General features: G+C 37.2%; 1 protein-coding gene across 8 annotated transcripts; it reads right to left on the bottom strand.

The window, feature by feature from the left end:
• Positions 1–62677: 62677 nt before the first annotated feature.
• Positions 62678–121316, bottom strand: GRB14 (growth factor receptor bound protein 14). 8 transcript variants are annotated; one of them, XM_039555238.1, is made up of 14 exons: positions 121186–121316; positions 119421–119553; positions 87321–87477; positions 82744–82865; positions 80536–80610; positions 75108–75245; positions 73953–74063; positions 73668–73763; positions 73019–73099; positions 70576–70692; positions 70403–70460; positions 70220–70307; positions 67338–67431; positions 62678–63376 (listed from the first exon to the last, which is right to left on the bottom strand). In XM_039555238.1, the coding sequence occupies exons 1-14, from the start codon at positions 121314–121316 to the stop codon at positions 63230–63232; spliced, it is 1548 nt and encodes a 515-aa protein (XP_039411172.1). In that variant the 3' UTR covers positions 62678–63229. The 8 variants fall into 8 exon arrangements, 5 of the variants coding, with proteins under 5 accessions (XP_039411172.1, XP_019145966.1, XP_019145962.1 ...); XM_019290421.3 differs by lacking the exons at positions 119421–119553; positions 121186–121316 and adding an exon at positions 105674–105799; XM_019290417.3 differs by lacking the exons at positions 119421–119553; positions 121186–121316 and adding an exon at positions 105585–105670.
• Between the last annotated feature and the right edge of the window lie 580 nt (positions 121317–121896).

The following is a 121896-nucleotide window of genomic DNA, read 5'->3' on the forward strand; positions in this document are numbered from 1 at the left end:
AGACCTTTTTTAAAAAACCCTTAGATGCTGGAGAAAATACAAAAATATTGTGATTTCAGGGCAGACAAATTTAATACCACTTCCTGTCCATTATGCCAAAACACAGCATTGAGTACAGAAGTCATTTCACTTCTAATAGTTTCAATAAAAGCCTTAACCTTTGTTGCTACACTTGGGGTCTTTCCTGCTCCTGAATATACTACTGGCAGCAGTGCCAGATTCACTGAATGTCACCCCAAGACAGCAGCATTCCAAAAGGTGGGTCCTTCTATATCAAAAGGGCTCTGTTTTTCCATAGTACATTTGGGATTCGTTCTACTTCTCTTCTTATTTCTGAAGCTTTAGAATTCAGTCAAGTCTATACTTTTAGTTTTACATTGCTAAAGAGGGAAAACATGCAAGTTACCCTGCAGAAAAAGAATCAGAAAAAAGGTGTAAGTTTAGAGCACAGAATCTAAAAATTAATAAGAGAAGGGAGTAAATATGGATTGTAAGCTTTCAGAAAGCTTGATTTTCACACCATGCTCTAATTGAAAACACTCTTTGACACATCAGTGCTTATTAATGAAATGAAGTACTACAAGTTCCTGAATAGTCAAGGTCAGGGATGCATAAAAAAGAAAACAAAACCCAAGAACACCCACACCCAGCCATGACCAAATAGTGAATAAAAACAGGGCTGGTGATGATTTTGTATAGAAAAACTAACATGAACCAGGTATATAAAAAAATATGTTTTAGCACAGAATTTCAAGAACATAGCTAATGTTGCAAAGAACTACTTGCAAATAGTAAATGAACTGTAAAAAACTCACGTCACCTAGTTGTAAACGTAATAGGCATTTTATCTCAATATTTCATGAATTTCAATAATTGGTTTAAGTCTATTTCTTATATGACTACCAAAATACCTAAAGTGACTGGTCTGCAGGAAATTCCTAAAAGTAAATAAATAAATACATTAATTAATAAGAGTCACAATTTCTGCTAGGTCCATGGGCATTCTGCCTGCTCTTGGTAGAATTACCTTTTCGTTAGTGGTTCGGGAGACTGTTAGAAGCAGAGACATGTGTCTTCTGATTTTGGAGTAAAGGAACGTTTACTTTACATTGCACCAGCAAAAAAGCCAAGTTTCACAAGCTGTGACCAGCTAAATTAACTATGGATATTCCTTATGACAAAGCAAATCAGTCTCCTGAGTGAAATGACTGGATGTGCTATAAGCAGTATCTTGCATAGATTCACAGGACACAAGAAGCTTTCTGAGAACTTTCTGGGCCCCCTTTCCTCTTAAAATCAGTTAATAATCTATTATTTGCCAGCAGGAAACTCAAAAAAATGTTAAAATGCCCTAAGACTGCAAACCTGCCTCTGGCAAACAGCAAAATAAATACAACTGGCCAATTTTCAGTCAGATTTCTTTGGCAATTTTTCAAAGACGGGAAGAAGCGTGACAGAAGTACTGTGCCAGGCCTCACGTGTCTCTGAATATTCTGTAAACAAAAGCACTTCAGTGCATCCCCAATCAAAGTCATACCAGCTGTTGCTCTTCCTGCACTTATTCTCTGCAATGGAAAGGAAGACAAAAATTTTACTGCCTGGACAAGAAAGGAAAAAAAAGAAAACAACACAGGCAAAACAACACACATCAGGAAAAGAAAGGGATATTAACAGCTATTTCAAGAAGAAAAATTTTCTTTCCAGCAGGCATTTTGATACCCTCATAAAAAAGGGCCACGATGATGATGATGCCATAAAAAATAAAACTTTATCAAGCTAGGACTTTCATTTCCTTTTGACTCGTGCAATTTTACCAGATTTGTGTAAAGTTCACAGCACTTCAAGAAACAACAGAAAGACACATTAACTCTGCAGTAGTTCACAGAAACTTTCTATGAGATAGAAAATGTATTCATGTTGAAAATATGGAGTCACTAAGCCCTCAGACTGCATTCCAAAAGTCTACTAGAAACATTTCAATCAAGAAGTGAGTATGTGACAGCCAGGCCATTTGGGCTAAAAAGCATTGGGCCGAATTATGGTGGGTGAATCTAGTGCCCTCAAAATGACCTCATATTATGGCCATGGTATTAAGTCATGGAGAAACCTGTAAGTAAGATGAATAATTTTTCTTCTCTTAAAAATAAAATTTAAAGAAAAAGAAAGGGAAAAGTTCCCAGTAAGAATGCTAAATTACCCCCTCTCCCAATGGAATGCTTCACTTTCATTTCCAAGTAGCAGTAAGCCTATTGACCCCCACGGTGTTATCCTTTTCACTGCTCTTACAGTACTTTCTTTAATCTCTTGGATCAAAGATTGGTCAATAAAAATCATCTCTGCTTTTGTGGGGAGCAAACAAACTGCACCGATATCTATGATAATTTTAAATCTTCACTAAAATCCCTGAGAAACTAAAAAAAAAACAAAATAAAAAAAACTAAACAAAACACCACACCACATATATGTTGATGTTAACTTTGCAACTGGAAATGCTTGTGTTCTTTTTCTTTTATATTAAATATTTTGAATAAGATGTTATTTTTTAATACTTTTTCATACATGTTTCATTAAGGAGTTTTAGGCCTTGAAAAACTAAAGCTAAATTATATTTACACACCATTATACACTATTTCCAATCAACTAGTTTAAGTCCTAATTGTAGAAAAGCCCCTGGGCCCTCCACAAAGATTAAAAGATTGCACAGTGTTTTCACAACAGAAATACTTGGTGAGACAGTTTTCAACAAACAGCTTCCAGAATATATGGCATCCAAAGGCTTTTTTTTACACCTTAGGTATCAAATCTAACGAGAATCTGAGCCAGGGGGAAAAAAAATAAAAGGAAAAACAAAATTAAAGAAAATGCCCCAGCAGAATTTTTTGCTGTGGAAAAAAAAAGCAAAACCTAAACATCCAGAGGTATTATCTCCATGCTACTTTACCTTATAACTTAACTTATTTTTTAATTATTTTTTGCCTTTAACCTGTGCCTCCTGTGTACAGCATCCATATTCTGACCTTGTTATTCAGAGTACGTCTAATATCCATCAGCTTCCCTGTCATCTAAACTGAAAGGAAGTGATTTCTGTTTAGCCGAAACTCCTTAAAGTCGCTCATAACCACTGATCGTTTCATCTTCGTCCACTCTGGACTCCCTGATGAATGTCAAGCATTTCCCTCTTCCTGAGTCTCAAAAAAACCACAGACAGCGGATGGTCCTTTTGATCTGGCTGTGACACAGGTACAACTTTGAATGTTTTCACCGGGTCCCCCAAGATAGTGCTTGAAAGTCTTGACATTACTTACAGCATGCCTTGTAGACAATCTCTTGCTATCACAATTTTATTGTCACCTCCAAAATGCCCTCCTCCTTCCCTTAGGAGTTGTTCAAACCCACATTGCTAGCAAGAAGTCTCTCCATTTCACCCACTGTATTTGCCTGGCCCTCAGGACAGGTTGTCTGCAAAGTTGCTGAGAGATTCTTGGTCAAGCATTCCTCATAGACTCACCAGTAATTCTAGTTAAAAATAATATGTATTTGCCCAGAACATTTTAGTCATAATAACAGAGAGTATCCATCATTCTGGGCTACATCTTTTCAAAGCAGAGATCCCAGACTTGGACCTTGAGTTCAGGCAGGCTTGAACCAAGTCTTAACTGTGCTATAAATAACGTCCTTGTTTAGTAACAATTTCCTACTTTATTTTGGAGCTCAATGCCATTTTTTAGGTCATACTGAAAATGGATCAGAAGACTCAAAGGTGAAGGGGAATGCTTTCTTATTTTTTTCTATATGGCACCTTGCATGCACTCTGAAGTGATGTAAAATAACACATCAGGCTAAATACCACCCATAATTACTGAACTATAATTATTTTCTCGCACATTTATTGCGAGGTCAGGAGTTATTCTGCTAGAGCTTTTGAAAAAAAATAGACCCTTGCTTCCAAATCCAGATCACTCAGCTCCAGATGCCAAGGCCAAGAGAACAGTTTGTGTCCCCACACCCTAACACCGCGCTAAAGATTACGGAGATGCACTCGGCATATCAGGTTTGGCCCCTCAAGTCCCAGGGAGAGTCGAAGATATTTGGAAGACAGATAAAGCTTAGGTGAATCTAGAGTAGCCTAAAACATAAAGGGCAACCTTGCACTTGCTGCATGAACAAATTCCACATGATTTTACTTAAAACTTTGAGCATACAAGCAACAGACAGTCCAAACCCGGAACAGTTGTGTCTGTCCCCACTGCCCCTGCCACCACCCCCCATCAGGGAAAACATTTTTTCATTTCAAATATAGATGAAAAAAGTAGCTTTTAAAAAACTTAGGAATTAACAGGTTGTTACTGAAGGAACAACTTTTTTTTTCCCTATGATGTAGAAAGGGAGCCTGCTGGATGTTTCCACAGTAGTGTCAGTGATATTAGTGCACAGAGGCTAACAAAAGGCAGCCATGCTGTCTGCTGCGGCACTAAAGATGGAGAAAAATACAGTAAGGTGAAGGGAAAAAAAAGGCAGAACAAGCTAATTTCAAGACCAATTTTAACAGCAGATTTAGAAATACGAAAGTAGAAGTTGATACTTTTATGACAGGCTAAGCTGACATTGATTCAGTTACATTGTTATAGTAACCTCAGAAAGAAATGTCTTTGTTTAAAGGGACTTCATCATGATTCAAAAAATATAACACATATACATAATTTATATATAGTTTTTCCTAAATCTTAGTGCATCTGACATGTCTATCACATGCAGCATCTATTGATACATTCTTACCATTACACCATTTTTAAGATTTCCCATACATGAGAATAGTAATTAATTTAAAATATCATGGGTTTATTTTGGTTTTTTTAAATAAAACACTCTCATACTAAAAATAGATACTTCATATAGAAAATAGGTTGCTGTTCTCTAAAATTGAGTCTAATGTTAGCTGAATATTAATAAAATCCATAAACCATTAGCTGCTTTGTTCTGAATTACATAGACCTTTTATGTTTATTCCTCAGTGAAAATGCATTAAAAAAAATGAAATCCTCTCTAATTGTACTCTCTGAAGATAGCTGGTAAAATAATTTCTAGCAGCAATAAATCAATTGTAGTATTAAAATGACCTGCCAGGTGCATCTTCTGGGTATCAGACTAATTAAGGGAATGTATTAATTGCAACTATTCATCAACACCACCAATGTTAGATAACTCTTACAATGAATCTTTTTACCGTACTATCCAGCAATGAAACTGCAGTTTGACAAAATATAGGGGATTGAACAACAACAACAAAAAAAGCTTAAAAAAACCCCCTGTGCACAGCTTTGTTTATTACTTTGTTCCCTATTCTTAGCTGGTAAATCAAACGAACACAAGCAATCGTAACTATATGTACGTATATACTTTGTACTTAGACATATCTCTATCTCAGGAGAGAGTTTTACAACGTTTCAGATACTAAAGTGGGTTTTTCCCCCTTCCTCCAAATCTAATTCAGATATAAATTCATATGCATTTTCTGCAGCTATGAGCCAAATGTGATCCAAATTTGGATCATCAGGCCTTCACAGGAAACAACCATTTACTTCTGAAAGTAAGCTTAATAGTATCTTCATTATTTTTCCATCAGGACGTATTTATGACTTTATACCTTCTTATAAATGCAAATAAAAAACTTCCAATCTACAGGTTTATATGGTTTGCTGATTCCCCCCAGTCTTATTTCCTGGGCTAAAAATAAAAACTGTTGTTCACAAGTTCTGAGGTTTTTTATCATCATCTTTTACAAACAAAAATTCTGGATTGCACAATAACTTCATACATTTCAGGTAAAACACTGAAAGTTGCAGGATGAAGTAAAATACTCCTACAATACCAATTTCTTTGCCATGCTTTTTGTTATAGAAGAAGATTAAGAAAGGGCTACAATTATAGGCAGAGCAGGAAAAAACCTACATGTATGAATTCAATTAGCAAAATACACAGAGAATAGTAAACACACAGACCAAATCCAAAAGACACGAGGAAAAATTTTGTCCCACAATACCAAAGTTCACATTCTTCTCCCCAGTGTGCTGCAAATGCTCCTGTCTAAGAGACTGGTTCTTGTTCACACAGTCTATTTAGACCTTGTAGATATTTCTAGGTGACCCTGCTGTCTAAGCACCAAAAATAATTAGATATTACTATGGCTTTTCCATTGCCAACCCTCACGACTACCACGATCATTCTGTCTCAGGTAAACCAGAGATTGTAAGTAGCACCTGTAGATTCATAGAAAGACATTCTTGTACCTAGATAAAATTTACCTTCTCTCCTGGTTCTATATCCATAGATGGGCAATGAGATAAGGAAATTGGTCATATTTATAAACCAGTGCATGCACACTTATATTAGAACAATTATGCCTTGGTTTTATTCAAAAGAACAGGGGCTGGGGGAAACCACAACTCTGGGGCTCCTGTTTGGGCTTTTGTAAAATTACTCTAAGTCATACTTCTGCAGAAAACACAGAGAATTACCCACATTGCCTCTAAGGCCATGGCACCAGATACTGGCGAAAGCAGCAAGTGAGACTCAGACATCAGCATGACAGTGCAGATGCACTGGTAGCAGCTCCCCAGCTGACTTTAACACAAGTTCCAGTAGCAGGCACTGGGGCTCATGGCAGGCAGCCTGTTCAGCACCTGCAGCCACGCACACCATGGTCAGGATGCTCCTCTTAACATGCATCTCTGCAAACACACTGCAGTCCTGACCTCCAACACTGCTTATTGTGGGTTTGAATGATTCTTGAACAGCTACTGCCAAGAATTGTCAAAATGAATGAAATTGAAAGGAAATAGGCCCACAGCGAAAAACACTCGATTCATTTTTATGTATGACTCACAATAAGAATATACACCTTCCTACTTTTAAAGACTATCAAATATAGAAATTTTAAAATTATATAGATGCTTCACAATCAGCAATGAATTTTAAAACCAGTCACCTGTCTCCAGCGTGTGTCAATATGTCTGAAGAAATGCTCTCGATAGCCTTTGGTATTCAAAGAGTTAGAAATAGAAGTTCACAAGTAAGATATTGTTCCTGTCTCTCCCTTCACTACCCAGACTGCTTTCTGATCTTCCTTTTGTCCTCAATCCTTTCCTTATCCCTTTCACCTCTCTTTCTCACTCTCACTCCGTCCCCTTGATCCATCAGACACAGCCAAGCTATCTGACACCAATGCCTTAAAGTAATTTTGGACAGAGGCAAAATGCCCTAGAATCCTTAGTAATCCTCCTCAGATCCATGTACTGAGCCCTGGGTTGGCTCTTTTATAGCCACAAACAGTCTTTCAGCTAGGTAGCCTGGAAACTGAAAGCTGTTTCAGTAACAGAGGAAGGACAACAAGTCCTGAAAGAAAATCAGCCTTCTCAGGAAGAAGGGGAGAAAAAAAAAATCCACATTTTTTTTAGTACTAACATTAATATAAGGTAGGATGAATTAATTGATAAATAAAGAAAGGAATTCTCTAACTGTAGTAGGTAAATGGGGGACAGTCAGTTATGAAGGCAGGATCTGTCCTCTCATTCCAATTGTGTACACTCCACATCCTGCTGCAAGACAATGGTTTATAATAACCAGTGGTTATGTGAATTATTGAAACAGCTACAGTGTTCTGTAGGCCTGTAGAAAAATGTCTTTCACCCTTTACCTTATCATTCCCTACTGAGTCAAAGTATAGTTTTTGACATACCAGAGAGTGGGATTTTTCTTTGTCCTTTTCCAGTAGAACTAAATCGAAAGCCATATGGAATTCAGAGAAGTAAATAAAAAATAAAACACAAAAATCAATAAACTACTGCCAAAACCCTGTGGATCATACTAAAGTCAGTGTTAAGTTACCTTTCATGACTAAGCAAGGATACAGAAAAACTGAAAAGACTGCTTGTACCACAAGAGCTGCTTTCCCCCAGGCTTAGCGTGTACCAGCACTCACACTCCCCTGGTACAAAAGGTAGATTGCAGTGACAGACTGCGGGTCCTAAAGCTATCTCACCTTTGAGAGGAAAAAAAAAATTTGACAAAATTATTCTTCTCAGTGCGGGAACATAACAGATCCTACTCTTCGCAGCCTAATAGAAGTTCCTGTCATCTCACGACTTTCTAATCTTTTCCTAGAATAAGAGAATGTTGGAATATGAAGATACACTGCATGAGCCAACCTTTCCCAGCAAAAAAACCAGTTGAATACAGCTAGGGAAAATAACACATGATCAAAAGCAATTAAGGATTATCACTAAGTTGTGAGTATTTTTACTGAAAGAATGTGGAGATTTTTGGAAAGGAAGATGAAGGAGGAAATAAAGGAAAAAAGGAGGAAACTCAGGATCCAAAAGCTTCTTCTTTCTTCCAAAGCCCATCAGACTTGGCAAGTAGCAGGATATGGAGCCAGATACCATGCACTCACTATCTCAGGGTAAGGGCTTAATTCTTCCTCGACTCTGCCTTGTTGTTCCTGCGGTAAATCCCCAGGGACAATGGATGTCACAAGACTTGCATTAGACTTACTCTAGCATAATGAGGAGCAGAACCCAGCATTGAATTGTAGCAAACACAGTCAAGGCGAACTAACACACTTCTCTGCCAATGATATTAGATTAGATTTTTGCAAGTTAAAAAACAAAAGCTCAGCCACTCTCTGCTATTAAAGTTACCAGCCATTTCTAAATCTATTAATTGGTATTTCCCCACAGCAAAACAAAGGAAAAAAGATGTGGTATGAGACTTCTTTTTAAGAAAAGAAAAAAAGACAAGTCACTGAAGGAAATGTAACATACCTGTTACTAAGAGCTACAAATACAGAGTTGGCCAGCCATTCTCCTTCCCCAAAAGAAGCAATTTACAACAGTGAGAGAACGTAAGTCAGGGGATCAAACACAAGAGAAGTTTAAAAGCAGGTTTTCGCTGCAGTACTGATGCACCCTAATGGGGGCAAGAACAACTTAATGCCACACAAATCCATTTTTCTGGTAGGGCCATAAGGCTCTGAGACAGCCTGACAGCTGATTCCACCTCTCTGGGACATCAGTAGGCAATGCTCTTTAGAAAAGCACAGCCCAGACTTAAGAAGCTTTACTCACTCTTACTTCCTCATGATGAATTACAGTATGTGCCACATCAAGAGGTAAAGACTTTCAGCATTGCCATGTCCAGTGCTCCTAGCATTAAGCTCTTAAAACAGACCAGACTTTTTTTAAAAAAACTCCTGATTATAAACTCCATTTTTGCTTAAAAATTAAAAAAAAAAAAAAAAAGAAGGAAAAATAAAAATACTGGGCAATATAAGCTCAGCTCACACTACCACAAAAGCCATGAGATTGGACAAGTTCATGATTTTGGAAATAACTGATTTTTGACATCTTTAGTCTGGCAATAACAGCTATTTGAGAACCTAACATGAGGGAGACAATTTTCTATTCATGTCTGTATGCCCCCTCCTAATTAATGGAAAAAATCATGAAGAAGAGCATGTGAGTTTCAGTTCAGCTTTGTTTTGCCAAAATAGGAATTTTCAAGAAGAAACATGACCTTCACTTCTGTGAATGACTGACTACAAAACACATTTGCTTAGTCTGCTTTAGCATCAGTCATTAGCTTCTTTCTCCAGTTCTGCAGTATCAAGGTAAAATTTTACTCACAACCACTCCAGACATCTGCCAATATAAATGGCACATAAGTACTTGATTTCCAAGGGTCAATGCTTTGTGATAGGCCAAAAATTAGGTATTCCCATTTTAGCTCTTGACCACAGTCTGTTCAGTGAAGATACACATATGAAGATATATCTATAATCTTTTACATGCACCAATATATGCTATACTCTGTTTTCTTAAGAAGGCATTTGGCCTTATACACTTTGTCTACAGCAGCAGCAGCAGATCCTCTAAAAAGCAATATCAAAATCCATATCCATAATTTCAAATTTTTCTGATTGTATTGGTACACCAGCTTCCAGCCATTACCTTCTACCTTAGCTAGAAAAGAAAAAAGCATCCCAAAAAAAAAAACCTATCTGAAAATAAAAATCTATCAATTCTTATAATGCTTCCTCCTAACCATGTTTGTTCCAAAAGCTTGTTGTTCTCTTTACTCTATTATTCTTCCATACAGTTATACTTTCAAAGCTTTCCTCCAAGGTTTATATTCAGTTTTGACTTTTACTCATGGCAGTGCTTTATCCTTAATATAGTTGTAAAATATACCACATTTTGCCCTATTTTCACATTTTTATTTTGTGGTTGCTCTTTTTCTTTGAAAAATGTCATCCTTCATAGCAATTTTTAAACAAATGCATGAAGTCTTACAAACTTTTGATTCATTAACAAATGTGATTTTCAGATCTCCCAAATACAAATACAAGACAACTGTTACTCTGGGAAAAAAAATCTGTTCTTAATAATGAACCATTATTTAATGTTATCACATAGATGAATTTTTCTTTAAAAACCATTTTATTTAAGCATATTTAAGATGGCTGGACCCATTTAGAAAAACAGCTATCTGTCCTCCACTGCACATGGAGCTATGAAAAACTATTTTTCAGGACTTCAGCAGCCTTGCCCAGTGCATGAGTCAAGCTGATTTTTGCTGAATCAGGGTCTTAGTTCTAAATTATACCAATTTTTCTTTTTGCACTTCAGATTTCCTCTTTAAAAAAATAAGAGGGGGTGGTTGAGTGGTAAGGCAATTTATTTAACTGTTCAGAAACACTGGAATATTAGAACATCTCTCATTGAATTCAAAAAAAAAAAAAAAGGAAAGAAAGAGATCTACCTTTATCAGAACTTTTCAGAAGAGCTGCTCTTGTTAAGAGTCATTAGGCTTATAAATAAAATGGAAATGTGTAATTTACATGATGAAGAATAATAAGCCAACTAATAGATTAGCAGCATGCTTACTTCCATATGCTAGAAAATATTTACAGCATCATTCCGTATTGTTAATTTTCACTGCTATGATAATAGAAAATTATCTGCAAAAGGTCTCGGTACAAATCCATTCATGTTGTTTGTCACTTTGGAGAAAAGTACCTCAGAATAATCATGTCAGACATCTAAGAGTTTCTATAATGGCAAATGGAATTCTGAAATATTCTGGGCCACAGGTGCTAAGAGATTATGGCAATTTTGAACATTCTGTATTTTCTTATTAAATCCTAAAAGACTTTTGGTGTTTATATTTCCCAATTCCTACAAAAATACCTTTTTATTATGAAAAAATTAATATTTTGCTAAAGAAAATGTGTACAATGATAATAGTATTAATCCATTTTAAAAACTCAGTTTAACCCAGTATATTTTACTACTAAACCAATATATTGCCACTGAAGTAAACTGTCATTCTCTCAGTACTTTTTAGTTGACATGATACTGTCATTAAGAATCTAGCTTCCATGCTAATGTATCACTAGAGACACAGGTATCTCTTCAGTTGTATGTACCCATATATCCATACATTTCATTCAAACTACAATTAAACATGACTAGGTTTGCATATTTCATCTATTGCAGTGCCTCAATAATTATGATGGAGCTATAAAGGAAATTATACACTCTGCAGATGATTAAATCAGCCTAAACATTCTACTCTCATGATTCATTGTGGCATGAATGAAGATACCATATTCTTAGCCTTATATCTGTCCTGCTAATTTTCCTTAGCTTCATTTTTTTTTTTGCCTGGTACTTTTGACCCTTCTTTTGCTCCCCCCCTACCCTACCCCCTATCATCTGTCTCTCTCCTTTTATCTTCTAATTAGGCCACTTCTGGATTTTTCTCTTTTTTCCTGTCCTTCTTGCTCCAGGTATACTTCTGTCCCTTCTCTCACCTCTTTTCCACATTATCTCTTTCTAAGTACAATACCAATGCCACATTTTTTTCCCTTTCTGATTTGTGAAACTCATTCTTTCCTCCATCCCTGCCCAGGCTCCCTACCCCCTATGGGGAAAAGCCTATGCTTTTCCTTTCTCCTCTATTATGAGTTATGGTCTCTCTTGTATTTCAAGCTCTAAAGTTCACTGAGCTTTTGGGAAGAGAAAACTACAGCTGTGGTGAAACAACATAAGTTAGTCCAGAACTACTGCTGTCAATTCAATTCAGTTAGAACTTTTATTCTGAAGTAATAGTATAATTTCCCCAGTTACTGGAAAATTAGAAATCAAACTAAATAAAAATACTATAACAAAAAACACCAAAAAAATCCCCCAAACCAAAAAAAACAAACCAAACCAAAACCACAAAAGGACAATCTCCCTGGGAAATGCACTTAGAGAAATCCTTTTGCCACAAATTTCACCAAGTGCTTGTGTTAGGTGGCTGCTTTTTAGAGGATTATAGCACAGTACAGCTCAACAGAAATTGCTAGACTTAAGTGATCTATATTGAAGCATCTCTGCTAACAAAACTGCACTAACATAATCCAAGTGAAGAGCTAGTTCTTCAAGTACAGAGTTACATGGTATAACCCTCTTGTGTAACATACACCCTCTACATCTATTCAGTTCAGCTTTCCTGATACCTAATGTTTCAAATCTAGGAGAATTTTATTATATTATTTTGTTTGCCGTACTCCATGAAGTGTAAGAAGACTAAATAAAGTGATGATCAATTGGCAGTCCTTTGCCAAGACCTTAGATAAAAGCACAGCAAGGAAGAAATGCCATAATTGTATATTATCTCATAATTGGTCTGTCTTGAAGTATGCTGCATTAAGGTTCTTGTAACATTTTCAGCACCGATATTCTTTTGTGAGCCAAAATTATGCACCTGTACAATGTACCTTACTAAAAACCTTCTTTTTCTTGCAACTAAATGCAGGTGCTTCTATAAATCTTTCCTGATTTGGGTTCTACATTTTAATTTTCTTGTAGCCTTCTCATTTATATTTTATAAAGCCATTCCTATTTCTATTCCCACATTAAGCATATTATCTTCCCTCTATACATCTTTTTTGCAGAACATCCATTGCTACAAAACCCTCTATTTCCTTATATCTTGCTACAAAAAAAAAAAAAAGGACAAGAAGATTTCTCTGGAAAATTAAGTTATCATAAATCACTATTAGATTAATGAATTCTTTTAAATGTTGCCTTTAGGCAAAACAAAAAGAAAGCTATGGGAAGAAGTTTAGAAATAGGCTTTTGCGAAATAATCTGTAAAGTCAAACAGAGTTTTGTTGGATTAATCACTCCACAATTTGGTATATTTTTCTTCTTTGGTTGATGAAAAATATATTGCTGTGCAATATTAGGTAGGCATTCATATATTCAAACATAAGTGGTGAGTTCTCAAAACTGTTAAACACCTTAAGAAGTCACAACTATCACATGGAATCCTTTAAAAAGAGGCTACTCAATCCCAAGGCGTAAAAGGCTAATTTGAGCATTTAACTTTAGGCATCCAGTGTTAGAAGTTTTGAAGCGTAGAAATTATGGTAAACTTCACAGAGAAGACATACATGTGTATAAATACATTAATGACTACACAAAAACCATTGCAGTCATTATCAGTTTGCCACTCTTCATATTCAGTGGAAATGTAGCTGAAAGCAATTCAGAAGAGTTAAACTGCAAAATATGAGAAAGAATGAAGACCCTAGTCTTTGCTAACAAAAGGCCTAAGTCAGCATAGCATGAATCAAGAAACAGTGTCTAACACAAAAATTCTGGAGGCTTGTTATTAAAGACTGAGAATTAAATACATAGAATGTTTGACTGCTTCTGAATGGTATGAATTGGACTAATTTTTGTAATCACCTTAAATTAGAAGCAGAATTTGAAATCTTGCATCACAGTGGTCAGGTTGATGCAATTCTACTGCCCAGTTTAGAGAAACTCCTTAGGAAGCACAAACTCTACAAAAAAATCATTTTCCATTCACTGCCACTGTATTTTTTAGAGTCACTTTAAGATAAATAGTGCTGTGATAAGAGGAAAAAAAGCATTAGCACTAGCATTTCAGTAAAACTATTTTATTCTGAGAAGTTCTGCAGAAATCACACTATGCCAGTGATATTTAATTGTAACATAAAAATTAAACACCATTTACTTGGTATAAAATTGGGATAGTATGTAAATTAAGTAAGTTTCAATTCATGTCTTCTTACTCACATCTGTTGGCAGTTTAAATAGTTTTAGTGTCATTAATTGTTATAAAAGTGCAAGATTTGCTGTATGCTTGCCACTTAGGACCAAAGGCACAAAAGTCTAATTGAACTAAGTAATTAGTAATTTGTCATTTCCTATTGTCAGCAATTACTTTCCATTACAAATCCTCACTGAAAATTCTAATTTGAAGTGAGGTTTGCATTTTATTGCTGTCCATCCAAATTAGTTTAAAATTGACAGCTACATTTTCATTTAAAAATTTAAAGATATTAAATATGCTTGAAGACACTGAGACATATTGTACCCCATGTGTAGTTGTGATAACATATCTGGAGTCAGAATGAGAAGCAAAATCCAAAACATTTCTTTCTTTTCTTCAATTACAAAGTATGTACCAGCATTACATAGTAGGCCACATCAAACTCTTGCTCATGTGAATAGTGCCCTTAATTGGCAATTTAAATGGGTAACACAAACAGAGTATGACACACAAAATTCCATAAGGATTCATTGGATTTCTTACTCACTTTTACACAAGGAACCAGAAACATGTATTGAAAATGCACATAAGAGCAATGGAAGTGAGTATTTTCATGCTTTGTCCTAGAGGCTTTTCCCTGAGGTTTTACTGCAAAAGAATTTTTCGTTTGTTATTTTGCAGACTTGTTAAAGCAATCAGCAGTGTTCAGTTGTGAATGCTCATCATGTAGCACGAGGCAGTGCTTGGGAGGGCAGGACTGCTGCAGGTTCCTTGGAAATGCACAGGGCTGATTAACCATGAGGAGGTAGAGATTTATAATTAAGACGCGTCAAATGGGTATGCTCATAACTTGGAGCTGCCTAGCCAGTAGCAACTTGGTGCCCGGTGAAATGCTTCTGCTGCCCGGTAAAACCCAGTCCTGAAACTAGGGGATGACTTGCTGTGCCAAGAGGCAAACTGGTTCAACTTTCTTGGCAGAAAGTCAAAAGTAATAATAGCATAAATTCATCACTGTCCTGGAGATCTTTTGTAAGCAAGTTACAAACCTGAACACAAAGAGCACAGAGGTTTATTTTTTTAATGTGAAAAATGCTCAGACCCTGAAATAAGATCAGGCTTAGCTCCAGCTGACAAACATTTCAACATAAAGCTAACAGTTTAGCAGAGGTTCATACTAAACATGCTCAGAAGATACCAGCTGGACATCAGTTGTTATCCACTTGTAAGTAAGCCTCTCTAAGTCACATACAGAACATAAGATTCTACAATAAGTTTTCACCATAAAATGGGGGAGGGAATTTGATGTTTAAGAAGTGGTATTAATTTACAGATTTTAAAAACTATTAGAACCAGAAGACAACAGAATTGCACAATTTTTTGGATAAAAATAGAACAGTTATTAAAGGTACTATCAAGCCCATCTGCGCTTCAACTGCAGTACTATGATATACTGCCATCTTTCTTTACTTAGTTTATGTGTTTATAAACAAACTTAGTTATACTTTTACCTTTAAATCTTGCAATGGTGATGAATTTCCCTAAAATAGTTGTTCTACATTCAAATTTCCTGAAAGCATACATCTTTTACTGAAACTGTCTCCAATAAGTGGTTAATACACATCGCAGATAACTAGCACTCTAGATTAAGTGCACACTAATTACTGTTAGTCTGGACCATAATTCCTATGCTTACACGAAGTTTATCAGAATTGACGCTGTGATAGACAAAAGTGAAGATTTCTAATGATTTGTCACTAATAAATAACAGGCATTGTCCACAATACATCCATAGCTAGAGTAGACTGTACCAGGGAATCTCAAACAGACAGTATCCAAGGCCTCTTTTCTTAAAATGATTGAATAGATTTTTTACCTCTTCAGGGAAGAAAAATGTTTAAAAAAAAAGCAAAACACAAACCCCCACCCCCCAAAAAAACCAAAACACACACACACGCAAAGAAAAAATCCCAAACAAACAAAAAAAGCCCCCCACAAAAACAAAAAAAAGCACACCAGAAGGGGAAAATGTCATCTGGTCCCTCAACACAAGTCCTCTGGACTGGCAGAAACCTTAGTCCAACACCCTCCCTACTCCACTGCAATCAGATTTACTTTATACTGTATTGGTAGGACGTGATAATAATTAGATGTTTGATATATATTAAAAAAACTCCTGATCTCCAAATGCATAGACTGTTTCCTAATTATGTGATTCCTAATTCCATGGGGTGTTCAAAGCTAGGGTTTAGAGATATTTTCAGAATAATAAAGATAGTGGGTATATTGCAAACCATTATTCTGCCATTTCTGCAGCTGTGTTTAATTGCCAATAAGGCACTGGACAAAACAGAGAATTAAATTAAAAGTTCAATAAACACAGATCAATGTTCTTGTAAATACCAAGTCTATAAAATGATCTCTTTAAATGTAGTTATACTACAGGTACCATGCAGATAATCTGCATTAGAATTTTATGTGCTGCTTAAAGTCTAGTTAAAATTTTTCCCAGTAAAAACATTTTTTCATCTAGGAATGCTGTCAAAAAAGGAAAAATTATTATAAACCTGTCTTTATTCTTAGATTGTTGCTGTGCTCTGATTTCACATTAGCTTACAATCAGCTGAATAAAGAAGTCATCTTCTGTCTAACATGTAAATAAATCATCAGCTTCAGTTACTTTACCACTAGCTGTTTGTCATTCAGAAAAATAATGGTTAATCAATGACTAATCAATGAAGATGTGTAACGTATTAGTTTGCAGTCCTTCATCATCCTATTTTCCTCAATTGCCTGGGGGTTTGTGTTCAGTACTTACAGAATCGATTACAATTGTGAGTGATCATTCAGCTCATGTTGAGAGCTGTCAGCTGGGCTTTCTGCTAGGAGTTTTCACCCTCCTGTTTAATACGAGATGCTAATATTTAGCTGCATCTGACAAGCCAGATACTGTAGTAGAAAATTTTATAAGAAGTGCTTAAGTAACTAATTGCAACACTACATGTCACTTGATGAAACTAAACTTTTCCTGACTTCACAATAATCATAAGCATTACTGACTTGCTGTGGAAAATTAAAGGAAAATAGCTGTCTGCTTGAGTCTGATCATGCCTGCAGGGAAGGCCTAAGAAAAGCAACTGACAATGATGCCTTTGTGCATAACTGCAGGGGAAACACCGATAATTCTTCAATTTTCATATAAACTGACATTCTTCACCATATGACATTCATGTGTGCACTCAATTTCCTAGCAGAGACAGTAGAAAAGTTGGACCCTCAGACTTCTGATACACAACAACATAAATGAATAACAAAGGTTTCTATAACGAAAGTCATGTTTCATCGCTTGACAAGACTATTTGCTTTGAAGCAGATTTAAGCTTGTCACCAACATAAGGAGAAAAGATTGGGTGTTGTTCCCACACACACACCAAATATATTACTGCCAATGTATAGGTTTATTCACTTTAATTATTGTTTTCATACTTGTCTTAGAAAATGCATGTCAGAGGTAGTCAGAGAGTGTGATGGTGGAAACTAATAATTGTTAATGTATTGCATTAAATATTTAGAACTGAGCGGTATCGATTAAAACGGCAATGCGTAGGTACGCAGTTCTAGCAGTTTTAGCTCCAACAGCTCCCTCTTGTGATTGAAGTGTCAAAGCTCCCTTGCTTAAAGTGAGCAACATTTGGGTGTCAGGCTAAGTTTACCGGCACTCTTTCTATACAAAGTGCTAAGAAAAAGAGAGAAAGAGATGTTGCCTTAGCACCAATTGTGTTAAAATACCTTTTTTTACACAAAACATTACAATGTAGTTCAATAATCAAGTTTATTATACAAATTTAATCAGGAAAATAAAGAGTCATTTCTCCATTAATTTAAGGAATATAACTCACCCAAGAATTCCTTTAATAGTGTAGGGGTTTGTTCAGTTACCTTATTTTTATAGCTAATTTGATAGACAGGAAAGATAGCAACAGATTTCAGGAAACAAGCACTTTCCTACCAAAGAGACTAAAAATTGCACTTATACCCATAGAACTGAAAATAAACAGTGCCTGGTTTTTACACAGTGCATAAAAACAGTCCTAAAAACAGTCCTAAATACATTCTCTAATTCAAAACAATCAGTGGTCCACTAAAAATAGCAACAAAGCAACATTATTGCCTTGCTACAGAAAAGAACATTCCTAGCATTAAATCTTATTTTGTTTCTATGCTTTTGTCCCTGATCTGTATTGAGAATAAAATTACCTTTTGCAAACAAATAGATATTCCAAAACTTTTTTGGTTTATAAACAGATTGATAGAAAACACTGGTTTCTAGTATCATCAGAGAAATCGCTGATGCTATGCCTATTACTGCATCCAGCAAAAATAAACCAAATTAGCTATTAGTTATAAGACTAGTACTAAACCAATAAAAATGCAAGGCCTACAAATTATGTGTAGCAAGAATCTCCCTAAAATCAACTAACTAATATAACTAAATACTGTAAAGGAGTAAATACAATACTTGTGAAAACATAACACTCATTATTTAGTAGACAGTTGGAAGGGTGTTTTAATTTAAGATCACTAAATTGCCCCCAAGGATCTGAATAAAATAAAGTAGTGTAGCTTGGTTGTTTCTCACCTAAAGCTTCTTATAAATACATAGAAATATTTAGATATGGTCAATTAATTTTAGCAACATCTTGAACACCCAGCCAAGCTCCCACGCCTTTAGAATGACAATACAAATAACTGCTCTGAAATTGCAAAGTGAAGGAAACAACAGTTTAAACCATGGATGGTATTCTTAGGGCACACTCCTTTTTGTTTCTCTTTTCTTAAGTTTCTGCAGAGACTCAAAGAACACAAATAGGCAAAACAGATCCATTCCCTCTCAGTTATTTGACGTCTAGAGAATAGCCCCAATTTGTTGGGCTATTTAAGACTTAAAAAAAAAAAAATTCTTCTCTGCTTATATCAAATTCGTACTCGGAATTACCTTGCTTTGTCACCTGACTTTTTTCCGTTGGTCTGGAAGCCCCCAGGTCGCTGCACTACTATTAACAATAACAGTCAGAGTGTGGTAGCTATGTGTGAATAAGTCTTCTCATTAATGACTTTGCAAGCCAAACTGACATTTCATTAAAACACATTTCTAACAAACTTTTCTTGAGCAAAATTTCTAATCCTTGTCTTTAAAATGAAACCTTACACCAAAACATCTAAGCAACCATATTACATAAGACAACAAATGCTAATTTTATCCAAGAAATTGATAAGCCTTATGAACTATGATATGATTCCTGATGCACGGAACATTTTTCTTTTTTTTTTCCTTAAGATATAATCACCAAAACAATGACAAATGAAAGACTCAGAAAAGGTTATGACTTGACAAAGTAACATTTTTAAAACTTGGACACCAATCAAATTGATAGAAGCATCAGTGATGCAACACTTTCTGACACTAAAGTCTTTACCACTGTCTAAAACATATAGAATAGCCTATTGTGATTGCTTAATGTCAACTTTTGTTCATAAACTCTTTCATAAAAGTGAAACAGGGAAAAATGATTTAAAGCAGTTCAATTTGTCTATTTACCTTAATCTCTAACTATTCCCATATGTCTTAGATACATGATGTATGACACGCCATAAACCAATTTTTCAAAGATCTACAAGACAGAAGAAAGTCAGGCTCCTAACATTTTATGCACTGAACTTTCATAGCCAGCTGGCAAAACAAAACACTTCTAGGCTTCAGAAAAAGCTGAAAGGTTTTATTTGCATCTCTTAAATAAGATACAGTTAAAATATTTCATCATACATACAACCTCAAGGGAGGAAGGTCTTCTTAAAAATCTGAATTAAACCAAAAAGTTGATGGCTGATATTTTAATAGGACAAGTAGATTTTACTTGGGAAGCAAATGCTAGAGCTGTGTGCTCATTTTTGAAAGCCAGCCTGTGACACTGTACATTAAAAATTGCAAGTGGTGTAATCTCACTTTATGGTCATATGCATAACTCAAGGCACTAAATGCAATGACTTTTTCCAAGTATTTATTAGCAACACTCACTTTAATATGCATCAGTCTGAATCACAGGGTAAGGCAGCACATGTTTAGCAAGATTTTCACTGGCAATCTAGAAAACAAGAAACACACTGCACAATAAAAGCATCGGACTTACCTAGAATGAGCAGTAGACTGGAGCAAGGTGATATGTCAATTAGCAGAAAGTTTTTGTTCCATCTAAGTTGCAGCATAGGATCCATTTGGGCATAGGGAGTAGGCAGGGCCCCAGGTGGGATTATTAAGAAAATTAATACTGCTGCTCTAAAAAAAAATTAAAATAAAAACAGGGAATAAAAATTTGCATAGATCAAAACAAGTTTAGTTTTTTATAATAAAATTAATGTATAATCTTGTGTAAGAAATATAATCTTCAATTTATATTTTTAAAATTTCATTCACACTTTTTGTTTCAATTTCAAATGTTTAAATAAACTTCTATGTTAAAAGGCAAAATTGTTTCTCATATCAAGACAGCTTCTCATATCAACAGGAGCTAAAGCTTTTCAATAAGCCTAGAAACACACATCTTCTATAATTTGGTATCATTATGCATTTCCAAAACATTTGGTATCAGGTAGAGATATCTGACAATGAAGAGTAGTGTGCATAAATTTTCTAAGACTGTAGTTTCAGAAACTTCACTGTTATGAAATATGTTTATGCTAAAAAAGGCCAAGAAGATTCTATATAGAAAGAAGGGGGAAAAAAAAAACCAAAACATTAATACCTCAAACTTACAGCTTTAGAAAAAGAAAAATAGTTTTAATCCAGAATATAAATTTGTACATATATTTTGAATCCTAGGATTAAAATGGCTGGGTTTTAAACTTCAAATAAGATTGAGAAACAGACTGCAGATCATGTATACAATGTAGGGTCAATGCTGTATTGAATTTCTAGACCATTTTCAGACTACCTTCTGGCAATGGAAGCATTTTGACCACTGACACTTCCTATGGGTATATCTGACTATCCTGCTACAATGCACCATTCCCCATTATTGAATCTACAGCAAACTGCTGTAGGTTATTCATTGATTGAGTGTTTAAGTGTATTCTTTGGGAGCAAATGGAGAACAAAATCTGTAAACAATCATACATGCAAAATCAGCAGAATTCTTCACTTGGACATAGTTTTCAGTTTCAGCACTTAATTATCTTTATTATTTGATACAAGCTCTGTCACTTTAAATAAAGATGCATAGGAGTTTTGCACTTAAAAGTTATACGAAGCTACAATGTGGAGCTGCACATTTTATCTCAAAGAAAGATTAAACCATCATTGGCCAATATGACTACATGGGGACATGAGGTTTAAGCACATCTGCCATACTTTACACTAACATCTTTATCTAGATCAATTACAATATGCACTATCACTGTTAAATAACCAATATAGATGCAGACTGCAGATCTATAATATTCCTAATGGAGGTTAGAACAGATATTAAGAGCTCCATTTTCATAAGCTCAAGCAATAATCATGTGTGCTTGTACTCCTCTGCATATCTTCAATCAAGCTGTATTTTGATATCACCGGAAAATGTTCCTTTTTCTCCTTTAACCTGTGCAAAACATTCTCATATATATATAGCTCCGAGTTCATTTGTACAGTTTGTCTGCCACTATATATTTATAGCTATTGCTCAAATGAGCTGTTCATACAGTACTAGGGAGCTAAAAACACAAGAAAGACATTTGAAGCTTATTTCGTTATAATTTCCACCTTTGATTTAACAAACAAACAAAAATATAATAAAGGGATCACCCTGAAAATTTACAAGTTATATGATTCCACCTTGAGAAAACTGTACCTGTCACTGCAATACAAAGTATAGTAGAAAATTTACATTTCTTACAATTAAATATTTAGATTAATTTTACCATAAATCTGCCAAGAAGCTTTATTATTCCCTCCCATTCTCACTGGAAAACTACAACATTACTTTTCATTTCAAACTAGCCCCCAAGCACCAGGAACACAGGAGTCTTTGCCATGTAAAGACCTTTCCATACATATAGCAAAGGTTTGACTGTCCTCCAAAGAGCTCAAAGTTGAGTAGTTTGGAGCAAAACACACAGCAAGTAGAAAATAACATTCTGTTCTATGAAGGGAACTTCATTATGGTTCAGTTACACTAAATCATTGAAGAAGGATGGAAACCTGCACCCCTGCTCACAAAGATATTGCACTGTAAGTTGAGCATAGACTAGGTTAAACAAATCTGATCTGTCCACACACCACTTAGGTATGTATATTCACAGACAAAAATATTTGTGGGTGAAGCACAGCAGGATTTCATAAGTATTCAACATTTTAGCTGATCATGCACTGCAAGTCACAGAATCAGAATATTCTTAATTGGAAAGGACCCAGAAGCATCATCAAATGGCTCATACAGTGATCAAGCCTGTAACCTTGGCATTATCAGCACCATGGTGTAACCAAGTGAGACAATCTCAGTCCATCAATTATCTCCTCTTCCTACTGGAAGCAAGACACACACAGCTGTATTCTGATTGCAGGCTGGAGCAAGGTCTTCAGTAGGGTTCCATTGGAGAGAACCTTAAGTCCACTGTAAATCCAGGATTCCATTGACATTCAGGGAGTAAGACTGCAAGTTGCACCATGAAGAGCATCCACTCTGCAACTCAGACACTGGCAATAGGAGCTTTTGAGCAGACGCTTAAGTGTGTTATTAAATTGAGGCAAGGTATCAATTACTTCTTTTGTCTGACAGGGTTCAAATTCATACCTCTTACCTCCCCAGGAGACAGCTCAGCCATCTGCCAGCAAGTCCAGCCTATCCTTTCCATTCCATTTCAGTAAATCATGCTCACATACTTCATGCTGGCGAGGGACAGAACAGATTCATGTTCATAAATCCAGCAGTACCAACATTTAGATGTTTGCTTAATTCCATAGGTGTCCAAAGCTCACCCAGGAATGAGATAGAGTTTTATTCCATTACAGGTATTTTTGTAGGAACCCTTGAATATTTTATCTGATCTCCAGCTGTCACTTCAGAAGCACGCAGATTTCCCATAGTATATCTTCTGGTCAAACGCAGATATGTTCAACGTTCCAAGACCGAAACAGCATCAAGTACCTACATTTTGACACAGCCTACACTTAAACTGGCAACAGCCCATAATCCCAGGGCATCTCAAACATTAGAAGCAATCTGATCGTCTTCACTTTCTTGAGATGTGATGATTAGTTCAGCCAGGGTAGCCACAGATATTACGGTTTCACTTTTTTAGCCTGCAGTTCAGGTATTTCTTCATGACATTCATTGGACTACGGAGAACTTAGATACTTGTTCTGCTTCTAAATACACCCAGAATCTCATTCTTGAGCACTGAACAACCACGTATTCATACAGCTCACTGGGAAGCTGCATTTATGAATGAGATTTCATGTACTTTGTATGAAACTGTTAATGAGTAAAACACAAGCAGTCCCTGGAAGCAGAGCACAGATTTCCCTTTCCTAGCAGAATACCCCATCAGGAATCCTGCTTATTACCTTCAGGCTAACACCTTTTTTTTCTGCAAAGAAGGAAGGGAAGAGCTAACAAGTATAGTATAACAGTGAGGTTTCTTGCCAAAAAAGGAGACAGGGGTTTGGATCTGATATAGGTTCAAGTCTCTGGCTGTCAGACTGGTGATCCTTCTGCTGAACACCTCACACCAATGGAAAGAAATTCCTTTCAAGAAAAGAATATTACGTTTTGCTTTTTGTAAAGAAACAGCTCCCATGTTCAAACGCCAAGAGAAAACTTAAAGTTATAAATATCACATAAAGGTATATGTTCAAAAACTGAAAGATTAATGCAGTGCTTCAATACTGCTTGTAATCAGGATTTCTTACTGGCTAAGATGGCCACCTTATAGGTGTCTTTAAATAAAAGAAATCAGTAGATCCCATGGTTTATGCTATCAATAAATCTCTGTCAGCCACATGTCAAAGTAGAGGTTTCATATCACAAATGAGACTCCTAAACATCAGGTATTTCCACATCCAGTGTCATAACAGCTGTACTGTGCCCTTTAAGGGCATATATACCTGCAGGTCCAAACACACAATTGTGTGGACTATAAAGACAACTTGGAAGCCCTTTAAATCTCACCTTAAATCTCTTGTGACTGACTAACTTCATGTAAATTCTGTTATGTCACAGAGCTTCCTTTGGCAGCCATTGGAAATGAGGACTCATGTCATCATGCAAATTTTTGCAATATTTCAAAGTAAGGCAATTATAAAAATTATAACAAGAAAAGTAAAAGATACAGGCTTTATTTTGTTTTTATGGGGTTTTGTGGGGGTTTTTGTAAACAATAAAATTATATAGCACTGGTAACTATGCTTTCTTTATAAGCTCATCTTGCAAGGTTGGGTAAATCCAACAACAACAGTATTTTTTTTTAAAGTCGCTCTAGAGTTTTGTATTTTTGTATTGTAGCTGTTAGGTGCACTAAATTAATTTATTCCTCTGCATATTAAACTCATACAACAAAGCAAACTATCTTCATAAAGAATTTTTCCTTTGGGACAGTTGTCTGCTCCAAATTATATTAATATGAAAAACTAGTATATTCAGCACCTTTCTTCACAAAAACCTATTCTGTTCTATTTCCTGTCCTGAGGAAGACATCAAGACAGCATATAATCACCTTGTCTCTGTTCCAGTTTAAACATGGTCAAAACTTGTGCTGTAAACTTCCAGAAGTGGAGCTTAGTCATTCGACATTTCATTCCCCAAGTCAGGAGGTTGATTTGCTTAAAGAAAGTGGCTCTGCTGCAATATTAATTTTAAAGTTGCTTTGTTTTAAAAATAGGGATCATAGGGATTGCCTTATATGAGATTACATCAAAAGGGCCACATGAAAGACGTCTGAGCATATTTGGATGAGCAAGTTGAATACTCGCAGGGATGCAGAATTTGCCATTAGAGCTGTGCTGGAAAGAGCTCACAATCAGGAAATGGAAAGGCTTGAGATTGCACACACTACATGAGCTCTGTGCCCTGATGCATATGTATTACAGCACAGTTTCGAAATATATGGTCACTTTCTCTCCCAGTCATATGTACTTTCCATAGGCAAACAAATGTAACATCTTATGCTACATATTCCAGACAAGGAAAGTCTTCTAGAACATCCAAAATGTACACATAAAATAGGGAATTTCATCTTAGAAAACAGATAAACAAGTGCAACAACTCTGTTATGCTTTCATTCTACCAAACGCCTATTTACCTGCTCCCACCTGTTCTGTTGTGTCTAAGGGGGCCCTCACTGACAGCTGAAAAGAAATTTGTACCATGGTTGCTACTTAAGTCCATAAGCTTGCCAGGGCAAAGAAAGACTTACATCAGGGAATACCACTGTCAAAAATATGTTACTAGGATCATCCCAGGCTTTATCAAATGTGCTAGTAAGCACTGTTTTAGGAACTATGCCGTAAAGGAAAAGTTTGCTTTTCAGAAATAGTTTTAGTCAAGAGGAAGAAAAATTATTTCACTTTCATTTTTTGGGACAAGAAAATACATGAAACACAGAAAAAATTCTCTGAAGATTATTTAGGCCCAGCTTAACTCCATAGTACCCAAAAATTACTAACCACCATCTTAGCAAAGAAAGTTTTCCAGTTCCAATTATCCTGGCTCAGAATTTTGCCCATTCATTAAAATTCTGTAATAAGAAGGGCTAAAGGAGAAAAAAAATTATCAATACAATGTTATTGCTTCTAATAAGCAATTTAAGGTGGAATGGCAGAAGCAGGCAGGACTTGGTAGAGCGCTAATGAATCACAGATTCAGTTAGGTTATCTAGATGATTTTTAAGGTCTCTTCCAGTCTAAGCCATTCTATAATTTAGGTTGGAAAACACATTTAAGAACATAGAATTTAACTGTTAACCTAACACTGTTAAGTCCACCATGAAAACTGATGACATATGTGGTCTGGTTCCCTTTGAACAACTGTTGAAGTCTAGCATTTATGACATAAGACCTGCAAATTAAATAATACTAAAAATAATGTCAGAGTCTTATACCAGGAAACCTAAAGAGAAACGACCCTCAGAAACTCCCTTTTGAAAGGACTGAGCTCTGATCCACCCCAACCCCAATAAGAACAATTTCCTCCTCAAAAAATATTTGAAGAGAAAAACTGACAGTTAAAAGGAAATATTTCTATATTTTTGAAACTTTATTATTTGTAATTAGATTTTCTGGGTATAAGATATTCTCTTAATAATTTAATACTCTTTTCAACATTAAAAGTTTATTAGTCTAGCATCATGATAGATTCAAAAGGACTGAATCAGAAGAAACATAAATATATATCTCTGAGGGGTACTAAAGGAGAAAAATAGTGTTAGAAGCTACACCTGAATGCAATTAACTGACTTCTGAAGACATTAAATTTCTTTTGTATGCAGTACAAATGAGGTGAGTTCACTTTTTTTACGTCACAGCTCAGAAAATAACTGTTGATCTAGAACACCTGGAAAAAATTTGTTATTGACACATCAGTTTAGAAAAGGCTTAATACAGGAGGACAAGGAAAGGGTTGCATATTTAACATTAGCATAACAGAGTGACATTTATTGCAAATTTAATTACCTAATATGCATATTTGAAAGTTGTCTGGAAAATAATCACTGATGACTTATTGTAGTGACTGAAAAATGAACAGCTCCAATTGGTAAGGTTGCCAGAGGCTGGCAGAGGCAATGCTTGCTGCTGTCAGAACTAAGGAGGAAGCTGGTATGAACACTGGCACATTTTGGCTAATTAGGGTAGTATTATTGCTAAGGTAACTGCTGCAGATGGTGGCTAAGTATTTCTGATGGAAGACAACACCTACAAATTGTAGGTGGTAGACCCTGAAGAAATTTCTCTACTTCATTCTTCTAATAATCCTACTACTTCCAAGTTAGAAAGAAAAAGCCAAGTATGTCTAATGTAGTGGAGAATCCAGAAGAGAAATATAAAGCCACCTCTTTGCTGCTCACAAAATTGACCCTTTACTAACCTATGAGAAACTAGTAAAAATAAATGGACTTTGCCTGGAGTCAGCTGAGTGCAGGAGGTGAGCAGGGATGCTTGTGATTGATAAAAGATACAACACTTGGAAGCCTTGGAGCAGAGAGACTAATCCATGAAATACAAAACAGAAAAAGTTTAAAAAAAGCATCTCAGACCAGACTTCAAGTTCCTCCCAAGGATAGGAGCTGTATAAATTTTCTCCTGTGCTTTTTTATGAGAAATGGCCCTAATAACGACATCTATCATGTTGTTACAGAGGTACCTGCCACATAAGCACCACCAGTCACTAAATTAGCTTAGTCAGGACTAAAAGGCAATGCAAGACTTAGCAAAAGCTATTTTATTTTCCCCCAAAAATACTTGAGTGCTTCTGCACTGATGTCAGCTAAAAATCACTTAAAATTAAACATAAGCATGAAATTATTATACTTACTGCTAAGCAGCAGAAGTCAAATTTAAGTATGCTTGGCCTCCTGGTTCAAATATTGCTTCCAGAAATCAGATAACACAATTCAGAAATTATAAAGGTTAGACTGTGATTATATTTACCCCACATATGTAGCTGTAAATATTTCACTAGAACTACATATATAGAAGTGCCATTGCTGTCACAAGAATTTATTCTTATCTATTGATTTCATTGCCTAGATAATCTCCAACTGTGAAGGCATAAAATGACACCCACAATCCCACAACAGAGCTGTCTTGCCCTCCTTTCCACTGACTAGGATATGCAGTTATCCATACTAGGATTACAGAAATGAATAAGAGTTGCATGACACAATCACTCTTTGCCTTATTTTATTTTCAGCTGTAGCAGAAATGAGGTCATCTCCCTGAGACAAAGGCTAGACATGGAGAAGAGCCCACTTCAGAGTTTTCCTTAATTCAAGAAATTAAATTAGGGTCCTTTATACCCCATCATCCTCCAGCAAAAGGGAGCCCATAAGAGATGAACAGTAAATTTGCAAATCAGAAGTGTGTTTGATTCCTTAGGAATCTGAGCTAGCCACCATCACTTAGAAGAAAAGAAAATTGCTTATGAGTGATCTACTGCACAGCAGGACCTTGGTTGTGGCTGCTTACAATCTGCTCCCTGGGAGCTACTCATCCCTTCTGTGCTCAGGGAGTGTCAAAGCAGAAGGAAACACTGTCCTGAGTACTTGCTGTTAAAATTAAAGCGCTTCTTAGCAAATGAGGGGACATCAAGCACCCAACCCACTTTAAACTTACAGGAGAGTCACTTCAAAAGCTGTTTAAAGTACACTGAATTTCTGATCAACAGACTGTTTTTCTTCATACAGGCACAACTGCAAAGGGAGCATTTGTTTGAAATTGATCCCCAGTGCAAGTTTTAATGTGCTGTTAAACTCAGCCATCTAAACCAGAACCAGCGAAATAAAACTCTGATGACTCTTAAAGATTTTAAGATTAATGCAGGAGGAAATTACCTTGCCTAGTCATGCCTACTTTTATTAGTACCCTGCAGTTGTGTTTCATTTTGGATGTGGCAAAAGTATGATTTGAAAGTCAAGAAGGCAACTCCTTGCATTTTGTATTTAATTATTGAACACAGAACAATGCTAAAGCTGCATTTCCAAATTTGTGGTGTTGTGATTTGCAAGTTTTACTTAACAAAACTGCAATCTGGCAGTAAAACATTATGTCTTATTACAATCAGACTGACAAATGTCATGTGGTTTTTTTTATTATATATGTGTGGTAATCATTATACCAGGATTGTAGAATTTGAAAATTTATTTTTCTTATTTTAGATATTTAATTTTAATACAGTGAAACATGTTTCAGTAGGCTCTGCTGATTACACACATGGGGGACAAACTTTAGTACTACTTCTGGTGTATTGCATTCTATTTTTATTGTAGTATGTGGTTTTAAAGAGAAAGCTAGTTTCATCTTATAGTGAAGTTGGTTTTATTTATAAGGCTACAGTGTACAGGGAATTCATTAGCAAAATGGCAAAACAAACTAGACCAACCGGGTTAGAGAAGTTCTAAAACATTTATCAAGTTCTTCAGATAAACTGCACTCCCTTGGCACATCCCAGCACACCACGTGAACTTCTGCCCAACTCTGCTCACAAGCACTACACAGCTACACTCTTGTGCAGATGCTTCAGTGCCTAATCATTAGCTACACAGCTCAAAAGATATTCAATATACAAATTTAACTTGAAATTAATATAATCTGCTGTTTACTTAGGGCTGCCTTTAAATGCAAAACTGTGCTGAATGAAGCAATTTTATCACCTCCCATATATTCTTATCCTTTCCCTACCCACAAATGTAAACGTCCAGTATACTTCTCATCAAAATACATGTGTACTAGCAACAGCCTGCTGGAAGGCAGTACACCATGAGAAACATTGAACAATTTCTATTATAGCATTATTGAATAGAAGGATCACACAAGAATGGCATTTGGTGCTCCATGATTGTATTTTGATGGTTGTTCACGTGAAAAAGGACTAGAGGAAACAGAGTAGTATCAGAAAATATCTAAATATTTCCTGGACATTTTTTCTTCCTTTTATGGCAATAATGAAGGGAAAAAAAAATTTATAGAAAAGAGTAGCAAACATTTTTTAAAGTACTTTGAACTCTTCTTAAAGAAACATGAGAGAAATAGCAAAAACCCTCCAAGAAATGTTTTCGTCATGAAACAATACCTGCTGAGATGCAAACTTGAACTATGAATTACACAGAACTCCTTTCAGCTCTTTGTGTCTGTGCATGTGTTTAGCACAAAGTGGACAGCTCTACAGAGAGAAGTAAATGGTGACTGCCTGAGTCTATGCTTAACCCCCTCTGGTCCATGCTGAACATTTTTATAGTACTCAGCATCACCAAGCAGTAATTTTGGGAAGAATATAAAGTGCAGATTTTCCATTTGTAAACAGAAAAGATACTTTTAGGAAGAGAAAGTGTAATTACTGAAGCTGGCGTCTGGGCAGGGCATTGGCCTTAACTTTCTTCCGCTTGCAAAGAGCTCCACTAAGACTTTAATGACCACAAGTGGTCCAGGACCTCAAATTTGCATCTTGTCTTCAAGACCTGAAGTGTGTTATGCAAGTGTATATGAAAAAAATAAAGTCTTGCACTGTCAAAGGGGTAATTCTTCTAGTTAAATTAAAATGTTAAAGCAGACTTAGGAAAAAGTCTCACACAAGCTGATCCCTGGACTCAAACTCAATGAGCACTTTTCATTAAGTCGCTAAGAGAAATAAACAACAAATGTTCTAAATGTTTTAATTTTATGGTACAGAAATTTTACATGTCTTCACTACAGATTGGACCTTCATCTGAATAAAGTAAGAACACCAGCAATTTATTAAATCCAGAATTTTGGGGTGGGAGAAGAAACCGGGATGTAGGGAGAAGTACAGAACATGCAGCAATGCAAGTATTGCATTGCAGTATGCAAGTACACTTGAGCATATATTATGAGGGCCAAAGGGGAAGGCAGCGAATGGTACTGATAAAAATTTATGTTTATTTTCAGAGCACTTCCCCTGGAAACAGAGGAGAGAAAAGCTGTGGGATGTTTTAGTTGATTTATTCAATAAATCACATTCACTGAGAGCAACACACTTTTGCAATGCCCACTCAACTTCTAAATGAAAAACCATCCACCCTGCTGACCCATAGGCAGTTGCCCCAGGACATGGAAAGGGGATTCTTGTTCCAACCAAGAGAAAGGACTGAACGTACATTGGAGTCTTCACTTCAAGGAGAAGCTGCCAAGCAATTCCTGACCCCAAATTCTACTAGCAGTAGTGACAAGAAAGTTTTTCTATCTCTCAGCTCCCTTTGGGATCAACCCTTCCTCTCCCTATAATAAGACACAACACTGTCCATCTTCTGAGCAGAACAGATAGATGCCAGAGCTAATGCTGACAAAGCCAGTGTAGGAGTGGAAACAAGCAGGTGCCTAATGCAGAATTAATACACATTCTGAGAAAATGGTGAGGGATAGATACATTTGGATATCCTGGGAAGATAGAACTGCAGAATGAAACCTGCTCCCCCAACAACTGTATCCATCTCAGAACATCCAAATCAGCTCTTCCCTGCTTCCCATTCCTCCAATCCTGTCCCCCACCAAAATGACTTAAATTCTGCTTAAGCTATAAAGAAGTCTTATGTCAGCTGAACATACAATAGCATCAATCTTTGGTAAGACTTAAAAACTGTGCGTATTCATGCAACTTCAGTCTTATTGTGGAACACTTCCATAAACATTTGTTGCAATCCATTTTCCTAATTCCACCCTCTTGCTAATATTGAAGGCTCCACTTCCCTCTTGCTGCTTGCTTTTATATCTCCATGTCTAATATTTCATTGTGTGTAACTACAAAACAGGTTATTTTTTTAACTCATCTCCAAAAGTCAGTTTCTCCCACACATATATCCCCAACAAGATTTCTTCCTTCAGATAAAGTCCTCTTGGGTTTGTTACTGTAAGTAATTAGGATTGGATGGGAAGAACAGCTAGACTTTAGCATTGCTTTAGTCTGAGTTATTAGGTTCTTGAAGATAAAGGCTTTACTTCGCTAAGGATTTTTTTTCTTAGAGGCCATCAGGCATATTACACAAAACATAATCCCATCTATTTGAATAAAGTAGAAGGAAATCAGACAAGGAAAGTTTATATCTTCATAGAGAAAGTCCTAGTCACATCTAAATAAAAAGTTGTCCCTGTTTAGCTAATACAAATAGGCTATGTTGTTGCATATGTAGGTTTGGGGGTTTCCCCTTTTATATTTACATACTACTGTAAACAGCTGCAATTAAACTGAATTTGCACTGTTTATCTCTTGGCATGAGAAAACTTCTCTACACCACACTTCATGAGCACTCCTGGACAGCAACTGACATACTTGGTCACTTGTTACATCTCCATTCACACATCATTAAAAAAGCATTTAATCATTCCCTCCTGTAGCCTGGCATAATGCTCTCCCCAATAACTCTGGGGAGATGCTGTGATTGTACTGCCACTGGCTGGGCAACACTTATTGACATGAAGCTCTGCTAAACTTTGCTGTGTTTTGCTTTTCTGTGTGATAGGTAAGTATTTCTAGGATTCCTGCCTTTGCAATGTGTAAGCGTACATTTAAAAGCTTCTCTCTGTACTCCAAAAATTATGCTCACTCTACAGTGAAAATGAAACAGAAGAAAGCACTGAAAGGATATTAGAACAAGGTTGAAGAGATCAAAAGAAGCAGGTTACCAGAGCCAACAGGGAAGCTGCATGGGAGATAGAGGACATTAGATGTAATAAATTTCAAGTTTTTAAAAGTACAGACAGAAAAAAACACAGTTTGAGCAAAAACTAAAAAATAAATTAAAAAACCCCAAACACTTTCAAGTATACCAGAGAGGGGAGACAAGTATTTCAGAAGAAGAAAACAAGAAGGGTTAAACAGTAAAGGCTGTGGCAAAAAATAAAAGAAAACAAAAACAACAAAACAACAAACTCAAAGAAACAAAACAAACCAACCAAAAAGAACAGCACATAGCAATTCGTCAGGCACACTAACAGTGTGACAGCATTACCACTGTTACAACCAGAATGTCCAGAAGCAAAATTTCCCTGAGCATATGCACAAGAATAAAAACTCAAGTGAAGATCTGTGTGTCTAAATATATTTTTATAACTCTACTCACTGACAGTGGTGCTTCTGTACTCATGATGTTCCACAGTTGTAAGTAAAAGAAATGACCCTTCCTTGGAAACTTCACTTGAATCAAACTACATGGAATTGGATTTTAACAAAGGTGAGAAGACAGAAACAAGTCAAAACACCTGAAGAAGGACTTCTGTTCTTGGAAACTTTTAAGTTGAGAGCTATTACTCTAAGTTTCATTCAATTAATTTGGAAGGGAAGATAATCTAATCCCTCTAACAGTTTCTAAAACAATAGCACCAAAAAGACAATCTACCCAAGCTCCAGAACCACTAAAAGACCCTGCAGACCTACTCTACAAAAGCCCCAGGCCTTCAAACACATCAAAAATGTGAACAAAGAGCCTCTCACACAATGCCTCAGTTGGTTTCAGAATACCTTGAGCAACCTAAGGACACCTTGCAGATATTCCGTTCTCACAGACCCTTGGGACTTTCCTAACTCTTCTAGGAGACAAGTGGCTTCTCCAAAAATGTACTATGTACATTCTCAAGATTAAGGGCCACCCAGAACATCTATCACCTAAATTGTCATCTACCAGACTTTCTTAAAATTTCATTAAGATATTACAACTTACACTAGGAGAAGATCTCACGTCAAGAAATTCACTCACAGCGAAAGTTTCTGCTTTTAAAGTAAAAGCCATCACTGGAATCAAATATCCCACAAGCCGTCCTAATGGAAGTCAGCAATCACAGAGAAGTCAAGACAGAAAACAGCCATTAATTCCCATAACTACACCTGAAACTACTTGCTAAAATTACTTATGCCTCTAACAAAGATATCCACAGGTTCAGTTAATTCCTAACCACCACTGTGAACCGAGACCACATAAAAGGGATAGAAATACTGTTAATTACTGCAGAGTATTTTTCCACAAAAGACCCATTCTATATCTAACTTCTCAGCCCTGAATTGAGAAAGAGATGAAGAAATATATAAGAGACCAGACAAGAACTAACATTTATAGCTCTACAGTGACAACAGTGTTTTGGGAATATTACAGTTTATTCACTAACCCTCTACCCCCAAATATTGCCTTAATGTTTCACAAATGCTAATTATCTATCTCTCTCTCTGTGCCATGAAGGTTAGTGACCTTGTCACTCCTCTCCTTGTTAATACTTCCCCTTTGCTCCACAGGTCCAATCACCTTTTCTTTCAAATTGCCTAATTGATGAACATAATCAAGTTAAGCTCAGAGCAATTGTTCTCCACCTCTATTTAATTTTGAAGGATTTTTGCTTCTATTTCAGACTCAGACTGACTTTGTGTTTAAAAGCTTGTTTGTCCCTCCCATTGGATCCTGATAAGAAATAAGCTTGTACAGAGGCAGTCTTATCAAAGAGTTTGAGATGGGGAATAAAATGTGTTAGAACTAACCAAAAAGCTAACCTCATACCATTATTACCTTACTTAGCCTTCAGATATGCAGAAATTTTACCTCGAGAGTCAATTTGTATTTTTAACCTGATGTTCTGGAAGAAGACATAGGAGAGCACCACAGTTTTCTGCAATTATTTTTCTAGATCAACAAAAACACAAGCTAAGAACAAGGTGAATCTCAGGCAATGATAATAGCATCAAGGCTGATGCAAAGTTCTATGTTAAGACAATTCTCTCCTCTGCAATCCCTAAACCAAACTTACCATGGCTGCAGCAGCAGGCTTTACAACAAGTAAAACATGCATTTTTCCATATTTTGGTGGTACACAGCTATGGGTTAAAAAAAACCCAAACAAACACAACCACCCCCCAGTCCCCCCGCCAAAAAACCCCAAACCAAAAAACCCAAACCAAACAAAACTTAAACCTTCTTCCACCTTATTTCCAGAAAAACTAAGTCTCCTATGGTACCTTAGCTCCTTTGAAAAGATTGATAAAGTTTCTGCAGATGTTATCACATTCAGATCTAAGCCAAGCCATCAGAGATGCAGACCTTCCCTGCTGAGTACAGGGAACTGACACCAACTGACATGAAGAGTCTGTCAACTGTACATACTGCTCCAGTGTTGGGCCATCGGACATACAGAGACAGGATAATTCAGTGATAGGGTTCAAAGAATCAAGCTGAATCTTTTAAGTCTTAATACACACTATTGTCTTCTGGAAAGGTGCATGTGCTCTGTAGTATCAGTGTCTAATATATCTGGAGACTAAGTATCATTTTGAAGTTGTATCCTTGTTTTTCCCTCAAACTGTTTTGAGTCCTTTCCCCATACAAAGTAACTCAAGGTATAAATTGATCATGCTTTACCATATATACTAAAGCACAGCATGTTTTAAAATCTAGTCCAATATCAATCAACCACTCCAAATCACTTCTGTAGTCTTCAATTTTAAAAACTCCAGAAAGAAAAATGGTTATTTTTCAGATTAGAAAAGCCAAACCTATTGCTTCCTCCCACCTCAGTACTTTGGCGTTATTTTATTTCTGCTGGAAGCAACTACTGATTTATGGTGGCCAACTTGCTTGTCATGGGATAGGCACTCTCACAGAAGCCCACCAAGCTGTCTGAGAGCTGTAGTATCCTTGCTTTCCAGCTCTCAACATGCTTATATTTGAAGCTGCCAGTTAAGTACCCTTAATGTTATGGTTTTAGATAGCAGCTTTACCAGCAGTAAAAGAGAAACCACCGAACTCTGTTCAGCACCTGCAATGCCAATAATATCTGAACTCAGGTTTCCTGTGGTGAAAGGAAAGTGTACCAAGTCCACCATGCCACCTAGCCCTCAGTGTATTAAGATATTAATTAGTCACTTTACTTATTATTCAGTCAAAATATGCTGGATTGAAACAAATTAGATTTTTAGCACATATTTCAGACACTGGCTCAAGTCTTGCAAGGATTTTCTTTTATTATTTATAAGATCATGTGCTGTCTTCCTGCTGAAAATTAGATGGTCTGCATGAGGAAAAAGGTAAAAGAAAAGCAGAGAAATGAAAATCAGATATTCCCTAATGATATTTAAAAATAGAAATTTTGCTACTGTTACATACAGCATGTTCCATCTTTTGAGATTTAATGGCTCTCTTGTGGTTTAATGGAGAATTACTTTCAGTAATTGATTATTAAAATTTAAAATTGCTAACCATCTTCATTATTAGATGAGCGAACATGTTATCCTTGTAATTAAAAAAGCTTGAGATTCACTTTCATCCTGTTGACAGAATGGGCAGATAGGCTCAGCACTCCAGTGCTATGGTTTCAGGGTTCTTGTTTGACAAAAATAGCCAACAAGCAATTTGATGATGAAAATAGAGAACACTCACAGACTAAGAAAAAAATAATGAACAGAGAGAAAAATAATAAAAATCTTAACAAATTAAAGTCTTCTGTCCAAATTATCATAGGCATCATAAGTAGAATTTAGAGAGCATTTTCCAAAGAATTTCAGTTGAGAAAGAAAAAAAAAAAAAAAAAAAAAGAGGTGTATTGTAAATATATATGATGCTTCTGAATTTTTTTTCCCAGATCTAGGGCTATTTTCACCTTTTGGAACTCAATGCTGGACCTGTTACCTGCAGTAATACAGAAATATGTCTAGGATAAGTGGGAAGGCTAACATCCTCCCCCTTAAGAAAGCCTTACAGCTGAATGAAGGAAAAGAGTCTTCCCAAATTGCAAAGAGGGAGAACCAATTTTAAGATAACCTCTTAAGATTAATCCAAAGGGTTGAGGGTTTGCACAAGAAAACTAATCCTTTGGCCTTTGTGTTGAGACTAATAACAACACTTTAGGTCCTAATTTTAATGCCATAGGCAGCTAATATTCATACCACAGGCAGAACATAAGCAAAACAAAACAAACCCTGCTTCAGCCCCCCCCCAAAAGTAATTATATTTATTATGGTGTTTTAAAGTTAGCAAGCATATTACCTTTTTGGAACTGTCTGCATTATGCTGTCAGTTCCCACACTTTACAAAATGATACAAGACCACCAAAAGTTCAGGACTGCTACACAGAAGCAGAGCTTTAAACAGCTGAAAATAATCATTTCATCCTATATATTTAATAGTAGTGTCTTTGCCAGAGATATCACTTGCAAGAATCTATTGGTATGTTTTCTCATTTCTCCACCAAGATGAGAAATTTACCACCTACGCTTCTTATCCTAAAAAGCACAAAGAAACTTCCAAAATATGGAGCAAAGATGTTGGAGAACATTTTCCTAATGTAATTAGAGCAGATGTTTTTACCATCACACTGGGTGATCTTTACAACTAATGGTAATATCAGCGTGAACTCTCTGAACTGTCAGGAACACATTCCCCAACCCCCATAGTATTTTAAAAAACATTCTCCTGGCTATTCCAGTTCAGTTTGTTTCCCTTCAGTTTTTCCCTAAGACTGTTCTTTTCATCTTGTCTCAAAGTGCAGGAACGCTGTTTACTATATGCATATGTTGGCATAAATTGCACCATCTCAGCACAATGCCAGGGCAGATTCAGAATGACAGTAACACCTCAGGTCACACCACCAACAGTACTTCCAAGACATGCCATGGGGGGAAACTCCACATTGTTAGCAGAGTATGCTCCACTGCATGATGTACAAAAGAGTATGTGTTTCGCCATATAGTTACAACAAGTATATTAACTGTAAAATATTAACCACAAAATATGTACTTTATTTTTCAGGGTATATGTTCATTTCTGCATCCTGAGTGGCTTTCAAAGAAGCACATTTTGTTAGTGCATAAAGGTGTATTATACCACATCCTGTCCAATGCTACAAAAATTATCCAAGAGGGGCATTAAACCTTAGTTTGAATCACAGAGTAGAACCAAATAAACTGAACTTTCTAACTTCAGTGCATCCACAGCTCTATTAAAAACTGTATACTACTAAACTGTATAATACTAAAATACAAAATACAGAGCTGTCTTTGTCTAGTAATAGAGAGCTTATCTGTAGGCCAGGAGAGGTGTGTTTTAAGGATCCATTTTTCTATATACATTATCACCTTGAGACAACAGACTTTAAAGTAATTCTCTATTTGAAGGGAAAAATTAGTATGGTTTTCCTGTCTAGCAGGGTGCAAGATGTATAAAACTGCTCAAAAAAACCTCTGGTTTGCTTTTCAACCTAGACAAGCTGGAGCTTAAAGTGCTAGGATATCACATGGCCCATTACATGTATAGCTCTAAAAGTTACCTTCATTTTACACAGATAAAAGATTCTCTTCATCCTCCAAACAGCAAAAATTACTTTCACCATAACTGACAGAATCACAGAAAAAACTAGAATAGATTGCAAAGAAGGATGAGTTCACTATTTCAAATATTTCCGTGTGAACCATCTTGCATGTTTATGCATCCTTCTTTTGAACACTTGATGTCTTGAGACTCACTGGCAGATAACAGAATTCCAAGGTTAAATTGAGTGAGCACCGTCAGGTTAGGATCAGGGAATTATGAGATGTCAATAGGATTATTTACAAAGAACCAGAAGAACTGTGTCTTTAAATATAAAAATCAAGTTTTCCCTCTGATTTCAAAAAGTATGTGAAAGTTTTTTGCATATACCTGTGATATTTCACAGTTAGCAACCCCATGGTGCATTTTACTTCACCATGCCTGAACTCCTCACCAGGTACTCAATACCTTATTTTTAGCAAAGACAAGGAACAGATTTTGCCCTCTTTGGTCACAAGTAAATTCATGTCAGAGAGTTATTCTAATGCTAAAGAACTAAATGGGGTTGGGAACATGAAACAAAAAATACAGAATAGCTGTTTTCAGCTTTATCCTGTGAGGCACAGAACACACAGAACACTGGCAGATATCAGCAAGGTCCTAAATGATGCAAGTACTTTTGCCCACTCAAAACATCAGATTACCTGATAGACTCTGATTTTAGCTGAGATTAAATTTAAACAGAAGAATGTGAAAAATTAGATTTGTTGATTCATTTGAGGAGGCCGTTATGGTTAGCAGGAAGTATTTGTAAATATCCAATGGATTATGCTTCCTTTTGGTCAGGTACTGTTCAGTTATGTAGGCTTGGAGAGATCATATTGAATGGACTGCACATGGTAATCTCCAAATTGCCCACAACAAGTACCTGAGGGAGTAGGGTTGGAGGAAAACAGGAAAGGGGCAGGTGGACACAAACCTCTGAAATTTTATACCAATAGTAAACCCAGTGTGGTTTACAGAGCCTAAAAGCTGTATCAAAGAAGAGGGGGGAAGAAAAGGCAATTTATGTTTGCCACAACCTGCCTTTTCCTTTAAGGATGATTCCTAGCTAGCAAGCTCTACCACAAGCAGTGTCAGCAAGAAGCATCTCCTCACATGCCTAAATGTAAATGCTATAAATCTCAGGTTTGTTTTAGAGAATTTAGGGAAGGGGAAATAGGATAGGGAGAGTGAGAACTCCAAAGGGAACACTCCAAAGTTACAGCTTGGCCAAAAAGCCTCAAGACTAAAGTACCCATGATAATACACCAACACAAAGCTAGTGCAAATACCCACACAATCACATGACTATATACAGCATATGTGAAAATCCAAACCCTGGGCATCCTTGTTCTTTACTTTTCTTATGTAACTCATCACAACCTCCTGTATGAAAACACTAAATCCCTTGAACTTCACTAAAAGATCTATTTCCATAAAACACTTATTAAAATTACAGATCGCTCTAATTCAGTATGTCATTAACTAATGTTGTTGTGGCTGGATTACAAACCCAATGTCACCTCTACATGTGATGCACTAGGTATCAATGGGATGTTTGGCTCTGTGCCTGGCTGCAGCATGGGAGACCCAAACCTTCAAAGGTGGCCTTGTGTCCTCCTTTCCTCCTGAGAGAGTTTCTCCTTGTCCTTACATGGCTCTGTTATGCTCTTATTATAGGAACAGAATACCTAAAATCTAGTGCAAAGATAAATAAATTTCTGCTAGCAGAGACAGAATAGAAAGGAACTAAGCAGGCTACACAGAAGTTCATTGAACTCACGTTTTCCTTCACTTACATTTTGTAAAGTACATGCTTTGCTTATGCATGCAGGAAATCTTTTTTGCTCTCCTTGTTTTCTTCTTGGATTTTATAGTTTTACATACAACGAAGCAAAGAGAACTAATTGTTTTTATTTTCAAGTGGATCAGCTAAAATTATGTGTAATTTAACATGGATGTTTCTTTAACCAAGATGCAGAGGGAAAAAAGTAGATTCTTATACTTGCTTAGAAGCAGTATCAGAAGTCTGCTAGTACTGGCAACGAAAAGCTGGGTTTATATTTTAAAGAAACATTTTTAAAAATACAGAAGCATTTACAATAGAAAATTCTACATTAAGTTTCACAGGAAAAAATAATATATATATGAAAGCAGGGAAATTACTTTCAACTCCAATTACAATCTCAAAGATGAGGGAGAATACCCAAGAAAACTCCACCACACCAAAAACTCAATTTATCTTTTTTGCTTCTTCTGAATGTGGATGAAATCTTACACTAGTGACACTTGCACTGTCATTATATACTGTTAAACATAATCATCATATTTTTTCACTCATATCTATATTCATTCAGGCAAAGAAAGAATTTATCACATGATGATTAATGCTTGATTTACAAAAGGATGCATAAGGGCTTAAGTACTGCATCTAGAATGGGTGATTAAAAGGCATTGGTATGTTTTTTCAACAGCTTAACTACCAAGATGTACCAAATTCATACATTACAACTGAAGTACCAATTTGCATAGTGTCCCAAAATGATAAAGGGGAATGGTGGAGTACTTTGAAGATTTTTTTTCTGCCACTGTTAGTGACACAGACAATGCAATCTTATCCTAGTGACACCCTTCAAAAAAGCCTTAAAAATAGCATTCCAATTAAATTCATCATTTCATTAAAAAATAACAGCAGCTGGTAGTTATAACAAGCCACCACAGCATTTTTCTCCCTATCATGATATAGTCTATATGTGTTCTGGATCTAGAGGCCTACACGACAACTGTGCAAGTACAGTAAAACAGAGTATCACCAACTGAAAATAAGACTCCAGCAAAAGAGGCTTGTTTTGTTTTTATTATAAACTCTCAAATTACTGAAATTTTACAGTTATTTTTATGCAGGAGGTTTCTGATGGGCTTTTTCTTTCTGTTGTTGTAACCATGACAATTCATAACTATAATATAGCTATCCATTTAAAAATATCTTCATTAACATAAACAGTATCAACTTCAGTCAGTTTTGATCTTTCTGCAGGGAATACAACCTTCAAAAGACAGATAACTCTCTCAGCTAACTACATTTTCTATACCATAGCAAACCAAACAACTGGTTTACTGATGCATTCAGCAAACAGGATCAATGAAAGTCCCCCAGTCTAGTTTTCCATGGCTTTAAACATGTATCTGCTCAACTTGCAGGATCTTGCTTGCTAAACACCTGCAAATCCCTATTACTATGCCAGAGGGATTTATACGTGGGTCTACTTTCATAAACCATAATCTGAAGACAAGCAATATCTAACAGCTCCGAGAAAGAGGCCCAGTGGGGCACACTGGGCTTTTATTTAGCTAGACCAACCTAGAACCCACAGTACCAACTGCCCAAAAAAGGACACAGTCTCATACTGGCTAAGGAAATTGTTTGAATTATTATGTTTTATCCAGAGCCATAACAGTGCAGAAAGGCATTTCTTCCTGGCAGCCACTGAATTAAGTGCTGCTTCCAAAATTGATTGGAATGACAATTTTAGAAGTTGTTTTGGCTTCTGGGGTGAAGTGGAGGAACAACAGACTGAAAGACAATTTAGCATTGTAAATATGTGCCTTATTGCACACACACTAAAACCTGCTAGCTCAAGTGAGATGTTTCTCCCCTTTTTGAGGAGTTTTAGAAGAGACATCTTTTTGATTAAAACCCAAGGGAAAGTTGAAGTCATAAGAGCAGAGAACAGTTCCTACTCAGAACAGTGAAAAACAAAGATCCTGTTGTTCATAACTGCTCTGATCCCAGGTCACGTTAGCTTTTCATGGCATTAAGCAACAGCTGCTTAAAAACTGTCTTTCTGCAGACCAGGGGGACAAAAACACGGCAGTGTAGATCATTACTTTTCTGATAACACTAAAAAACTAGGGTACAGTTGAGCTGCTAATAAAGCCTGCACAAGACATTCTCTCACACCCCACATACTCTTCTGGTGTGTGTTCAAGGCACAGTTACTCCTTTTAAATCATATATTACCTGTTAGAAACTCTTAGTCAAAAGATTCCCACTCTCTCTTCCTTTTTCTATAGGAGGTAGCTATCACCCAGTCTTTCAGCTTTCTCCATCAATTCCTGCAGAAAAATCTCACCCTCCAATCCCCAAGTCACAAATGTCCCTCTCTGCTCAAGGACCGTCACCACCTATCTTCTCTTGTCTGGTTGCCCAGGGTATTTGATTCTCTCTCTTGAGGTAGAGCTGAATGCAGTCTTTTACATCTGCCTCCTTTGGGCTTGCAGCCGCACTGCTCAGCCAGCCAGGAAGGTTCCTAGGCTTCTCTTTTGGGGGGAAAGAAAGTTGTTCTGTAACACCTGCTTAACTAAGTATTACTAAAGCTTATGATCCTTTTGGATCTTCACATCACTTTTTCATCAGTAAACTGAGTACAGATCCATGACCTTCCTCCAGTCTCTCCCGCACTGGAATTTCAAGTGCGATAATTGCCACATTTTGTTTCAATAGGATTTTTACTGCTATTAAATTTAAACCAAGTATGAGTTGCAAATTGCTTCTAGCCTAGGGCAGACACATCTTACTCCAGGGCTTAATACTTCATTTGACCCTGGTTTGACTTCATATCAGGATCTACAAGACTAATCAGACGGGTAGCTTCAAAGAAGCATCAGGCATTAGCTTTTTAGGCCTTTTGCTTAGAAATTTTTCCTCTAAGAACAAGCGCAACATGAACAGTAGTCAGTTTAAGAACAACAAAGACTGTTTCCACAAGCCTTTCCTTTTCTCCCAAATAGCAACATGATTCAAGGACCTGCAAGGCCTCTATATACAGAAATGACCTCATCTAAGAAATGTTGCAGTAAGGCAACACAGGTACTATGGTAACACAGGTACTACGAGGCAGAACACCTGTGTGCACAAGGCACTTAATATGTACAATCCTCTATTTATCCTCTTCAGGAATTCTCCTACAAACTGAGTCAAGAACAAACACAAACTGCATCTATAATAAATTTGCCTATAAGCAGCAACATAGTCATATTCTCCATTTACAGGAAACGCACTAATGGATATGGACACAGCCTGTAAAGGATCTGAAAGCTTGGGATCTTCCCATTCAGTTCATTTCTTAGCATCTGGAAGAGCTATAGGAAATCTTTCCTCTACACATTTTTGACCCTTTTTCCAAAATTCATACACTTAGTATCTTATGTACTGTGATAGATGAGGCTCTTTTTCACCTCTGTTTGCATGCCATCCCTAAAACTCATGACATTATTAACCTCTGTTTTTCAGCATCTAATAGATGTCACTAGAAAAACAGTTTTAATAAATGCATCCTGGAACATTCAGTTTAGAGCTAAGGTACCATATGTAAAAAGGAAAAATAATGATAAGTGATAAATGGGACAAAGATTTTAGGGAAATTTTATTGTATTTAATTAATCTACCATTTTTACTAAGTTGCTTTCAAGTGAAATGGCTTTTTACCAACTCCTTTTGAAAAGGTTAGAAGGGTATTCCCTGAGCTACAATCATTAGCATATAGATGTCTCTAAGTGTTAATTTCTGTTTTCACTGAATGAATGTAATTTAAAATGAGGCCCTTTCAAATCAGTTAACTTTGGCCATTTTGAGGAAGATAAGAAAAACGGACTCAAGCATGAACCCCAGCAAAACCTGCTTCTTAAGGATAAATATATGTGACTATTTAAGAGTCTCCATTGCCACATGCTGCAAATGATTGATTTCAGGAAAATTACGAGAAAAGGTGGATGATGGGATTAAAGTCCTTCCACTAGGTGATAGAATCCATTAATAGGGTTAACAATAACAGAAAAGAAGGGTTATTTTTATAGTTCATTTTTAAAAAGAGAGTTGCAAACCAGCCTAGAAATTACAGCGGTGGCAATCAGTTTTATACCTACAGCAAAATGTGTTGAATTTCTTCTCTTTCAGTTTTATGCAACAAAGGAAGAATAATTTAGGAGCTGATCCATCTCCTAAATTAATGAATAATATACCAACTGTAATCTTCATCTGGCTAAAGCTCAGGAGTGTTTTGAGGTTTTCATTTAAAAATAACCCAGTACATGTTCAGTATGATGTACCACGAACCTCTGACACAGCTGTCCATCCAGGCCTGCCACATGCCCCAGGAAGGGAGGGTTTCTCTTCAGCAAGTTTCTAGCATATATATACCATGGAACATGGTTAATAAGGACACAGAATATTTGTAGTTAAACATGCCTCATTCTCCAACACAAAATCATACCTTCACCAGAACACACCTTTTCTGAAATTACATTTTTCTCCAGAGGGATCATTTCTTGCTTCAGTGTTTTTAATTCACGGAGAAAAATAAAGAAACAAGAAATCAACTTCAATCTTGGAGAACAGGAAATAAACATGGAATTTGGGAAAGTGATTTGTCCTAATGTACACAGAAATTCCACCTGTTCTGGCAAAGCTACAAGGTTTTTGATTATATTTAATTTGCACATATGAAATGATCATTGTTATATTTTGGTTAAGTACTCAGAAAACATGTTTGATCTGAACGTACCAGGATCTGGAAAAGTCAGATCCAAGCCACACCATTTCCTTGGCAGCAGCAGATCCCTCAGGTGTGGCAGGCACTAGGAAGGAAACCAGAAAGACCATTCTTTGTTTTTACCCATACAAGATATGATTATATTAGGGAAGGAAACAATGCAATGATCAGAAAGTCAAAAGCAGGAGCCAGCAAGAGGGTAGACTAATGCCTTGTCAGCCCTCTTTTCACAAAGGGAGGGCAGCAGAAGCCACAAGACTGAGTCTGATAGATAGAAAGTCATACTATACATACATCAAAAATACAATCAAAAAAACCCCACAAACCCCTAGGTCTACATTCTTATTAATCAAGAGAGATAAATAGAAATCTTCTGTTATTTCTCTTTGCCACTTCTACAAGCTACTCCATTAAATCAACTAAAGATTCTATTGTAGGCTATACCTGATGGATTGGTCAAGAGAGAAGTCAATATCTTTCCTTACACATAATTTTTCTCTTGTTTCCTACTTAATAATCAAAACCACTTAATTATACTCAATTAGCATTTAGATTACAAAGTCATAGAATATCCTGAGTTAGAAGAGACCAACAAGGATCATCAAGTTCAACTTCCAGTTCTGTACATCCCCAAAAATCACACCATGTGCCTGAGAACATTGTCCAAATGAGCATTGTCCAAACTCTGGAGCTGTCAGGCTTGGTGCTGTGAACCACTTCCCTGGGGAGCCTATTCCAGTACCCAAGCACCCTCTGTGTGGAGAACTGTTTTCTAATATCCAGCCTAAACCTCCCCTGACACAACTTCAGGGCATTCCCTTGGGTTCTATTGTTGGTTACCAGGGAGACATCAGCCCCTGTCCCTGAACTTGCCCTCATGAGGACGCTAAAGACTGCAATGAAGTCTCCCTGTCCAAGCAAAATAACCAAGTGGCTTCAGCTGCTTCTCATACAACTTCCCCTCTAGACCATTCACCATCCTCATAGCCCTCTTTTGGACACCCTCTAGTAGCTTTATATTGTTCTTATATTGTGGTACCCAAAAACGCACATAATATCCGAGGTAAGACCACACTGATGCAGAGCAGGACAATCCCCTCCCTTGCCCAGCTGGTGATGCTGTGCCTGATGCACCCCAGGATAGGGTTGCACCTTTTGGCTGCCAAGGCACTTCTGACTCATATTCCACTTGCCATTGACCGGGATCCCCAGGTCCCATTCCATGGGGCTGCTGTCCAACCTCTGTTCCCCAGTCTGTAACGTACACAGGGTTGTACAGGTTGCCCCATGCCAGGTCCAGCACTGCAGAATCCAGCACTCACCCTTGTTAAGCTGCATACAGCCTGGTGATTGCCCATCTCTCCAATTTGTCAAGATTTCTTGGCAGGAACTCTCTGCCCTCAAGGGAGTCAACAGCTCCTCCTAATTTAGTGTCATCAGCAAACTTAATACACCTTCGAGTCCTGCATTCAAATCAACATTCAACAAGGGAGGAAATAATGCATTAAACAAGCACTGACAATTACACAGGCATGCAGACTGCTTATTTGAGTCCAAATGAATTTCTCTTCCTGGTAAAGGTAATGTCAGTGCAAACTTTCCCCTCTAGATACTTTAGACAACGTGTCAAGATCAGTTCTCTTGCCTCAGACTTCCCTCTTCTCTACCAACAGCCAAAAGACAGGCCAGCTGATGTCAGCTGTAGTATGGATACAAGACTATTTGGACTTGGATCAAGACCAGCAAAATGGTATATGAAATAAACTGAACAGATGGTAAGAACATTCAGCTTTGATATTCTTTTTTATCCTGGTCACTTATCTGCATCAGATTTGCTTGAAATATGCTGATTATGCAAACCCCGAAAATAAGCATTATACTCTTCAGATAAACATACATACATTATGCAATCTAATATTGCAACAGCAAATACATAACCAGACCAACCCCGAGCTGGTATTACTATGAATTGTTGCTAATAATCCGGCTTGTTTGAATAAGCTATGCAGTGGAACTGCAGGTACTCCAGTCTCTGGTGTTGGATATGAATTGTCCAGAGAAGGAGGGATTTCCCACATACAGAATTTTTCACAAGATTTCCTAAATTTACACTATTTATGAGCATTATCTACACTGCTTATTGGGTTCAACAGCCCTGTTCTATGGATAAGAAGAATTTATGTGTAAAAGGCCAAGTGAAAGTTATGAAATCACCTTCCACAGTTACAAGCCTATCTATGCTATCCCTTGCACAGTGCTTTAAACAAATTCCAAATTAAGACTTTCATTTTGGTTTCTAATCTAAAAGATATTCAGAAAAAGCATTATATACTTTTTACTCTCATTTACATCCTTGAAATTCTATTTCACTTTGTAAGTTTTCCTACATACAGTTCCCATAAAGTTTCAAAAAGTTCAATATTTAAATTTCTTCACATCATCCCTTCCACAACAAAAACTTACTAAAAAACCCTGGCTTTTGCAGAGCTGTAAATAAAAGAATGCCATCATATTCTGTATTTTTGCAAGGCTCTTCTTGTAAGTAGAATCCTTGTACTCTGTTCTTACTGTGTATGAAATGTGCACAGTCTTTAGAAATGCAGATAATCAAAAAAAGAGCCACTAGGGAAACAAAGTAATAACATTAGCTAATGCCACACAGTAATGTTTATTTAACAAATCTGTGTTGCATGCCTGACATTTCCCCTGGCATCAATTTATTTTGTTTTGCTTTTCTCTGATAGTAGCACAAATCCATTTAAAATGTAAACTTATTTTACACCTACCAAAGTGTATACACAATATAATAAAAACATATACATCTTTTTTAATATCTTATGGGAATACATTCTGGAGATGTGCAGAAAGCCCAGCCGCCAAAGTAAACTACCTAGATTATGGAAAATGTTCATTTTTAGCTTTCCCAATAGCTACTAAAACTGCAATTGTCAGTGCACTGTACATCACTGCATTATGTTATTTATAAAGTGCCACAATGTGACAAAATGATGCTATCCATCAGGATCCAATCTTAAGTGAAAGTGGCAGGGGAAGTGGAGTGGATGGAAAGATATCTTCACAGACCATTCAAACTGGCAGTTTGGAATAGTTACAAATGGCAATTTTCAGAACTTTAATTTACTGGTCATTTGTAAAAGTGTACACAAATGATTCAATGAACCAAATTAGAAAAAAAGAAGTTTCTACTTTCAAACTTCTCTGTAATCAAGCCATCTCTTGCTCCACTCTCCTTCCAGACAAAGTTCATACTGCTTCATTCATCCACTCACTTGGTTAGAGACCTAGATTTGTCGGCCTTTCTTTTCAGGATCAGTACCTTTCTTGACTTAGAAAGCCAGCCCAGCCAGTTGTCTCAAAAAAAATCCTATTTATTTTCCCTCTTCCTTGATATCCAACAGTGTCCTATCTTTGCTGCCTCACTGGACTTCTTCCGAACACTGACAACCCCAATTTTATGTCTTTTCTTCTAAAATACTCAAGTTATATCAGACTACACCAAGGATAACACCAGGCAACACACCAGGGAGAATGACATCATCTCTCTTGTGTATATCCGTAATCTACTTCTGCAGTAACAAGTTTTTTCTTTTTAAATGGGAGATAAAAAAGCGTCATTAAATTCAAAGTAATGGGGAAGAATAACCCTGAGGCATGCATATGCAATGATTGGTCAGCAGTTAGACGCTACCACTACAAAAACACAATTCTCAGAGGTCAGAAAAAAATAAACAGCATTAAAAACTGAAGAAGAAAAAAACCAAGGGAAAACAAACAAACAAAAAATCAAAATATTACATGACTTTGTAAATCCAAATACTCACAAACCTTTTCTTTTAAATGCAGCTCTGATTACCTCATTAAAGAGCCAAGAGGAATACAGAAAACATTCAAAAGGGAGACAATTCAACTCTTCAACTGGTCTCTTTCCCAGCAGAGAGTTTCACCCATGTCTATAAGGTAACAGTTGCCAAAGTAAAGCACATCACCTGCTCACTACTTGTTGCTTATAAACATCTGGTAAGCATATTGAGAAGCATGTTTAAAAAGACACAAAGAACTTTCTCCACATAATGAGAACTGCAACTCTTTGCCTCAGAGGGGGTGGAAGTCAAGAGTATAAATGGGACCAAATAGCTGCCAACAGTTTGTGGTCCAGTTATGACTAATTAAGAACAGACAAGATGCAGTCCACAGAAAGAAGGTCTCTAATGACAGACTGGTTACAAAAGGAGACCCAAAAGGGCGGGTTCTCCCATATAGCTGTTATTTCCTATTCCCCCTAAGATCATTTAAAATTGACCACTAGTAGGAAGAGAGTGTTGAGTCCATTTGACTTAATTTGGAGACAGTAACATAAATCATAATGAGCATCTCTGTCCTACCCACTATTTGGGGATGAAGTGAGGAGAAACTCTTACTCTCAAAGTAGCTGTTTCCAAAGGCAAAGGGTACTCCACTTTTCAAATTGTTTAATCTCATTTCTTAGGGCTCCACTGTGCTTTCTCCATCTCTGCTGTAGAACCAGTCAGCTTGCATTTCTACCTCAATCATTAACTGTTTTCCAGATGCAGGAGTTTGGGGCAGAAGGTTTCACAGGAGAGAGGATACATGAAAATTATTCTTTGACCCAAAAGAAATAATACCCTTTAACTAATCTGCATGGGCCTGTACCTCCAATTATAAACCAAATTACTGAAAAATTAAAGTAAGCTAACTGGAAAAGGTTTAACAAGGAACTGTACACATCTAGGTAGTTTTGACTAGATATGAAATCAATACTAAAAGGTTTATGTTTTTTTAAACTATCCTTAAGAAAGTGGACCTAGATATAGAACCAATTTTATAACATAAAGTTAACTGCTATTATTTCCACAGCAGAATCCAGAAGAATATGTTAGGATATGCTGCCATATGATCATATTTGCTCAGTTCCCCAGTTCCATCTATTTTCTTCTCTGATACAAGGGCAACTTGTGTTGCACCAAAAAAAAAAAAAAAACCAAAACCAAACCACATAAAAACCAAAACCAAACAATAAAAAACCCCCCAAAACAAAACAAAAAATCCCACACACAACAAAAAAACCCAAACAACAAAAAAAAAAAAATACCCCAAACCAAACCACTACATGAGAAGATATTTGTCTAGGTATAATGCGTGACTTAAAGATCTGTTGGTCTGTATAAAACCATCACTGTTTACTTATTTGACTAACTCCTCTATGCGGCAGGAAAAAAAAACAACCATGAATGCTTACTCAAAGACATAATATGCTTTGAATTATAATAATAAAAACATCTGCACATAATAGTCACAGCTGAATACCATTAAATGTACTAATAGCACACTAATATATTTGGTACACTGCTATGCTCTGTTAGTACATACAGAGTACATAGGTTATACTTCAGAAGATGTCCTGCTGGGTACCAAGAGTCTAACACTTGAACATGTTCATGGAATTATTTTTGAGCTTGCCATCTTAAAAATAGTTTGGCTAATGTTTCAGTAAAAAGCAAATGACTAAAAGCACACCTCCTCTGACCTCAGTGTACCACAGCAGCATGATTCTTTTCCATCTGTCACCAGGATCAGCAGTAAATGAACTGGCAGATATCTCAATTTTTAAGTGCAAGACACCTCAGTGCAGGCACCTACTTCTTTGGTACTCTTTCACAGTTTCATGTACTCCTGCTCTCTATTACGTCTGCAGAAAATTCTACTCTTTTTTGGTCAGCAGAGGAAAACTGAAAATCTTCCACAAAAAATTGTAAACACTATATTTATTCCACATTCATCAACTTGATATGATAAGCCTTTATTGTTCTTCCTTCTAAAGATGTTTTTCCAGCACAAACACCAGGCAACGCAGAAACGTTTAGGTCAAACTAACGTGTTTCTGGCTGTAGGCTACAGTGCTTTTTTTCCCTTCTTCAGTGCCAGTGCTGTTTATCCTCATACAGCATCGCTCTCAACCTTTCTCTGCCACTACTCTTTTTCCTAACCTGTTAGTTGCCCTTGTCTAGAGCTGTCATTGTGTCTATCCCAAGTTCAAAAACTGGACAGTAATATTTGAGATTTCCCATCGGAAGTCCAGGGTGTAGTCATGATATGATTCTGGAAATGTCAGTTGAGAACAACGTGCAAAAGCCACTACTCTTCGAAGCATCATTTTTTTCTTGGGTTTCTACTACATAGAGAATCTCCTATGCATAAAATCACAGAATAAGCTGAGTTGGAAGGGATCCATCAGGATCATCAAGTCCAGCTCTCAGCCCTGCACAGAACCCTCCCCAAGAGTCACACCATGTGCCCAAGAGTATTTTCCAAAGGCTTCGTGAACTCTGTCAGGCTTGGTGCTGTGACCACTTCCCTGGGGAGCCTGTTCCAGTGCCCAACTGCCCCCTGGGTGACAAACATTTCCCTGATATCCAGCCTAAACTGCCCCTGATTCAGGTTCACACCATTCCCTCAGGTCCTGTCACTGGTCAAAAGAGTGAAGAGATCACTCCTTGTCTCTCCACCTCCCCTCATGAAGATGTTGAAGACTGAAATGAGGTCTCCCCTTCTCCAGGTTGACCTCAGCTGCTCCTTAAAAGGCTTCCCCCTCCAGACCCTTCACCATCTTCATGGCCCTTCTTTGGACACTGAAATTTGGATGAATAAAGTTTGGTTTAGACTTTTTATTACACAAAAAAACCCCCAAAAAATTTAAAAACAACAACAAAAAACCCCACAAAAACAAAACAAAAAAACATTAAAAAACCAACCAAACAAAACAAAGAAAGAAACAACAACCCACTCAGACTGAGGGTTGTTTCCCTGCCCTGCTCATATCAAAGATACCAGAATGCATTACAAATAATAAAATTGAGGCAGCAGTCTAATTCAATACACAGGAAAGTAGTAATATGCTGGGATTCACTGAAAACTGCTACTGATACACTTGATTGAGATATCAATTTGCTCTTATTCTTCTTCTTCCCACTACCCACAAATAACATATAGTATAATGAGAGATGAAAATCTGTTTGAGACTAATTAGACATAAAGAAGTACTTTGTACAGATTCTACTTTACCAGATGGTTTCCACTAATATTCACTAATAAAAGCCTGTTTGAGGAGCTTGCATTCAGTTAGACTGGAGAAGGCAAGAAACAGCACAACTATGTCAGCAATTAATTTCCTTAGAAAGCTTCTGTGTCAGTACTGTCCAGGAACTCTGTAGTTTTTATGGCTTCCTTTACTCTGTGCAGATTTATTTTCTGCAGTGCAAAGTACCTGACAGCCTTTCTGTAGCAAAACTGGGGGTTTTGGCTGTGAAGACAAAGTCTTAAGGGGAGTCCTGTCAATATATGAACATGCACATATTAATGTGAATCCTTGAAGGTAGTACTATCTCTGTCTTTCATTTATCATCAGTGTAAACATACTATTTACCTATCAAAAGTTTTGAACCACCACACTATGACAGAGGTCAGTCGATGTATCAAAATCTCTCTCATAAATACTGTTTCCATTGGCAAGGTACTGATTCATCTCAAGTGTCATCAAATTATTTTTGGCACAATTTCTCTCTCTCCTGTTCCTTATTACATCACTGCACAGATAGAAATTCAGAGAAGTATATTTTCTATGAAAAGCATTTTAATTTAAGTAGTAGGGGAAACAACATAGTCCTGGCTGTTTGTCAGAAGATCTGAGGCAACATACATTTAAGCATGAATTGCAAATCCTTCCCAAGCAAACAAAATATTATCATGTAGAACCTAGAAGCTATTTGCTAAATATGACAACATACAAGTAATTAGGTTGTACACACACATTTTAGATATGAAAAGTAACCACAAAAATACCTACCTACTCAAAAAAAGGGACCCACCTCCCTTAAAAAAAAAAACAAAAAAAAAATCATATTTTGTGTTTCTTAATGCCCAAGAACCATTTCAACCCATGGTCTTGTCCCTTGCTCAGATCGTCTCCATCACCTGATGACTTTTTGCCATCTTCCTGTGCTCTTTCTGGTGGGATTTCTCATTACTGATCTTCACTTAAAATTATTCTATCTTCTAAATAACATCTTGGTTCCACCCACACAAAGCAGACCAAGTGATTTGTTCCTCCTCCTTCCTCCCACACCAGTGAGAAAACAAACCTGAGGTCAGGACTGATTGTTTATTTTGCCTGAGAATCTACATCCACAGGCAGAATACTTGTCTCCCTCTGTACCAATTACACTTCTACCAACTGCATCGATATGAAATCCCTACCTTACTGAAACCATCTTAAATATGGGTGTACCTTGAATGTCCTCTGGCAGAAAGGCACCAAAAGAAGAGATTGTTTGAGATGATCTTGTGCTGCCTGTGAGGACTATTATATGTCCAGATAGAGCAGGAATAGAACACAAGAACCTCTTCACCCAACCTACTGCTAGAGCCAAGCACTCTAAACTCACATTATGATTCCTGGGACACAGAAATTCTTTGCAAGAGCACTGTACAGAGGTACAGTTTATAGACAGGTTGTTTGTTTAAAAAAGAAAAGAATGGAATTATTGAGCTTATTTGATACTTTGAGCCTGTATGTAAAGCGTGCATTTTTAAAAATAATCATCTGCATCATGAAGTCTGGGACATCATGAAAGATTCTATAAAGCACTTTTAAACTGTCCCAGTTATATATGTGAAAAGAAACTATAAAAATCAGAATGAATGAAAAATTCTTAAATTAGTACAAGGGCAGAGCAACAGCTTTTTTCAAAAATGGCTTTTATGCTGAACATGTTTGCAGTTTTCAAATTTATGGGTGTAGCTGTCAACATGCATATTCACTTTTAGAATATCGTCCTGGCTTAATGAGGTCTCCTGGAATGATTTCTTTTAATAAGAAGTTAACATGCTTACATATGTGATTTCCACCTTTCTACTTTTTTTAAAAATATCTAAGCTACTCTTCAGCAGAGATATCACAGTAAAGTTTAAAAGTAAACTTCACAGCACATTCAAATACTTCAACACTTCAAAGTCAGCTTCCAATGAAACTTTCAAGTAACAATTGTCAAAGCTAACTCCTAACAAGTGTAGATCCATATCTTCAGCATAAGAAACCTAAGCCAGAAAAGAGTCACAAGACAGCTGCATTTTAATTACAATTACATACCATAACCAAATGATGCCATATTAGTAAATAGAAATAAGACTTCTTATTAGTCTCTTCATCTTTGCTCAGGCCTCATAATTGCAACCCATACAATGTGTACACCTCACTTCTTTGTCTCACCATCTTTCCACCTGTCTCCAGTTTATACTGTTTCTGTTAGGCAGAGCATAAGATGTTTAGATTCAGATAATACACACAAACCTCTCAGAACAAAATCTCCCCTACAACATCTGGCTGAGTGATGGTTTGAAAATTTTCCAGTAAAAATACCAGTGCTTCACTTACTCAGAACTGCTTCATGTGACTCCACAAGTCACTGACAGAACTGGTGAGGATTTTCAGATTCATACACATCCCTGAAAGAATGTCTCAATTATGGGACAAACAGATTAAGACTCTTCCCCTGCCCCTGCAGCTGAAGTAGCTGTTCTTTTCAAATGTATTCCATTTCATCTTCTCATTCACTTTTCTGCTTTTCAGGGTTCAAACTGCCACAGATCACTTGGCTAAACTGCCATAGTTCTCTAGCTGTTACTTGGAACTTGTTTCCTCCAGATCCATCATCACTGTTCTCTTCTTAGGAGATCCCTATTTGTTTAGTTTTTCTTCTCTTGTGCTCCCCGCAAGCACTCTGATATACTAAAAAGCAAACCACACCACTATAAAGATGGTCAGTTACCTCAAGACTGATGGGGGTTTTTTTTGTCTGTATAACCTAATATAGCAGAATTTCTCCACCATCACATTTATTTGTGAAGAGTCTGTATAAGATCAAATACACATTTCTCCTACTGTTACAACTTTGCAAACATCCTAAACAGTACATGTGCATGAATCCATTAAATACCATGCTTCCAGCGCTAGATTAAGCAACTGTAGATACAGAACCAATGCTGCTTCCAGATTACATCAAAAATTTGCTCAGAGAACTTACAAACCTCTTTTCTATAGGAAAATATCTAGGAAAATAACTGAAAAAAAATACTTGAGAGATTAATTTTTGCAACTAATAAAATATAATTAGAAATAATTATATACAGAACACAACATAAGTTGAAAGCCGAGAAGAACATCAATAGTTAACAGTCTTGCAACTCCTTGGATAAATGTGATGGCAAAAGCATCTTCATTCTTCCCTGTGTTTCTAAATCCATGCTGAGTGATATGGCCTTATTTCAAGTGGAAGTAGAAGCAGAAGTGGAACACATATTCCTGCAGACAAATAAGCATTTCACTTCACCACAGAACAACCTAGAATTTGTTTGCAACAAACTTCCATTATCTCTACCAAAGGGTAATACAATTCAGGTGTACTTCTTTTCCACAGGAAAGCCCTTTTAAGCATCACCTATACTGCTGGTCCTCTAGATTAGCACATTAGTTTTATTTCTAGCAAAGAAACAGAAACAATTAGATCACTCCTCTAATGGTTTTTAGTTCTATAGTGATAAGGGATGAAGAACTTTTAAAGAAAAAGTGTCATACATCTTTCACAAGGCCAAAGCCACTTCATATATAGATTCCTACTGCAAGTTCTTACCTGCAGGAAAGCTAAGGGCCAGAATGGGGGAGGTTTGGTTGGGTTTTTTGAGAGGTTTTTTTTTTTTTTCTTATGCACACACAATACAGGATAATAAGCATAAACAGCAATATCAATGTACAAGAGAAAACCATTCTTAATTTTTAGTTCAACCTCATACACTGCTCTTCATTTACCTCAAAAATAGAGATGGATATTGTTCAGTCACAGTGAACCCAGTGACCACAGTCCATCATTAAATGTAATACCAGCTACAATTTCCACTTCAGCACCAATTGAAGTATCACCTTATTACACTTTGTGAATTTCCACAAGCCCTCCAAGTTATTTTTGACATCTTTGACTCTGATCCTGCCAACACTTACACACATTATCTTAAGCATACTGAAATCCATAGCACTATGCACAGCACACAAAGTACATGCATCATTTCAGAAATGAGGACTTCATTAATTGTTCAGTACAGAAGCAAACCCCTCCAGACGTGATGTGCACAGGTTAGGAAAAATCACTCCAACGGCATAGCTATTGTTGTTCCAAGTGTTAGCATCTCTTAAAATTCTCTCAGTACCCTTCCACCCTCCCACACATATCACCTCCTTTACATTCTCCTTAAATGCCTAAAAATAACTAGCTATGCATATGGTCTGAGCACCACAGCCCTATACCATGTAACTGGGGAAAAAATATTTTAGTTTGCATAGTTGACCTCACATCCATCATCAGAAGATATTTTTCCATGAGTTATTTCCCAGAACTTAAACATTTAGCATAGGCTGCAGATTTGGCAATTGCAAAGTTCCACATTATTTAGCAGAACAAGCTTTTTTGTTAAAAAATTACCACATCAAACTACAAATTAACAAAAAAAAAAACCAAAAAAACCCCAACCTGTGAAAGCTTCATGTGCTTTTTTTCTCCCACCTGCATTCTCTCACATTGCAAAGGGATTTGAAATTATATATTTCATTTCCCTCCGTTTAAGGATTCTTTTCATTTTAGAAAGTTTTCATTGACATTAAAAACCAGTCTAAACTTACGACCTCACATAGCAACATAGCATTCCATGCCTTATTCAGGAATGGGAGACCAAACACTCATCCTTTGTTCAGCTTCAGCCACAAGGAGAAAAGCAGGAAGCACCTCGGTCAATGCGCTCTCAACTTTTTTCTATCAACATTCTTGCTCTAGCTAATGCTTTTTCCTCTGCTTCTTCCCTGTCCCCAAGTAGGTGACTGCTATAGAAGAAGCTGAAGTATCTCTGTCAAAAGTGGTGTTTTGAGTTATCTCAGAGCAAGAAAAAGGAGCAAGGACAGTTGTACATCCAAGTCAGTGCATCTCCAAGAGCACTGCAGCAACGCTTCTTGAGATTGCATTCTGCTAAGGCAGCTCCTAGGTCACAGTCTTAATTTCTCACCATCAAAGAGTCACACCTTCTATTTTACCTAAAGAACAATCATTTTTACTTACACTTATCCTCCCCACTGAGCTCCTAGCCATGCAAGCTCAGTGGGCACAGCAACACAACACTGTTGTTGGGTCTCACTCTAGTGAAGTCTGAGCTACAGTTCTGTTTCCTTCTACAGTCAGGGCTAGAAACACACATTGCACTTCATGGAACTGAGGCCTAAATACTACTACATAGAGCGTAGTACTTGAGAACAAAGGCACTCTAATTTATAAAAAGAAGAGAGAAACTAAAAAACGCAACAAACATATACGTGACACCCTCCACTCATTTTCCCTTCCCATCTCAAAAACTCAGTCTTAAAAAAATAAACAAGTTCACTCACTATTCATACAAACCTCAACATATGACACACCTACTATCCAAACCCAGACCCCCACATATTTATTAAGGGCAACTCATTAACTCTGACAGTTTCCAGCTGGTGGGGCTCATCAGCATCACCTGAGGGGCAGCTGCTGCTTTTCCAGGCAGCTGGGCTGCTCGCAGCCTCCTCTTCCAGGCCTCCCAGGAGAAGCTGGGGCAGGCCTTCACCTTCCTTCAAGCCTCATCCACAGCAACTCACTCCTGTGGTGTGCCTGGGGTTATCAGCCTTGGTCTTTGGTGGCACTGCACCAGGGAGAGCTGGAAGGAGAGGGGGAGAACAGAGAGCTTTGGCTGTCCCTGCTGCGGAGTGCTGAGTTGTGCTGCCTGCCCCACCCTGCCTGCCCTGCTGGGATGGCAGCCCACAGCTCATGCCTAAGCCTCCCTCATGTCCCCAGCCCACTTCAGCTCCCAGTGTGTGGCCACGTCTCATTACCTCCCAAACCCTCTCACAGAGGTACCACAAACCAACTCACACCCCACCGCACGTACCAGCAGATGCCAAAAACTGTTCCATGTCAGCACCCTTGCCGGGCACCATCCACCTGCACTCCCCGCAGCCATAGCTGCTGCCTTGAGGACTCGCTTCTCTCAGGAACATGGGAAGGCAAGAAGCCTGGCCCCAGGACTGACTTCCGCTCCAGCTACTCCCTTAAGGGGCAGTAAAGTCATTTGTTTTCTTTCCCCCATGGAAAGGAGGACAGGCCCATCTCCTGAGCCAGCCCTGCGGGTCCAACAGCGCCAGGCTGCTCCCCCTCACGGGGGGCTCTGGAGAGGCCCTGCTGCCCACACCCCAAACAGGCCTGGCTGCTGCCACGGGCACAGCCGTGAGTGGCTCACCGCCCACACCCCCTCAGAAACATGGTGTGAGGGCAACCCCTCCCTTGGAAACTTCACCTGGCACTGGCCACACTGCCCAGTGGCACCCTGTGGCATTAATGCACCTGTACCTTCCTTCCCATGGAAGCCCTAGGGCTCCTCACATGCTTAAGTCCAGCACGTGCTTAGACGTCCCAGGAACTGCATCTTGATAGTTTTAAATGTAAAGTTTAGGGGAATCATCTGTATTATCAGTGTTAATCACATCAAGTTCTATTTTGAAAATACGACTCACTAGTTGGTAAGAGTTTTCCCAAATTGCTTAGAAGATTAATAAAATAATCAACTTAGCAGAGGGGGAGAAAAACCACAAACTATTCCTGTAAGGAAATCACTTTATTGCCTATACATGTGAATGAGCTGTTTTAATGCTCAGGTTCACTGCCTCCTCTGCATTTAATCTCTTCCCTTTTATGTCCTACTCTGAATTTTTTTAAAAGACTTTCAGGCTTTTATAAAATTAATTATACAAATCATTAGTATTAAAAAAGTAATATAATGGTTTCAAGAACAAGCTTCACAGACTATCTGCATATTTAATCATCTCTGCTAATAAATTTTTAATCACTCATTGAGTTCAGGTTCTTGTCTTGAAGCTTAACTTGATAACAAACCTAGCAACTGGTAGAACTAATTGGTACAGAGTAAGTGAATAATTTATAAGAGGAAAAAGCACTGGGTGTTCTGGAGGTGGGCAGAGACCACAAGTCACAGATAGTTCTGGGAGGAAGCATGAAAACAGCGGCTGATTACAGGAATTTTGTGATACACTGCTGACATCCAGAGGCCAACAGTCAATACTGTTCACATATGTGAGCCAGGCTGTAAAGCGTGCTGTAAAGTCAAATTCATTAAGTTTTAAATATTCATGCATTTCATTAAAGTTAACATTAATTGCACTACCATACACATTGATTATGCATAGACCATAAGTGTTTAACCTCTGAAAGCTTGCAAGTATATTCAAGTAATGGGGTATGTCCCATCTTCGATGATTTCAGCTACAAAGTTGAAATTAAAAATGGAATGCATTACAGTGTGAGTACTAGAATAGTACTTTGAAATACTGGAACAGTAATAAAAATAATAATTTTTCTAATCAAACAGAAACACTGGTGTAAGCTGCAAATTGCTTTGTATTTTTCTAAACTAATTTAATAAAGGTAGCAAAAACTAGATATAAGATTTCTTAAAGACAAATGCTAGATGGATTTGCAAACCACAGCTAATAAATAGGTTTAAACAGTTAAGACTAATCGGTGAATGAGTGGCTTCTGTTTAGATGAAGATGAGTAGCTTTTAAAAAATGTTACAACAAAAAAAAAAGGCTATTCTCTTGAAATAAGCTGATTTTAACTTGAGATACCCCAAGCTCACTATAGAATAATTCTACCCCCAGGGAAGCACAAAATGCTACCATTCTTAAACCAGGATGTAACAGAGAACATTTGACAGAAATTCAATTATCCTTGAAAGATCCCACTTGTAGCTAGTTACATACATAATCCTCTTTTATTTAATGGGTTAAAGCTCTCTTTCAAAACATTTAGTTGGATGGCTCGAAGACTTACTACATTTCAAATAATTCATTAAGTGACTTAATAAGATTGTTAAGTAAAAACACTCAGAAGTTTAAAAATGTCATTTAATGCTGCCCATGCAACCTTAATTCCGGCCGTGTATATATATGCGTTACGAAACAGCAGTGAATTAACTTTTAATCTCCTTTGAGCCAAGATTTTAAGATTGGAAACTAAGGCACAAAGGGCATACCAACAAATACAATGCTGAGCTTTAGCACAATCTCTGCAATAGCTCTCATCTCACAGAGCATAGCCCTGCAGGGCTAATTACCCCAGATAGCAAGCTAGGCTTGTGCACTTACGCTGCTTCTGGTACCTCTGCATGGCAAGCTCAGTTCTCTCTTCCTGGCAGTGCACTACACATAAACACTCACAGAAGCATAACATTTTAAAACTGAAGAAAGCATGAAGAGTTTTTCAAATACCATGCCTCAGGTGCTCTCACACTGACTTTCCATCAAGGTAAATACATACCATTTCTTTAAGTATTAAAAAAAAACCATTTCGCAAATAACACCACTTTCTATTGTTCTGTTTAAAAAAAAAAAAATTCTGCCCTTAACACTCTGTGAGGTAGATATAACATAGATATAACATTGTCCACATTTTGTAGAGAAGCAAATGTTGGAGACAGATAGACCGGCTTGCCCAAAATAGTACTGATTTCTTCCTGAGCTGTTAACAGTTCCTGATTAGCCAATTCTCTTTGTGAAGGTGGGCACTAAGTGTAGTATTCCTAATTAGAAGTGACAGTTAACACAGTGAAATTCTGTCTAAATAGCATTGCCTACACCCCCAAAGAACTTTATGGTCAGACATCTCATGGGTGATCTCATCATAGAAATTCCTTGCTGTTTTTTCTGACAGGTTGCTAGCAAGGATCTTGAACGTCACGTATCAACCGCTTGTACCATTTAGTACATCTGGAAGAAGTCTGGGATATCAGAATATTTTTTCTTTTGAGGGGTGGTGTTTGGTTCTTTGCTTTTACACATTAAGACTACCTCCTTCATGTTTGTTTCTTCAGTAATATTTAAACAAGGAGGTAGCCTGTGAAGTCATTTAAACACCAAACTAGATTTTATTAGTTTTATGGGCTTGTTTTTTTCTGGCATAGTCACAAACAACCACGGAGTTCAGGAAAGGTATATAAAGAGATTATGTATTCTCAGCAACATTTCAGTTTAGATTTTAATTAAGGGAGCTGTCAAAATGCAGGAGGAAATGCTTTGCAGTGTAAGAAAGTTTTGAACTTGACAGTTAAAAAATTTCAAATGTCCAAATCCCATAGCTCATTAAGAAATACTTCCTTTTACTTGGGTTTTTTTATTATTATTATTTTGGTTTTTCATTTTTTTCAATTTCATTTGTGAGACAAAAACTGAAAAAGCAGGCAAAGCTTCTTGATGGTCAATGTCTCTCCACCATGTGACATAATCCCTACATTCTCTTTTCTTTTCTTATAGGTCCAAAGGTAGCAGGTACTCACTCACTGAGCTGAGTTGGCTTCTCTGTCAAGCATGCATACAAATAAAATAAAACTTACAGCAAAGCTTTCACATGTCCAAGTAGAAATGGACTACAATAGACAACGCATTTGTCAAGAGATGATTAAAAGAAAAAGGATGCAGAGAATGTTTGTCCTTATTCTATACCAACATCTGAAATAAAGCTACCTGAGAAGCAATCACATTATTAAACTCAACCTGAAGAGGTTTTAATTAAAATTATTTTTTTAGAGTATAATTTGAAATTACGTTTGAGGTTTAAGAGTTAAAATTATTAGACTGTAAAGAGTTTTACAAGACTTTCCTAATGTAATGAGCTTAGGCACCACATATGTTGCATCTTTGGTACACATTAGGAAGAGTTGCTTTTTTAATGAGCTTTAAAAACTGCATTTGCATACCAGAGGAAAAGGTCAGTGATGTGTGGATCAAGTCGGTAAATTAAGTATCACAGTATTATGTTATTATGCTTGCCTTCCAGAGACACACAATAACAAAACCACAGGCTACAGTTACCATACTGTTCTAATGCTTCCATCTCCATGACCTTGTCAGCTGACACATCCTGGCCCTGCTGTGCCTCAGGGCCCACTGGCTCCATCCCTCGCCCAGGCCTCCTTTACCTTCTCTCCCACCACCTCCTACAGCACAACAGCTGCTATGCCTGACAGTCAGGGAACCCAAGCAAGCACAGGAAGGGGGAGCTGGATTCAGTGTGACAGCCCATCTTCAAACACCACTTTTACTCCAGCCTTTACCCTATGTAAAGATACCCAGGACAACTTCCTGAACCATCACAAGATCAAATCTCTTGGACAGCAAAGCATCAGGATGGGGATGCCTCTTTCAGTCCAAGTACCATTCCACTCAACTTTTTGTTCAAGGATGCAGCAGTATCAACTCTCTTTCAAAATACCAAAAATTACTTTTAATGCTGTGGTCCAAAATTTGACCGGGTCTACTGGCACAGTTCTTTTTAGCTGGAATGTTAGACACTTGGTAAGCTGTAAAGACTGCTTCATTGGTAGCTACATTGAGGTTTTTTATGCAATAAATAATAAAATAAGCTAGGAACTGACTGCAAATACACTTTCATGAGGTTTTCAGCGGAGTAAAGTCCACTGGATTTACCTTTATTCGTAAGTATTGTAAATTATTGTTAATTTGCAACTATTATAACATTACCTTTATTTTTAAGGGCAATTGAAATCAATTCCCTCCTCAGCTGTGCAGAGATCCACACTACTCAACAAGTCTTTCTGCCTCTCTTTGTGTCAGAGATTATAGGTATACACTGAACCACATTATGCACTACATAATAATTTATGCATGTTTATACATTTCACAGCCAAGTAAGTGACAGTCCAGCTCTGTATAAAGATGTAGATTTAGTCATTAGATTAGAGGAGAAAATCCTTTAAAATATTACAACAAGAACAGCACAACTCAATACAACTGAGCAGTTATAAGTGGTTTTAATGATTTTTCACTTTTTGGATATGATAATCCTCAAAGTAGCATTCAAAAATATAGTGCAAAATATTTATTCATTTTATTTACAAATAAAATGTGCAGTTCAGCTTCTTATCCTTGCCACAGTAAATGTTATTCTTTTATGTGATGAACAGAAGTTATGAGAACCATTCATAGAGAAAAAAGTTAATTTTAAACCTAAGAACAAAGACCTTCTTTCAGTTATATTTTTGTAGGAGTTACACAATATTTTTCAAAGGTGTTTTCAGTTGAAAATAAAACCCAGAAAGTCCAAGACAACACTAAAGAATTACATTGGAAAGAATGGTTTTTCAAAACCATAAAGTTAATTTTGCTGTGACAATCACAAAGCAAAGTTCTTATCTACATAGAATATAAATTTTTTTTGCAGCTTAAACATAGAATCTTTACAATGTAATGGGGTTTTTCCCCCTTTTTGCTATACAAATTTCCTTTAGGGGAAAAAGTATACTAGTATCTTCCTCTCCCTCAGATGAAACAACAAACGCTTTGGTTAAAGAGCAATTCGCGCACAATAGTGTTTTAACTTGCAAGGCAGCACTCCTTTATTAAGTTGGTAGAATTCCACTAGCTGGATGAGATCAGTAAATCTGGTATGACCATCATCAAGGGTATAGAACAGCTTCCCATCATCTTCCAACTGTAAAAATGGAAAAACAAGATTCAGTAAAATCCTCTTTTGCTATGGTATTTCTTTCTGACTGGAATACGTGTTTGACATGTGTCCTTACAGACCAATGTATTATAATCTTATGAATACCGTGAGCAGGAAAAATACAGTGATCATTTACACAAAAAATAAACAACAGAACAACATTTTTTTGTATTATTTGACTTCAAGTACACACCTTAAAGGAAAGAACAGTTAAATCAGTATAGGAATACTCTTTCTGCACTAACAATACTACTCCATGCCTTTGCTTTGGAATTATAGATGGAGTTAATATGAACCCAGAGTTCTTACAGAGGTGACATGAAACAACCAAGTTTGAAGTTACTCATGGATTTCAACCTTTGTTCCACTCACTTCCATGATTTTCTATCACTTTTGTAAGGTGTGATGAGGCTACACACCAGTGCAGCAGTGTGCTGGGTGGTATTAGCTACACAAGACACTGCCCATCACAAGAGTAACATGCTTGCTCTAGTAGTATGGTCTTGGTTGCAGGAGGAAGAATTGCCGCAGCTCCAAACACTCATATTAGCACAGACACAGAAGAGAAAGAAGAAACTTCAATAGATACCATTCCTTTTGACTTTTAGATGCTTAAAAATTTGCAATCAGTATTTCCCTCTTCTAAGTTACTGAATGTTAGCTCTTGCACAATTTGTATTGCACTGCTGACTATATAATTTCTTGATTTAGTTCCTCTACTGCTGATTTGTCTAATATCAAGAGGATTAGTGAAATAGTAACTAATTGGTATTCATGTAAATATAGGGTGAAAAAACATATTTAAACTATTTTTAAAAAGAAAAGGGGAAAAAAGATACTTTATAAGATTGGAAAAGTAGTGAACAGAGGATCCTGAAGTAGGGCTAGCACAGAGTAGCAGATGGTGTGCTAGGGGAAGATGCAACTACCCTACTTGAATACAGAGGAAGGGAGAAGATATAATTAGCTGTCTTACCTGTAATTAAGATGTTTTATCTGAAACAGCTGTTGAACTGCTTATGACTCCTGGTTATTCTACCCCTTTCTACCATGTCTGGAAGTAGTTTGTAATTTCTTTATTCTCAGATTTTGGTCAAACCAGGTCAAACACTGCTAGTTCAGGAATTACCAATGTGTGAATGTGTAAACTACTGTGCTCCAGCCAAGAACCTGAAAATGGATTATCATTCATTGGACTTCCTTTATGCATGCAATTTTCCTTCCAACACAGGCGAGGAGAGTTAACAATTCAAATGTCTGTTATCCTCCTAACAAGTTAATTCCAAACCTTGAAATAAATACCAGACAGATTGCTAATTCTAAAGCTATCAATATTTTGCAAAGTAAAAACTCACATCGAAGTTCTGTTGCCCAAGAACCTAGCACCTTCTGCAAGCCAAGAAGGCTGTTATGAGAGAACATTTATTAGAAAAAGACAGTCCCAGAACTGTGTATCAACTCTTCATCTTTCATATGGACAAAATTTCAGGATAGAATACACTGAAGTGAACTTGCATCAGCTCAGAGTATAAAGGCTGAAAAATACCTTGAAACTAACAAGCTCTTCAATTTTCACAGTACAGGATCCCAAAAGTATCCCAAAGGTTTCCTTTTGAACTTTTTACAATCAATTCCCTACTACCCACCTGCAATACCTGTTGCACAGGTTACCAGTGTTAACATGAGGCACCTGTTAACATGGGTGAGGCATGAACTAGCACGGTGCACACCCTATCTAAAAGGAGACATTTTTAAGTGCAGCATAACATGAAGCAACCTAAAATACAAGAGAAAAATAATGTATTTAGAGATTGAATTGTTTTTACCTGTAAAACTGCTTTCTAAATGACATTTATTTATTTACATTTTGTAGGAAAGTTTGCCTTCACAATGGCTGGAAACAAGTAAGAGCTTAGAAGAAAAGTAGAATTTGAAATTCAAAGAGAATTTTTGATCTCCAACTAATAAGCTATGGAGTTACTACAGTAATACAAAATGCCTTGTTTCTTAGAAAATGAACACTACATTTAGATCAGCAGCAACTGGAACTAAAGCCCTTCCTCCCTCAAACAACAATTTTCTGAAATCTTTAAAGAGCACTGTTCTAGCAAAAACAGCATGTTTAAGTCAGGGTATTGAGAATGGAATGAGGGTACTGAATGCAACCAGAAACTGACAGAAAGGAACTGAAATATGCGGATATTTGTGGGACAAACAGCTTCCATGCTGACATACTCTCTCTGGATTAAGCTGTTCTCATCACAGATTTATTTTTTCTGGTTACTAGCATAGGAGAAATTGCTTTACTTAAAAAACAATTCAAAAATGTTTCCTTCAAGTAAGTCAAGTTTCACAATGAAATGGTACAGGTCTTCTCGATGAACAGCATGGAAAATATGACCCAAGTCTATAGACAATGATATCAAAACAAAGAATTCCTAGAGCCTCCAAAGATCCCACAACAGGAGAACAAGGTTTTAGCACAATCTTTTGAAGGGAAGAAGAGAATCATCCATTTCAGAGGAAACTGAAGATAACTACAACTTCCTGCTACATCTGTGGTTAGAAGAGAGGGTCTGTTTCCTGATAGGGAAAGAAAATTGTCTCTTAAATTTGAGAGTTAAAGGACATCCCAATAAAGTAGAACCATACACTCTTTGTATGGAGTTCAGAAGGTTTTCTAAGCCACACAGCAGTTATACCAATGTAAATACTAGAAGCGACTACAGTCAATAGATGCATAGAGATCTTACACCTGGGATTCTTACCATGGATTATATGTTGATGACCCCATGGAATCCAGGGCATAGCTATCACTTTTGGATGAAGGACTCCTCCATTGTCTGTACCTAAACACAACAAAATCCTGGACAGTTCTTCTAGCTAACACTGATCCACTTCTTTCATCCTCTCAAATAATTCCTTCCATTTTATTCTACATGAACTTTTTTTAGGGGAGGATATCAGCTACAAGCCCTAGGTAAGGCATACAGAAATTTAGTGAATGATCATAGGGTATCAACAGATCAAAAACAGAAAAAAAAGTGCCACTTGACTAATTTCTACTGAGAAACAGTGGAATCTGCCAGAAACTTCAGCAGGAAGATCCATGGAGGGCTAGAGTATTATGTGGTCTGGAAGAAAGGTTCTTGTAAAGAGAGATGAAAAAGCTCTGGGTCTGCTCAGTTATGTCAAGTATCTGCGGCCAAAACACAAAATGCTCAAGTGTTTCTCATCTCAAGAGAAGCAGCATGTAAAGAAACCCACATAAACCACCTCGTGAGAGAGTGGAAGCAATGGGGATGGCTGACCATTCTGGCAGGAGAACTGGACAGTATGTTAAATAAAAATTAACAGAAATATGATTTCAGCTTAGGAAATTTCAGCTTACCTATAAAACAGCTGGACTAAATAAGGAATTTTTTTTGTTTTGTTCCCCTGAAGAAGACCTGGACATGACTATACCACAGTAACAAGAAGAGAAGTCAACAAAATATGTTTGACTACAAATATTGATACTATCCTGAACAGAAGAGTCAGTGAGATATGGACACACATCTTAGATAGTCCAAAAGAGATGACTAAGGAGTTGTGTACATACTGAAAATTTAAAAGGAAACATGAACTCTATTAATACACGATTTCCATGTCATCAGGGTTGCTTCTATTCCAGTTGAAATAGATTTGTTTAGTTTTTCAAGAAACTTTTTAGGATTTCATAACACTAGTCAAGCTTTAGAACAAATCAAACAGCAAAGCTCAAAAATATTCAAGTCTGCTAAAGAATACTAATTATATTTAGTAATATTTGGTATTTATGATACAGGTATGATGTTTACCTCTTCTACAAAACAGCAAAAGAAGAAAAAATCCATCAATATTCTATCACAGTTATTCAATTGTTTGGTTTTACAACTCCATTTGTAAACTGAAAAAACTTACTTACTGGTACAATTTGAAAATGTTTTATTTTTAATCCATGACTCAGTGACAATACAAATGTTTTGGGGTTACTTTGGCTATCACGTACCAGGAATACCCTAGAAGAGATTGAAAAATTTCAAAGTAAGATCATTTGAAATCCTTTTGTAAATATCCAGTTAAAACTGTTCTAAATTTGTTACAGTAAGTACTAGTGAAAAGCGTAAATAATATCAATTACGTAAGTTAGGCTTTTAATCAGTATTTCTTTGCAAATATGTCACTGGGAATACTTACTCTTAAATTCTTCTTCACCTTGTCTATTATGTGAAAAACATGCATTCTCAGAATAAATGACACTGTAGGCGTTGGTTTTTACACTGCATAGAATTACAATACATCTCTTCAGACAGAAAAGCACCCTCAAAGTTTGTGCTTTGAACAAAATTTTTCTTTGGACTCTGACTTGAGAAAACTTGAGTTTTCTAAATCACAAGCATTATATCACAAGCAACATATAAATCACAAAAATCAAAAGGTAGTTAAACAGGAATTTGACAGAACAGGTAATGCAAGACACACAGAATGTTTTTCACATCTGGCCAATCCTCATAAATGCACTCTCATTTCTGCACAGTAGCAAAATTCCCAACAAGACAGAGCTATACACTGCTTGCTTTATGGAATCATTATTGAAATCATGACACTGAATGGCCAACAGTGCCACTGCAACTTATTCACTGATACATTATTCCAGTCAGAACGTGGACGAACATAACTTTTTTTTTTTTTTTTGCCATAGTCCTGGTAGAATAATTTGGTACAAGCAAAGAATGATTACCAGCATGAGACACTTTGCATTGAATCACCTGATTTGGAATACTGGCAGAGAACATTTTGGAGGACAGGGAAGAACCTGATTGATAGATTTGCAGTGGAGAGAGTCCGAACCACTTGTACTGTGCAGGTGTGGAACAGATATAGCTGACCAATGTACCAAACAAGGGAAATGGAGGGACAGCCATAGGCAAGCATGCTCCTCTTTCAGGACACAAAGGGAATGGGCAAAATGGACTTGCAGGTATCAATCAAGCAAGCATTAGTGACCACCTAATCGTAACTGTTTGCCCCACCACACACCAGAAATGAGAGCCCAGCTACTACATGAAAAGAAAGAATTTCAAGAGGGATAAAAAAAAACAGCCAAAGGTTTGCAGTGGATTTTCACTGACTACCGGCATAGATTCAAAATACTAATTTCATTCTTAAAGTTTTTAAGAGTTCTACTTTTACGAAGAAGCTATCTGGAATTAAGACATTTGGAGTCCATATAATCATTACCATCCCTGTGCAGTCTAGTTAGAGCCCCGTTACTAACGCAGTCACTCCCGAGGGCTGCTGCCAGCTCAGCGTTCGGCACGGGCAGGGACAGTCGGAGCGCCGGCAGCGCGGGCTCTGCTCAAACCGGCTCGCTCCCACCACCTAGTGGGCTCTCACCCTCCCCGGGACACGAACGCGACTCTTCACAGCAGTTACCACAGATCCCATAGATCCTGTGCATTAATTCAGTATTTTATGTATTTGTCATTAATGACTGGCGCTTCATTTTATTCAGAAAAATGACACTGTAAAAATGTGCCACTTTGCAAATATTCAAAATGGGGTCTCTACACCCAATTACTAGGATCCACATTAAAGGATACACAGTGTAATCACTTTGATGAGGATTTATGTTCCCATTCATTAGTTCTTTTAAAGTACATTTTCTTACTTTTTTCCTTGTTTTATCACACATATAAGCAACGTTTCTTCTCCCTCAGATAAAAAGACCTTTATTCTTTTCTAACATAATCACAATAGACCTACTTTAGCTGTCAAAGAACCTTTAAAAGCTTTATTATGAAGAAAGGGTTGTAGTTCACATAATCTCAGAAATGTTAGCTGGAAGGAGCTTTTTAGACATGCTGGATGACTCCAGTCAACTTCTCCCTCATAAAATTCTCTGAATCACCAGTTGCACTTTTTCATGGGCCTTTTGGTAATGCTCTTTTTTCACAAAAGTGGAAGTCCAATTAACCATCCTTGTGCTGATTATGACTGGGCTTGTCTCTCTTTCCTCCCCTTCACTTTTTTTTTTCCTGGAGCCCTTTCTGTAGATGTAGAAAACAGTACTACAACATACTTTATCTAAAAAATATAAAACTGAAGGAATCCAACCAGGAATCTGATGTTCCAGGTATCTAACTGGAAACAGACTCAAAGAAACTGAGATTTTTATGGAATTACTCATTGAATGAAGGAGGCCCAAGCTTACATTTAATACAGGACTAAAGATAAAAATGCAGAAATGAAAAGCAGGAGGATTTGAACATAAAATACCTACTTGCTTTGGCATTTTTAATTAATATTTAAATGAAATATTTTAAAATTTAAAGACTTATCCTAACACTTACTGTTTACTATTAAAGGATGACACAATTTTTAGTCAATTCATGAGAAAAGAGCATATTTTTTTCCAATGTCTGTCCCAGCACATTATCTTAGAATAATTTTTTTCAGACTTCCTTTTATTCTTTCATCACTAATTGAGATACAAAAGACAGTGGTGCCAAGGTTGACAGTTCCCAGAGAATACTGTGCAAAGACACAGCTCAAGTGCTTGGCTCTGAACAGACATAAGTAATTGGTCAGTGACAGAATCAAAGTCTTAGATCACCACTTCATTGCTTCCAAATGATACAAAATAGGAACCAACTGATCCCCAGATAGCCCTATATAAACGAACTTTTATTCCTATTAGGAAAGTGCAAACTCCTCCTGCCTTCACCTCCCCACAATAACAGGCACATGAAAATAGTTGTTGGTTAGAAACATGTCTCAGAGAAGCTATGCAAAGAATTAACTTACCCATCTACAAGTCCATGCTGCAAAATAAGTCTCTGAGCCTCTTCTCTAGAGATTTTATGATGAAACCATGACTGAGATCTGTGTATAGCTGTAGAAAAAAAAAAAATCAGTGAAAAAACACTTTCCCTTTATTGAAAGAACCAGTTACTGCGTTTCTCTGGCAAGGAATTAACTCACACATACCCATGTTAGACATGGCAATAGGACTACCATGTGAGTTGAGTCGGAGACACCCTCTCCTCTGCATGAGAAAGAAGCAAAAACATGACTTCAAAGCTCTTTTGTTAAAAAAAAAAACAAAAAACCAAACCTCCAAACCAGAAAATACTATTCTGATAAATCAAAAGTGTTTATACCCGCCATGCTAATCCTTCTTCAACTGCAACTGACAGGGCTTCTGTTGGATTTTCTATAATTCTGCTTCTGTGTCCTGAGAAATCCATTGCTACTAAAGAATTTTCTGAAATGCTTCTCTGCAACAAAGAAAAATAAATTTAGTTTTCTCATTTTTTATAAGATTCATCATTTAATAGCGAGCTTCTGAGAAAACATTATGTTTTGTAAGTGATATTTCAAGTATTGGCAGTGTTTCCCATCAGAGCCAAACTCGTTGTACCCTAGGGAGCATTTGTAATTCCAGTATGCTGCTGCAAAGCTCAATTTTACAGTCTGGCAGGACAGATCATCTTTTTGCATTACTGCAAGGGATGATAAATACATCACCTTACCATAAACTGTATTTATATTTTTAACTATAACTAGCCCTCTGCATGTCAAAACAAGTCAGGAAACTGTTATTAAGATGTCCAAGTAACAGGGAAAAAAAGGTAAAATACAAAATTATTATATATAATGATCAAATGAAAAAATATTCAAAATATTTCATTAGAAATATGTCAAATTTATTTATTTGCTATATAAACTTCCATTCAGTTTACCATATTTAAGCATTGAAAACAGCAATTTTTATGGAGTGTAACTTCTATTTTAATACATCCCTTCTAACTCTAATCACAGACTCAATAACAGCAGCATCTGTGTCTTGGGGTGACTTGGGGTCTATTTTTTCCCGAACCTGGTGGGGGAGGGCTGGTTGTAACCTGCCCTCTCTCAGAGGATATATTTCCAAATTTGTCCAAACTGGCACAGTCTGTTATAAAAAAAGCTTGGGTTTTTTTCTCTCAGTGAAGATCAAATTTGTAACAACTGAATAAGAACACTGAAGTTTGACAAAACAGTCCTAAAAATCACCAAAATGTTTCTCAGAAACCAAGGTTTACAAAATCAGGTTGTATAAAGATTGCAATGGCTCAAATGTTGGCAGGCACTGGAATATCTAATAAATAAAAGAGCATTCTAGCACTCCATAAATTAAAGCAACATCTGGACACAAGAGGCCCAGATTTCTGTAGGGTTAGCAAAGCTTCCCAGTCCAAAACCAGAGCAGCTCTGTTTTGTTCTTGCTTGGTTACAAGCATGGATGTAACTAGAAATGGAAGACAGCAATACTGTAGTTCACTTGACTTAGGTCTATCTGAGTAACTGTAACCTGTACAGAACTTTGCAAAAGTAAAAAAACAAGGGCAAAATAAGAGCAAATGTTTGCCTCTAGCAGAATGGAGGGAACTCTTTGTAGCTGACATGGTTGAGAAATTAAGGAATGTGAAATGTGGAAGCAGCTTCCTTATGAAGTATGTTCATTAGCATGTGCACTTAATCCCCAGATTATTCAATTTGCTGCTTAACTCATGAACTATACACAAGTAGAAAAACAGTGCCACAGTTAGCAGTAGGTATAGATTCTGCCTGTTAGAAGCTATGGGAGCTAAAATGCACACAACAGTGAAAGAGGAGAGAATCAGTGATGGCTCCCAGATCCATCATAAGAGCAGCTGCTGGCTATTGCAGTAGCTTCACATGACACAAACTAAAGACATGGGCAGCGTATTAAGCACATGCTTAATAAGACATGGTTATTAGCAAGGTCACTGAAAACTACCTTTGTTGAATACCTGTGATAGCAAATGCATTTCTTAGGCATTCTATCAGCAAGAACTATAATAAAAGCTAAAAAAATCCACCATAAAATCACTGTCACAGATCTCGGCAACAAGTAATTTTTATCCAATTTAGCCAACAAAAACCACAAAATGGATATAAATCATCCACGAAAAAGTCTGAAATCAAATGACTCATGAAGAGCTGGGATAACATAAGATACTAAGAAAAGGACAACCTCACCCAATCCCAACTATCTGACTTAGAAAATGGACACAGTATCTAGTACAGGCTGTTTTTTCTCCAAAACAGGGCAGACTATCTGCCAAATTATGGTCTTCCTCTGAAGTCCAGTCAGTATTACACCAGCTGAAATTCATCTCAAGTAAATATTTTATATTTTTTTAAAAATTAAAAGAGGAAGTATACTGAAAAGGATTTGTTACAACCTTCTTATTCATCAGCATGTGTAACCTTAAACACTTTGCTTCTCTTTTAATGCATTTACAGTTCTGCTGCTTTGTTTTCAAAATCTTCTTTCCATTCAACAGTAATAAGCCAATGAACTCCCAAAATACTGAAGACTTTACTAAGGGAAGAGCCTTTTAACTGGTTTGTTCTAAGTAAGAAAATTAATTAATTAGCTCTCTAGTCAGCCCTGGCAGCCCTAAATATTTTGGCAAGCGTTCGCACATGCAAGGTTTTGAAGGAGCAGGTCAGTAGTATAACTGACACAAGTTACTTGAAAAGAGCACAACAGCAGAAACATGTATTTATTCATGGAGCTACTGTGGCACATACCATAGGTGTTATATTCAAAGGGCTGCAGCCACTTCTACCTTGATATGGTTGCATGTAATTCTGATAGAGCTGCATCCCATACTAAAACCAGAAAATAACATGGTTAGCATTTTAAATTACAAACCTAAGCCAAGTAAGGTTTTTTTTTCAGATGTAAAAGATAGCACAGGCTTTACTTTACCATTAAAAACCAGGGACAAAAGCTAAGGAAATGTACATCATCATTGTTGCCGCTGCCTTTATAAATGTACACTTGTGCATTAAATACTACCCATTTAATATATTAACTGGCCCGTTCCTATTTTGTCACAAACAGTCACATTTTAAAAACATTAAAGTTCCATTCTTGTGTATTCTTGTCGCTTTGTTCAACAGTACTCAGCAATCTCACTGAATTCAACATGGTTACACAGAAGCATATGCTTAATGTTAAGAATTTTCAGGACTGAGGCATCATTGCCTCCCCTAAAATGATTCCAGAAATTTGGTCTCTCTCTACTTGTTGGGATGAAAAAAACAAGCTTTCAAAGTAAAAAATTGATATTGCTATTGCATGGGAACCTAAAAATTATGTTACTTCTCTACTCACAGCATCAAAATATCACATACCACACTTAAGCAAGAAGTTAACTCCACACAGAAAAATTACCTTGAGTAACCTAATTGCTGTCATCCAACAGGTCCTACTTTGTTCATCATCTGCACAGAGCTGTTTCAGGTCTCTGCTTCCTCCTGATTTGTTAGGCTAGAAGGCCACAGCACATTTTTTTAGCATTAAAGCATATCTTGAAGATAATACCTGTTGAAATAAAAGCCACTAATTCTCCTATTTTATAATAGACAGCTGAATATTGCTTTCAAAGCCTTAAAGAAACTTAAGCTTACCTAAAAACTGTGGCTTGCTTTAATATGTATCAGAATAATAAGCTTGTACCTTAAAGCAGAATCCATAGTTTGTTGGTGCTCCAGAAATCTTTTTGCCTGTTAAAGACATGTACATATCACTATTGCTGAATTCACAGAAAAACTGCAGATGCCTTGGCTCCTAAAAAGAAAAGCAATGTAATACAGTTAGACTACTTTTAACCAGCCTCTCCAAATAAGAAACTTGGAAGGTTACAGTTATCCTGTTCCAAAATACAGTTTTATAAACTGCAGTTTTAACCATGACATCATGAAATCTAAAAAGAGGCAACTCAATATTCATTTCATAATGCAGAGGGAAAAAAAATCAAATTAGTTAAAACGTTTATTCTTCTAGAGAGGAAAAAACCCCAAACTACAAGTTATATAATTTCTGGGAAAACTTCCACTAGATTCAAGCAATAATAAAATTAGAGGAGACAAGTTTTGAGAGCAGTATGCATTTCAAACATCAAAACAAACTAAACTTTCATAATCTGAAAAACAACATACTGTTATAATTATTACTCAGTACCACTTCTAACCATTATCTCTACCAGCTAAGCTTAATTATGCCAAGGAAGCAAACAAAAGAAATTTGCCTAAGGATAAAAACCAGCTCAATGCAAACTTTGGCAGGTAATCACAGAAAATCCAAAACAACAATAAACGTTGGTTTAAGTAGTTTATGTAAAAGGTTTCTCAACTCCAATGTTTAATATGATAAAGCTTAAATTACCACCATTAAAAATTTGAACTAGTAAAATGAAAAACTGTCCAGTGACAAATTTTGAGAATTCCTAAAGTTATCCTGTAAAAATTCTTATTTTATATAATTCATTACTATATCCATTTTTCAGAACATCTACTTATACTTCAGAAATTTAACTAGTATTTGAAAATTTATTTTAACAGGGTACTCTGTTATGAGAAATATCAACCAGAATGAACCAAACTTACCAGGCAAAAAGAAACTACAGTTTCTAAGACAACACCTTCCCAGTTTTGTATATCCATATCTCTCTAGATTTTATCTATAATAGCTAGATTTTTTTTTTTTTATCACTACAAGTTTAATTATTTGGTTATAAATTTTGGTTGTTATTATTACAGCAAATGATAAATACATCCATATTTGCTCTCACTTCACAATTCTTGCTCTCTCTTTTTTGTTTTCCTCCCTTACCTTAGATGTACCTTTAGTGGAAAAATAAAGGCCAGATCTTCTCAAGAGAAAGTACAGTTTTTTCCATGATTTTTTTCCCTGCTCCTTTGCATACAAATAACCATGAATCTCAGGATATGTACTGGAGCTTACGAACATCTGAAAGAAAGAATCAAACATTTTTCTTTTCCTCTGAAACCAGCTTTGTGTTTCATTAACATACTCAGGGCTAAGGGGAATAACTCCTAAATACACTATCACACCACAGTAATTCAGTTATGATTGCATCTAATCCCATTAACAGTACCTCTGATTTAAGGCATGTAGAATGTTACACAACTCCAAGGTATGCTAAGCAAGTTACATATTTATATGGAACCATATGGTTTGAAATGAGAGCATTACTTCTGCAATATGCGAACTTCTGCAACTAAACCAGTGTAAGAATCCCATGCTTCAGACCCTATTTATATAAAACTGCTAATCAGTGCTAACAACAGAAGAAAAAAATTACATCCCTCCCCTCACCCACCATGTTACAAACCAGAGAAAAGAACTGATCTGAGTTAAAATTAACTCAGCAAACCACAAACTCTGAATTACAAAACCATGCAGGTCAGGCAGATATTAGCATAAAAGGAGGGAATAAAGGTCTCTGCACATGAAAGGTGCTTAAGTAGGAGCTTTAGTAGAGCCAAAACCAGAGAGACTGGGCCAGTCCTCAAGACAGCTCCTGCCTCTACCCAAGACATCCAGTGGCTTCTCTTCAGCCATTTCATCAGACACTGCCAGAGGGCAACAGAGCTTTTACCTTGCTGAGGCTTAGACAGTTCTACTCAGTCTGCAAAAGTACCACTAAAAGTGAGCAACCATGTTATTAACTTTATTCTCATTCCATGTAATGCATTCATTTTTATCACTGTTCTTCCAATAACACTACTCAGAACTATGACTCTACACATATTAATCCCGAATTCTTCTATTTCCATATATGCAAAGGAATCTGTTATTACTGAGCTCTTTGAGGAACCTTCCCTCAGGACTGGTCTGTGGTATCATAAATTCTGTCAAGTCTTATAAAGAGGTATGGAACAAAGGATTTTCTGGTCAATATCTGCAGTTTTCATTGCTGAATTTTCCTCCTATCCACCGCCATTTCCAGAAAATCTTATTTGAGGAGTGAAACAACAGATTACAAGGCAAGAGATGGACTGGCCAGTACTAGATTCCAGCAGAATGAAAAAGTGAACGTGATTTTGGAAGCACACCGAGTTCTCTGGCCACTAAATAATGCAGTCCAACCAAGATACACAAGGTTTCTTTGACTTTTATTATCTTCCTGCCTTGCAGTGAGATGCATGACTGTACCACCTGCAGACCAACCTGAGCTGGTGTGAATGCAGTAACACGAGTAGGTTCCACAGGCCAGGGGAGTGCCCCAGCCCACCACCAGCACTGCATTATGAGCAGCTACACTGCTATTCACCTGAACAGTTTAATTACAGTAAGCCTAGGTACATCTATCTACACGTGCTGCTGGCACACAGCTGTGTGCAAATGCAGTTTAAGCTATTTTAGCCACACTGAAGCAGATGGGTTCGTCTTGGTACATGTTCTGGCTGTTAATCTTCCCATTTGCCACATACTAACAGGTTTACAGGTGGGAAATATAAAGGTTGAACTGGAAAAGCATAAAATCCAGAAACAAAGTCAAATGAAAGCCTTAGGAAAATCTAAACGAGTCAATGTATGCAAAAACAAAAGAGCATCTCTTTAGGCTTTAATGTCTCTGCTGAAGCTGAAAGGAGTGGTTGGCTTCCTGCCTGCACAAGTGTCTTCCCCAGGATTTCTGCCATAAGAGCTTCAAACCAGAAATGCTGTCATGAAAAACACTTTTCTTACTCAGCAGACCAAAGTGGAGGAGCAATACAATGCTAAGTTTCGACAGTCACTGTTGTACCCATGCTATCAATTAAAATAAAGTAGCAGTAATGCTAGGAAAAAGGCAATCTTAAATCCATCTTTTCCTCTATAAGACAGCTGAGGACTGAGTGAGAAAATAGAACATGAACAAGCTGTAGTCAAAACCATTAACTGTCAGAAGGATGAGCAGTAAAAATATTTCAGAGTGAGAACTGAATGTCTGTAATAAATGCCAAAAATGAATGATAGTAGAAAAGAAAATTTCCTTGGGCTGTTTTTTGTTTCAGGTTGGTTTTTGTTAGGGGTTTTTCATTGCTCTTTTGTTTTGTTGGGTTTTTTTTTAATAAAGGTACATACAAGTTTGTTATAAGAGGGAATGGATCCCTGTTTATGCAGATAAGAACTAATCATAATAGGACAAAAATAAGAAAAATCCTTAATACTGGAAGAAGAGGGGAGAGCTAAATGATAGTGTGCTGCAGACAGGGACTACTGATCACACAACATGCAGAAATAAACTTGCACCATCTTCCCCACACAGTGAAATACATATCCTGATACGCAGAGTGGTGTCAAAAGCCACCACGTCTGGCAGATAGTGATATAGACAGCACTAAGGACTAGATTACCATTTGATTAGCTGTAAACCAACTCATTTAAAACCAATCTGAACGGGAAACAAAGCAAATAAAAGTCTTGTGTTGCACCCCCCCCCCCCGACCAAATAAACAACAAATGAAATCAATCAGAAAGTGAAAAAACAACAGAATGGGAAAAACATTGCACTATCTCAGATGAATATAATAATAATGAAAAACACAGAAATCCTAGATGTCACTGAATGCAATAAAGACTGAGAGCTGCATTCCTTACTATAAAACTTATTTGCCTACATGTTAAACATTTTCAATGAAAGAATGGCTGCAGTAGCAGAAACGACATCTGCTAAGGTGGATGCTTCTTGAGCATTTACACAGTGGTTTGGGGAGTTAAAGAAGCCATCATTATACTAAGACTTTGTGAATCATGTTGAATTTGATGACTGATTTCTTCAAAGATGTGATGACAGCCATGATCCAGACCAATACTACTAGGAATGAGCTGGATTTTTACCCTGAACCTGCTGAAAAATTTTGGGGGCACCAAGTAATTCTAGTGAAGAATTGATTCTGAATCTCAATATTGTCTCCTGTAGACTTCAGTCCACCTGAGAGGTTAAGACTGGGAGGCCAACAAAACCTAGAGCGGAAGACAGAGTAAGGCAATGGGGAGATTAAAACAACATCCAGGAGATTGACAAGAGGCTGAAATTCAGTGCAGGTCTGTTTCAGCCTGAAGCCCAGAATGGCAGTCAGGTGAGAAACTGGTTAGGGAAAGAGGGACTTGCTACAGCAGGGAGATTAAAGAAATGAAATCCTGGCTCTTAACAATAATCTTAAAATTTTCACACGATGTTCCTTTTTGACATATTTTAAAACATCCAATTTGCAAAAATAGCCTAAAGCAAGTTCCAAATGACCCAGACTGCCTACCATTAGCCATGTACACACAGCGCTGTGTCTCAAAGCAGTTACACCCTGATCGATACAGTGACACACTTCTTCTGTAGGCTAAAGATCTTCATGGCAGCAATTAAACCTCTCTCTTTGGTATACACAGACTAGTAATTTTACTTAGCACATGCTAAATGGCTAGGATGAACCTCTCCTTTGTTCTTGTGGCTCTGTTCTACAAAGATGTTCTGATTCAAAATGATCAGCCAAAATACTCACTCTTCCACTTTCAATGAGAGTTAAGAAAAACATACCTGAAAAACATTTTACCTGCCTACAGCTCAATCCACGAAAGGATGTAAAAGTATCAGAAGTGATTTTTTAATCACTTGTAAGCATTGAATTGTCAAACTAAGGTCTCTTTTGATACTTAACCAAGCACATCACAAATAATAATGCAAGCCCATTAACTTGTCTTAATGAAAGTTTCCAAGGAAACAGTGACTCACTGTAAACAATTTACCCAACCGCTTCTGCTGAAATGTGCACAATGGCTGAACAACCCACCAAGGTATTCTCTACTTTGTGCCTATTAAGTTTTATTAGATGAAATACAACTAAACATACCGTGCAATACAAAATAGCAACAGAGGAGAGTTTGCAACATGTTTTTCAAGCTACCAAAATGGGAAGTAACTAGATACATTTAGAATGATTCTTAATCTTACCTACCAGCTTTGAATATATTCTAGATCTCACAATATAGGCTTAAAGAAGTTCTGCACAAGAATATATGGCAAACAGTTCTCTTATAAAAGTCTATTACTTTTTTGAACTACTAAATTACATTTGTGAGCAAAAAATATAAAGTTCTATTAACATAGGGGACAAAATTTTCTGAATTAAATGTTTACGTTAGACTGCAAAATTTGTGTTATGTAGGTGGCAAAAGTGAAACGATTTTCATTGGACTTGCAGCAGTTTTGAAATTGCAAAAATTTTATTTAGGTTTGTAAATTTACTTAGAGAATCTAGTGTGTGTCAAATTTAATTTGCAAAAATTTTTACTATATTTGGGATAATCTAAACATCTTGATTAACACCCACTTTCACAAGGATATAACTATTTAATATGTAGGAATGCTTTGAGAATTAGTTATTTAAAATTATTTTCATTTACTGGTGGATGCTAAGGCAGACCTTATAGTACAGATTTTTAAAGTTGCAATTTCTATGTTTCTTTTACTTCTACCCCAAATATCCTGTGTTATCATGCTGCCTTTCCAATCATTCTTTATCCCCAAAACTCATGCATAGAGTTGCTGTCCTAAGACCAGGGAAAGTTCCTCTTCTATTATTTAATTTTTCTAATGACAAGCAAACAAGAGTGATGTGTATGTTTCCACCTTTATTACTCATTTTTCCCCTCTTTGAAAGCAAGACGATGATCCCTGATATGGTCATTCTGTATTATCATTTCATTTTTCCTACTGTAAATTAGAATCCTGTGTCTGCTTAAAAGATGACTAACACTGAGTGACCTACCATAATTTTTTTGGAAGGCTACAGTAGCCTTCAAGCTAACAAATCATACTAGTCAGTCTAAATTTCCTACTCGTTAAGTTTAACCATTTAACTCTTTTTTATATCCATTTGTGTCACATCACCAGTTCTTCGGTATTCTACCATAGCCTGCTGCTACGTTTGTTCAGCACTCCACCTATTTAAGGAAGAAAAAGGGTCTTTCACCTGAAATACCCAATAAAGGTATTTAATGTTTTCACTGTATTTTTTTCTGTTTTGTTGCTTCTTGATTCTTAAAGGATGTGCAAGTTTCCAAGAGTGGACATAGAATAGCTGCCTGGAAGGAACACATCATTTCATATCTCATGAGGAAAAAAGTTATTAACCATGTCTTGAGTTATTCAAAACCTAGCAACAGATCCAACAGCATTAAGGAACTATGTTCACACAACACACATAATGGGAAATTCTGAGCTGTGCTGGCTCATCTTCATTCAAGGATTATATACCTGTAATATCCCAGAGTGGCTTAGAGCTGCATTGGTCTCACTTGGAAAAGATATCATATGATCTGGAAAAAAGCTCTGTAACGACAAGAATTTGTATCAAAGTTACGTAAAAATAAATATAAAACTTTCAATCTCTTTTGGATGTGCAATTTAAGTTCTCAATGCAGTGCAAGACACTGCAGGTTCCTTGATCCAGTAATTTAAGCTTACCTTAATATCATCCCAAAATTTTACACATGCTACAAATTGTTTGCTGAAAAAATTAGAATTTTGAGAAAACACTGATAGTCTCAGGAAGAGGGTTTCAGAGACCAGTGTAAATCACACTGCAATATTTGGCCCTTAGTGGGTTTTTTTCTAGTAGTAATTTCTATTGCTGTTGACATACAAGACTTGCCTGGGGATTCAATATGCTACAAAGTAAGGAGGCTATATGCCAACATGCTGAAAAGTGTACTGTTTTCCATTGTTTTCATTACACTAGAAACCCAGTAAAATATTTTGGAATAACATCTGCTAACACAGAAAAAGTCATCTCAGGTTTTTTTAATCTTCAATTTTTTGTATTGTACAAATTGACAAAAAATCTGACTATATCAACATGGTTAGGTTTAAAAGTCTAGATTTAAAATGCCAGTTTCATTATCAAGGAAAGTTCAAGGGATAATTTATGGGACAGATCTGTAGCTGGGGTGTTCAGTGTAGTCATGTAGATATGAACCAGACAAGGGTTTGATCATCACAAACAATGTTTTCTCAAGGACTGGACAAGCTTGACCACCCAATGTCCAGCAATTTCCATTTTTAATGAAATTGAACTGCTGGTAGGGTTAATTCATATTAACTCATTCTGATAAAGCATTCTTGCTACAGCTGGGACCAGAACACCCAGAAGAACCCTGCTTAGCTACAGCTGCTGCAGCTGGTGCAGCTGCAGGTCTGCCCTGCTCCACAGCCAGTTCCACTCACTGGTTAACAATACATAAACTTAATCTATGGAGCCAACAGACAGAAACTGATGCACAGGAAGTTCCACCTGAATATGAGGAAGAACTTCTTTACTATGTGGGTGACCACACACTGGAACAGATTTCCTAGAAAGATTGTGAGGTCTCTGTCAGTGGAGATATTCAAGAACCCTCTGGATGCAATCCTGTGCCATGTGCTCTGGGACAACTCTGCTTGAGCAGGGAGGTTGACCCATTCTGTGATTCTGTGAAAGCCTCTTTACTAACTGCAGACCATTTCAAGCTTAAAAATTTTTCACTGGTACAGCAATATCTCCATATTTGGGAAAAATCTATCATGATTTGTCCAGAGACACACAGGTGAATAAAAAAAAAAAACTTCTCAGAATTCTTACATTTTTTGTTATATTTATATTTACCTTTTTATCCTTTTCACAGATAGATAACTTGAGTTCCCTTTCACGTTTTACTTTTTAAGCCCTCAAACAATTCTGGTATTTCTCCTTTTTACATCTGAAACAAGCTGGCTTTGTAAAAGACAGCATTAGGAGTGGTCCAAACACACCATGGAGCAACCAGATGGCAAGTCCCTTCTGCTGAGCCAGGACTGCTTCCATGGCCTGTGCCATCAGCCAAGGTCTGAATCAGCAGCATTAACCTTTGGCAACATCCCTGAGTTACAAGATATCTCTGCTCTCTTTCCATTCCTTATGTACACTAACTTTGGCTTCACTTTCACTTACCCCTAATAGGTTATGGCTGTTCATGGCCTCTTGTGTCCGTTGTCACTTAGCTACAGCGGGGAGAAGCTGCAATTGGGCAGTCCTGGGCCAGAACATTCAATTTTAACTTCAGCAATATAATCATTTTTGCTACAGGTGCCCCTCCTCACACTGTTTCATTTTATATTATGTTGTCACTTGATGAAAGTTCACTGAGTTGCAAAATTTTATCTCATTTTAGGTCCATGTGCAAATTTCAATAAAATTAAACCTGTTGCTGCTCCCATCACCCCCAAAAATAAAAAATGAACATGGATATTTTACAGTTGTAACAAGGGGACCAGCCAACGATTACATGCACTACAATACATTCCTGTATCTCACATATTCCCCCTCAATTATTCCTTTTGACTCATGTTACACTAAAAAATTTAAACTCTGACTATCTGGATTCAATAAAAAAGACTTTTTTAGCAACAGCAATTGCACAGCTTCACAGATACAATATCAGCACTTACCAGTGGATTTTTAAAAAACTCATATTTTGCATAATTTTTTCTAAAATACAGTTTCGTTTCCTCTTCCATTACCCAATTTGACTGGACTTCCATCACTAATTCATGGTCTTCTATAGCTCTTCCTATAAGAAAAACAAAAAAATCTTTAAAAAAAGCAAAAGCAAATATCAATCTCATGACTAGCAGAAGACAAAGAACTCTCATGATTTACAGATAAAGTGGAGCAAAGTTAAACTTTCATTGAATTTAACTCATTCTTCATTGAATTTAACCAATTCTTGAGTCCATAAAGACAGAGATTAAGGATGCTGTATGAAAATCACATTTTGTAACCAGATTAAATGAAGCAAATAAAACCATAAATTTAGAAAACAAAAAATACCCAAAAATAGTGAAAGAAAAGTAAGCATTTTAAAACCTTGTACAGGTTGCTCTACTCCAAAACTCATTCTTCAGATGCAAGGGCAAAGGATACAGTAAAGAACTGAAGCTCTTAGTTAAAAACAGCTTTTTTTTTCCTTTCAGTTTTACAGAGAGAAAGTGCTCCTCTGGGATGACATTTAAAACTCTTAAATGCTTGGCATTGTGACATTTAAGAAAACACCATTTCCTCAAGACTTACTTCTTGGTAGAAAAATAAGACATTGTGCTCACCTCAAAGGATGGGTGAAGATGCTGCTATTTCTTTATTTTTAAGGTGTCACATCAAAAAATATTTTGTAACTGAGTAAACTTACTTTCTTGAAGGTAAACACTGAGTGCCCTCCAAAAAAAAGCCCTGGAATCAAATCCCTAAATGGTGACATGAAAAAGCTGCCCTTCAGTTTAGGTAGATCATTTTTGTCTTCCAGCTAGACTGGAGAGTTTCTACCTCCCTTTCTATCATCTCTTTATTACTGCTATCTCTAACATGAGGAGTACCTGTTACAATCCAAAACAGTCTCCTTAACTAATGGAAAGTATTTAATGCACATGGAAGATTTAATATTGAAGTATATGACAGAACACATTTCAAAAAGCCTCTTCTCTAACCACCCAGTGGGGAAAAAATTTAAATATAAAATAGAGACACTGCTCAGCACTATTTCACAGGTAGTGCTTTACAAGCCTACCTGAAAGAATGCAGAGAGTGAAATCAAAATGTAACTGAAAGACACTGATGATGTGCCTAGCCAAGGCACTACCCTGTACTCAAAAGAGGAGCCCTAGAACATGTGTGTTCAGCTGCAGAAGCGAACAGATAACTGTTTACAGTCAGCACAAAAATTTCTCAGCAGAAAAGGAAAAATTTCAAGGTGAAGATAGTACTTCCCTTACAAAGGAGAGCAGTTATGGAAAACTGTTGTGTTTTCAGAGCCTGCCCTGCTCAGGGGAATTGCAGTGGAAGTATGGGACTCCCAGCACCAAGGTACGTGGTGGTAGGCATGACATGGCATCATCCAAATCTAGCACACTTCAGCTGCTTTCAATAATCTTAGACATTGTGAAAATCATTCAAAATTGTGTTTGAATTCAAATGTTAAGATAAAGAGAACACATACCAGAAACACACAGTTCTAAAATATACTGATTTATAGAGCTGCAAGAACTGCTGAACTTCAGATATTTGAAATAGAACCCCTGCTACTGCAAAACTTTGGAGGTGGGGAGGAAGGCTGAGCTTCGTGGCTGACAGGGCAGCAGCAGTGGGCAGGGTGCAGTGAGGACACAACCATCCCTAATGCTCAACAATAGAGCTCTGCACCAAGGGCATACATGTTTGTGAAAACTGAAATATAGAGACCGTGGGTTTATGATTTGGTTTAGGTGGGAGTTTTGTTGGGTTTTTTTCCTTTTTAAACCTTCACAGCAGATACCTCCACACAGAAATGAAAGTACAATCCAGTGATATAATTAATGTCTGTCTTGATTAAAAGTAGAACACTGTGCTCAGCTCACTAAGATTCATGCAATTATATCTAATTCAGGAGTATTCAGACAGCTGTTGGATTTTAAAGAAAATGTTCACTAATTGATGGATGAATTATTAATCCACATCATCCTGGAATTTACACAGACACACACATTTGCTCACAGCACTTCTCCTTCCAATACCAATTCACTTAACTTATGAAATAAAAAAGACTTTCCAAATTTATAAGGGTAAAATATACAACAATAACAAACATAACAATCCTAAAATATACAACAATAACAAACATAACAATCCCAAAATAACTCATCATTTGAAAAATATTTGTTCAAGCTACTCATCCAGTTCTTAAGAATTACTTAAAGCAAGTCAAGGTGAATATGTTAATTCTTTCTAACAAAACCAGATCTAACAATATCGTAATAATTCCATTATTGTTCAGTAGTCTAAAAAAAATATAGAGGATATCTCAAATTGTTTCTTTCCTTGGCCAGTAATGTTGAATTGCCAACCTCATCATCTAGGAAATAATTTTACTTTTAAAATGAAGTATTCACCTTTTTCTAGAACTACACTGAAAGCAGTTGGAACAGTTAGACAACTGCATAGTCAATTAAGGTCTTCAGCAATTTTGAGGATATCAGAATCTTAGGAAAATCAATTTCACTAATTGAAATATTGAAATCTTCCAAGAAATCCTTCAGATTGAAGAAAACACACTACTTGTCAAAAAGTGTACTGTGCAAATACAGAAAGCTGGAGAAACTGTCACTGTTGTTCTGGCATGGTTTGTCAAAGGTGTCTTCTTCAATAGTTACTACACTAACACCAGCTACACTATAAAATACAGAAAACACTTCTGCTATTTATATAGTACTGTTTACTAAAGCCATTTTGCTACCTCTTCTTCTACAGCAGTCATTTACAGCCTCAGCCCAGATTTAACTCTGACCTTACTCTAAGTTGGAAGCATCTTACAGCTGCTACATTCAGTGCAAAAGGTTACAAATATCTTTGAAATGTTACAAAGCAAGAAAAGAAATTTGAAAAACGTTTGTGTCTGCCTTCACAGGATAAAGGAGCGTAAAAGGGCAGAAAATAGTTTTAGCTTTTGTAGTTCATCTTTAAATTACAGCTGTTAAACATAATTGAGTCAGAGATGCACAGTCAAGTTTATTTTCAACAAATGCACAAGGCTGGATTGCCTAGATACATTCAGAGAAAGGGACTCTAACAATAGCTTTTAGCCATATTTAAATATCTGGGGGGGAGGGAGGGGGCGGCCGGGGGACATATTTGTGAGGGTGTGTGATTTTTGTTTGTGGTGGTTTTTTTTTTAAACAGCACCGGAGTTACCAGGTACCAGTACAGTCTCTTTTGAGAATTAGGAACTCCATGGAGTTTTCTATGTATTTTAGAAAGCAGGAAGACATCCAGAACATCCTCTTTTTCAAGCCACACTTTGCACTAGCAGATGGAACTGCCCTTGAAGTTGCAGAAGTACTATCTTTTTTAGCTCTAGTACAGTGCCAAAGTTCAAGAATAATATGGAAATTTTGAGTGATGAAATTATAACCATATTTCTTATGGAATTTGTCTTCTGGTAGATTTTTTCTAACATAATTTCCTATCAAAACCATACACAATACAGCAGTGAAACACAGTGCTGTAAAAGCAAGTAAGACTGTCTAACTTGAGTTTCGGTTCAATATTACATCCCACCAGTGGGCTTCTACACTCATCTCTTGCTGAGTAAAGTCTTTCCTGTGTTCCGCATATTTTACATCTCTGCAAACATCCCCTTTCTCCCTAAAATTAATTTCCCTTATGTTTTTTCATACTGCAAAAGTATACCTATACACTTCAAAAAGGAACAGAGATCAGAAGTTATATTTTGAAACCATAGATTACACATTTTAAACTGTATAATAGAAAAAGAGGGGTTTTACTACACTAGAGGAACACTGATGATGTGAAGGGATTTCAGAATGTCTTGCAATCAGCAACTTAAAATACTACACATGGTATCACTTCAACACAGTTCATTGGTTCTATCTGGAAGTTTAGAGGAAGGGTTTTGTTTTCCTTTTAAAGTAGCCCTGCCCCAGAGTTCACCATAAATTTAGCCAAACTGAATGTAGTGAAGGAAAATAATGACAGCCCACTCTGATAATATTTCTGAAGACCAAGTCCTATAGTAAAGATAAAATAGCATTGTGTAACCTCTTTCTGTCCCTGACGTCAGAGATTTCACTCAGGTGTGTTGAGAACAAACAGGATTTTACTTGCAATGAAAATAATCCAAGTCTTTCTAGAGATAAGCAGGAAATACCCATAAGAGGGGAAGAACTGCCAAAGAAAAGCAAGGTAGAGCAAGGAAGAATTTACAGTGAGAATTTTAACTCTCATTTAAGTCTCACTACTATTAGTGTCTTTCAAATCATTCTTACAGATGTAGATCAAGCAGTGTGAAGCAAATGTACCATGAAAAAATCTACTTTATACCTATGCTTTCAAAAATAATCAGAAGCAACAACCCCACAAAAGAACAAATTCACACAAGACTTCCCATCATTTTGTTTCCAAGCCTTCCTATTGGAATTGTACTTCCATGTGAAAATGAAAACCAAACACCTTATTTACCACCATATAATATTAGTCTTACCTAAACCTGTGTGGGTAAGTTGTTCAAAGAGAGTCCAGCTGTGGTCATCAACATAGTGGTTCTTCAATATCAAGAGCTGACACACATCCCTGGCTGTTATATCACTTGGTACTTCCAAAGTTCTGCTAGTATCATCTTCACTATACACTTTGATTACCTGCAATAAATAAAAACTCTACCCATAAGTTTAATCTTTGCTTTGGTTACTCCATATATGTTGCTCTCTCAACTTCATGACTGAGGCAAGAACCCACACACACAGAATGTAACAAGAAAGGCAGCCATTCCTCTCTAGTGCGATGGCATAATTGAGAACAGAACATCCAAGCAAAGTATATTCCACTTCTAAATTTGGCTACCAGACATCCCTTGCCACTGGACAGACTGGTGCATTAGCTTCAAAAAAAAACGTTAATGGAGAGATAAATAAATGTAGTGAAACTGTTCATTCTTAAGTAAGCTGAAAAAGAAACCACAGAGCATAAACAGTGAAACTCAAGAACTCCATGCCTGCAGAACTGTAGAAAGATTTGATAAAGGAGTTAGTTCAGAGAATGGCAATTGGACTCGAGATGCTCTCAGTCCTGTAGACAATAATACCAGATGTTACAGAGTGGCTTCAAATTCTGACAAGCAAGAACTGGAGTTCTTGCACACACATCCTCAATATAAAGGGTGTCCAAGATGCTTTTAATTGACAAAATATTCCTCTCAGTTTTTTAATTTATCCATATTCATGAGGATGCAAGACACAACTCTCCTGAAATTCATGCACAAAACCTAAATACCATTGTAAACCCCTCATTAAACAGAAAGATACAAGTTCTTACTGTAAAGACAAACAAGCCTGTTACTGTCAGTCATTCTTAACAGCTGACTTACTGAATACATGCTCATTTCAAGCATCTAATAAACAACAAGCAATGTATTGTGCCCTAACTTGTCAAGGCAGCTCCTTCTCTGGTTTGTGCTGAAGTTGGTAGGAAAGTGAGCAAGGAACTCCAACTGTATCTCCTGCCACCTGCATCTCTCCCACCAACAGAAAAAAATCCAAAAATAATTTTTAAAAATCAGGTCCTCTCACTCATGCTTTCCAAACAGCAGATCAAGGAAAAAGGACTCCATTTGTAAACTACACTGAGATTTTAAAGCACACCGATGGCCTTACTCCTGTCCAAAAACCTATTTTTCTCAGTGGAACTAAACAGATACAGCAGTTTGGTTCCAAACTTTGGCCATGCACATTAAATGAGCATGAAGTCCATGATAATTTGCTTTAATATTGCATCTAATAAATGTAGACAGGTCAAGAGTTCCACACGATATGCAGCCACCCTTGCCACAACACCAATCTTCAGGATATGGCAAACATTAAATTCATGCTCTTGAAGTGCTAGAAAATCTCTCCCTACTCATGAATCAACCACCTCGAGCTGAGTCTTTCAAGGGAATTAGGCAGACCTCGAAGAAAGAAGATCCAAGTTTTCCATGGGCCTAAGCTGCAGCCTAGTATTTCCATTTAATACAAAAGGCAAAAAGGCCACACTGCTAGTGAATTTAATACTGCCAAAGCAGCCATGGGGAGTGGCTATGGCTGGTTTTGTAAGATGTCTATGCTTTGGCAGTGTTCCCACTGCTAAGCAAGAGAGACCAGCAGCAATGCAGCCTGCTTGCAGCAGAGTCTGGTTCCACACACACAACCGAAAGTCCTACTCCAGGCACACAGAAATTATGTTTGGCCATTCAGGATAAACCAGCATGAATTATTTAAATTCCTGAAGTATTTACAATGATTCAAAGATGAAACCAAAGGTGTGTGTGGCAGGGTGCAGAGTGAATGGGTTGGAGGGCTGTAGGGGTGACCAGACAAAACAGTGTCCCATCACCTTAAAATAGGTCCTGCTCTGGGCAGCACTGAAGGTCAGAGACAGCTTCATTGGTCTCTCCAGCAGGTCTTTGTTAGGCTGAACCTAAAGGATTTTACAGACTGAAATGCCAGAAAGGAGAGACACAGTAGAGAAGGGGAAAGCAAAGGAAAGAACTGAAGCAACTTTCCAAGTATTGATGATTGTTCTAAGTCCCTTCCAGCTGAAATATTCTATTCTGTTTCCCAATATTCTTGCAATAAAGCCAGGGTGGGAATCCATGTGAGCACGCTGGCTAGGGACTCTATGGCACAGAGCAGCAACTGCAGTTTTCCCCAGGCACTCATCAAGTTCAGTGATATGCTTGTTTTACAGCAAGAGCACGTACAGCCCATGCTGAGGCTCTTGACGGATATTTTAACAGAAATTCTTTTTAAAAGGGTTAAGAGTCGCAGTGCAGATGACTTCACTCTTATTGCCAAAGAAATAGAAAAAGAGTTTTTAAAATGCTGAAGATGGCAATGCAAGTCATGATAATGAGCTGCCTGTGGCCATTCACCTCGGGGAGCGGGAAGCCTTGGAGGTGGCCTTGGACTACTGGAGCTCAGCTAAAGCAAAACAAAACAACACAACAAAAAAACAAGGAGAAAAAAACCCAGTTTATATTCTCTGTGAGTATTCTCACTCAGCTTTCTCAGTGTAGAGAAACAAATCCTGCTCAAGTCTAAGGTAACACATCACCCCAGCTCACAGCTGTGATGTGGTACCTTGTAAAACTCAAATGCTGTGACATTTTTCTCTTCCTTGCAAGGGATTCAGATGCAACAGAAGACAACAGTCACCTAATAGACTCTTATCAACTTCTGTCACACATTTTGCTTAATGAATTGGTGTAAATCTCATCAGTTAGAGTGACCTCTGAGGGTTGTTTTAATTAGAAGTTGCTCAGTATGCACTTTGTGCTGTGTTTGAAGAAAAGTCTCTTGTAAGATTGCTGGGAATGTACTTATTCCAAGGGGAGTGAATCAGATGAAAGAAGATAAACTCAAAACCCCATTTTTCCTTGGAAATTTGTTGTAATACTTCTCTTCCTAGAAGCAGAGGATGCTCTAAGAATTAAAGCATGGCAGAGCTATGCTAAAGATGCAGCTATGCTGACCTCCTATAGAAATAAGTAAGCTTGAGTGATCACTTTATTTTTATTAGTGGTTCTCACTATGCATTTGGCTGGCCTGTCATCTCCACTTTCTTCCATTTTTTTTCCTCTCAAAAATTTCTCTGAGAAGTAGCACACAAGAAAAGAGCTGCTAATTGAGAACAAGCACTCCTTACAGTCTTCATTACCCTACACTCTCAAACTTTGTTCCAAAGCAAGCTGTTTTACTTCCCTTGACTATACCTATCAGTAGACAGAAAAAGTTGCCTCAGCAGCACTGAAATCTTCTTTCCGGTCTAGTTTATAAATACATGACTTCAGTTCTTCCCAAGGGTAGAAGAAGAAACACCTCAATAGCTTCTATTTAAGTCACTGGAAGTAAGAAATAAGCAGCACCAAGATCTTCCAAAAAGAGGAAAACACCAAGCTCAGCATGACAAGCATTAATCATTTTCACTGCCTAGGGGAGCAGGCAAAGAGGTACAGCATTTCTACATGTTCTCTTTCAGTTTTTCAGTGTACTGAAAATCCGCCAAGATCCCAGAATTATGTGCAGTGCATCTTTATTCCTCCAAAAATTATTTTTATAAGAACTGTTGCTTCAAAATAAATTATTGTTTGTATTTCACTAATCAAATGAGTTCAGAATGTAAAATAAATGTTGACAAATACAATATAATATTTAACAAAGGAAAAGAAAAAGAAGACCATAGTTTTTCCAATAAAAAATAACCTAAAGAAGCAAAAAATCAGAAATTGTTTCAAAGGATAAGTAAAAGGGCACATAAGGTAAGTAGTGTGGGAGGAGGGAGGAGAAAGAGAAGCAAGGCCGGGCTCCCCCGAGTCTTCTTCCACACTCAACCATCACCTCCACTACAATAATTAAATAATCTGTCCGTAGTCTTTCAAGAGAGGATGTCCAAGTCTGATTCTTCAGAATCTTCATGCCATCTGTTTCGGAAGTTCCAATCTGCAGAAACAGCACAAACATATGCCCTGCACTGAGGAATTTAAAATTTCAAACCAGTCCTAACGTGTGAAAAAAGCCAGGTAGAACCACAGAAAAAGAACCACTAGCACACAGGTTCCATATTTAGGTGCCTACACCAATATGACGTGACATTTATATGATTCTTAATGCTTCTGTATAGCCACTGACACAGTGGGTAGTCAGCACCTTTAAAAAAAAAATCAGGCTACTTTTATTTATAAAGATAAAAGCACCTAACTTTAGCTTATGGTTTCTAAAATTATTCCCCCCTCCCCCCAAATAAAACACTGCACATTTTTGTACTTTCATTATCATTTCAGTCACATTTTTGTTAAATGCAGACTTATTGTATGCAAAATCAGGCCTTAAAAAGTCGTACACTCCAGGGTGTCACACTTCTGAAATGTTGCCTGATACTCTGCTAACCCCTCCCTTTAGTGTCACCAACCAGGCTATTTGCCTGCAGCATTTGTTCTCCATCTCCCAATCCTGCTGCCTGCTAGACAAAGTTTTTTGCTAATTAGTATTGGCAAAGGGTAGGGGAATTTGGAGTATATTTTAACTACAATGGAGGTACTTGGAAATTTCTAGCATTTTGAACTTGTTTACGACTTCTAGCAATAATCTGTCTCGGTTTTAGTGAAAATCAGCAAAATTCTGCATTCATAAAAATATTTAAGAGGTTAACTCATTACTTTTGTTAGAAACAAATAGTATGTTAGTAAAGTTTACTGTTTTCTTTATCAGCTGTGAATGCAAGATTTTCCCTTTAAATATCCCAGTCTGCAGTTAAACTGTCAGCTTCCAGTATTTCCTCCAAAGGGAAGATTTCCAGGCCAAAAGGATTCACACAGTTTGCAGAAATCTAGATCTGTCATTAAAACAAGGTGCATACAATGTTTAACTGTAGACGTCTTGGCTTCTCATTTGGAACACAGTATAGCTTTAAGAGGCAGAAGGAACACTGCTCCTATCTATATTCTGTCTTGCAACAAAACCAAAGTGCAAGAGAAGGAAGAGCAAAGTCTAGGAAAATTGACTACCTTTCCTTCCACAACCTAGAAAAACCTCATACTTTTTCCATAATCTAACCTTTTTTAAAATGTCATTTCAAAGAGCAAAAATATTGTTAATTTCCAGCCTTTATTCCAATCAAAGACCATGGACAAGGTCAGATTCCCTAGCAATTAATAAATTTGTTACTTCAAAACACAAAGAATTTTTTTAGACCAAAATATTCTTTCAGAAGGTATTAAAAAACTTGTTAAATTTCACGTTAACTGTATGCATGTATTATCAATTAAAACCATTTCTACTTATTTTCTGTAATAATCTTCTGTGGCACTATATTTACTATGGCACTATTACACAGCCCACAGAGTCACTCCCTTCCCTCAGACTCCTGGTACAAGCTCCATGCCCTGCCTAATCCAACCATCCATGACAATCCCATGAATGAAAAAATCATACCAAAAATAGAAATTCAACAGCAATGCAAAGAAGTAACAAAAATTACTTTATATTACCTATGGTAAAAAAGGTCCAATTCTTACTTTTAAAGGACATACTTGCCACCTCACTTTGGGCAAGTCAGCATTAGTCCCTCAGTTTCGTTTTTGCAAAATGGGGTGGGGGAACTGAAATCTGTTCCTGTACAGCAAGGTAACAGATTGAACTCGTTAAGATTTGTAAAGCACTTATACCTCCTCACATAACTACTGCTTTAGATGTGTAAATATGTTGTGTTATAAAAAGGGAGGTTAAATTATGCAGATCTCCAAATTGTAATAGGCTATGTGTAAAAATATACCAGCAAAGTTCTTTCAAACAAAGGTTATGACAATCACATCGTGATACTGGAGAAAATGGCAGAATGAGGACAATACTGACATGCAATCACGGCAAAGACAATGTCAGTAAAACTGAAGAGAAACAGAGTTTGAAAGACACAACAGGGAAGTTAAAATACAAATATCATTATTTAAGCCTGAATTTGATACATTCAATTTTACAATATTGGTCAACAGAAACAAAATATAGCTATAAATAGCAATAAAATAGTTATAGAAGATTTCATTTCCCTGTATAAAATTGAACAAAAAGGCAAAGTCTAGAGAAAGTCACTGCCCCATTTTGGAAAATTAACTCCTAGTACAACTACTTTTAGAGCAGAAAGTGAGATTATTGTAAACTATATGAAAATTAGATGACACTTGGTCCAAAAAATACGATAACTGAAGAATTAAATAACAACATCAAAACTGTGAAGTTCAGCATCCTGTAAATAGAAATAGCAGTAATAAATAGATTAAAAGGGAAAGATTTATCCCCATTAACAGCCATTATCACAAAGGACCAAATAAGGAATGAGAAATACAAAGGGATCTATAGAGGTAAAACCCACAATAAACTCCTTAAAAAGAATGCACATTATTTATAAGTAAAGTTAGATGTGGATCAAACAATTTATTTAAATAGAGAGTGTCAAGTTAATCTACCTTACCAAAATTTTTTTCAGACTATGGGGACTCCAAACAAAAGCAGTGTAAGAGATATTTCAAATACAGCTGTTAAGATGTGTGTAAATAACTAGGAAGTTGTGAGGAAATTTAAATATTGTCAGCATAAATTTAAAATAATACACTTCCATGGAACAGCAGAAATGAAAGAAAATTAGCAGACTTGTCAAATGATTAAGCTGTCAAAGGAGCACTTATACAAGATAAACACACCACGAGCAGCTAAATCATTTATTTGCATTAATTATTCACAACGGATATGGAAGAATAGGCTCCCAGATCTAGTCTTTCTAGGTGAAATAAAATTGTCAGTTTAAATAGAGGGAACACGGAAATCAAAAAGCAAATAGTTAACAGGAGGTTATACAGTCTAACATTTAAAGAAACTTAAATGGCAAACATCAGCCTATCCTAGCACCAGTAGAAACGGAGGCTTAGGCTCCATCTATCACTTCACATGATGTGCACTGAGTATTAACTTCTGCTCAGATCTGAAAAAGTGGAAAAGCCCAAGGGCTATTTCAGCAGATTAACTTTGGGATATCGCTTTGTAAATCTGTGAGCCACCAGTGCCTGTCAACAGGCAGGTAAGAAAGAATCCACTAACATCACCTGAATCTGTCTCTTCCTAGAAGAAAATCTACTCTTAAATTTATGAAAACTTTTCTCCATCTTGTTCATAGCAGTTCCTAGAGTGATTTAGAGTAATCATCATAATTCTGAAAAATCTCAGTGGGGTAATGCAGTTTACACTGATTGGTATCAATAACTTTTCCCAAGACCTTCAAAAGAAGAGCTATAATGAAAATTAAACAGTTATGAAGAAAGATACTTCAAAATAAAGATGAACTTGGAATGCACATTTCATTTTTAGAATAGCTGTCTATAGCCAAGTAATTTCAGACTCTTACTCATATTAACCCTTAAATCAGAGTGGAAGACATTTTTTATCATGTCTTACTAGCCACGATAAAAATAAGTCATAGTTATTTTTCATTACATTATTAATGCTAACTTTATACATTAACACCTGACACAAGGCTATTTGCAAAACTTCTTGGCGCTGGGAAAGGCAAATGATTCCTTATTCCTGTCTTCTTAAGAGTACCAGTTAAAGAGAGCTAATCCAACTTAGGTCCCTTCTCAACTCCAGTGCACGGTATGCATGACTTTTCAATTAATCTAAACCCAATATATGGATGAACAGGAAGGCAAGAGAGTTTTACACCTTCCTCGCCACTAAAAATAATTAATGGTGAAATTTCTGTGAAACTTGGGTAAAATTCTTTATACAAGGGGAAGCAATTTCAAAACTCATTTGAGACCATAACGTAATCCAACCACTGAGTAAGCGTACACAAGCTATTGTCCCTCAAGCCAAGCATCACCACTTCTTAGTGTTGGAATCACAACACTCTTTCATATAGTTCAGCTTATACAGTCCACCCAATACAGCTCAGTTGTTTAGGCTAAATGTACATGCTTTATGACCCATTATCTTCCCTCAGAGCTACCTTATTATTTATCATTAAATCCCCAGAAGATTGCGAAAATAACCAGCAAGGTACAAAAATTGTCTTGGTCATGCCTAAGGGTTTCATATTTTGCCCCCAAAGCAAGCCCTTTCTGATAAAAGTTAAAAAAACTTATTGTTTGACTTAAAGAGATTAATATTCAGACCAAACTTGATTATTCAGGTTAATAAAAGTGTATGTTCACATGAACTTTTCTTCATGAAAAGTTAATTTAGTGGAGGTGATCAGCTTATTAGCCTTATTAGTAAACTTACAGTATTACCATCTTCAGTCCTTCATTTCCACACTGCCTGCTAAGTCTTAACTTTAAAGAGCTTTTATATATTTAATAGTAATACACAGGTTTACATTTTACTATATACAATAGGAATATTTAGAATGCACTTACCATAGACAGATGGAAAAATATCCAGTTAGGCTAACTGGACTTAAAAAGAGGGATGGAACAATCATAGTGTGGATTCAAAAAATCTGACTTAAGAAGGCACTTCAGTATTTCTTTTTTAAAAAAAACAAAGTTTGTCAAATAGAAAGTGAACAGAAAATGAGAAAAGTTACCAGTGCAACAGTATTTTTATCCCCCAACCTAGAAATACGGTAGAAATTATCCACACACTTCTCTATTTTCCAAAGAACTCATGTCTGAAGATAGAGGGAGAAAAAAATTTAAATACAAAGCCACTAAAATACACTTCTGGTTTTTGTTTTCTGTGTACAACCAAGATGAGGGCAAAATGTTATCAGCCTCATGTTTGAATAGCTTGTCCCTATTTATGTCAAAGCACTAACATTATTTAAATGAGGCTTTCTGTATTTAATAGTGCAGTTTGTCCAACATATCCTTTGGTTGTCAGAGATAAATAGAATGCTGTGTTCCAGCACAAGAGAAAGCAAATCTGTTACTGCCGCGTTCTGGCTGCAGTCTATGTTTCTGAAGAGATACCAGCTATAAAAAGAAGTACCTATTGTTTCTACCAGGTTTTTCACACCATGTTGCTGGTTTCTCAGTAGAGCAGATCTCTTGCAAAGCTGAGAAAGACCAAGTCTCTGAATAACACTGTTAAGAGACCAATTAGCTTTCTATTTCCTTTGCAGCAGTCCTGAAATAGATTTTTTAAATAAGAAAAAAAAGGAGAACAGATTTTTTCTTAAAACTCTCTTTCACTTTGGTCATTTTAAAGAGAAGTTTTGGCTTGAACTGTAACACAGCTTCAAAGAGAAAAATGCCTTTGTCATCAACTATATCAACTGTGTACTCCCATGCAGGTCACTAGAGGAGAAAATAGCATAGACTCTAAGACTAAGAGAAGTTTAGATTTTTAGCTAAAGAAGATACAGTTTGGAAATTTTCTCTGTATTTCTGGAGTGGTACAAAGAATGTCCAGAGCCAACATGGTAAAGGCCATGTAGGGCAACCCACTGTAATAAATGGTTGTTTTACAATGCTGAAATACTTTGCCACTTGGTATAAGACAAAAAAACTTGCTTTGCTGGGTCAGACTACAACATCCTTCCAGTCCAGTTCTGTCATCTCTGGGTATCTGTTTCTAGTCATCAGTGGAATATAAGAGCAAGGTTTAAGTGTTGTAGGATAGCTATTCTGACAGAACATGTTATTTCTCAGTGCTTGTGAACCTTTTTTTTCATTCACATAGCACTGTTCCCTCTCGCCAAAGCATAAAATCCAAATAAAGAATAAATCCTGCAGTAAAGCTAGTAAGTCTACTCAAACCACGTACAACCTTCAACTATACACTGTTGTGTTATTACAGATTTGTCTGCATATTTTGCGGACAAATCCAAACCCCTAAAGGAACAGAAAAAGAGATGAGGGGCATCTGGGCATGGAAATCAGGCCCTGTAACTGTTGGGAAAAATTTAACAGTCACCAAATGCAGCAGACTAAAACGAGTGAAAAAGTGAAATAGGAAGATAGTAAGTGGGTGATGTAGTAAAAAGGGGGTAATAATTTCAGAAATTTACTCTGTTTTGATAATGTTTACCTCTAATCATTTGTTCTAAAATGAAAATGAGATATGTAGACTGAGCAGTCTTCAGTCTTACAGGAAAACTGAGAAGGCAGCAACACATTTCCCATCTCTACGCAAGTTGTGATACCCTACATTCAGAGGTCTGCTGGGTTGTCTGGCTGCTGCTTCGCTTGCCCACACACAAGCCATGTTCATATTACCATAAATGCATGCATTTTATTTCTGTTATGATCATCCTACAAGTCTTGTCAAACAGGATACCCAAAAAAACGGTGACAGACACCAATCCAACAAGTTACAGTCAACAGGACCAAAAGAAAAATGACAACATTGAGGGCTTGCATATGCAGCTGATGGTTATGATGAGTTATTGAAGTCTGGCTGTCAGGCTAATACAAGACAAGCTGAGGGCTCCAATTGCTATTTAGTCTAGATATCATTTAATTGCTAACCTCTTGGAGAAGGGAATTAACTAGTTCAGAAAAGCAGTCTCAGTGGTCTAAGAAAAAAGCACAACACTATGTTAGGGCAAAGGTTGTCGGTAGAAGTGATACAATAGGCAACAAGAGTGATGAAAAGATTGTGAAGAAATCAGAATGCAATAAAGAATAGTGGGGGGAAAAAAAGGATTCTAGTAGAAAATAAAGGAAAAGTATTAAGGGTGTCAACTGAACACCTCCTCCCAAATCTCAGTCCTTCATATGAATTTTAGTGGTGCCAAACAAAAAAGGTATCAGCAAAAACACAAACTGCAAGAAGTTGCAACTGCAGGGATGTGCAAAGCATGGGAAAGAAAGGAACCAAAGATGTCTCTCCAAGTTAACATTTTTGATGCCCAAGCATGAGTTTTGGTGAAGATATTGATCAGCAGTCCAAGACAGCCATTTGGATCTGCCAGAAAAAGGAGATGAAATACGAGAACTATGATGAAATATGAGATACATGCCAAGAGCCTATCAACTCTGGGTCAAGAAGGTGAAACGTGTGTTCTTGGAAAGTGTAACTTGAAGTTTGACTCACCTTGCTTTGTACTGTTCCAAAGGCACCCATTATAAACTGTACTGCGGCAGAGTAAATTTGTTTTTATATAACTACTTTAAACTGTGAAAACCTGGTTGCCTTGAAATAATGTAAACATAAATAAAGGGTTGAAAGCAACAGAATAAGGACAACATCAAAACAGAAATTTTAGGAAGTCACTACTAGTGTGAGAGACTTAGATGGACTGGAAGTGGGCTAAAATTTCCAGTGTTACCTCAGAATTATATTGGTTCAGGTGTTTTGATCTGTGGTGGGTTGACATTGTTTAGACACCTGGTGGCCACCAAAGCCACTCTATCACTTCCCTCCTCAGCTGGACACAGGAGAGAAAATATAACGAAAAGCTTGTGGGTTGAGATAAAGACAGGGAGAGATCGCTCATAATTACTATCACAGGCAAAACAAACTTGACTTGGGGAAACCAGTTTTATTATCAATCAAACCACAGAAAGGCAAGGACAAATAAAACTAAATCTTAAAACACCTTTCCCCACCCTTCCCTTCTCCCAGACTTCAACTTCATTCCCAATTTTCTCTACCTCCTCCCTGCCACTGGTGCAGCAGAACAGGGAACACAGGTTGCAGTCAATACGGCACACGTTGTCTCTGCTGGTTCTGCATCCTCAGGGAGAAGACTCCTCACACTCTGCACTTCTTGCAGCGTGGGTTCTTACAGGCCCACAGGTCCTGCCAGAGCCTGTGCACTGTGGGCTTTCCACAGGTGTCACAGCCTTCCTTGGGCATCCACCTGCTCTGGCATGGGGCCCTCCAAGGGTCTGCAGATGGATCTCTGCACTGCCATGGTCCCAACATGGGGACAGCTGCTTCACCATGGTTGGCACGATGGGCTATGGGGGAATCTCTGCTCCAGTGCCTGGAGCACCTCCTCTCTCTCCTCCACTGACCATGGTGTCTGCAGGGCTGTTCCTCTCACATGTTCTCTCTCTCTTCTTCTGCTGCAGTTGCACAGCAACCTTTTTCCCCTTCTTAAATATGTTATCCCAGAGGCACTGTTGATGATGGGCTCAGCCTTGGGAAATGAAGGTCTGCCTTGGAGCCAGCTGGCATTGGCTCTATTGGACATAGAGGGAACTTTCTAGAAGCTTCTCACAGAAGCCACCTGTGTAGAGCCCCTCTCCCCCTGCTACCAAAACAGTGCCATGCAAACCAAATACATGATCAAACAGTCATAACCTCTTTAGGTCATTAAGGTAGCTGTCGTTTTGTTGGGTTGGTTTTGCCTCTGTTCCTGACCAACAAGCAGAAAAAAAAGGAGTGGGGAAAAATGGGGCATGGGCAGTACCTATAGCAACTGCATGAAAATGAGGAAGAGAGCATGTTTAAATATGAATAATTCCTTGGTTCAACATAGTGAGTTTTCTTTGCATTCACTGATGTAGCTTCAGTTTATCAAAAGTAAAGAAAATTTTCTAATTTTTCAGGTACTTGCTTATGTATTATAGCACATTGAAAGTAACACGTAACACACATATAAATAAGGGAAATTTGATCTTTTGCATAAGACTCACACCAACACCTTGTGTGCTGTTTGTTGAGTTTCTCCCTTCACATACAGCAATGCAGCAAAATCAGTATGAGGTTTACTTTAGCAGAAATAGCTATTCAGCAATAGCTCTTGATATACTTCAAGGCTAGATAACACAGTCTGAAGGTCAAGTTCTGACTTCTTGAAGCCTAATTTATTCAAGAGGAGACTAAAGTACTAGAGCTAGAAAATGGCCAAGCACTTTCTTCAATTGATGAAAAAGCTGGGTTTTTTTCCAAAGGATTTCTGCCCACAGAAGAGGATTATGAGCAGAGTAGGGCACTAAACACTGCCAATTTCCTTGGTTACTATATGAAGAATGTTAGATGTTCAAAGAAAGCAAGAAGAAACTGAAAAACATATCAAAGATCTGTTCAAGAACTGAAGACAGAGAGGAGACAAAGTGCAACGTTAATTGTACCACTAAACCTTGTCAAACTATACAAAGGACAAGTAATGGCCAAGTGTATTAAACCACTGAGATTTTAAAAGACTTTTTAAAAAGCTCTGTGCACTTACTACTCACCCTGTCATACACACATACATCTCTATCTACCCTTCATGGCAACTATGCAGCATAGTGCTGTACATTTGAAATTTCAAGATCATTGATGATTTTGTGTACAAAATACTCTGAAAAATTTGATTGCTTGAAGAGACTGGAATGTCAAAGGATAGAAAAAAACCTCCCTTTCCCTGCCTGCACCTGAACCATAGGATCTGCTAAAACTAGTCCCATTCTGATTTCATTTATTCATGTGAGATCATTTTTATACACAATAAAAACGGTAGGAAGCTTTACTGGTTTCATGGTAGTCAAAGCAGGAACTATGATTGGTCAACCAATATGTGATGGCTATACCAGAATCCACTTTTAGATGCCTGCTTGAGTATAATGACTACATATTCAGTGCAAAAACTGGTCTAAAACTCTTTTTAAGAACAGTATCAGATCTAGATTTATTTGGTCTACATCGTAAGGAAGGGGATGAGTGCTGCAATACCTTCCCTTGAGGAGGCCCTGTCAGTAGTTTTCTCCTAAACAGTCCCTGGATCTAACCAGAGTTCTTCCACAATGACAGAAAATGCTGGTCTGCCACCCTCCTTCTTCCCTCTCATCCATAATTGAATCACTAGCCTCTCCTCATCCTCTGTCACAAGTAGGTAACTTAATTTAATATCTGCAAGTACTGTACCACAGAAGACTGAATTTTAGGCAGTTTATCAATCCTTTCAGAGCTAACAGGCTCCCTCAAACAAGTATCTCAGGTAGATGCTTACAAAGACAGTTTCACAGAGTTTAATGTTTTAGGAGACAGCAGGAATTCCTGATCTCCCCAAACAAACTGCAGCTATTTTAGCACACATTAGATACACAAAGGTGGCAAGACCTTTCTGTAAGCCTACATCCTGGCTGGGCCTTCTAGCAATCTTAAACGTAAACTTCTTTCAAAAAACACACTACCATTCTTCTGAATGCAGTTTGGGTCTCCTCCCATTCCCATATATATTCCTCCTTCTCAAATTGCCTCAACTCTTTTTCTGGCTCAAACCCTTTATTAAATTTGTATCAAACTCTGAAGATACAGAAGTAGCCTATCGTGATGCTTTATCCTAGTAATTTATATCTAAGACATAATTCTACACTGAATTTCGAGTCGCACCCATCCTAATAATTTACCTATAATTTTCCCCATTACCTTCTCTCAGATCCCTCAATAATTCATTAAAGAAAATATTCCATTTTGAATAAAGACTTTAAATTCAAATATTTCACCTCAACCACGACAGTTTTTCTGACCACTGTTCCTTAAGCCTTTAAAGCTCACTCAAGTCCATCTCCCACTCTCTCCATCTCTAAGAAACCTCTCAGCTGTCTTCAAAACTTTGCAGGATGCTGCCCTTTTATTACTGTATTATAGAAATATTTTATTACTGTATTAAAGAATCAAAGAATCCTAGAAAGGCTTGGGTTGGAAGGGACCTTAAAGATAATTTAGTTCTAATCCCCCTGCCATGGGCAGGGACACCTTCCACTAGACCAGATTTCTCAAAGCTCCATCCAACCTGATCTGGGATTATATTATTTATTATTGTATTTCTTTTATTTCTATTATTGTACTTCTTTTATTTCTATTATTGTACGAAAGAAAAAAAAGGGCACTGGTGTTGCTTTTGCATTTTTAAATTACTATTTTTCAAAATGTCCTTATGAAGTGATGTTTCATACATGAATGCTTGGTCTGCATCCAGTAATTTTATAAAAGGTATCCATTTAATGACACCATTATCATGTCACTTAAAGTGCCTTATGTAAAATTCCTGGATTAGCACATTGGCCTTTCATCTCAGGGATCCAAACGCAAAACTGAAAAATTACTTTCATGCTCTTAGCCTTGCAGACAGACATTACCAATTCTCAGTACAATTTGGCTTAAGTGACCATTTTTCCTTGGGGGAGGGATAAGTGTTGATTAAAGCAGCATGTGATTTTGGGCCAGAAAAATAGATGGAATAAAGATGCAAGAGAATCTTGAAATTTGCATGCTTACACCAGTCCTAGATTTGAGCAATCTAAAATCACATCTTCATTTTCTGATCAATATTTCTTCCACTTAAAAGACACTACAAAATCTCTTCAAAAATTGCTGGAAATTATTCAGCAGCAATACATATTGACTGTGTACACAATGCTTTTTATCAGCATCTGACCTAGTGTGCTACGAACTTCTCAGCTGTTGTGGAAAAATACTACAGTTCTCTGTTTACATGCCTTGTATACAACATCAGGTGCCTAAATCTTCCACTTACCACGTAACAAATCTAATAGACTTGTGAGTGTTTATATTGAAGAAATGGTTGGTCTTTGACTGTAAAACAATGTCTTGAATGCATTATGACCTTTCAAATCTAATTTTTCTTAAGTACTTTTAGAGGAGTATGATGTTATTCATACAAAAGATAAAAACATTTACTCTGTGTTGGATTCACTATATGTCTGGTCTATCCATACCATAAATCTGGTTGTGATAGCACTCAATATACATAATTCCACATGCTCATTAAGCATGTAATTTTCCCATCTGTGTTACAAGACCCCTTGGAATCTAAACAAGGCCTGGTAGCTTTAGTTAAAAATATATTACTTAAGAATAAAACGCATCAACTCTGATAAGTATTGGACAAAGTATATTAGACATTTTGAATGAAAACGAGAAAACCCAAGTGTTCAAGAAGTTGGTAGAACAGTCAGATTAGCACATTGACAATGCAAAATTTTACCTTTTGTGAGATGGAAAAAGAAAGACCTGTAATTTTTGCAGTACCATAATTAAACTAGACTTCTTACACAATTACCTATTACATGAATTTAAGAAATAATTATTTGGAATGATTGATACTCTAAAACAATACTTCATGAGCTAATGTTTAAGTTTCTCTTGACTATGTAGTGTTAATATAACAATTCTAGTTTTCCAGGTCCTTCTAGTGCAACAAAAATTAGAAATTGCACTACTTTAAGTCAAATGTTCTAATGTCCGTGAGAAACAAGAACAAACTTACACATGCATGTATGTCACCCCTTACCAGCATGGCTCTTTCTTGCCTACCTTTCTACCTTCTCTTCCTCCAGTATTCTAGTTCTAGAAATAAAGGTATTGCTACACAAATAACAAAGCCCCTTCTGAAAAGGGAAAAAAGATACTTTCAGAAGGAAATTCTATGTGCACAGATAAAACCATCACAAGCCTTAACAGACCTATTAAATTTGGCACACAGTGAGACCTCAGTGAGGACACATGCCTTCAAGAATTTTTTGGAAGGGTGTGTAACCCAATAGCTACCAACCTAAAGCAACACTCTATGCTGCTTCCTCCTACTGCTTCCATTAATTTTATTTTGGGCTTACAAAGCACATAGATAAAGAGAAGTAAAGCCAGTAACTGTTGGCAGCTAATTTGATAGCAGCATGAAAAAAAAAAAGAGAGAGAACGTGCAGAAAATTATCTTACTGTGAATTTGTCAAAAGAGAAAAACTCTCGTATTTTCTCAGAGAATGATTCTTATCTTTCGACATCAAAAAAAGAAGTATCAATCCATTGAAATATACACTACAGATAAAAATGAGTTTCCTAGCCTTCTGAATGCTAGATTGAGCAAAGTTACACCTCTCTCCTCCCACACAGCACCAAGTACTGCTGTGTGCATACCAGAGGAGTCTAACACAACTACATGCTGCAAGAACAAAGACCTTCCTCTTCTAATATACAATAACAAAACCCAGACAAAAATAAAATAACTATGACAACTGAAGATTTGAGATCTGTGTTAGGGGTAGGAAGAGAGGACTGGCAGGTAACCACAATACTGAGAGGATGAGATCTGAGAAGTTAAACCACAATTTTTAAAGGAGTCTTTTTGAGACATGTAACAGCAACATTGCGAATTGTTAGATAACACTGTGTAAGAGCACACCTTGCACGTATCTAAAAGTTACTATACCAGAAAAGTAGTATATTATCATGCTATTAAGACAGCAGTATAATCTAATCCGTACCAATCAATCCCAATAAAACTGTATGTTCACTGGCTCTCGCGCCAGCTCAAACAATGAAATAATATAAATTAATACTATATATCCCAAATCAATGGAAGTTCTGTGTTTATATACTACTTTAGACCCACTGGACTTATGCCATAAATATATGCTGCATTCCACATCAACTGCTCATGAGAACCATTTAATACTGTAGTAGTATTTCAGTGAACTTTCATTTTTCACAATGCTGCGACATTAAAACCCACTGAGTAACAGAAGAGTCCATTAACAATGAGTCAAGCACATTATGCAGCAATGAAGTTTTGAAAAATATCTACACATTTACAAAATAAATCGAACTAATTAATAACTTACAGCTTGTTTGAAATAACTTCTCATAAGTTAATATATCTGGCTCAGCAGAAAGTAATATTTCTGTACTTCATTTCCATGTGTATTTTTAACTTCACAGATACCCCCAACGCATTGAGTTACACTAGGCAATCCTAGAGCATACAGATGTAATCATTTTGCATTGCTTACACTTTTTATTGAGATAACAAAAACAAGGCAAGCTACAGTGGCCATGGAAAAACATTGTACAGTGTCACCCTGGTTCCCAAAATACATGATGGGCCATCCACTATAAAGGCATTAGCCAGAAAAGGTGAGGAAAAGTATGTCATGTTTAAGGCTGATGCAAAACCTGTGGAAGAAGACTCCAGCAATCATCTGTTAGGAACAGTATCATAGCCTTCAACAGAGGCATACTTTAATGGAATCATGACACTTTAAAAACTACATTAATCTGTAAGAAAAATAATTTCCTGCACAAAGTACAAAATTACAGTAGCAGAGAAAAGAGCACTGGTAAAAAAAAGTCAGTTATGGACACATATATTTGTAAGCAAACATATTTCACATAATGAAATTTTAAAAATCTACATTTATCAGAAAAGAAACATTATTATTACACTAGAGAAATTTTTTAAAAAGTTAAAAAATAAATATAGCCATGTTTAAACATTGTTATCAACACTTACTAATGTCAGAATTAAAAGACTGATTTAAACGCCATACCCTTTTCTGCAGAGTTATTGGCATAACTGCAGGCAATGTTACTCTTCTGGAAGACAAACTCATGTCTGCTTTTCACAGAACTTACCAACCTTCATCCAGGTGATAATATGAAGCAGAACAAAGTAGTTAGCAATATTTCTTGAAACCTAATTCCTCATAACCTAAATATTGGGCGGTTAGCACAAAGAAAAGACTAAGGCTCTAGCAATGTCATTCCATTTATGTGAATTCAGTCCTAGTCAAAGCCAATGACAGAAAACACCGGGGTAGGACAAACCAGAAATCAACCAACCAAAGAGCTTGAAAACTTTTGTTCTGTCCTTGGAAATGCCCACACTATCTCTTGCTATAAAAATAAGCAGAACAACATGCATTTCTATCACTCAGAGCTTTGTCTTTACTGTCAAAACAAAAAGCAAATCATTAAAGACTGAGTGGTAACAGTCTTGGGGCTTTTTCCCTGGCTTTTTCCAGCAAACAAAATATTCTTCAGCACTTCTGATCTTAGGGTTTCAGGAAAGTAACTGAGCTTAAGAACAGATTTAATGAATCCATGGAGTTTAATTATACAATTCTTAACTATCTTTATTCAAAGCAGAAGAAAAATACGACTTTTACTTTAAGTAATGCAATTACTACCTTTTCAATGCAACCAAGGCCTGAAAAAATGGCACACAGAATGTTACAAGGAGTGACATTTAAGACTGTTTTATGAACCCAAGTCTTTGATCACCCCCACTCACATGATTATTTTATGTATCAAATATCTGCATTACAAATCTGTTTTCATTGACATGGTTTGACAAAGGAAATCTGGTTTTTGTCTTTCCTCCTTTGTCAAAAAAGGTAACATTTTGTATTGCTTAAAAGATAAGGCAAGCTATAATCTTTTTTTAAAGGTCTCATAATGCACTTAATAGCAGAATTTTTTTCAGCTTTTATGCAGCATGACTAAGCAATATTCCTGTTGTAAACCAACTTATTAAACAGATGTTAGAACTGTGATATTGGGTATTTCTTTTATAACTCTCAGACAAACAGTTCTCATCAGAAACATTGCTCATTGTAGTTGAAGATTGCAGATACTCCGAAAAAATTATTTGTATTAAGTATTCATAGCATCTTAAACAATAACATGTCAGATATGCAGGGTACTCTATTTCATAGGCAGGCACTGCAAGTATATTATTGACAATAAATCTGATGTATTGGTCCTAGAAGTATTCAGAATTGACTTGGTAAATATTACAACTATCCATACTAAATTTCACTAGACCGTATTTATAGTTTTTTTCCCTCTGTAATTGGAAATGAGAACATTCTTTAGTAATCCCAAAGTATCTAGAAAAGAATCTCATCTCCAAGAAATAAGTAACTGTACAATGACTAGTTAAAAATAAACAATTTGATTTCATGTAATTTTCTGTTTTGAGTTTTCCAGGTAGCAAATACATAACAAGTCTCTGGCACCAGTAAGATACTTCAGAATCTATGCATTCAAAGCATCTCTTTTCATGCTAAATCACCTTCCTGAAATCCTAAAATCAGTATGGCTTAAGTAAGTTGTGTTGATGAACAACAGGAGCAAGGACCATAAATACAAAAAATACAGCTCCCTCCAAAAACTAAAACCTGCATTGCACTGGCATTTTATCAGCAGCTCTCAAATAGTAATAAAATACTGCCAAGGAATAGGAAGTAAAGACAAATATTTTCCTAAAATTTCAAAACCTGTTGTCCTTGACTGAGACACACAGGATGGAAAAAAACTGATAAGAAACTGGTGCCAAGTCACAAAGAGAATTTCTTTAGATAGACATTTGATCCTCGTTGTTAGCTTTAAAACAAGAACTTCTAATAAAACCATAAACCAATTAAAATACAGCAGATATTACCCATTTCCTTGCCTCAAAATAAAGGCTCAGTTTTAACTTTGACTCCTTTTACATTCAGTTTATAGCAGCAAGAGATCCATAGCAACTAATCTTTTAGGTTTAAGGTATTTATTTAATTTTATTTTTGTCTCTTAAACTCCAGTCCAAGATCCTTACGATTGTTTGGATAAAATAAAAAAGTATTTCTGAGATCAAGTTTAAAGTGTTAATTCTGTAACATTTGGAATTAACATCCTTTTCTACTAGAGATAGCTATGATAAATGTCAAGTGTTTGCAATTAGGTTTTTACCTTTCAGGCACACAGTTTTTATTTCCTGTGGGAACATGTTTTTAAAATTCTATCATATAGCTCCAAAATTTTGCTGTAAGAGTCAGAAAAAAACTTGTGGTACCAGAGCCTGATCCCATAGGCATTTTACTCAAGGAACATTAGACATGCATATATTTGCAGCACCAGGACAAAAAACTCCCTCTACTCTTTTATCCTTGGATCTTATGAAAAAATGTTCGGGTAATAGTGACTGCAGAACTTGCAGCCTTGCATTAGTGACTTTACTGGGAAAGAAACAAAAATAACCCAAGCCTTTTTTCCTTACCCCTGGGTACTGAAGGTCCTTGGCTCTTGAAAGCATGTGCAGCTTTTTGCTCTATGAATAAAATTGACCTATTTGTCTGCAAGGTGAAGCAAAGGCTTATTTTCTTCAGTGAAATTATCTGTATTGTATCTTTTCCAATCAGATGTAAAGACAAGACCCATTCAGAAAGTAACCAAAACCTTAAGTGCTGAATTTGACTTGGTAATAAAAATCCAATATTCGAATAATGAAAAGGTTTTAAACAAAAAATACTACAGTAATTTATGTATACTAGTGACAGCAAACATGGCTGCACCCAAGAGTACTAAAAATAACATTAAGGAATATTTTCTTTTCTTAAATTTCACAAACAGCCATTTAAGAAAATAAATTGAATAAAACACAACTTCTAAGTGCAAGCCTTGCAGAATCACTTCACCATGTGAAAGTCAAGAGGAGTTCTATTGATAAATGTGAGATACAGAAAGGCTTTGAAAGCCAAGTATGCCTTCAGGGAAACATATATAACCACTTTTTTTTTTCTATAGATAAAAGATTTCACTTGTCCATGGCAGGTTTGCAAGAATTTCACTGGTGCTGGTGGACAGGAAGGAAATCAGATCCAGCTCACTTGCTTGAGAGCTCTGTGAAATGACTATGTTTATGCAGCTTTTCACTCCTATTTTTGTCACTAAGCTACCAGATACAGTTGTGAAAACATTGTGCAGATACTTTTTAGATACTTCAAAATATAAACCACTTCTACTTCTTGCCACTTAAGAAAGCGTGACTAAATGGAGTGGGCAAGAATTGAAATGCCCTTAGTAAATTAGTAACTCCAAGTAAGGGTTTTATAACAACATATGGAATAGAGATATCCTGCTAGAAGAGGAAGGTCAGTGATGTCCTTAAGGCACTGAATATGGAGTCACAGGAGCTGATCTATTCCTAGCTTTGCCAGATAGTATGCAGGAATATGAGCATTTATAGGTAACAAGAGCAAATCAGACTCAGCTTTTGCTTCCGTAGATGAAAAAAAAATCTAGATAATATAAATCCAGTAAGGTTTATAAAAATCTTTGATGCTATTTTTTGTACTTGTCTGAGCTGAGGCAGAAGTTTATTACACAATACCAACATAAATCAGGTAAGTTATTCGTGGTGCTATTTGCACTTCCTTGTGAGAGTGCTCCTGTCTGCCTGGCACAGTCACTTTAGCTCTTTACCAGAAGAACAGCCCAATAATATGTGAAACACACAGAGGGTGTTTTTTGCACAGGTACACTTAAATACACTTGACAAATAATTATTTTCTTTAAAACCACCCCAAAAAAGAGAGTTTTCAAAGTGATTGAGTTGTTGTTGTTCTACTCATATCATCCCTTATGCAAAGAAAACTAATAGGTCTTAGTCTTCACACAGAACATACAGTACACCCTCTTGGAGGGTCAATAAGGACTGGTGCAGATTCAGTTGCACTAAAACAGACTGGATTACCTGTAAGGCAACACAGACATCATACTGTACCTAGGAACTTCACAAAGAAGTTTGAGCCACAAGGAACATAATGCAGTTTTCTATCCTCGCGAATTTTCCTCACAAACTTGGGGGATCCTACGGCGTTCTTCTGCGTGCTCCTTGGAAAGCTTTTCAGCTGCCTATTTCTGTAATCAATAGGTTCAAGCCTGATAGAAAAGCACACTGATGAAGTTCTGTCAGCTGACTTATTTTAAAAAACCCTCATATGGCATGGCCTTCCCTCTCACTACATAGCAGTAAATTCTAGCGATTATGAGAATAAATTCTTGCAAACTTCCAGCTTGTTTCTCAACAGCTGATACCATTTCTGTGCCATTATCAAGAGCTTGCAGCTGTCCATAAACACCAAGTCTTAATGCGGTCAGCAACAGGAGTTATCATAACATAACTAATATAAAAAGGCTATTTATAGCCTAAGAATGCAGTAACTGAAAAATCCCATTCTGATCACAGGACAATCTAGTGTATCTTGATTTCCTGTGGGTATAATATCAAGAAGCTAAAAGATAGACCTACCAGTATGCAGTATAAGCATACCAGAAACAGGCAGGAACACCTCATCAGTATCCTAATTAGCAGCACAGGCACACCTCTAAGATAACCGATATACATTTCTCTCTTGAGACTTAAGTATTAAATATCATGTACACGATTGGGCTAAAATATGAGCTGATTAGCTGCAAATGAATGTTCTGTGACTGAAACAGGAGAAAAGCAAGTTCACATTGTTACTAGAGCAGAGGTCTAATTTCTTCTCCCTCTTAGTTTCTCCTTCCACGACTGCCCTTCTTGAAAAATTTTTGTTGGCCTGATTAGAATTTTTTTAAAATCTTCCCATTTGATGTGACTCCCATCAGGACTATAACATAAGAGACACGCTTAAATACTCTGTCTTGAAGGTTTCCCCTTCTGTTCATTCCCAAATCAAAAGCAGTCATAAAGGTGTGAATGCCTTTAGAAGTAGCAGCTTTAAATATGGAGACAAACAAGGAGAATATGGGCGTTGGTCAACTATTATCTCCCACTTATCATTGCTGAATTTCACCACTTGCTAGAGATACATGTGCCATCATTTTAATAGGAATAATCAACTGCTAGAAAAGTTTGGAAACTGAGCCCTGAAATCCCCAGCTGGAAGCTCTACCAGTTACTGCCTCTGCACACACACAAAAAGAGATCAGCATGAATGTCCATAACAGGATGCTCTTCCACTGCCTGGGCATCGGCATTCCTGCTGTGAAAGCACCAACAGAAAACTATGATCCTAAAGATACTCATCTAAGTGATCTGCAGATGTTAAGACAGAGACATCTGTTGTCCTCACTACACAACATGGTAACAAGGGTGAGAGATCTCAGGGTTATTGTCAGTTTCTATTTCTATTTCTGTCCTTTTCTTATAGGGAAACTGAAAGCAGAAAGTGAAGCATGATATAAGCAGGCACCTTAAAAAATGAGGAGTCCTTTTCCTGTCCTAACAGTGACATCTCCAATTGATCCAGTTTTCATTACAACTCTAGCTTGATCTCTTAATTACACTGGCACAGCATAAAGATTACCACTGCAAAGAGTTAAAAAGATCATGAAGCAAAAATCATGAGGGAACAACCATACTGTATTAGTGGCTCTGGAATTATCATGTGAAAGAACAAGTAAGTCCTCAGTTACCTACTGTAAATAGATACAAGAAAAGATGAATGTATAAAGAATATTAAATTATTTTATCAATCACAAATATTCAATACTATTCTACATGCATGATCAAGTTCATTCCACCTGGTGAAAACTAACCAGGTTCAACAGTGGTGTTTATATGGAGGCACAGGGGTTTTTCAATGTAAAATCTAAATTACACCTATTGTGTCAACATTTATGCACAGAAACAGGATGGAAATACTCCTCTGCTTGTTTCTATAGTTCTCAAGTTCTTATTTGAGAAGATAATAACTCTCAGAACATCAGAAATGCAGCAATCCAAGGACATGCTAAAAACTGCACCAAAACTCCTAGTAAAAATTTATCTGAGTTTGAGCTCCATTCTTCAGTTAATGCCCCAACACTAGAATAACAAAGTTTTATGATAATAAAATCATAAAAATTCTATCATCTTTTAGTACTGTAAAAGGTATGGTAAACTACTTTGTATTTTCTCCTTCTGTTGCACACCTTTGCATTCAAAAGTGGTTATAAACCTTTATTATGAATCATCTAAGTTGTCAACTTTACCAAACTTGTAGCATTTAAGGTAATTTAACTATTAATCATTGACTACCCTAATCTCACTCAATGCAACTATAAACTTGTGTATGATATAAAAATAGCAGTACCTGATATAAAGCAGGTGTTTACAGTACTGGGCAATGAGACAACAAAAGTAGATCAGAAAAGAACTACAGAGGTTTTATAAGACCAGAAAAGAACACTGAGAAAAAACAAAATGGAGAAAAAAAACCACACAAAAATACTTAAGGCTTGATCTAATTTTATGAATATTACTAAAAACTGCTTTGATTAATCTGGACTGTGTCCCCCAGGAAGTCAGAGGGGAACATGTATCTGTTCTGATCAAAAGACAGTTCAGACAATGGTCTGTAAAAGGAAGATGTCAATAGTGTTCTGTTGTTACCATACTGACCTCTTCCATCCCCTCCTTACCACAGCATCACTTACTGACAATGCCATCAATGAGAAGAAACCTTGAAAAAGATCTGTCAATAAAATATTTCTTTAATCATGGATCTGTCTATGGCAGGTATGGAGAGACTACAAAATGACCCAAACTTTTCAGTTCTCCAGTCTAACCCTAAATAAAAGCACCATCCCTGGCAGCAATTGTAAATAAGAACAGTGTTAGTATCTATCACATCTCATTTCCTTATGAAAATTATGAGGATTCAAGCCCCATTCATGGGAGTTTAATCTTTTAATGCCAAATTCAATAAAACTGAATTATCAAAAGTGACTTAGCAGCATTAGAGAAAAAGTTCCCTGCATTTTCACCTGACTTTAACTGAAGAGTCTCTTGTATATTCAAAGAAGCTGATACTGTTTGTATCATCATCTGCCCATGACACCTCGTATTGACATAGAGACACCACAGGACCAAAACACCAGACAGTCAACGCAGAAACTAAGAGATAAATATTAAAGATTCACTTTTTGGAAAATCAAGGTTTCCAAATTTACAGAGGTTTCTCTAGACAAGTTATTAGATCTACTGCAATGTCACAGAGGTTTCTTGTTCAAAACAGAACTTCCCAAATGGCACAGAAGAGGCAGCTTCTTGTACTAAGAAAACGGGCCTAAAAGAAAAGACAAGCAACTTCAGGTTTGACTTTTAGGCTGATGAATCCAAAACAATCAAAATCCAAAGGATTATCAAAATCATTCCAATCTGACAAACATTGGCAAAATGTCTACAAAAATCCTTGACAATACTGATGATTTTTTTTATTGTATATAAGTAAAAATTGTAAAACTTCAGGCTTAACACCTTCCTGATTTTACCCAATTAAGCAACAAGTTTGCAGAGGCAATATCTTAGTAACCACAAAAGTTAGAGTGACCTTGTTTTCTTGCCTATTAGAAAGGAGAAAGAAAAAAAAAGAAGACATGCTATTTTTGTGAAGTTGGAATGTTTACAGTCATTGTCCGGGTTGTTTTCGGACAGTAACAAAGTTCAAGGTTAATATGTGAAAGAAAACATTGAGGGTTGATGTGAAGTTCGACAGAAAGCAACTAATTTCTCATCTCTATAAGAAAGATACACTAACAAATGAAGCAATGTAAAGAAGATAAAGTAAAATACAAAACAAAAAAAGGAAAGAAACAAACAGGTGATTATTCTGAAGTTTCCCCAGGCCAATGTATCAGACAGCTTGTGATAGGGCACCTCCTCCATAAACCAGCCAATATTCCTGATTGCTAAAATGAGAAATTGTTCAACCTTGCCTCCTGATTTTACCTGTGCAGACAAGTGACTTTCTGTCACAGTGTTAAGATGACTGATCAAAGTACAAAGGTACCTGCATTAAAACAGCAAGTTTTAATATGTCTCTAAATAATTCCAATCTGAATATATATACTGAAATATCAGTAAATTTTTCCTTGGTGGGCAGGTACAGCCATATAAATGAAGAACGGGGCACAGAAACTGGAGCAGACTAGCAAAGGAAACACCACAAAAAGGAATCCCACTGAAACCTTTTTGCAATTCTTATATCAGAGACTTCATTGAGCTCTTTACGTTGGTTCTGTACAAAATATTTTTACTGTTAATCTATAAACTGGTTGGAAGGACTTTTTCCTTTCCCTTCTGAATTTCAAATTCTAAGTCTTTTTTGTGTAATTTAAGGGGAAAATTGATATATGTTTAGAGGCTGTAAAGAAGAAAAGACTTGAGAACTGATAAAGGAGGATATGTGCAATTGTCTCCAGCTTGGAAGGAAATCTGGTAAGAAACAGACAGACTGGAATTACAGAGTAAATTCAAGTAATCCCTCTTTTGGTTGGAAAAGATGTCTCAACCCTTGGAAATTGAGTAGAAATTTATGAATCATTGCATTTAAAAAAAAAAACCCTTTTTGTTTTTGCATTGTTTAAAAGTCAAGAGTAAACAGATATTTCAGCCAAAAAATCTGTCATGGAAACATTTAAGTACCAAAGACTTAACCCTATATGGCTGCTAATAGAATTATAATCAGTTTTGAAGAATGAGGCTTACATAAGAAGACCATGAACTATAGTTGTAAAAAAAATGGTACTCCAATTACAACAGTCAATGCTCAATATTCATAAACTTAGAACAGCACACATTTAAAAAAAAAAAAAAAACTGCTTTTTAACATAAAGTTTCTGTTAGCTCTTCTTTGTGAAAGGGCTTTACATGAAAATCTCTATGAATACAAAAAGCAAAGTGACATTCCACTACAATCACAAGTATTTGAGGTCTCTATACAACTGATTTCCTGGAAAGAACATTGTGGGAGTATATTTGGATTCTACATGATAAAAATATCTACTTGTTTAGAACATCAGGAAAGACAAAAGAGGCAAGGTAAAATTTCAGATTTGAGTGTTCTTCACCTTGAGATTTACTTGAGCTTTATTTTTGCACTTCTAATTTAATTTAAAGAAACAAGGCACTAATTACCTTGAACTACTTTTGTCATGAAACACTTTTTGGCTTATCCTTGAGCAGGGCAAGAACTATCACTGCAGTGCCAATTATTCAGGTTTTGTTTTCATAAAGCATTAGAAACTAAGCTTCCATAAAGCTACAGTAATCTTTTCTTAGTTTATCTGACCAAAGACAACAAGAAAGAGCAAGTTTTCCTACAGTTCATATTTTTCCCTAGTAATATTTATTTTGATCATAATTAAAGACAAAAGTACAGTGTTTTATATTTTCAGTTCCTTATCATTTCTAAGAGAACGCAGGCTCTGAGACACAATCAGATTTTCCATATGAGTTTATGAATTACACCTAATAGCAGCAGATGCTTGATTCCTCAGAGGAAGGCAACATTTCCCACTATCCACCAAGCTGACCATGTTGTGCTGGACACAAGGGGAAAGATGGTTTTTTTGGCCTATTCAGATAAAAGTCTTCTACCCTGGAACATGAAATTCAGTTTATCTGAACACATTTCATAGAATCATAGAATCATCCAGTTCGGAAGATACCTTTATAATCATCCAGTCCAATGGTCAACCCAGCACCACCACTGTAACCCCTAAACCACTAAACCATCACCCAGCACCAGACACAAGATGCCTCTGAAACACCTCCAGGGATGGTGACTCCACCACCTCCCTGGGTAACCTTCTCCAATGCCTGACCACCCTAACAGGGAAAAAAAAATTTCAATTATCTAATCTGAATTTCCCCTCTCTCATCTTAAGAACACTTCCTTTGTGTCCCCTCACTGCAGGCACCATAGAAGAGACCAGCCCCCACCTCACTCCAGCCTCTCTCTTCAGGAGCTGTAGAGAGCAATGAGGTCCCTCCTGAGACTCCTTGTGACTAAACAAACCCAGCTCCCTCAACCACTCCTCACAAGACACCTTCTCTAGTCCCTTCATGAGCCTTGTTGCCCTTTGCTGGACACTCTCCAGTATCTCCACATCCTTTTTTAAAGTGAGGAGCCCAGAACTGGACACAGCACTCAAGGTGTGGCCTCACCAGTGCCAAGTACAGTCACTTCCCTGGTCCTGCTGGAACCACTATTCTTGATACAGGTCAGGATGTCCTTGGCCTTCCTGGCCACCTGGGCACACACACTGGCTCATGTTCAGCTGCTGTCAACCAGCACCCCCAGGACCTTTTCTGCCGGGCCACTTTCCAGCCACTCTGCCCCCAGCCTGTAGTGCTGCATGGGGTTGTTGTAACCCAAGTGCAGGACCCAGGACTTAGTCATGTTGAACATCATGCCATTCATCTGGCCTATCGATCCAGATGACCCAGGTCCCTCTGCAGGACCTTCCTACCCTCCAGCAGATCAAAACCTGACCCAACTTCCCAGGAAGTTGAATTTGCTAATGGTAGGCTCAGTCCCCTCATTCAGACCATCAGCAAAGATATTAAAGAGGACTGGGCCCAACACCGATCTCTGAGGGACATCTCTAGTGACCAGACACCCACTGGATGCCGCACCATTCACCATCACACTCTGAGCATAACCATCCAGACAGTTCTTAACACAGGGAAGAGTGCACCTGTCCAAGCCATGGGCTGCCAGCTTTTCTGAATTTCTTCAGTGAAAGGGTTGTTAAGCACCCCTGGCAGTATTCAAAACAACTACTTGGTGCTATGGTTAATTGAACATGGTGGTGTTTGGTCAAAGATTGGACCCAATGACCTTGAAGATCTTTTCCAAACTTAATGATTCTGTGATTCTAAGATAGAACACAAAACTCTTCCTAGCTGCAAGGGGGGAAAGGAGATGGACAGCTGTGTTGATAAGGCAGACTGAACAATGTTCAGAGACATAGACATACTACTTCCCAAGCACAGAGGCACTATTCTGCTATGTGGCTTTTACAAATTTGCTTTTATAAACTTATTTTCAGTGAGTCAACCCCACAAACATGCTGTTCAAGCAGCATGTTCAACGTTTTGAGAGACTTATGATAAAAGATCAGCAGAAGACAGTAAGAATTTCAGCTTAGAAAAACAAGAATTCAAAATAATGTTAATAATCTATTTCAAAGTAGAAAGATTTCAGATGTCACAAGTGCTATGAATAAAAGAGCAGATATTCATGACAACTTCTTTCTTCAATAGAAGCAGAAAATCTTTTCTGGAGAGAAAAACAAGACACAAGAGGCATCTTTTTTTTTTCTCTTTTAGAAACACCCATTTTGATAATAGTTACCTACAAGACATAAGTAGAAATTCACTCTGCAATTTTTCTTTCCTATGCTTGAAATTAAAAGCACAGCAGAAAAAGAAACTAAATCAAAAGCAAGCAATCTAAAAGAAGAATCACTGAAAACATATGTAGATCATCAGAGAGGCAACAGAAAAAATTCTGGCAGCTGTCAACGCTATGCACAAAAAAAAATTCTTAAGAGTAGCTGGTTTCTCTTAAGAGTTAGTAAACTATCAAATTGTAACAGTAATATTCATGAAATATTTGTATACAGATATGTATTTGCACACAGAGCTGCTACAAACTTGACAAAATAAGGACAGGGGTTGGAAACACGACATTTCCGAGCACAGTTCCCACAGCCACCTATGGGAAGTCAAAGTCACAGCCAGTTCATTTCTCTTCGCACACCTGCTTAGCATTCCCTCTCTTCTTAAATCTGAGTAATTTTATTAACCTATTAGAAGACTTCAACCTGAATTTCAAATATAAAAGTTTAATTTGACAGTTGTCATTTGGCCTTAACTTTAATAAATTTAGATGAAGAATGTAACAACAGTCATGCTGAGTCTGACAAATGTTCTGCTTGGCCTAGTCTCATTTCTCCTGCAGTGGCCATAAACAGACACCTAGGTGACAGAAACCGTGGTCTTGTTAAAATGCCTCCACAAAAGTAACAGGAAGATTTCTCTCCATTTTTCTGGTAGCTGAAAAACAGGTCAGGCCCTCCACAGACAGCAGCATTATGTTAGCTCACTTCTGTCAGGAAACCAGTTGTTCTTGTTCCTGCTTTTACCAGAGAGAGCACTACATTCTTATATGAAAAACCAGGAGAAATGGAAGGACTATGAGCAGAAATGACCACAAAAAGTATGACATGAACCTTTATGAAGAACTAGAAGTCAGTGAAGATATGAACTTCAGCTTCTGGAAGACTGAAGCTAACACTTAGCTGGTTTAACTGATCAAGTCTGTCAGTAATGTTAAACATGACTGGCCAAAAAGCAGTTGACCTTTGTGTGTTAAATCATGCTTACCAACTGCAAGTCCAAAGATTACCACAATGACTACAATTTAAGTCTGCAATGTGACTAATTTAAACTATTTTTTTAAAAATGTGATCTTCAGTCCTTTTGTTCTGAAAGATAATGTTACCAATCCAGCATTTTTCCTGCCTCTGCAGAGACAGTCAATGCTTCCACCTTGCCCAAGAAGACGAAACTTGCACAATTTTATCCCACTGCATTAGCAACACTCAGACGCACACTGAACAGAAATGCTTTGGATTAGTATTGCTATTGTAGGAGAAGAACTGAAATAAATAAAGGTAGTCTAGAAAGACACCATAGCTTATAGAGAGACACCTTGGAGTACATGCAAAATATGGCAAGATAGAATCAGTGCAGTTTCCCAGACACATAGATGTTTTTCACTGGAGAAGTGGGGAGAAGGTTCCTCCTTAAGGTGCTAGCCACAACTGGCTAACAAAGTTCTCTGGCAGGTGCACAGAAACAGCTGTGGCAGGTTAGCTTCAGAAAAGTTAATACAACTACAAGAAACTTCAACTTCCAGGCATATTCTTCATGCAAATCTAAAAGCTGAATAACCAACAGCAGTTTAAGTTCTTACACCTCCAATATCCCTTTAAAACTGTTAAGGCAGGGATCTTGCAGACCACCAAAACAGAGAGTGTGAAGGAGGGAGTACTCTTAATCCCACAGATGTTCCTTGTCAGAACTCCTCCCAATCTCAAGAAGAGAAGAGAGAATGAGACAGGTAAGCTTTCAAAGACTGAAACTGATCTTTGACACCAGTAACCTCCATTAACTGGAAACCCTTCCTTCCTCTACCCCTGCTCAGGATAACAAATACAGTGTGTCTGAATAGTACTGCCAAGTCTGTCTGCCCACTCAGATCTTCCCCTGGCTTACAGTTTAAGGTCTTTATGGAAATACAGTAGCATCAGCCATACATAGATAAACACACACATGTATAAAATATAGCCAGGTACACAGCATTTGCTCCTTCCCCATCAATTTAGGTTTTTTCCATTATCCTGGAAAAATCAGAACTTCAGAAAAGCTGTTCAGTGACTGTTAAAATCCTCTGTTCTATAACACTGATGACAGTAATTGGAGGTAGGGAGGAAGGGAAAAAAGAAATTAACTTCTCATTTAAGGACGTAAAGTACTGCCTGCCTAGCCCTGGCTCTACTTAAACTGAAAAATCTGCAGAGCCACACACAAACTCTATGAAACAACAGTCATGTCTTAAGTCACAGATTCCAAAACCTCATTTTCTACAATCACTGATGACCTACAGAGAAAATTTCACCAAATTACAGAAATACGGAACACCTCTAATAGAAAAATAACTTAATACGTAACTGAGCTTTTCCTCGTGCTTTCATTTAACCAATTTAGAAACTGTCAAATAATAATTTATAAATCTTACCTGCTTTTTTCTTGAAGTTGCCTTGGGCAACAGACTGGTTGACAAAACTGATGCAAACGGCGAGCAACACAGCTCAGGAAAAGGATTTGGAATCGATGGGTTCTCCAAAATACTGTCACCTTTCTTTTTTCTCCTGTTTCAACAGAATACATAATATCAAGCAATAATTGTAACAGCTGCTGTTAAAATTGCAATATCCAACCACAATACATGAACTACTAAGGCACTAATACCATGATGCTTCCTGGTTGCAGCAATTAGCTTTTTTTTTTTTTTTTTTTTTGCAGTTATTTTATTTAATCAGTAGGCTGAATATATTAACATACAGTGCCTAACACTACTTGAAAGCAATCCAAGTATTCAGCTCTGAATATAAAGTTGTTTGAATATGCGTAAGTCTTTGCAGAGTAAGAGCAGAGATATATTTATATTGGCTTCTAAGGACATTAGTAAATATTTTGTTGTCCCTGTGTTTATGCCATTCCCTATGTACACATATTACAACAGTAGATGCATGTAACTTCTCAGCAAAACTTCCCAAGTACATCACAACAGTATTTTAAACAAATGGAAACTTTTTTTAATCAGAATCAAATCAAAGTAACTGACAAGGCAAAATAGTGCAAAGCAATCCACTCATTTCTGTTTTCAGTTCGTTTTGTATTGGAATCTCTGCAGCTCCATCATAAAATAAATGGCTCAGCTGTTGCTGTCTGCTGAAACAGGATTGTGTCAGAAGTATCACCAAGCAGCATTTGCAGGAGTAGTGAAGGTAATCACTAGTGTAGTTGCTGAAGAGCTCAGTTATGCAGCGGTTTAAAGTATCACATTAATGATGTGGTTGTTTAGACTGCTGTGTACATTACAGTGCATGGTGTTCTCACATAAAATATTGAAGAGCACTTTGTCTACTCGATTTCATCTGGAAACCTGCACCCAAAGCACCCGATGTATTTGCATCTGCCAACACGTAATAAGATTTTTCTACATGTGTGAGTTGATGCCTCCAAGCTTAATATTTTACTTTATTACCTTTTTTATTATCATTCCAGATTTCATACAGTAATTGGTACAAAGTAGGGAAAACCATCAGAATAAGGTAACAATACAGAATAAAGGTGCTTTACTTACTGAAAATCCTCACCAAACATTCATTAAAATGATTAAAGAGATATTTTGCTTTAGGAGGAGCAAAAAATCCTGTAATGCAGTATTTTAAGATTTTGTAAACTTCAGTATACCAAAACTCATCAGATGCTTCATGAAAAACCCAGCTCACAGCTCCCTTTACTAAGAATAGAGACCAATGCCTTTAAGAACAGCCTGAGAGGTAACAAACGGGGTGCACACCGCTGACAGCGGCACCGCTCCCGGTGAAGCGGTTTTATCTCACCAACACTCTGAGAAAGACACTGCAAGGATAAAGAAGCGGCTGGCTCAGCCTGACAAGACAGGCTCGGCACCGCCGGCTCCTTTCACCTCAAACTGGGAAACCTCAAAAATAAAAAGGGGCTGGGGGGTGGGACACACACAGGCATCCGCAGCGGCGGAAAGTGTCTGCAGGGCCGGGAAACAACTTTTGAGCTCCAGGAAGGCGCGGGCCGGTCCAGAGCCAGGCCGCCCCTCTCCTGCGCTTCGCCCCCTCCCCAGGCCGCCGCACCCCGGCCCCGCGTCCCGCCCGCAGGGCGCTGCCCGCCCCCCGACGGCAGCGGGCGGCCCTCGAGGGAGCGGCAGGGCGGCGGCGCCCGCCGGGCTCCGGCCTTACCTGTCGGGGGGCGAGGGCGGCGGGTCCCCCCCGGGGGGCCAGGGGGGCGGCCGGGGGGAGCCGCAGGGGCCGCCGCCAGCGGGCTCCGCCGCCCGCCCTGCGCCGTGCGCACCGGGCAGCGGGGCGGCCATCGGCGGCGGCGACGTCCTGGCGGGGCGGCACGGCGGCGAGCGGCCCCGGCGCTGCCGGGCGGAGGCTGCTCTCTCTCCCGCTGCGGAGGGGGAGGCGACGGGGAGCGGGGGGAAGCGCCGCCCGGGCGGCACCGAGCGCCTTCCCCGGCACACGTGCGAGGGCGGCGGCGGGGGCGGGCGGCCGCCGGCTCCGCGCTGCGACGGGGAGGCAGCGCGGGGCGGGCGGGGGCCGAGCGGTGCCCTTCGGCTACTCCGCCAGGCCGGGCGGCGGAGGGGGGCGGGCCCGGCAGGTGCGCGGGCCCGGGGCCCGGGACCCGAGGCCGCGGCGTAACCCGGTGGGGCCGGGGCCGGCGGGCGCTGCCCCCCCTGCGCCTCGGCGCCTTCGCCCGAGGGGGGCACCGCGGCCAGCGCTGCCCCCGGCATGACCGGCGACCTCCTGCCCCGCGCTGAGCAGCGGGCTCCAGCCTCACAGCGCCGGACGGCCCGACACGGGACTCAGCGCCTGACAAATCATTAACTAAAGTGACATCCCTCTGGGCATCGGGAATTTATGGATATGCCCTGGCGAAATAGGGAATGA

This window comes from Corvus cornix, chromosome 7 (assembly GCF_000738735.6).
Source record: "Corvus cornix cornix isolate S_Up_H32 chromosome 7, ASM73873v5, whole genome shotgun sequence".
Lineage (NCBI taxonomy): Eukaryota > Metazoa > Chordata > Aves > Passeriformes > Corvidae > Corvus > Corvus cornix.

Excerpts from the sequence above, each read along its gene's own strand:
- GRB14 (XM_039555238.1), bottom strand. The coding sequence starts at position 121,316 with ATGGCCGCCCCGCTGCCCGGTGCGCACGGCGCAGGGCGGGCGGCGGAG. Across the intron at positions 73,764-73,952 it reads ACTATGGATTCTGCTTTAAG|CCTAACAAATCAGGAGGAAG; the intron begins GTACAAGCTTAT and ends GTGGCCTTCTAG. Across the intron at positions 67,432-70,219 it reads CAGCATGGACTTGTAGATGG|GGTATTCCTGGTACGTGATA; the intron begins GTAAGTTAATTC and ends AATCTCTTCTAG.